Source organism: Meriones unguiculatus, chromosome X, assembly GCF_030254825.1.
Source record: "Meriones unguiculatus strain TT.TT164.6M chromosome X, Bangor_MerUng_6.1, whole genome shotgun sequence".
Classification (NCBI taxonomy): domain Eukaryota; kingdom Metazoa; phylum Chordata; class Mammalia; order Rodentia; family Muridae; genus Meriones; species Meriones unguiculatus.
Genome location: NC_083369.1, coordinates 153,960,056 through 154,097,720, shown reverse-complemented (window position 1 = coordinate 154,097,720; position 137,665 = coordinate 153,960,056). Strand labels below are relative to the sequence as shown.

General features: G+C 49.1%; 10 protein-coding genes and 2 long non-coding RNA genes across 33 annotated transcripts; 6 read left to right on the top strand and 6 right to left on the bottom strand.

Annotated features, from left to right (window-relative positions):
* Positions 1-30,115: 30,115 nt before the first annotated feature.
* On the bottom strand, positions 30,116-36,111 carry Il3ra (interleukin 3 receptor subunit alpha). 3 transcript variants are annotated; one of them, XM_060374821.1, is made up of 13 exons: positions 36,070-36,111; positions 34,940-35,049; positions 34,456-34,529; positions 34,237-34,385; positions 33,773-33,896; positions 33,155-33,287; positions 32,760-32,944; positions 32,278-32,396; positions 32,132-32,161; positions 31,865-31,976; positions 31,302-31,431; positions 30,453-30,534; positions 30,116-30,349 (listed from the first exon to the last, which is right to left on the bottom strand). In XM_060374821.1, exons 1-13 carry the CDS (start codon positions 36,094-36,096, stop codon positions 30,257-30,259), a joined length of 1,368 nt encoding a protein of 455 aa, XP_060230804.1. In that variant the 5' UTR covers positions 36,097-36,111; the 3' UTR covers positions 30,116-30,256. The 3 variants fall into 3 exon arrangements, with proteins under 3 accessions (XP_060230804.1, XP_060230803.1, XP_060230805.1); XM_060374820.1 differs by lacking the exon at positions 36,070-36,111 and adding an exon at positions 35,384-35,461; XM_060374822.1 differs by lacking the exon at positions 36,070-36,111 and adding an exon at positions 35,384-35,461 and having other exon boundaries at positions 31,302-31,404.
* Positions 36,112-36,421: 310 nt separating this feature from the next.
* On the bottom strand, positions 36,422-39,057 carry Asmtl (acetylserotonin O-methyltransferase like). 2 transcript variants are annotated; one of them, XM_060374834.1, is made up of 8 exons: positions 38,436-39,057; positions 38,163-38,291; positions 37,894-37,941; positions 37,729-37,793; positions 37,576-37,631; positions 37,288-37,396; positions 36,831-36,949; positions 36,422-36,606 (listed from the first exon to the last, which is right to left on the bottom strand). In XM_060374834.1, exons 1-8 carry the CDS (start codon positions 38,526-38,528, stop codon positions 36,536-36,538), a joined length of 690 nt encoding a protein of 229 aa, XP_060230817.1. In that variant the 5' UTR covers positions 38,529-39,057; the 3' UTR covers positions 36,422-36,535. The 2 variants fall into 2 exon arrangements, with proteins under 2 accessions (XP_060230817.1, XP_021485687.1); XM_021630012.2 differs by having other exon boundaries at positions 36,772-36,949; positions 38,436-39,055.
* A 2,958-nt stretch (positions 39,058-42,015) lies between these two features.
* Positions 42,016-49,002, top strand: Akap17a (A-kinase anchoring protein 17A). 2 transcript variants are annotated; one of them, XM_060374812.1, is made up of 5 exons: positions 42,016-42,152; positions 44,350-45,168; positions 45,473-45,621; positions 46,602-46,821; positions 47,749-49,002. In XM_060374812.1, the coding sequence occupies exons 2-5, from the start codon at positions 44,359-44,361 to the stop codon at positions 48,484-48,486; spliced, it is 1,917 nt and encodes a 638-aa protein (XP_060230795.1). In that variant the 5' UTR covers positions 42,016-42,152; positions 44,350-44,358; the 3' UTR covers positions 48,487-49,002. The 2 variants fall into 2 exon arrangements, with proteins under 2 accessions (XP_060230795.1, XP_021484675.1); XM_021629000.2 differs by lacking the exon at positions 42,016-42,152 and adding an exon at positions 42,321-42,455.
* A 5,967-nt stretch (positions 49,003-54,969) lies between these two features.
* Asmt (acetylserotonin O-methyltransferase) lies at positions 54,970-59,450 on the top strand. The gene is made up of 8 exons (XM_021628999.2): positions 54,970-55,098; positions 55,187-55,349; positions 55,838-55,967; positions 56,490-56,558; positions 57,016-57,134; positions 57,767-57,913; positions 58,024-58,146; positions 58,845-59,450. The coding sequence occupies exons 1-8, from the start codon at positions 55,006-55,008 to the stop codon at positions 59,066-59,068; spliced, it is 1,068 nt and encodes a 355-aa protein (XP_021484674.1). The 5' UTR covers positions 54,970-55,005; the 3' UTR covers positions 59,069-59,450.
* Positions 59,451-59,678: 228 nt separating this feature from the next.
* On the bottom strand, positions 59,679-64,529 carry Dhrsx (dehydrogenase/reductase X-linked). 3 transcript variants are annotated; one of them, XM_021628990.2, is made up of 7 exons: positions 64,271-64,529; positions 62,128-62,235; positions 61,862-61,930; positions 61,632-61,733; positions 60,951-61,158; positions 60,274-60,481; positions 59,679-59,935 (listed from the first exon to the last, which is right to left on the bottom strand). In XM_021628990.2, the coding sequence occupies exons 1-7, from the start codon at positions 64,512-64,514 to the stop codon at positions 59,738-59,740; spliced, it is 1,137 nt and encodes a 378-aa protein (XP_021484665.2). In that variant the 5' UTR covers positions 64,515-64,529; the 3' UTR covers positions 59,679-59,737. The 3 variants fall into 3 exon arrangements, with proteins under 3 accessions (XP_021484665.2, XP_060230808.1, XP_060230809.1); XM_060374825.1 differs by having other exon boundaries at positions 60,951-61,155; XM_060374826.1 differs by lacking the exon at positions 61,632-61,733 and having other exon boundaries at positions 60,951-61,155.
* A 3,659-nt stretch (positions 64,530-68,188) lies between these two features.
* Positions 68,189-74,070, top strand: Cd99 (CD99 molecule (Xg blood group)). Of its 4 annotated transcripts, none has more exons than XM_021629001.2 (8): positions 68,189-68,476; positions 71,333-71,365; positions 71,918-71,971; positions 72,070-72,102; positions 72,987-73,088; positions 73,270-73,317; positions 73,416-73,532; positions 73,692-74,070. In XM_021629001.2, the coding sequence occupies exons 1-8, from the start codon at positions 68,278-68,280 to the stop codon at positions 73,706-73,708; spliced, it is 603 nt and encodes a 200-aa protein (XP_021484676.1). In that variant the 5' UTR covers positions 68,189-68,277; the 3' UTR covers positions 73,709-74,070. The 4 variants fall into 4 exon arrangements, with proteins under 4 accessions (XP_021484676.1, XP_060230807.1, XP_021484679.1 ...); XM_021629002.2 differs by having other exon boundaries at positions 68,199-68,476; positions 73,038-73,088; XM_060374824.1 differs by lacking the exon at positions 72,070-72,102 and having other exon boundaries at positions 68,193-68,476; positions 73,038-73,088.
* On the top strand, positions 74,000-77,622 carry Xg (Xg glycoprotein (Xg blood group)). Of its 7 annotated transcripts, XM_060374830.1 has the most exons (10): positions 74,000-74,137; positions 74,526-74,617; positions 75,715-75,759; positions 75,843-75,869; positions 76,024-76,071; positions 76,208-76,297; positions 76,811-76,830; positions 76,965-77,018; positions 77,219-77,338; positions 77,495-77,622. In XM_060374830.1, exons 1-10 carry the CDS (start codon positions 74,000-74,002, stop codon positions 77,512-77,514), a joined length of 654 nt encoding a protein of 217 aa, XP_060230813.1. In that variant the 3' UTR covers positions 77,515-77,622. The 7 variants fall into 7 exon arrangements, with proteins under 7 accessions (XP_060230813.1, XP_060230810.1, XP_060230812.1 ...); XM_060374827.1 differs by lacking the exon at positions 76,811-76,830 and having other exon boundaries at positions 76,855-77,018; XM_060374829.1 differs by lacking the exons at positions 74,000-74,137; positions 76,811-76,830 and adding an exon at positions 74,144-74,404 and having other exon boundaries at positions 75,718-75,759; positions 76,855-77,018.
* A 192-nt stretch (positions 77,623-77,814) lies between these two features.
* On the bottom strand, positions 77,815-87,030 carry Arsl (arylsulfatase L). Of its 5 annotated transcripts, none has more exons than XM_060374816.1 (10): positions 86,907-87,030; positions 86,042-86,216; positions 84,242-84,363; positions 83,650-83,772; positions 82,726-83,212; positions 80,396-80,532; positions 80,019-80,141; positions 79,543-79,705; positions 79,055-79,176; positions 77,815-78,591 (listed from the first exon to the last, which is right to left on the bottom strand). In XM_060374816.1, the coding sequence occupies exons 2-10, from the start codon at positions 86,188-86,190 to the stop codon at positions 78,242-78,244; spliced, it is 1,776 nt and encodes a 591-aa protein (XP_060230799.1). In that variant the 5' UTR covers positions 86,191-86,216; positions 86,907-87,030; the 3' UTR covers positions 77,815-78,241. The 5 variants fall into 5 exon arrangements, with proteins under 5 accessions (XP_060230799.1, XP_060230796.1, XP_060230800.1 ...); XM_060374813.1 differs by having other exon boundaries at positions 86,042-86,219; positions 86,907-87,015; XM_060374817.1 differs by lacking the exon at positions 86,907-87,030 and adding an exon at positions 86,854-86,877 and having other exon boundaries at positions 86,042-86,219.
* A 647-nt stretch (positions 87,031-87,677) lies between these two features.
* LOC110543032 (steryl-sulfatase) lies at positions 87,678-98,493 on the bottom strand. Of its 3 annotated transcripts, none has more exons than XM_060374809.1 (10): positions 96,034-98,493; positions 93,732-93,879; positions 92,667-92,788; positions 92,349-92,471; positions 91,148-91,571; positions 90,287-90,423; positions 89,480-89,617; positions 89,217-89,376; positions 88,937-89,058; positions 87,678-88,849 (listed from the first exon to the last, which is right to left on the bottom strand). In XM_060374809.1, the coding sequence occupies exons 1-10, from the start codon at positions 96,395-96,397 to the stop codon at positions 88,521-88,523; spliced, it is 2,067 nt and encodes a 688-aa protein (XP_060230792.1). In that variant the 5' UTR covers positions 96,398-98,493; the 3' UTR covers positions 87,678-88,520. The 3 variants fall into 3 exon arrangements, with proteins under 3 accessions (XP_060230792.1, XP_060230794.1, XP_060230793.1); XM_060374811.1 differs by having other exon boundaries at positions 97,604-98,490; XM_060374810.1 differs by lacking the exon at positions 96,034-98,493 and adding an exon at positions 94,600-94,624.
* Positions 98,494-98,558: 65 nt separating this feature from the next.
* Positions 98,559-111,336, top strand: Nlgn4x (neuroligin 4 X-linked). Its single transcript, XM_060374808.1, is given in 8 exon segments — positions 98,559-99,263; positions 100,599-100,712; positions 101,005-101,685; positions 101,687-101,804; positions 104,648-104,800; positions 105,143-105,328; positions 106,974-108,036; positions 108,700-111,336. Coding segments are annotated over 6 exon segments (3,000 nt in total). The 5' UTR covers positions 98,559-99,263; positions 100,599-100,712; positions 101,005-101,130; the 3' UTR covers positions 109,625-111,336.
* LOC132650021 (uncharacterized) lies at positions 110,733-113,154 on the bottom strand. Its single transcript, XR_009588390.1, has 3 exons — positions 113,016-113,154; positions 112,247-112,399; positions 110,733-110,862 (listed from the first exon to the last, which is right to left on the bottom strand). It is a non-coding gene; the product is annotated as an uncharacterized LOC132650021 (long non-coding RNA).
* A 20-nt stretch (positions 113,155-113,174) lies between these two features.
* On the top strand, positions 113,175-115,585 carry LOC132650022 (uncharacterized). Its single transcript, XR_009588391.1, has 2 exons — positions 113,175-113,609; positions 115,371-115,585. It is a non-coding gene; the product is annotated as an uncharacterized LOC132650022 (long non-coding RNA).
* The last annotated feature ends 22,080 nt before the right edge of the window (positions 115,586-137,665 follow it).

Sequence of the window (137,665 nt, the reverse complement as noted above, 5' to 3'; positions counted from 1 at the left end):
TGGGCTGACATCTGTGTTCTCTTAGGGTCTGCATGATATCCATCCAGGCCCTTCTGGCTTTCATAGTCTCTGTTGAAAAGTCAGGTGTGATTCTGATGGGTTTGTCATTATATGTTACTTGGCCGTTTTCCTTTGCAGCTTTTAGTATCTTTTCTTTGTTCTGTATACTTACGGTTTTGATTATTATGTGGCGGAAGGATTTTCTTTTCTGGTCTAAATTTGTTGAATGTTCTGTAGGCCACTTGTATTCTTATTGGCCTCTCCTTTAAGTTGGGGAAATTTTCTTCAATGATTTGTTGAAAATAGTTTCTGGGCCTTGGAGGAGGGAATCTTCTTTTTTCTCTATTCCTATTATTCTTAGGTTTTGTCTTTTTAGGTTGTCCTGGATCTCTTTCAATTGTAATGTCATAATTCTCTAATGATGTCACAATCGAAACATTGTTATGTCACAATACAATAGTGATGTCCTATTAATACCATTGTGATGTCATAATTCCCTTGCGATATCACAATAGTAGCATTGTGGTGTCACAATGTCTTTGTGATATACTAATAGTACCTTTCTGATATCAGAATGCCATTATGACTGTAAAATAATATCATTGTGATGTCATAGTACAATTTTGATCTCACAATAGTATCATTATGACAGCACAAGTCAAATATAATGTCACAATCTAATGATGTCACAATCAAAGCATTATGATATCACAATGTCTTTGTGATATCCTTATAGTATCGTTATGTCATAATACCATTGTGACCAGAGAACAGTACAATTGTGATGTCATAGTACAATTGTGATGGCGCAATAGTACCATTGTGATGTCACAATTGATTTGTAATGTCATAATTTTCTAGTGATGTCACAATCTAACCATTGTGATGTCACAATACGATAGTGATATCCTACTAGTACCATTTTGATGACATATTCCCTTGCGATGTCACAATAATAGCATTGTGATATCCCAATGTCTTTGGGATATCCTACTATTACCATTGTGATATCATAAGAATATTGTGACCAGAAAATATTACGATCGTGATGTCATAGTACAATTGTAACGTCACAATAGTACCATTGTGATGTCACAATCGCACTATTGTGACGTCTCTATACGATTCTGATGTTCTACTAGTACCATTGTGATGTCATAATTACCTTGCTATGTCATAATAGTACCATTGTGATGTCTCAATATCTTTGTGATATCCTAATAGTACCTTTCTGATGTCTGAATGCCATTGTGACTAGAGAATAGGACAACTGTGATGTCATAGTACAATTGTGATGTCACAATAGTATCAATGTGATGTCACATTTCAATTGTAATGTCATTATTCTCTAGTAATGTCACAATCAAATTATTGTGATGTCACAATAAGATAGTGATGTCCCTCCAGTACAATTGTGATGTTATAATTCCCTTCTCATGTCACAATACTAGCATAGTGATGTCACAATGTATTTGTGATACCCTTATACTACCATTGTCATGTCATACTAGCACCGTGATGGGAAATAGTATGATTGTGATGTCATATACAATTGTGATGTCACAATAGTGCCACTGTAATTTCACAAGTCAATTATAATCTCATAATTCTCTAATGATGTCACAATCGAACCATTTTGATCACAATACGATTGTGATGTCCTACAAGTACAATTATTATGTAATAACTCCCTTGTAATGTCACAATAGTAGCATTGTGATATTAGGATATCACAAAGACATTGTGACATCAAAATGCTACTATTTTGACCTCACAAGTGAATTATGATATCACAATGGTACTAGAAGGCCATCACAATCGTATTGTGATATCACAGTGCTTCAATTGTGACATCACTAGAGAAATATACAATTGAATTGTAACATTACAATGGTACTATTGTGACTTCACAATTTTCCTATGATATCACAATGGTAAAATTCTCTAGTCACATTGGCATTCTGATATCAAAAAGTTAATATTAGGATATAAAAAGACATTGTGACACCACAATGCTACTATTGTGACGTTGCAAGGTAGTATTAGAATATCACAATCATATTGTGATATCAGAAATATAGTATTAGGATATACAAAGACATTGAGACACGACAATGCTACAGTTGTGAAATCGCAAGGGAATGATGACAACACAATGGTCCTAGTAGCACATCACAATCGTATTTTAACATCTCAATGCTTTGATTGTGATATCACTAGAGAATTATGACATTAAAATTGACGTGTGACATCACAATGATAATACTATGACATCACAATTGTACTATGACATCATAATGGTATTATTTTCCAGTCACAATGACAGAATGACATCACAATTTTACTATTAGGATATCACGAAACATTGAGACATCACAATGGTTCGATTGTCACATTGTTAGAGAATTATGACATTACAGTTGAATTGTGATAACACAAAGGTACAATTGTGATGTCACAATTGTTCTATAACATTAAAAACGTACAATTCTCTAGTCACAATGGCATTATGACATCACAATGGTACTATTGTGACATTGCAATAATAGTAAGACCTCACAATGGTTCGATTGTGTCATCACTAGAAAATTATGACATTAATATTGACTTGTGACATCACAATGGTACTATTGTGAAATTGTACTATTGTGATGTCACAATTGTACTACGACATCAAAATTGAACAATCTCTTCGCACAATGGCATTATGACATCAAAGTGGTATTATTAGGCTATCACAAAGATATTATGACATCACAATGCTACTATTATGATATCGAAAGAAAATTATGACATAACAATGGTATTAATAGGAAATCACTATCGTATTGTGACATCACTATGGTTTGATTGTGACATCACTACAGAATTATAACATTACAATTGAATTGGGCTATAACAATGGTACTGTTCTGATGTCACAATTGTACTATGACATCACAATTGTGCAATACTCTCGTCACAATAGCATTATGACATCACAATGGTCCTATCAGGATATCACAAAGAAATTATAACATCACAATGCTACTATTGTTACATCGGAAGGAAATTCTGACATCACAATGGTACTAGTAGGATATCACAATCGTATTGTGACATAACAATGTTTCGATTGTGACATCATTAGAGAATTATGACATTGTATATCCTAATACTATCTTTCTGATATCAGAATGCCATTGTGACTAGAGAATAGTACCATTGTGATATCATACTAGGATTGAGATCTCACAATACTACCATTATGATATTACAGGTCAATTGTACTGTCATAATTTTCTAGTGATGTCACAATCAAACCAATTTGATGTCACAATACAATTGTGAATTTCTACTAATACCATTGTGATGTCTTAATTCCCTTGAGATGTCATAATAGTAGCCTTGTGATGTCACAACGTCTTTGTGATATCGTAATAGTACCATTGTGATATCATAATGCCATTCTGACTAGAGAATAGTGCCATTGTGATATCATAGTACAATTGTGACATCAGAATAGTACCATTGTGATGTCCCAAGTCAATAGTAATGTCATAATTTTCTAGTGATGTCACAATGAAACCATTAGAAATCACAATACAATTGTGATGTCCTACTAGTACCACTGTAATGTCATATTTACCTTGAGATGTCACAATAGTAGCATTGTGATGTCACAATGTCTTTGTGACATCCTAATATTACCATAGTGATGTCATAATGCTATTGTGACCAGAGAATGATACCATTGAGATGTCATAGTACAAGGGTAACATCACAATAGTATCACGGTGATATCACAAGTCAAATGTAATGTCATAATTATCTAATGATGTCACATTCCAAACATTGTTGTGTCACATTACAATTGTGATGTCCTATGCGTACCATTGTGATGTAATAATTCCCTTGCGATGTCACAATGGTAGCATTGTGAAGTCACAGTGTCTTTGTGATATCCTAATAGTACCTTTCTATTTTCAGAATACAATTGTGACTAGAATATAGTAGCATTATGATGCCATAATAAAATGTAACATCAAAATAGTACCATTGTGATGTCACATGTCAACTGTAATGTCATAATTCCCTAGTGATGTCACAATCAAATCATTGTGATATTACAATATGATAGTGATGTCACAATAGTAAAATTGTGATGTCACAATGTCTTTCTGGTAACCTAATAGTACCATTCTGATGTCACTATTCAAATGTAATGTCATAATTCTCTAGTGATTTTGCAAACAAACCATTGTGATGTCACTATAGGATAGTAAAGTCCTACTAGTACCATTGTGATGTCAGAATTCCCTTGCAATGTCACAGTAGTACCGTTGTGATGTCACAATGTATTTATGAAATGCTAATAGTACCATTGTGATGTCACAAGTCAACTGTAATCTCATAATCTACTAATGATGTCACAATCAATCCATTGTGATGTCATAATACCATGACATGAGAGACATGACTAGAGAGTGGTACCATTGAAATGTCATAGTACAATTGTGAGGTCACAATAGTAACATTGTGGCATCACAATTAAACTGTAATGTCATAATCAAACCATTGTGATGTCACAATGATAGTGATGTCCTATGAGTAAAATTGCGATGTCATAATTCCCTTGCGATGTCACAGTAGTAGCACTGTGATGTCACAATCATATCTTTGTGATGTTACTCTTCAAGTGTAATGTCATAATTCCTAGTGATTTCACAATTGAAACATTTTGATGTCACAATACGATTTTGATGTCCTACTAGTAACATTGTGATGTCATATTTCCCAAGTGATATCACAATTGTAGCATTGTGATGTCAAAAGGTCTTTTTTATATCCTAATAATACCATTGTGATGTCATAATACCATGACATGAGAGACATGACTAGAGAGTGGTACCATTGAAATGTCATAGTACAATTGTGAGGTCACAATAGTAACATTGTGGCATCACAATTAAACTGTAATGTCATAATCAAACCATTGTGATGTCACAATGATAGTGATGTCCTATGAGTAAAATTGCGATGTCATAATTCCCTTGCGATGTCACAGTAGTAGCACTGTGATGTCACAATCATATCTTTGTGATGTTACTCTTCAAGTGTAATGTCATAATTCCTAGTGATTTCACAATTGAAACATTTTGATGTCACAATACGATTTTGATGTCCTACTAGTAACATTGTGATGTCATATTTCCCAAGTGATATCACAATTGTAGCATTGTGATGTCAAAAGGTCTTTTTTATATCCTAATAATACCATTGTGATGTCATAATGCCATTGTTATTAGAGAATAGTACCATTGCGTTGTCATAGTACAAATGTGACGTCAAAATACTACCATTGTGGTGTCACAATTCATTGAAATGTCATAATTCTCTAATGATGTCACAATCAAACCATAGTGATGTCACAATACAATTGTGATGTCCTACTAGTACCATTGTGATGTCATTTTTCCTTGCGATCTCACAATTGTACCACTGTGATGTCGCAATGTATTTGTGGTATCCTAATAGTACAATTGTGGTATCATAATGCCATTGTGACTAAAGAAAAGTATCATTATGATATCATAGAACAATTATAACATCACAATATTACCTTTGTAGCTTCACAATTCAACTGTACTGTCATAATTCTCTAACGAAGTCACAATCAAATCATTGTGATGTCATAATACGATAGTGATGTCCTATTACTACCATTGTGATGTCATAATTCCCTTATTTTTTCCAATAGTAGGATTATTTCCAATAGTAGGATTATTATGTCGCAGTAGTTTTGTGATATCCTAATAGTACAGTTGTGTTGTCATAATGCCATTGTGACTAGATAATAGTACCATTGTGTTGTCATAGTACAGTTGTGATGTCACAATAATACCGTTGTGTTGTCATAATAGTACCATTGTGATGTCACAAGTCAATTGTAATGTCATAATTTTCTAGTGATGTCACAATAGAACAATGGTGATATCAAAATACGATAGTCATAGTCTACTGGTATCATTGTGATGTCATAAATCCCTTGCAATATCATAATAGTAGTATTGTGGTGTCACAATGTCTTTGTGATATCCTAATAGCACCATTGTGATGTCATAATGCCATTGTGACTAGAGAACAGTATCATTGTGATACCATAGTACAATTGTGATGTCACAATTGTATCATTGTGATGTCACAATTCAACTGTAATATCATAATTCCCTAATGATGTCACAATCAAACCATTGTGATGTCACAATATGATTGTGATATCCTACTAGTACCATTGTGATATTATAATTCTTTTGTGATGTCACAATATTAGCACTGTGATGTCACATTTTTGTGATATCCTACTAGTACCATTGTGATGTCATAATGCCATTGTGACTAGAGAATAGTACCCTTGTGAAGTTATAGTACAATTATGACGTCACAATACTACCATTGTGATGTCACAAGTCAATTTTAATGTCATAATTCTCTAGTGATATCACAATCAATCCATTCACATGTCACAATACGATAGTGATGTCCTACTAGTACCATTTTGATATCATAATTCACTTGCGATGTCTCAATATTAATATTGTGATAACTCAATGTCTTTCTGATATCCTCATATTACAATTGTGATGTCATTTACCATTGTGACTAGAGAATTGTACTATTATGATGTCATAGTCCACTTGTCATGTCACAATGCTACCATTGTGATATCACAAGTGAATTGTAATGTCACGATTCTCTAATGTTGTCACAATCGAACCATTGTGATGTCACAATAAGATTGTGATATCCTATTGGTATCGTTGTTAAGTCATAATTCAATTGTAATGTCATAATTCTCTAGTGATGTCAAAATCAAACCACTGCGATGTCAGAATATGATTGCGAAGTCCTACTAGTACCATTGTGATGTCATAATTCTCTTGTGATGGCACAATAGTAGCATTGTGATGTCACAATGTCATTCTGATATCCTTATAGTGCCAGTGTGATGTCATAATGCCATTGTGACCAGAGTATAGTACGATTGTGATATCATAGTACAATTGTGATGTCAGAATACTCCCAATGTGATGTCACAATTCAATTGTATTGCCATTGTGACTAGAGAATTGTACAATTATGATGTCATAGTACAACTGTGATATCACAATTATACCTTTTTGATGTCACAATTCAATTGTAATGTCATAATGCTCTAGTGATGTCACAATCTAACCATTGTGATGTCACAATATGGTAATGATGTCCTATTAATAGCATTGTGATGTTATAATCCGCTTGCGATATAATAATAGTAGCATTGTTATGGCACAATGTCTTTGTGATATTCTTATATTACCATTGTGATCTCATAATTCAATTAAGACTAAGGAATAGTACGATTTTAATGTCTTAGTACAATTGTGAAGTCACAATAGTACCATTGTGATGTCACAAGTCAGTTGTAATGTCAAAATTCTCTAGTGATGTTACAATGTAAACATTGTGATGTCACAATATGATACTGATGTCCTATTAATACCATTGTGATATCATAATTCTCTTACAATATCACAGTAGTAGCTGTGTGATGTCACAATGTCTTTGTGATATCCTAACAGTACCATTGTGATGTCATATAGCAATTGTGACTAGAGAATTGTATGATTGTGATGTCATAGTACAATTCTGATGTCACAATTGTACCATTGGGATATCACAAGTCATTGTGATGTCATATTGCAATTGTGACTGGAGAATAGTACAATTGTGGTGTCATAGTACAATTGTGACATCACAATAGTTCCTTTGTGATGTCACAAGTCAATTGTAATGTCATAATTCTCTAGTGATGTCACAACCAAACCATTGTAATGTCACAATACAATAATGATGGCCTACTAGTACCATTGTGATGTTATAATTCCCTTGTGACATCACGATTGTAACACTGTGGTGTCACAATGTCTTTGTGTTATCCTAATAGTACTTTCTGATATAAGAATGCCGTTGTAACTAGAGGATTGTACTATTGTGATGTCATGGTACACTTGTAATGTCACAAAGCTACTGTTGTGATATCACAAGTCGAATAGAATTTCATGATTTTCTAATGATGTCACAATCGAACCATTGTGATGGCATAATATGATGGTGATGTCCTACTGGTACCATTATGATGTCACAATTCAATTGTAATGTCATAATTCCCTAGTGATATCACAATGGTACTATTGTGACATCACAATACGATAGTGATGTCCTACTAGTACCATTGTGATGTCATTATTCCCTTGTGATGACACAATAGTCGCATTATGCTGTCACAATATCTTTGTGATATCCGAATAGTACCATTATGATATCATAATGCTATTGTGACCAGAGAATTGTATAATTTTGATGTTATACTACAACTGTGACATCACATTTGTACCATTGTGTTGTCACCATTCAATTGTAATGTCATGATTCTCTTGTGATATCAAGATCAAACTATTACGATGTCACAATAGTAGCATAGTGATGTTGCAATGTATTTGGAATATCCTAATAGTGTCATTGTGATGTCATAATGCTATTGTGTCTAGAGAATATTGTGATGTCATTGTGATGATAAAGTACACTTGCGATGATACGATAGTACCATTTTGATGTCAGAATCAATTGTACTGTCATAATTCCTAGTGATGTCACAATCGAACCATTGTGATGTCACAATATGATAGTCAGGTCTTACTACTACCATTGTGATGTCATAATTCTCTTGCGATGTCACAACAGTAGTATTGTGATGTCACAATGTCTTTGTGATATCCTGATATTACCATTGTGATCTCATAATTCTATTGAGAATAGTTAATAGTACGATTTTAATATCTTCGTACAATATGATAGTGATGTCCTATTAATACCATTGTGATATCATAATTCCCTTGCAATATCACAATAGGAGCAGTGTGATGTCTCAATGTTTTTGTGATATCCTTATAGTGCCATTATGATGTCATATAGCAATTGTGACTAGAGAATTGTACGATTGTGATGTCATAGTACAATTCTGATGTCACAATTGTACCATTGGGATATCACAAACCAATTGTAATGTCATAATTTTCTAGTGATGTCACAATCGAACCATTGTGATGTCACAATAAGATAGTGATGTCCTACTAGTACAATTGTGATATCATAATTCCCTTGCAACATCAAAATAGTATGTGGTGTCACAATCTCTTTGTGATGTCCTAATACTAACTTTCTGATATCAGAATGCCACTGTGACAAGAGAATTGTACTATTGTGATGTCATAGTACACTTGTGATGTCACATTGCTACCATTGTGATATCACAAGTCAAATGTAATGTTATGATTCTCTAATGACGTCACAAGTCAATTGTATTCTCATAATTCTCTAGCAATGTCACAATCAAACCATTGTGACTTCACAATACAATAGGGATGTCCTATTAGTATCATTGTGATGTCATAATTCCCTTGCAATATCACAATCTAGCATTGTTTTGTCACCATATCTTTGTGATATCCTAGTAGCATCATTCTGGCATCAGAATATCATTGTGACTAGAGAATAGTACCCTTGTGATGTCATGGTACAATTGTGATGTCTCAATAGTACCATTGTGATATAACAAGTCAAATAGAATATCATAATTATCTAATGATGTCATAATTGAACCATTTTGATGTCACAATACGATGGTGATATCCTACTAGTACCATTATGATGTCACAATTCAATTGTATTGTTATAATTACCTAGTGATATCACAATCATACTATTGTGATGTCACAATATGATAGTGATATCCTACTAGTACAATTGTGATGTCATTATTCCCTTGTGATGATACAACAATAGCATTGTGATGTCACAATGTCTTTGTGATATCCTAAAAGTACCATTGTGATGTCATAATGCTTTTGTGACCAGAGAACAGCACGATTGTGATGTCATTGTACAATTGTGATGTTAAAATAGTACCATTGTGATGTCACAAGTCAATTGTAATGTCAAAATTCTCTAGAGATATCACAATTGAACCACTGTGATTTCATAATACAATAGCGATGTCCTAGGAACATTGTGATGTTGTAATTTTCTTGTGTTTTCACAATAGTTGCATTGTGATGTCACAATGTCTTTGTGATATCCGAATAGTACCATTATGATATCATAATGCTATTGCGACGAGAGAATGGTACCATTTTGATGTCATACTACAACTGTGACATCACATTTGTACCATTGTGTTGTTACCATTCAATTGTAATGTCATGATTCTCTTGTGATGTCAAGATTGAACCATTGTGATGTCATAATATGATAGTGATGTCATATTAGGATCATTGTGATATCATACATAGTGATGTCACAATGTGATTGTGATATCCTAATAGGGCCATTGTGATGTCATAATGCTATTGTGTCTAGAGAATATTAACATAGTGATGACAAAGTACACTAGCAATGATACAATATTACCATTTTGATGTCAGAAGTCAATTATACTGTCATAATTCTCTAGTGATGTCACAATCAAACTACTGTGATGTCACAGTACGAAAGTGATGTCCTTCTAGTACTAATATGATGTCCTAATTACCTTGCCATGTCACATTAGTAACATTGTGAAGTCTCAATGTCTTTGTGATATCCTCATAGTACAATTGTGATGTCATTTTGCCATGTGACAAGAAAATACCATTGTTTTGTCATAGTACTATCGTGCCATCACAGTAGAACCATTGTGATGTCACAAGTCAACTGTAATGTCATAATTCTTTAGTGATGTCAAGATCGAACCATTGTGATTTCACAATACGATTGTGATTTCCTACTAGTACCATTGTGATGTCATAATTCACTTGTTATGTCACAATAGTAGTATTGTGATGTCACAATGTCTTTGTGGTATCCTAATATTACCATTGTGATGTTATAATGGTATTAGACCAGAGAATAGTACGATTGAGATGTCATAATTCAATTGAGATGTCATAATAGTACCATTGAGATGTCACAATTCAGTTGTAATGTCATAATTCTCTTGTGTTTCAAGATCGAAATGTTGTAATTTTACTAAACTATAGTGATATCCTATTAGTACCATTGTGACATCATAATTCTCTTGTGATGTCACAATAGTAGCATTGTGATGTCACAATATCTGTGATATCCTAAAAGTGCCATTGTGATGTCATGATGCCATTGTGACTAGAGAATAGTATCATTGTGATGTCATAGTACAATTATAATGTCACAATAGTACCATTGTGATGTCAGAGTCAATTATGAGGTCACAATCAAACAGTTGTGATGTCACAATACGATTGTGATGTCCTACTACCATTGTGATGTAATAATTCACTTGTGATGTCACTATAATAGCATTGAAGTCACAATGTCTTTATGATATGCTAATATCACCATTGTGATGTCATAATGTTATTGTAACCAGAGAATCGTACCATTGTGATATCATAGTAGACGTGTGACATCATAATAGTACCATTGTGATGCCACAAATCAATTGTAGTGTCATAATTCTCTAGTGATATAAAGACCAAACCATTATGAAGTCACAATACGATAGTCATGTCCTAGTAACACCATTGTGATGTCATAATGCCCTTGCGACTTCACAATAGTAGCATTGTGAAGTAAGAATCATTTCTTGATATCTTAATAGTGCCATTGTGATGTCATAATAACATTGTGACAAGAGATTAGTTGCATGGTGATGTCATACTACAATTGTGATGTCATAGTAGTGCCATTGTGATGTCACAAATCAATAGTAATGTCATAATTTTCAAGTGATGTCAAAATCGAACCATTGTGATGTCACAATATGATAGTGATGTCCAACTAGTACCATTGTGATGTCATAATTCCCTTGCAATGTCACAATAGTAGCATTGTGGTGTCACAATGTCTTTGTGATATCCTAATAGTACCTTTCTGATATCAGAATGCCATTGTGCCTAGACAACGTTACTATTGTGATGTCATAGTACGATTTCGATGTTACAATAGTACCATTGTGATATCACAAGTCAAATGTTATGTCATAATTCTCTAATAATGTCACATTTGAACCATTGTGATGACAGAATATGATGGTGATGTCCTACTAGTATCATTGTGATGTCACAATTCAATTGTAATGTCATAATTCTCTAGTAATGTCAAAATCGAACTATTGTGATGTCATAGTACGAAAGTAATTTCCTTCTAGTACCATTGTGATGTCATAATTCCCTTGTGATGTCACAATAGTAGCATTGTGAAGTCACAATGGCTTTGTGAGATACTAAGAGTATCATTGTGATGTCATAATGCTATTGTGACCAGAGAATAGTATGATTGTGATGTCATAGTACAGTTGTGACTTCACAATAGTACCACTGTGATGTCAAAAGTCAATTTTAATGTCATAATTCTCTAGTGATGTCAAGATTGAAACATTGTGATTTCACAATACAATTGTGATTTCCAACTAGTACCATTGTGATGTGATAATTCCCTTGTGATGGCACAATAGTTGCATCGTGATTTCACAATATATTTTGATATCCTATTATTACCATTGTGAACACAGACATTGTAACATCACAAGGCTTCTATTGTGACATCGCAAGGATATTATGACATCACAGTGGTACTAGTAGGACATCAGAATCATAGTGTAACATCACAATGGTTCAATATTTACCTCCCTAGTGAATTATGACATTAAAATTAAATTTTGACATCACAATGATACTTGTAGGACATCACAATCGAATTGTTACATCACAATGGTTCGAATGTGACATCCTTAGAGAATAGATAGTCATGTCCTACTACAATTGTGATACCATAATTCCTTTGCGATGTCACAATAGTAGCATTGTGAAGTCAGAATGATTTCTTGATATCTTAGTAGTGCCATTGTAAGGTCATAATGACATTGTGACAAGAAAATAGTACCATAGTGATGTCACTATTTTCTTGACATCATAATAGTGCCATTGTGATGTCACAAGTAAATAGTAATATCATAATTCTCAAATGATGTTACAATCGAACCATTGTGATGTCACAGTACAATAGTGATGTCAAACTAGTACCACTGTGATGTCATAATTCCCTTGCAATAACACAATAGTAGCATTGTGGTGTCACAATGTCTTTGTGATATCCTAATAGTACCTTTCTGTTATCAGAATGCCATTGTGACTAGAGAATGGTACCACTGTGATGTCATAGTACAATTTCGATGTCATAATAGTACCATTGTGATATCACAAGTCAAATGTTATGTCATAATTCTCTAATGATGTCACATTCGAACTATTGTGATTTAACAATATGATTGTGATGTCATAATTCAATTGTACTGTCATAATTCTCTAGTGATGTCACAATCAAACCATTGTGATATCTCAATTTAATTTTGAAGTATTACTAATACCATGGTGATATCATAATTCCCTTGCATTGTCACAATAGTTGCATTGTGATGTCACAATGTTTTTGTGATATCCTAATATTACCATTGTGATGTCATAATGGCATTTTTGACTAGAGAAAAGTACCATTGTGATATCATAGTACAATTGTGATATCACAATAGTATCATTGTGATATCACAAGTCAAATGTAATGTCTTAATTCTCTGATGATATCACAATCAAACCATAGTGATATCACAATACGATTATAATGTCCTAAGAGTAACATTGTGATGTCATAATTCCCTTGCAATGTCACAATAGTAGCATTGTGGCGTCACAATGTCTTTTTATATCCTAATGCTATATTTTGATACCAGAATGCCATTGTAACTAGAGAATATTACCATTGTGATGTCATAGTACAATTGTGATGTCACAATAAGTACCATTGTGATGTCACAAGTCAACTATAATGTCGTAAATCTCTAACGATGTCACAATCGAACCACTGTGATGTCACAATATGATTGTGATGTCCTACCAGTGACATTGTGATGTCATAATTCCCTTGCAATATCACAATAGTAGCATTGTGATGTCTCACTGTTTTGTGATATACTACTAGTACCATTGTGATGTCATAATGCCATTGTGACTAGAGAAAAGTACAATTGTGATGTCGTAGTACAATTGTGATATCATAAAAGTACCACTGTGATGTCACAAGTCTCGTGTAATATCATAATCTTCTAGTGAGGTGACAGTTGATCCACTGAGATGTTAGAGTACGATTGTGATGTCCTACTAGTACCATTGTGATGTCATAATTCCCTTCTGATGTCACAATAGTAGCATTTGTGGTGTCACAAATTCTTTGTGATATCCTAATAGTACCTTTCTGATATCATAATATCATTGTCAATAGAAAATACTATTGTGATGTCATACTACAATTGTGATGTCACAATAGTAACACTGTCATGTCATAATGTCCCTGTGACTAGAGAATAGTAAAACTGTGATGTCATAGTGCAATTGTGACATCACAATAGTACCATTGTGATGTCACAATTCAACTGTAATATCATAACCGTCTACTGATGTCACAATTGAACCATTGTGCTGTCACAATAAAATTGTGCTGTCCTACTAGTACAATTATTATGTCATATTTTCCGTGTGATGTCCCAATTGTAACATTGTGATATCACAAGATCTTTGTGATACCTTGATAGTACCATTGTGATGTCATAATGCCATTGTGACATGAGACTAGTACCTTTGTGATGTCATAGAATAATTTTGACATCACAGTACTACCATTGTGATGTCACAAGTCAACTGTAATGTCATAATTCTCTAACAATGTCACAATCGAACAATTGTGATGTCACAATATGATTGTGATGTACTTCTAGTACCACTGGATTCTCATAATACCCTTGGAATATCACATTAGTAGCATTGGGGTGTCACAATGTCATTGTGATATCCTAATATTGCCATTGTGATTTCATAATGCCATTATGAAAAGAGAATAGTACAATTGTGATGTCATAGTACAATTGTGACACCAGAATTCTACCATTGTGGCTTTGCAATTCAACTGTAATATCATAATTCCTAGTGATGTCACAATCGAACCATTGTGATGTCTCAATATGATTGTGATGTCCTACGAGTACCATTATGATGTCATATTTCACAAGTGATGTCACAATGGTAGCATTGTGATGTCACAATTTATTTGTGATATCCTAATAGTATGATTGTGATATCATAATGCAATTCTGACTGGAGAATAATATCATTGTGATGTCATAGTACCATTGTGATATAACAATAGTACCATTGTGATATCATAATTCACTTGCGATGTCACAATAGTACCTTTGTGATCTCACAAGTCAACTGTAATGTCATAATTCTCTAACGATGTCACAATCGAACCATTGTGATGTCACAATGCGATTGTGATGTTCTACTAGTACCATTGTGATGTCATAATGCCACTGTGACTAGATAATAATGCCATTGTGATGTCATAGTACCATTGTGATGTCACAATAACAGTGTGATGTCCTACTAGTACCCTTGTGATGTCATAATTCCCTTGTGATGTCAAAATATTAGCATTGTAATGACTCAATTCAAATGTGATGTCTTGGTAGTACCACTGTGATATCACAATACGATTTTGATGTCCTATTATTATGATTTTGATATTCCCTTGTGGTGTCACAATAGTAGCATTGTGATGTCAGAATGTGGTTGTGACATAGTAATAGTACCAGTGTGATGTCATAATGACATTTTGACTAGAAAATAGTGCCATTGTGATGTCATACTATAATTGTGATGTCACAATAGTACCAATATGATTTCACAATTCAATTGTAACGTTATAATTACCTACTGGTGGACCCATAGAAACACTGTGATGTCACAATACGATTATGATGTCCTACTAGTACCACTGTGATGTCATAATCCTCTTCCTATGTCACAATAGTACCATTGTGATGTCACAATGCCACTGTTATGTCTTGGTACTACCATTGTGAAGTCATAATACAATTGGGACGTTCAAATTATATCATTGTGATGTCACAATTCCATTGTACTATCATAATTCTCCAGTGATGTCACAATTGTACCATTGTGATGTCACAATACCATTGTGATATCATAATAGTACCACTGTGATGTCATAATGCCATTGTGATGTCTTTGTAGTACCATTGTGATGTCACAATTCAATTATAATATCATAATTCCCTAGTGATGTCATAGTCGTACCATTGTGATATCACAATACAATTGTGATCTTCTACTAATACCATCATGTTGTCATAATTCCCTTCCAATGTCACAATAGTACCATTGTGATTTCACAAGGTCTTTTTGATATCATAATAGTACCATTGTGATGTCATAATGGCATTGTGATGTCAGAAGTGTACCATTGTAATGTCATATTAAAAATTATTTTGGTGAAGTACACAAACTACTGTGACTTTTTATGTGTAACACCATCATTACTTTGTCCTTATTCTTCCTGCTCTCATGTGTTTTTGTTTTTGTTTTTTCTGTTGTTGTTTTCTCTTTTTTTAACTATTGTAATGATGTCTGGCTTTTCAAATGGTTTATTATTAATTCTCATCTTCCCTTCATCTATAAGTTACTTTTTTTTGTCTCTCCCTGATTGCACATGTGGGCTTAGGTTTCTGGTTCTTTATATAAAGATGCTCTTTCCCTAGAGTTAGCTTCCGGTCCTCATTTCCTCTTTGTCAGTCAAACTAAGCAGTTTTTAAGTCCTAAACATGGGGTATCTTTATGTGTCACTGCCTCCTCCCCAAAATAACATGTCTCCTTTACATTTTGATCAGGCATATCCCCTTGTAATTGGTGCATATACCCTTGTAATTGTCTGCAAACTACTGACTTTAAGGTAGGGAATATTTCCAAGCTAGCATTCAAGTGAGTGAAGAAATGAATGGTTTTCTGTGTCTACTTCTGCCATTTCTAAAAGGGCACATGAACAGAATTATATTACCTTCTAAGTAGCCTCTTAAGTGTGGCATGTTCAACCTAGCATAATGCATTTTAGATGCAGTCTTGCTGAAGTATACAGAAAACAGGTCCCTTTATTGGTGATGGCATGGGTGAGCAAACTAATTAACTTACCGCTCTGCAGTTTTCATGGAGAGATGTGTGCCCATCTGTTTATTTCACTTTAAATAGACTTTTCTTTAGATAATGTTTATTTAATAATGGGACAGGTAAAATTTGGTTCCATGGTCCTAATTTTTTCATGAAATGACAAAAGTTTAGTATGGTTGCCTCTTTGGACAGTTAAAAAGAGCGGAAGGATCTTGTGTTAAAAGTGTTGCATGTAAAAATGCTGCCCTTAATCTGCCCTGTGTATGCTCTAGGTCTGCTGAGGATAATTAGGAACATGACTAATGGTGGCAATTTTTTTTTCTGCATAGAAAATAAGGCTTAAAGGGAATTTGTTTTACTACATGAAAGAACATGTTTAATTTTCTGAGTTACTTTTTCATTTAAACTGAGCATAATTTTATGTATATTCATATAATAGGATAAGGACAAATTATCTGTCCAATAAGATGTCAATTTTTTAATTTAAAAATAAGTTGTACACATTTCTTAACAAAAGACTAAGTTGTATTCTGTAATGACTATATTTTTAGGAGATATATTAAGGGGTAAGTCTTTGTGTTGTTATGATTGATCAGTGACTGGTGAGAAATTTCTAAAAATGATTTTATCTTATGAAGGTAATTTCAGCTCAGTTAATTCACTCAAGTTTTCACTTATGCATTCTAAGAGACACAGAGGTGGTACAGAAAATGTTAATTGAAAATGTGAGAGATAACATTTTATTTGAAAAATTTTAGTTATAGTTTATACATATGATGTTTTGAACTTTTCAAACAAAATATTGACACCTCTGTTTGACAGTGATTATGGAAAAATTTGCAAGTTTTTCTGTTTGTATTCTATTCCACAATTTTTCTGTTGACTGGTACTAATATACCCTCAAAGTGTTCCTTTTATGCTTATTGACTTTAAAGCCTGTTTTTTCTTTTTGATGTTTTTTCAAGTCAGGGTTTCTCTGTGTATCCCTGGAACTCACGCTGCAGACCAGGTCGGCCTCAAACTCAAAGAGATCTGCCTCATATGCTGGGATTAAAGGCATGCGCTTGGCTTTAAGGACTATTTTTTAATGAAGAGTAGAAAATAAAATTTCTAGCTAGCTTTGAGAAGATTAGAAAAGATAGAAGGACTGGAGAGATGTCTCAGCAGTTAAGAGTGTATACTGTCCTTGTAGAGGACCCTACTGCAATCCCAGCACCCATGTCAGACATCTCACAACTGCCTTGTAACTCCAGGTCCATGGGTTTCAGCACCCTCTTCTGGCCTTCTCAGGCATTGACTCAAGTGCACAAACTCACATTCAAGCATCCATATACACCAATTTCAGAAACAAAATGGGAAGGGCACCTTCAAGTTTCAGTTGGTTGTCATCAACAAATGAATGCTCACAGAGGGACATATGAGAAAAGATAGTAAAATTGCTAAGTAGCATGTTTATCAACTTAATGTGTTTGATGGATACATTTTAGGGTTAGAAGTTTGGTGAGACTAAGCAGCATTACTTTTTTCATGGTTGTCTTATCTGCACTTCCCAGTGGGCTTTCTGACAGGCAGTAGAAACTCTGGAAATCTATCCAGGTTAGTATTCAGAAAGGGGAGTGGGTGCAGGGCAGAGAGCATTCATTAGGCAAAAAAAAAAAAAAAAAAAAACTCTAAATTAAAACAGTCTTTATCGAATGAATATTGAGATCATATATGGGGGAACTGAAGAGTAGTTCTGGCTCAAGGAAGCACATGTAAGAATAGCATATACTAGTCCTTTAAGATTAGTAAGAACCTGAGACACTTTGTTGGGGAAAAATACTCCAGAAGGTAGTAAATGGCTAAGGCATTCTCAGGAAGAGAATGAACCCCTCCCCCCGCCATGGTCTTTGGCAGAGGCATTATGGCTCAGTGTTACTGGGGACTGAAATGGAAACTGCCAGCAATAAGAGTGCTTTGATGGCACTCTTTGAGAGAGCTTTGATGGCAGTTGTAAACTTTATAGGTTAACAAACAGCAAACTCTTGTTATTTTTAATAGAAAAGTGAGAGGCCATTCATATTCAGCAAGACCAGCTGGTGATAGGGAAAGAGTAGCATGGGTAATGGCATTGTGGAAGGAACTAGAAGAGTGTGGCCTAGGAGCAGATTGTGATAGAGATGAAAAGGAAGAGCGTTCATGTGCTGATGACCTGTTATGCATCACAAACTAGGGAAGAATTAAGGCTTGACAAGGATGAACACAAGGCCGCAGATTTTGCTGAATAGGGTCTTTACTGTTTAGAAACTTCTAGGAAAGAGAAGAGATAGGCATGTAATAAATAATCTAGTATAAAATAGTAGTAATACACATGAAAAAACTGAAGTGAAGACAAGAGGTGGTGACCATCTGTTGGAAGGCTGTGGTGATCAGGGCAGAATAGCTAATATTTAACAGTGCAAAATAGGAAACAGGTAAACATTGGGCTCTGACTGCCCTGTCCTTCAGCCTCCTTCACATACCGCAATAGAGAAGGTACTCATGAATTTGAACTGTGTGTGGTGGTGATACCTTTACCTTGAACAGAGGAGACTGAAGGAGTTCAAGGCTAGACTTCCTCTACATAGTGTCACTGCCAGCTAGCCAGAATACTATTGTAAGACTCTGCCTCAAAAAAAAGTAAAACCATGTATCTGTTGTTTCAGCAGTTTACATATACTTGGTGTCTGCACTCAGTTGCCAAGGTAAGAAGGCTGACGTATGTGCTTGATACAGAATGAAATTTCAGTAAACTGGAAGAACAGACTCAGTTGAGATTACTGGTGAAGGAATGGATTGTTTGAGTTTGGGCTGTGCAAAGAAGGAATAAGATCTATAAGATGAAAGACTCAGCCAAATGAGAGATTTGTGTATTGTTATTTTTAGTAAGACTTAAGAAGAGGTGTGTGGGGGGAGGTTTCAAGTGGATTTGCAAAAGTTGCCAGGGGTAGACGTCATGATGAAAGATGACTGAAAAGAAGCAAAACTTCCTGGGAGGGTTTGTGTGTGTGAACTATGTATCTTGTGTGTACAAAAGTACAAAATGTCCTAGACAAATACATTACCTGAGCCCACGTGGACAGGAGTAAAGTTTTCTCCTGTTCACTGCTAGAACTGTGCGCACTACAGAATTTGAATGAGTAAATTGTAACCTATGGGCTTTGGGTACTTCCTAGCATATGTTTTTAAAAATTATTTTTTCTTGCATTTATGAACTCACAGAGTCTGTGACAGCATGCACAAACCTGCAAAAGTTAGTGCCAGACAAAATTCAAGCACAGAGAAGTAGACATGGACACACCATCCAACTCCTAACCAAGAAAATGTTTGCAATTGATACCTGCTGGGAAATGGGCAAAATCGGTTTTCATCAGTAGAGTGACAGTCAGTCTCTGTCAGTCACACTCCAAGGCAGGTTGCATCCTGAAGAGTAGTTGGGTAACATGAAAAGGACTTGTGTTTTGTTTTATTTTAAGAGAGAGAATATGAAGTTGGGTGGGTGTAGGAAAGGATCTGGGATGAGTTTGGGGAGGGAAATATATATGATCAAGTATGAAATTATTTTAAAATAATAAGATGATGGGTTTGGGAGGGAAAGAGGGAGTGGGATACAGCAGGGATACAAAGTTAACAAACTGTAGCTAATATTAAAAAATAAAAATAAAAAATAATAATAAGATGATTTTTGTTGTATTTATTCTGTGGGGTGTGTGCATGCACGTGCATTTGTGCCATGTCCTGTGTGTGGAGGAAGTCCTAGCACTTGAGGGAGTTTGTTCTTTCCATCACATGGGTCCTATAGATCAAATATATATGGTCAGTATTGTGGCCAGTGCTTTGGTAGTCCATATTTTTAATTGGCCATCCAGCCCTTTTCACTGTGATACCTTTATCTTTTAAAATACTGCATTTATTTATAGGAATATATGTGTGTACGTCTATGGGGGCATACATCTACCACTTGATATGTGTAGAGACAAAAAGACCGCCTACAGGGATAGACTCTTTTCTTTTACAATGTGGGACCTAGTGGTTGAGCTCAGTCATGAGGCCTAGTAACAAGAACCTTTAACCACTGAGCCATCTCACTAACTCTGTTATTTTTTTTCCCCTTAGGGGCAGGTGTGGTGGTGCACACTTTTAATCCTAGCACTTGGAAGGCAGAGGCAGGCAGATCTCTGTGACTTCAAGGCCATCCTGGTCCACATAGCCAGTTCTAGGCCAGCCAGGGCTACCTAGTGAAACCCTATTAAAAACAAACACACTCCACAAACTGAAACTGCAATAATTTTAATTAACACACCAAATATTTTCCATTTCCATTATCCATTTTCATACCTACTTAGTTTTGATTGTTGTCCCTCCATCACAGCTTTCTGCCCCCACGCCCATACCCTTCCATTCCCAGTAGTCCCCCTTTTACTTTTGTAGCTTACATGCACTGCTAAACTTGCTCTTCTATTAAGTTCCTTTTTATGTCTCTCATTGGCCCCTTTCTGGCTTCTATACTACCCCCACATAAGTGCATTATAGAAATCAAAAGATAGGGTCTGCATATGAAAGAGAGCAAGTGCTGTTTGTCTTTCCGTGCAATAATTATCTTATTTAATGCAATTTTTCATTTCCATTCATTTTGCTTGTTTAATAAAATTCCATTGTGCATTTCTACCATATTTTTTTAAAAGTCTGTTCATCCCTGGAGGGATATTTAGCATGATTCTTCTTAATGGCTATTGTGAATGCAGCAGCAATAAGCATGCACTGCTGCAGATAGGGTAACCTGGACAAGATAGGATTACCTGGACATGACAGGCACAGTGGTATATGAGAAGCTCATCTAGAGACAGCCTCAATTGAGACAGACTCAGCTGGTCATGGCAGGCTCAGGTGGAGACAGGATAAGCTGGATAATGGCAAGCTCAGCAGGATACAGGCTCAGGTAGACATTACAAGCTCAGCTGGATACTGGCTCACCTGGACAAGACAGGCTCAATTGGACATGACAGGCACAACTGGACATGAAAGGCTCAGCTACAGAGTACAGGCTCAGCTAGAGATAGGCTCACCTGGACATGACAGGTGCAGCAGGACATGACAAGCTCAGCTGGAGACAGCCTCAATGTTGACAGACTCAGCTGGACATAACTCAGCTGGAGACAGGCTCAAATGGACATGACAGGCTCAGCTAGACATGAGAGGCTCAGCAGTAGACAGGATTAATGGGACAGGCTCTGCTGGATGTGAAAATCTCAGCTGGAGACAGGCTCAGATGCACTTGACAGGCTCAGCTTTACATGTCAGGCTCAGATGCACTTGACAGGCTCAGCTTTACATGTCAGGCTCAGCTGGACATGCCAGGTTCTACTGAACATAACAGCTCAGCTGAAGTCAGGCTCACCTGGACAAGACAGTCTCAGGTGGACATGACAGGCACGACTGGACATGACAGTCTCAGCTGGAAGGTTCATGCTCAGCTACAAATGGGCTCACCTGGACATGACAAGATGAACTGGTCATGACAGGCTCAGCTGGAGAAAGGATCAGCATGAGAGTGGCCCAGCTGGAGACAGGCTCAATTGGTCATGATAGGCTCTGCTGCAGAGAGGCTCACCTCACAAGCCAGGCTCACCTGGACATGATAGGCTCAGAGGGACATGACAGTCTCAGCAGGACATGACAAGCTCAGCTGGAGACTGCCTCAATGTTGACAGACTCAGCTATACATGACAGGCTCTGCTGGATTTAAAAGGCTTAGCTGGATACAGGCAGGTCCAGATGGATATGACAGGCTGAGCTAGAGACAGACTCAGCTGGACATGACAGGCTCAGTAGTACATGACAAGCTCAGCTGGAGACAGCCTCAATGTTGACAGAATCAGCTGAACATGACAGGCTCAGCTAGAGACAGGGTCAGATGGACATGACAGGCACAGCTGGACATGAGAGTCTCAGCAGTAGACAGGATTAATGGGACAGGCTCTGCTGGATTAGACAGGATTAATGGGACAGGCTCTCCTGGATAGGACAGGTTCAGTAGGACATTGCAACTTCAGCTGTAGACAGGCTAGGCTGTACATGACAAGCTCAGCTGATTATGCTGGACATGAGAAGCTCAGGTGGAAAAGACATTCTCTGTGTGACTTACAGGCTCAGTTGTAAAAGAAAGGAAGAGTTGGACATGACAAGCTCAGATAGAGACAAGCTCAGCTGGACATGATAAGCTCAGCTGCACACCAGATTACCTAGACAAGAGAGGCTCAGTTGGATATGATAGACTCAGCTGGACAAGACAGACTCAAGTGTACATGACAGGCTCAGCTAGAGACAGGTTCAGATGAACATGACAGGCACAACTGGACATAAGAGTCTCAGCAGTAGACAGGAAAAACTGGAAATGACAGGCTCTGATGGATGTTAAAAACTCAACAAGAGACAGGCTTAGCAGGCTATGATAAATTCACCTAGACATGAGAGGCTCTTCTGGACATGACTGTCTAAGCGGGAGATGACAAGGTCTGCTGGACACAGTAGACTCACCTACATCTGACAGGCTCCACACTACACAGCATGAGCCAACTGAGCATGAAGTGATTCTAGAGCAGATATGGGAGGATGTCTATGGTTACTTATATGATTAAGAAGGGAGTTTCTAAGCACTAAGTTCATGAAGTGTTATTAGACAGACTATGTCACATGTGTTAACGTGTCCTAACTAGTGCATACCTTTAACAGCACAAAGATCAGACACCCTGGGTGATTAATCCTGCTTTTATCTACTTCAAGTTCCTTTACTTTAAGCCCCTCCCTCCAACTTTGTTTGGAAATACCCAACCTCAATGGAAAACAAAACAAAACAAAACAAAAAACAAAAACAAAACAAGCACAATGAAGAATAGGGAAATAAGATGTATTTCTCAGGGAGTAGCAGCCATGATGTCAGGCAGCTCTGCTCCTACAAAGCAGACTGCACATGTCAACCTTGTATTTCCATGTCAACTTCTGTGACTGCTCAAGCTAGTGCATGAGATTATAAAGGCTCACTCTGTAGCATAATGTTGTCCTAATATATGTTAGCTCCGAGATTCAGTAGTCTACGTCTAAGACACAAAACAAGAACTATAAGAAAATGTAATAATGAGCCAGAAAATGAGACAGCCATGTGACAAAGTTTTATCCCAGAAGGCTTCTTCTATGCTGAGCAGTACAAATCTCAATGCTATTTTGATATCATAGTGGAATTATGATTTCATAAAGGTATAAAGACTTCATATTAGAATTATAACATCATAAGGAAATAACATCACAATGGAATTATGACATCACAATGGAATTATGACTTTGTAATAGAATTATGACATCATAATGTAATTATGACATCATACTGGTATAATGACAGAATAATGGTATTATAACTTCACAATGGAATTAGAACATCATAATGGAATTATGACATCATAATGGTATTATATCATCAGAATGAAATTTTGACATCACCATGTAATTATAAGAATGGTGTAATGAAATCATAATGGAATTATGACATCATAATGGTATTATGACATAATGGCAATATGACATCACAATGGTATTATGATATTACAAGGGAATTAAGACACCACAATTTTAACATCACAATGGTATTATGTATTCATAATGGAATTATGACACCATAATGGTAGTATGACATCATAATGGAATTATGACAGCATGATGGTATTATGACATCACAATTGTATTAATACATCATAATGGGATTATGATAACACAATGGAATTATGACATCATAATGAAATTAGGACAACACAATGGAATTATGGCATTACTAAGGCATTATGATATCATAATGGTATCATCATGATAGAATTAGGACATGACATTGCAATGGAAATTATGACATCCTAATGGACTCTCTGACCTGAAAGTAGAATTATGACATTAAAATGCAATTATGACATCACAATGGTAATACGACATCACAATGATTTATGACATCATAAAGTTATCATTTCATTATAATGATATCAGGACATCTTTATTCTTTCATGATAACCTTGTGGAATCTATGGTATCACAAGGCTATTATGACATCAAAATTGTATTATTTCTTCATGACATTATGACATCACCTCAGAATTATGACAGCATAATGAAATTATGACATCATAATGTGATTATGATATCATAATGGAATAATGACATCACAATGGTTGTTATGGCATCAGAAAGGAATTATGACATAATGAAATTATGAAATTACAATGGCATTATGATTTCATAAAGGGATTATGACATCCTGATGGAATTATGACATCACTATGGCATTATGGAATTAGGACATGACATCACAATGGAATTATGACATCCTAATATTCTCTGACCTCAAAGTAGAATAATGACATTATAATGGAATTATGACATCATAATGGTATAATGACACCATAAAGGTATTATGACATCATAATTGAATTATGATAACATAATGGTATTGTGACATCACAATTGTAATATGAAATCACAATGGTATTATGACATCATCATGGTATTATGAAGTTGTAAATATATAAGAACATAACAATGGAATTAGGACATGATATCACAATGGAATTATGACATACTAATGGATTCTCTGGCCTCTCAATCGTGTTATGACATCATAAAGGTATTATGTTATTAAAATGGTATTATGACATTATAATGGAATTATGACATCACAATGGTATGACATCATAATGGAATTATGATACCATAACAGTATTATGACATGACAATGGTATTATGATATCGTAAGGTTATAATGACATGAACATGGAATTATGAAAATATAATGGTATTATGGCATCGTAATGGAATAATAATATCATGATATTGTGACCTCATGATGGTACTATGAAATCGCAATGGTATTATGACATCATCATGGTATTTTTTACTTCATTAATATATAAGAACATAACAATGGAATTAGGACGTGACATCACAATGCAATTATGGCATCATAATGGATTCTCTGGCTTCTCAATCGTGTTATGACATCCTAATGATATTATCATATTAAAATGATATTATGACATCACAATGGAATTACGACATCATGATGCCATTTTGATATCATAATGGAACTATGACATCATAGAGGTATAATGACTTGATATTAGAGATATAACATCATAATAACATATTCACAATGGAATTATGGCATCACAATGGAATTATGACTTCATAAGGGAATTATAACATCTTAATTGAATTATGACATTACAATGGAATTTTGACATGACAATGGTATAATGTATTCATGATGGTACTGTTGTTATATCACAATGGTATTATGACATTACAATTAAACTATGACATCACAATGGCTTTGTAACATCACAATGGTACTATTGTGACATCACAATGGTGGTATTGTGACACCTCAGGCATGTCCTATGTTGGATTAGGCATGGCCTTGATGAGGTTGGCAGGGCCTGTGTTGGAGTGGGCTTGGCCTTGCTGGAGGAAATGTGGCCTTGTTGGAGTTGGTGGGACCTTGCTGGAGGTGTGGCCCTGATGAAGGAGGCATGGTCTTGTTTGAGTGGGCGTGGCCTTGGTAGAAGCATAGACTTGTTGGCCTGTGACCTAGAAATAGATCTGGGGGTGGACCTCTGAAGAGAGGGGTGGGGGACTGGGGGATCTGGCCATGGATTCTGTGGCACCATCATGACATCAGCTTCCTGTGGGTGCGTTGACAGCGGGGAGGGAAGCTCCTGGTTGCAAAGTGGACCCACATCACTGAGGGGAGAGTCGTGCATTATGTGTGTATGTCATATTTGCATATTCTCTCATTTGCATTTATAGGTTTAAACATCTCCACCGCACCTATACATTTGCATTTATGTTCATCTTTATTGATGTGTATATTTATTTCTCTATTGGTATTTACATGTTTAGACATTTTTAAATATTTCTACATGCTTATATATACTTTTACATATTTATACATACCTATATTTACATATATATCTTTACATATTTATATCTCTTCATATATTTGTACATTTCCATCTACACTTACATTTATTCATTTGAATGATACTCATTTGTATTGATAAGTACTTACATTTCCTGTTATGTTTCTTTACATATTTGTGTTTATGCTTATTCATGTGTATTATATATACTTACATATATTAACGTAGTTTTATTAGGTTTATGCCTATATTTGCATTTTGTTTACATTCATTGATGTGTATATTTCCGTATTCATATGTATAGATTCACACATATTTATAGCCCTGTTTTTATATACTTATATTTATTATGTCAACATATGTATTTGTTTTTATATTCACATGTATTATACACATTCATCTATTTGGATTCATAATCTGTTTACATTTATTTATGTTCTTGTTAAGCTCATTTATATATTTGTATCCCTATTTATATTTATATATTTATGAATATTTACATTTGTATCTATGTAGTTTTAGATTTTTATTATATTTACATGTGTTTGTACAAATTTAGATTTTTAATTGATTCTTCAAGTAGCTGTATTTATATTTATTCATGTGTGACATATATTTATGTATTCGCATCTACATATTTATATATGCTTATATTTTTTATTTTTTTAATTTTAAATAAATTTTTAATTAATTACACTTTATCCACCCTGCATCCCCCATAAGCCTCTCCCTTCTCCCCTCCTAGTCCCATCCTCCCTCTCCACCCCACACATGCTGGAATGGGCGTGGCCTTATTGGAGAAAGCGTGGAGTGTGTTAGAAGAGGCGTGGCCTATGTTGGAGAATTATGAAATAATAATTATGAATTAATTATTAAATAATCACAAATAAATAACTATTAATAATAGAATTATGACATTATAATGGTCTTATGACATTATAATGGGCATATGACATCAAGTGATCTTATGGCATCATAATGGTATTATAACATTGTAATTATGACATCACAATGGAATCATGACATAACGGGCTTATGACATAATAATGGTCTCAAGACATCATAATAGCCTTGTAACAGCATCTCGATTGTGTGACATCATAATGGCCTTATGACGTCAGAATGTTACTATGACAACAGAATGAGGTGTGCTTTGTTGGAGGATGCGTGGCCATATTGGAGGAGGTGTGGCCTATGTTGGAGTCCAAGTAGCCTTGTGGGAGTGGGTGTGGCCTAGTCAGAGGAGGTGTGGCCTTGTTGGAGTAGGTATGGCCTTGTAGGAGTGGGTGTGGTACTTTGCAGGAGGCATGGCCTTCATGGAGTAGGCGTGGTCTTGTTGAAGAAGGCTTGGCATTGTTGAAGGGGTGTTCCCATGTTGGAGGATACATGCCGTTGTTCAAGGAGATATGGTCATATTAGAGGAGGCATGGTCTGTTGGAGGAGGCATGGCCTCATTGGAGGAAGTGTGGCCTATGTTGCAGAAGAAGCCTACTTGGTAGGGGGCGTGGCCTTGTTGGAAGATCCATGACCTTATAAGAGGAGGCGTGACCTATGTTGGAGAAAACGTGGCCTTATTGGAGTAGTCGTGTCTATCTCTGAGTAGGCGTGGCCTTGTTGGCCTGTGTGCTGGAGGCGGGGTCTTGTGCTGGGGCCAGGCTATATGAGGAGGTGGGATCTGAGGGATATGGCCATGGATTCTGTGACTTCAGCTTCCTGTGGGCATGTTGACAGCAGGGAGGGAAGCTCCTGATTGCAGAGAGTTGACGGTAGTCACTGAGGGGAAAAGCATGCATTATGTGTCTATGTCATATTTGCATATTCTCTCATGTGCATTTATGGGTTTACACATCTCCACCGTACTTATACATTTGCATTTATGTTAGTGTTTGTTGATGTGTATTAATTTCTCTATTGGTATTCACAGGTTTAGACATTTTTTAAATATTTCTATGTTTATATATTTTTTACATATTCATACATACCTATATGTATTCATATATTTACATACATATCTTTATATATTTACAACTATGTTTACATTTATTGGTTTGAATTATATTCATTTGTATTTTTAAGTACTTACATTTCCTGTTGTTTCTTTAGATATTTGTGTTTATGCTTATTTATGTAAATTACATATACTTACATATATTAACATGTTTTTATTAGGCTTACCTCTATACTTGCACTTTTGCTCATTGGTGTTTATATTTGCATATTCATATGTATATTCATATATATTTATACCCGTGATTTATTATGTCAACTTAGATATTTGTTTTTATATATGTTGACACATATTTATCTTTGTTTTTGTTATAATCATTTATATTTGTATCCCTATTTATATTTTATTTATTTGTATATGTTTTACATAGTTACATATGTATCTGTATTTTTAGATTTTTATTATGTTTACATACGTATTTGCATTTAGATGTTTAATTGTGGTTCTTCATGTATCCGTATTTATGTTTATTCACAGGTGTTACATATATTTATGTATTTGTATCTACATATTTATGTTTATGTATGCATTTTATATTTTTACTGTTATTCTATTTACTTATAAATTTCTGTCTATATAATTTATACATATACTTATTTCTATTTGCATACATTTATACACATTTTTACATATTTTAGTATTTTCCTATGTATATTTTATTTTCTAGATGCTTATGTATTTATATATTCTCTATATTTTTCTAGACATTTCCATGTTAATATTTATGTTCTCACATACTTTTAGGTTTATATTTTTTACTCCTATTTATGTTTTCATGTATCAATGTTCATAGTTCTCTACATATTAAATATACCTATATATTTTATACTTATACATTTACATATTTGTGTATATGTATATTACACTCATGTGTTCAGCTTAGTTTCATATTTTTACATATTTTCATTTATATATATATTGCCCCCATGTATATGTTTTGTTTACATTTACATATTTTTGCATGTTCATGTATCACACATTTCATCCCGTTTTGATGTTCATCTTCCCACATCCTAACACATTCACACTTATTTAGTATAAATTTATGTATATTTGCATGTTGACATATATTTTTGAACCGTCTGGGCTCTGCCTACGTGTGACATCATTGCCTGACATCACTACACCCTCCCCAGTGACCTCCCAGCCCCCCACTTCTGGTCCTGTCTCTATGAACGGGAGATGATTGACAGGCGCGGCCCCGCCTCTGTCACCGATGTCACCTCACACTCTTCCTCTTCCGGCCTCGCCCACCACGTGACCTTCGGGGACAAGGCAAGGAGGGGATGGCCCATCACTCACACAGGCGTCAGACACGCCCACAGCCACCCTAGCCCTACCCCCATGTCACATGACCCCACCAACCGAGTCCACCACTTCCCCTTCTGCCACTGTCGGGTCCTTCACGTGGGGGATAGGCGGGAACAGCTTCCGGCTCAGGCCGCGCCTGTCATTCATGAGAGGAGGTGAGTCCATGATGTCAGCACGCTCATCTGTGGCTTATTTACATGTATATGCATACATACACGGGTGCACAAATTTGTAAATGTTCGAATAGTAGGGATCCATTTGCATCTGTTTGCATAACGAACGGGCTCAGCAGCTAAGGGAAGCTTGTTTGCATACATCTGCATGCAGAGTCACATTTGCATTTAGAGGTTTCAGGTCTTTTGCATACATTTGCATATCTCACTCTGGCTGGCAAATGACCGTGGCTTCTCTGCATATACTTACATATGCAAATGAGCTGGAGCCACTAAAATCACCAAATCAGCTACAGTGCGACAGGAAATGGCATAGCCACATACATTTCAATATACAAATGAGCTGTAGCCGCCAAACAGGAAGTCTGGGGCTTCTTTGCCTATATTTAGTTAGGCAAATGAGCTGAAGTACCTCAACATGAAGCATCATCTACAGTGATATTTACATATGCAAATGAGCTTAAGTAGCATGAGGGGAAGCCAGTTGCATCTCTGCATATTCCTGTATGCAAATATGGTAGAGTAGCACAACCGGAAGTGGCTGCTCCACGTTTATTTACATAGGCAAATGAGCTGAAGCACCAAGACATGAAGTGGCATCCATAGGTACATTTGCATATGCAAATGAGCTGTTGCAGGCATGTCATGAAACCAGCGGAATGGGAAGCTGTAGCCATGCCCCTCTGACGTCATTACCCAGGCGCCCCACTGCTCCCTATGATATCATTACCTGCGACACAGCAGCAGGGTGGCCCCCAACCCAGTGAGCCCTGCCCCCACAGCAGCCAGTGACACCACCATCCTGGTCAGGCCGTTCCTTCTGGGGTCACAGTCTACAGGGTGTCGAGGACAGGGAGGAGCTAAGAAACCGAAAGTTATAAGGGGCAAACGGGGGTAATAGAGCAGAACAGGAAATGGTGGACTAATATCGGAAGTATGGGGCAAATCTGAAAATGGGAAACTAAAACAGGATGAGGTGGGCAGAACCGTTAAGTATTAGGGCTAAAACCTAAAGTGATTAGGGCAGACCAGAATTGGTGAGAAAGAAACCAGAAATGGTGGTACTGAAACCGGAAGTCATGGGAAGAACCAGACATGGTGGGATGAAAGCCCTAAGTTTCACGCAGGAAGTAGCTGGTAGAATGGCAAGCAGGGGACAGAAACCAGAAATACCGGTATTGAAACTGGACGTGGTGGAAAACCCGGCAGGGCGGCTAAAAGGGTTGTGGGAAAAGGGTGGGTGTGGCTGGGTGGTGATGACATGGCAGGGCCAGGGCCTAGTAACCCCCTCACCCAGGTGCTGCACATCACTCCACATGCCGAACTCCTCAGCAGCTACTGGCCTCGCCCTGACCCGGACAGAGAGGGTCCCCGGATTCACGACCCAGAAGTGGCGCTCCTCTGTCTGCCGCAACAGGTAGTAAAATCACCTCGCAGGCAGCCCCATCAACCCCAAACTCTCCTCGTGGTGCCCAGCCCACACCGAACTCATCCTGTAACCACCCACACTAAGCTCCATCCACTCTAGGATCCCATGAATTTCAAATTTCAGTCCCTCACCGTCTCAATCTCAGGTTCCAGTTGTGAGTTCTGCAGGAGGAAACAGAAGTGGGGTCACAATGCAGCCCCCAGCACCCACCCCAAACACCCAATACTGAGCACCCAGCACCCACCCCGAACACACAGCACCCAGCCCCTGCACCCACCCTTCGCATCTCCAACTGGAACTCGAAGTTGCGGTGGAAGACGCTCTGCACTTCCCAGTGCACGAAGGCAGACACTGACCCATTGCACGTGGCACTCACATTGGGTGGAGCCACAACCTCTGAGTGTGGGGGGGAGGGGTAATCGGTGGGGTCATGGGGACCGAGAAGATGCAGACCCCATGACCCCCTCATTTCCGTTGGTCCCTAGGAGACCCCGTGCATCTGCCCCCAAGGCAGGGAAACAGAGGAAGTGGAATAGGAAGAGGGGCAGGAAGTGGGTTAGCAAGAGCGACAGGAAGTGGGAAAGGAAGTAGAGAAGTTGGGCAGTAAGAAGAGGGGGAAGTGGGACAGAGTGGGGCAGGATATAAGTCAAGAAGTGAAGGAGAAAGTGGGGCAGGAAATGAGGAAGTAGAGTGTGACAGGAAGTATGGCTCTCTTGGGAAGGACACGCCCCACCATGACAGCCCCACGGCCCCGCCCACCCACGAGCTGCAGGTCCACAGAGGAGTCACTGCACGGCACTTCCGTCCCGCCTCCAGCACTCCCTGTCACAGTGACAGTGATGTAGGACGGCAGCACAGTGACATTTTCCAGGACACAGCCCAGGCGGGTTCCGCCCTCCATGACGTCATAGCGCGGGCACTCACGGTCCCGGTTCCGCCCCTGTCTGGAGGTGTGAGGGAAGAACTTAGCTCCGCCCATTCCTTAGGAGGCTCCGACATCCAGGAAGTGACATAAATCCCGACCCTACAGAGCTCAGCCCCTCCCAAAAGTGATATTTCTTCCCTCAGGCAGACCTACCAATCCTGGAAGTGACATTAATTCCCCGCCCCCCGCCAGCACCACCCATCCTGGAAACGGCCATGCAGGCACGCACGCTGCATCCCTCCAGAACATCCGGTACTGCACGTCTCGGGGCGCTCGGGGCCCCGGTCCCCAGCGGCACGTCATCCCGGTCGCAAGATCCACCTGGCAGCGAGGGGGCGTGGCTGCTGCTGCGCGGTCGCCATCTGCGGGCGAGGGAGGAGCCGAGGGAAAGCGGGGAGGGGTAGCACATGTCACGGGGACAACCACGCTTCCCGGTCCTAGGAGTCCCAATGTCCTGACGGAAGACCCGCACCCTCAGCCATAAGCTACTCTTCTGGTGGGTCATTGATGGGGAAGCCCCGCCCTAGTAGATAAGTGTTGGGAAAGGTTTGGCCCTGGTAGATTGGTGATTAGAGCCCGCCCCATCTGCCGTAAGCCCCGCCCCAACTGATCTGTGCTTAGGAGGCTCTACCACTCAGCCAGAAGCCCCACTCCTGGTGGATCACTGATGTAGAAAGCCCGTCCCATTTGGATCTGTGATGTAAGCCACGCCATTCAGTCGTAAGCCCCGCCTCCTAAGCCTGAAGCCTCGCCCTTGGTGGACTAGTGGTTTGCCCCAACCCCTCAGCCATAAGCCCCGCCCCTAGTAAATCTGTGATGAGGCCCCGCCCCACTGGCTGTCGGACACCTGCTTCCGGGAAGAGGAGGGTAGCTCTGGCCACACTGTGATTACTGGGCAGGGAGACGGAGAACTCGGTCATGTGACAGTGCGAAAGGGATCGGAAGGAACAGCGGGGACGCCCCACTTCTGCCTGTGGTGGTGGAGGTTGGGTTGGCCTGGGATAAAGGATGGACTGGCCCCGCCCACTCAACATGCCAATGTCTCCGGAGCCCCCTCCCGTTCCTTTAACATCCAGGAGGTGGGGAGAGCCAGAGGTGACTTGAGGACCCAGCCCCTCCTGAAGCCCCGCCCACTCACACCACGGTCCCTGCCTTCTCCTGGCTCCCCTCTTCCACTTCTGGCAGGAAAGTCACAGGATGGGAGTGGCCGGGGTTGAGATGCAGCTAAGTCCCGCCCCTTGATGTAACCACCCCCTAGAAGCTCCACCCCCTCATCACATCACCAGCTCAAACGAAGCCCCGACTACTCACAAAGACCACTGTCGCTGCCTCCTCCCTGTCCCCGCGCCTCCACTTCCGGCAGGCAGGCTGAGGGGTGGGCGTGACCTGCTCCCAGGAGAGGAGGAGACGCTCGGGGTCCAGGTGCAGGTTCCGGAAGGGCGTAGCCAAGGGGGCAGGACCTGTGTGTGATGTCAGCTCAAACGCTAGACTACGAACCGCACATGGCCACGCCCCTGTGATGTCACCTACCGGGATCAGAGGACATCAGTGAACCAGTGAGTGCCAGGAGCAGCCAGAGGACAGTGGCCATGGTGGGCGGGGGCCTGGAAACCACCACACATAGGAGGAGATGAGGGGCCTAGAAACCACCACCTCACACACAAGACGTTGTAAGGAGTCTAGAAAGGACCTAGAAACCCCCAAATCACACATAAGAGGATATGAGGGGCCTAGAAACCCCTAATTCAGCCATGAGCGGCCAGAAACCCCAAACTCACACACATGAGGGGCCGAAAGAAAGAAAAGAAAAGAAAAAGAAAAAGAAAAAGAAAAGAAAAGAAAAGAAAAGGAGGGAGGGAAGGAAGGGAAGAAAGGAAAAAAGGAAAGAGGGGCCTACAAACCACAAAACCACGCACGAGAAGCCTAGAAAAACCCAAATCACATACATTAGGACATGGGGGCCTAGAGACCCCCAAACTCACACACAAGAGGGTCCTACAAACCCCCAACTCACACACAGGAGGACATTGGGGGCCTAGAGACTGGCCCCCGCGCCCGGGTCCCCGACTTCCTTGTTCCGCGGTCGCTCCGCCCCCCGCCGGGCCGTTTCCAGAGATGACAGGCCTGTTGAGCAAGGGGGAGAAGGGGTAGGCGGGGTCACACAGGGGTCAGCGGGTCAAGCGCTCAGGCCCGCCCTCCCTCCACCGCGACCCTGAGACCCCACCAAACCCCCGGGGCCTGCGCGGTCGTTTAGTAAACTAAAACATCGGTTTCTAATAGAGGTTTAGGGGTGAGAAAGACGGGGCGTGAGCGGGAAAGGTCAAGGGTCGGCCACGCCCCCTCCCGCCGCGTCCACACGGAAGGCAAACAGGAAGTTCCCGTTGGTCACCCCCCCCACAGCCGACACAAGAAAGCCAACAGGAAGTTTCCTCCGCCACGCCCCTCCCGCCGTACACACCCCGCCCACACAGAGGGCAAACAGGAAGTTCCCGCTGGCCACACCCACTCCTACAGCGGCCATAGGTACAGCAAACACTGTTTCCCGCGTCACGCCCCTCCCGGCGTTTCCACACAGAAGGCAGACAAAGTATCCCGCCGGCCACGGCCCTCCCAGAGCGTGCACACGAAAGGAAAACAGTAAGTTTCCCCCGCCCCAACCTCTCCCACTAGCCACGCCCCTCCCGCGTGTCTGGACCACAAACAGGAAGTATCCCGCCGGCCACGCCCCTCCCGCTTCTCTACTGTGTCAGTCACTGTTTCTAAGCCCCCAATCTCTTGTGTGTCCCTTACGTGTTCTAGGCTCCTAACGTCTGTGTGTCACTGGCGGTGTCTAGGGCCCTCATGGACCTCTGTGTATCGGAAGCAATTTCTAGGCACCTCAAGACTTATTCTGTGTCAGGGGCAGTTTCTAGGCACCCCTCCTGACTCCTTGTGTGTCAGGGGCAGTTCCTATGACCCTAAAGGACACTTGTGCTTCATGGGTGGTTTCTAGTTCCCTCATAGCCCCTTGTGTCAGTTTTCAGGCCCCTCATGACCCTTGAACTTGAGCACAAGTTTCTAGACACCTCATATCCCCTTGTATGTCAGTTTCTAGGCTCTTCTTTGCCCTTTTTGTATCAGTGGCGGTTTCTTGCAAGTTCTTACACGTGATGACAACAGCAACGGCAACATATCCCTATGCCTGGGGATCCGAGCCATCCTGTGGCGGTTTTCAGGCTCCCCTAGGGACCTAGGGAGTGAACATGGTGGCACAACAAATCATGGCCACCACCCAGCAACTGCTGGACTGACATCAGAGCTGTTGGTGATGTCACACATAAGGAGGTGGGGTATATGGGTCATGGTGTGTTGGCTCCACCAACCGTTAGTGTCAGGCGAGGTCGGGACCAATACTGAGGTGGCGGGGTGGGCGGTCCAATGAGGGCGTGGTGATATCACCGTCCGGTGACACAGGTGAGGGGGGGAAACAGACAGGGAATGACCGAATCTCTGGCAGTACGATTTCTCAAACCCGACTCTTTATTGCCCGGCTCCACCCCAAAACATCTCACCCCTCAAGACAAGTGGGCAGCACCGGAAATTGTCGCCTTCAACCGGAAGAGGTCATGGGTCAGCCTGGGAAGCACGTGTATGAATTCATGGTGGCAGTCTCCTGACAGGAAATGTCCTGAAAGACTATTCCTGAAGGAGACCAGGAGGTGACTTCAAGGTTAGGAAAGGGCAGTGTTGTCACATACTGAAACTCAGGGGAGGCGGAGCCTCAAACCATCCTGTCTCTCTGAGAGGCTGTTTCCTGTCTCTAACCTGCTGTTTCCTGTGTCCAATCACCTGTTTCATGTGTCTCACCTAATGCTTCCTGTCTCACACATTTCCTGTCTCCAAGTGGTTGTTTCTTGTCAGCATACCCTGAAGTTCCCGGGAGAAGCGGTTGAGGGGGAATCCTGCAACATTCAGGAAGTCGCCGACCACGTGTTCAACCAGCATTGCACCCCGAGCCTGCAGCCCATAGGCGCCCGCTTTATCCCTGGGAGTGAGAAACCGAGTGTGAGGGCACCGAGGGGTCAGGTTGGCCCCACCCCAGGAACACCAACTGGAAGTGACTTCATTGTGTAACAGGAAACGACTCTTCTACCACATCCAGATCCTCCATAAGGCCAGGAGGACATCCCATACCTACCCTAATGAAAGGAACTGATGTCACAACAGGGAAAAGCCCAGACCCGAAGTAACATCCTTGCTTAGAAGAAAGTCACCCCTTGACCAAGACACGCCCATTCGCACTGCAATGCTATGTCCGAGGAGACAAGCCATGTCCGAGGAGACAAGAAGTGAAATCACTACCGGATCCTGCCCCTTACTCACATGGGCTCCCCCGTGTCCACATACTCCCGAATCAATGCCTCAGACAGTCTCGAGAAAGTCACTCGAGTCTCCTCAAAGAAGCCATGCACTTTCGGTTCCGGGTCACGACCTTTGGAGAATGGATAGAAGGAAGAGGAGGCGACTACTGCCATCACCATTCACTTCTGATGCCAACAGAAACACCCAAATGATCGACAACCAAATGATGGAGCTACAATACACTCTGACGTCATGTTACCTCCGACCTACTGTGGCCCCTGAGGTTTGATAGCCCTGAGGGCGACTTACCTGACCATGTCACCAAGGCTACTCCTGTGAACACGCCATGTTCCTTCCCACTCAGACTGCCAGGGAGATAAGGGGAGGTGGAATGGGCGGTTTCAATGGGATCTGAGGCCCCAGCCATGCCCAAAGGCCCACCCTTCTCCAGACCCCGCCCACCTGCTCAACATCCAAAAAGCTTCCTCTTGGTCCGAAGGCTTCCCCAGGATCCGACCATCCACGGCCTGCAAAAACCGGAAGTGGGGGAGGGACCCAGATGAGGGAGGCCCCACCCGGCCGATCCCTGCCCCCAATTTTACCGGCCGCCATCTTCCAGTCACTGACCACCACTGTGTCGGCACCAACGACCACGACGGGTTCCAGCTGGTCCGCCTGAGGGAGAGAAGTGTGGGGACTTCCGGTTTCACCGGACATCAAGTGGGTGTGCCCTCTGACTTGTGCATGGCCTGAGGAAGACCGGCGGGTAATGCTGTGCCGGGCGTGGATTTATCTTCCATGACCACTAGAGGGGATTGAATGGGGAGACCTGAGGCACGCTGACGCAGGACGGGAAGTTAAGTGACGGTGGCCGGGGCTTTGGCAGGAAGTCCTACCCGGCAGATACGGTGCGCAACTTCCAGTGCCTTGCCTGTTGCCATCTCCAGGGCGAAGGAGCCCGGGCAGCGCGATGACGTCACGCGCACCTCTTCGAACCGCGACGGGATGACGTCAAACTTCAGACCCTGCGAATGACATGTCGTCTGTGTAACGTCACTACAACCCACCAGCCCTCACCGTATCACCTGACCCAAAGAACACAGGAAGTTTAGCGATCCAACACCTAGGCCCCGCCCCTTCCGGGAGAAGCGCGGAACCCAGACGCGAACCGCGAGTTCTAGGATGTCCCTCCTCCGCGGAGACGTGCTCGCAAGCACCACGCGGTGGCCCCTCAGCAGCGACGTCAGCGGGGTCAGCTCCATGACGGGGGTCGTGGGGACGGGGACGGAGCCGAAAGCCTCTGCGGGGAGCGTGTGGCTTCCGATGGAGTGCCGCGTCCGAGGCCCCGCCCACCGACCCACCACATCCGGTGACGCGCGGGAAACGTCCGGACTTCCGTAGCAGCCGCAGCTCACTTCCTGGGGAGGACGTGGCCGCCGCGCTTTTCCACACCGTTTCCCCCAGGACACGGGGCGGGGCTCGGGCTCTTCGGGGCTCGAAGCACTTCCGGGAACGGTTCTCTGAAGTCTCGATCCATCCGAGAGCTTTAATGAATCAGACGTTGGGTAAGTCGATCGTAGGGACTCATGGGAGATGTAGTTTCCTGCTCCCACAGCCCTTGGGCCCCTACACAGAACGCATCCGGGCCTGCGCAGGTATTCATGGGAAATGTAGTTCCACGGCCCAAGAGTCGGAGGACCGTGAGCGTCCTATGCCGGGGCTTTCGCAGAGACTCATGGGAAACGTAGTTCCCTGAGACTAGAGGCGGAGCACTGTGAGCGCCCTATGCAGCAGCGCGCTACTGGTTCTCCGCAGTGACTCCTGGAAAATGTAGTTACTTTTTTTTTTAAATAAATTTTCTCTGAAATTAAAAACTCACGATATTTTTATTTCCTTTTTCTTTTTCTCAAGAAATAAGGGGCCTAGAAACCACCAGGGACAAAGTCAGACATCAGGGGCCTAGACACCACAAAAGACAGACATCAGATGGCCTGAAAACTGTCACTGACACACAGAAAGGCATGGGGACCTAGAAATCGCCAGGGACACATAGACAACGGGGGTCTGGACACCACCACAGACACACAGAGATTCATCGGGGGCCTAGAAACCGCCGCTGAAAAACACAGACACCGGGGGCCCAGAAACTGCAACTGACACAAAGAGAAACAGGGTGGGGGAGACCTAAAAAGCGCCAGAGACACAGAGAGACAACGGGGGATTAAAAACACTTACACACAGACAGACATCCGGTGACTTAAAAACCACCAGGGACAGTCACACATTGATGTCCTAGAAACTACACAAGACAGTCAAAGACAGACATCGGGGACCAGGAAACCGCCACTGACACCCAGACAGACACTGGGGTCCTAGAAATCGCCAGGGACACATAGAAATCTGGGACCTGGAAGCCAGAAACCGCTAAGAACACAAATACACAGATCATGCCCTAGAAACAGCCAGGGACAAACAGACAGATATCAGGAGCTTGGGAACCACAACAGGGAGACAAAGGGGGCCTAGAAACAGCAAGGGACACACACACAGACATCAGGAACGGGAGCACCGGGATCATCTACAGGGAAGAGGATAGACCACACGGATCATCATCTACAGGGAAGTAGAAAACCACTGGGATCAATTACAGGGAAGAGGACAGACCAGAGGAATCATCTACAGCGTAAAAACAAACAATAATTAGTGTGATCATAAATACATGTGAATTGTTTAAATGAATATAAATATGGAAAACATAATATATGGTACATGCAGTCATATGAATACTGCTAAACCTAAAGCAAATATAGATAAAAACAATATGCATCCAATTAAAAATATTAGAATCACTAAAAATGTAAATATATTTGTGTAAATATATTTAAATGAAATAATACAGACATATATGTTAATAAATGTAAACACACAAATGCTTGGCAACATCGAAATGAGTGTAAATATGGAAAATATGAATATGCAAATATGTGGAAATAAAGGTAAAATTTTAAAAGTGTAAGGGTCATATATAATGTAAACATAAATATGTAAATACGTAAATAATGAAAATAACAACACACGATTAAATATATGTCCATAGAAGTAGAATAAAAATGAAAATAGGAATATATCTGTAAACATACGGTGTGATCATTTAAATATGTCAACGTATTAACATGAATGTAAATATGTAAAATATAAAAATGCAAACATATATATATATATATAATCAGTAGGATCAGGTAAATACATGTCAACTTGTGAATATGAATTTAAATATGTAAAAATATGTGTATAGTTAAATAGGTGATAATGTGAATATGTAAAACGATAAGTAAATTAGGAAGTGAAATACATGCAGTATGTAAACATGAAAATACATAAGTACACATAAATACATGTCAGTGTGAGAACATAAATGTAAATATATAAGTGAGGATATATATAAATATATGATAACTATTGCAAATATGTCAACGTGTAAGAAAAGTTAATGTCAATATAGAAAAATATGCCTGTAAATATTTGAATATAAATAGTACCATATATCTACCTGCATACATGTGAACGACAATATAAATAAGGAAAAATATGAATGTATATCAAAATGCGAGATAAATTATAAATATGTAAAAATATTTAAAGTAAAAAATGTAAATACATAAACATATACATTAAGTGTGAATTTATTAAAAATCTAGAAAAGCACGAACAGGATTCCCAAAATGTTGATAAACACCAAGACATGTGAGCAACAGTACTGCACAAACATGAATATTAACATTCACGCAGAAATGAATTTATTCTCTGCATCAGACTATCAGAGAACATAGGTGAATATGTAACTATGCAAATACACAAAGGAATTAATTACAGAAATCGCAATGAGACTTGTTATCAAATAAAATTACGTAAATATTAACCATAAAGTCACAGAATACTATGTAAATTTACAATTTATACGCATTATAATTATACGTGCTTTCAATTTACATAATTTATAACTTGCTATAATTTACATAAATGTGTAATTTATGTATATTACATAATTTACAATTTAGTATGCTCGTGTGAATTTATGATTTACATAAATTTACATAATAGGAAGTATATTTTATTTAAATTATATTCATGTAAAATTACAGAAAGACTATCCATAAACAAATATGTAAACATGGAAATAGAAATAAACATGAAAGCACATGTAAAAATTATAAATATGTAAATTGTTAAAATTCATGCAGTGGTATATTGGTATAAGATACAAGAACAGATACATAATATAAATGAACAAAAGTGCAAACCTACAAATATAAAAAAATAAATAAATAAAGGCCCCGCCCCTTTTCTTCAACCCCCTGCCTCCCCCGCCCCCCCGTCCAGCCCCCAGGGAGGGCCCGCTCCTAGCCACTGTCACAACAGACCCCCATGGGGATCCGCTACTGGGTATGCGCGCGACGCAAAGTGCCCGCTTCCGGTTGCGGAGGCCGCGCAGGCCGGATGTAAAGGTTCCCAGAAGTCCCACCTTGGCCCGATGTCCCGGTCTAACCTCAGTCCTGTTACTTCTAGGCGGTAGCTGCGGATCCGCGGACACCGAGACCCTGTTTCCGGCCGGCTGGGGCAAAGGTCACCAGGACCGGATGTCCGGCCTCCGGCTCTCCTTCCGCTCGCGGGAGCAACGGAGGCCCGGCGACCGTTCTTCCTCACGGAGTTTTGAAGACACCGTGTTTCCGGTCAGCAGGGGCAAAAGTTACCGATAACGGAAGTTCACCTTCGCGATCCTTCCGCTCGCTGCTGTGGAAGAGGCGAGCCGCGGTCATTCCCTTTGGTGTCGCGGAGGAACCTCTGCGCAAGCTCCGAGACCCCCTGTTTCCGGCCTGCGTGCAAAGGTCAGCACCCCCGGAAGTCTCTTTTCCCTGCGGCCGCTGCGGTTCTCTCCTGGAGCTCCGCATCCCGGCGGCGGAAGTGGAATCTCGTCGGCGGAGGCGGAGAGGGGCGGGTTCTGGCGCCGCAGCCGGAAGCGCGTCTAAGGCGGCTGGGCGTCCGGAGGGAGCGGAGCAGCGCGGAGCTCGGACTTCAACGGCGGCGACGGGAAGGAGGACTTCCGGAGCCGCGTGAGGAGGCCATCGGGAGTCGGCAGGGCGGTCCCGCCTCCCGCGCGTGCTGGTTCCGGGCGGCTCCCGGTGGTCTCGGTGGGCCCCGCTCGTTGAAAGGGGGATGGGACGGGATCTGGGGGAGGGGCCGGGAAAAGAGCAGCCGGGGGCGGAGCGGCTTGGGGGCGGTGCCGAGGGCCTGGGGGCAGCACTATAGGCCCTGGATCTGGGGAAAGAAGGCCGGGAGGCGGGGCTACACGGCTCGTGGGCGGGACTGGAGGGCTTGGAGCCGAGCTGGAGGGCCAGGGGGCGGGGCTATGCGGCTCGGGGGCGTATCTAGCGGTAACCTGCTGCGCGAAGGCGTGACAGGAGTGTCCCGGAGGCGGGCTTAGAGCACCAGGGGCGGGGTTAGGAGTGAATCGGTGTAATTGAGTGACAGGGGAGGCGTGTCTAGAGGTCCGGGGGGTGGGGCTAGCTGTGTGTGATTGTATGACAGGCTGTGGGCGCGCTGCTTTAAGCATTGGGCGGGCTAGATAGTCCAGGGGAGTGTCCACCGGTTCCTTGGTGTATCTATCATTGAGTGACAGAAAGGACTGGGACTGGAGAGCCTGGGAGTGGTTCTAGTGGTGACTTTTTGTGCCATTGAGTTACAGGCTTATGGTGTCCTTGAGTGACAGGAGATACCTGGGGTGGCACTTGATGTCCTGGAGACCTGTTTAGAGTTGGCTTTTTATACCCTTGAGTTACAGGCTCGTGGGCAGGGCCTGAAGCCCTGGGGTGGGGGGCTCATATTAAAGTGGTGTGCTGTTGAGTGACGAGAGGGACCGGGGTCCGGACTAGAGGACGTGGGGGGACTAGAGGGCCTGGGGGCGGAGCTAACGATGACCTGCTATGTGATTGAGTGGCAGGAAGGACCTATAGGCGGGGTTAGAGGAGCTGGGGGCGGAGATAAACAGTGAACTTGTGTCATTTGGTGACAGGAGTTAACTGGGGGTGGGTCTATAGAGCCCGGGGGCGGGGCTAGAGGTCCTCAGGGTAGCCCTACAAGAGGCTCTGGGGGCGGGGCTAGCGTTGAAGTGTTTAGTGATTGAGAGGAGGGATGGTGGGGGGAACTAGAGGCCTAGGAGGCATAGCTAAAGGCCTAGGAAGCGGAGCTAGAGGTATTGGAGGGGTATTTGATTGGATGACAGGGGTCGGGATTAGAAGTCTCAGGGATGGGGCTTAGAGGGCCAGAGCTGGGATAGAAGGGGGGGGGGGCGGGAACAGGGTTAAAGGCCCGGAGGACGGGGCTAGCAGTGACCACCTTTTCCATTAGGTGACAGGCTTGTGGACAGGGCTTGATGTCTTGGGTTTAAGCCTAATGGTGACGTGGTGTGCTGTTGAGTGACAAAAGGACCTGGGGGCTACTGGTGACCTGCTGTGTGATTGAATGACATGGGGGCGGGATTAGATGCTCTGGGGAGGGTCCAGCAGTGAAGTCATTAGTGGTTGAATGAGAGGAGGGACAGCCGGTGTAGAACTAGTAGGGGGAACTAGAGGCGTAGGGCCTGAGGGTTGCTAGCATTTGAGAGTTTGAGATTGGGTGACAGGGCCAGGTTTAGAAGTCACAGGGGAGGAGCTAGAGGCCCTGGGGGCGGGGCTAGTGGTGACCTTGTGTGAGATTGACCTTCAGGGCTAGAGGGCCCGGAGGCAGGCCTAGTGGTTATGTTGTGTGTGATTGAGTGACAGAAGAGACCTGGGGGCTGGTGTAAAGGGCTCATGTTGTCTGCTAGGGCGATGGTGGGTGAGGCTTAGATACAGCACAGAAAGGATGTGCTGTGATTGGTTCCCGACAGGGCTTGAGCACTGGGTCGGATTGTGGGAGGAACCTGGGCATTCACGGGGCAATTGTGGGAGGTACCTTGGGGGGGTGACAGGGGAGGATTGTAGGAGGAGCCTGGGCAGTGACAGGATTGTGGGAGGAGGCTGAGCTGACTCACCCCCGCCCCTGCAGCCTGCCATCATGGCCGCCGCCACCATTGTGCACGACCCGTCAGAGGCCGTCCCGCTGTGCCCTGCCCTGGGCCTCTACCTCAAGCCCATCACGCGCATGAGCATCTCGGTGGCGCTGCCGCCTCTGACGCCACCCGGCAAGTCCATCTCCAACTGGGAGGTGATGGAGCGGCTGCGTGCGCTGGCGCCAGCGAATGCACAGTTCTCGGCGCTGCGCATTGCCAAGAGCACGTTGGATTTCGTGCGCTTCGAGGGCGAGCTCGAGCGGCGCGCGCTGGTGCGGCCTGTGCTGGCCTGTCTGGACGGGCGCACGCTCAAGCTCAGCGGCTTCCCTGACGCCCTGCGCGTACGTGCTGCCGAGCTGCGCGCCGACTTCCCGTCCCGCCATGCCTGGGACGCCTTCTTCCGGGACGCCCCTGACATGGATGAGGCGCGCCCTGGGGAGCGGCCGGACACCGTGCACCTGGAGGGGCTGCCCTGCCGCTGGTTCGCGCCCCGGGAGGCCACTTCTGTGGCCGCTTCTGGCGCGACTTCTGGTTCTGGGGGCGGAGCCTCAGAGCGGCCCAGCGAGGAGCTGCTGCGCCAGGCATTCGGCACCTTTGGAGAGATTCGCCACGTGGACATCCCTATGCTCGACCCCTACCGGGAGGAGATGGCAGGCCGCAGCTTCCACACCTTCAGCTTCGGCGGCCATCTTAATTTCGAGGCCTACGTTCAGTACCGCGAGTATGCGGGCTTCGTGCGTGCTATGAGCGCCCTGCGTGGCATGAAGCTCATGTACAAGGGCGAGGACGGAAAGGCGGTGGCCTGCAATATCAAGGTGGGCGGAGCTGGGGGCGGTACTCAGCACGGAGAGGTTAGGGGGAGTGGGAAGTCAGCTCTGGGGCTTGGACGGGGCAGGGAATCACCTCCTGGAGTTATGGGAGATGTTGAATCAGGCAGATGGGGTAGACAAAACTGCATCTCTACATGGGTGGGGGTGACAGGAAGTTACCTCAGAGAGGTGGACAGAAAGTCATCTCAGAAAGGAAGTCATCTCAGGGAGATGGGGAGGAACAGGACTTCACCTCCCTGAGTGACGACACCCCCCCTCGGTAACAGCTGACCTGGCCCCGCCCCCGCAGGTCTCCTTTGACTCCACCAAGCACCTAAGCGACGCATCGATCCGAAAGCGGCAGCTGGAGCGGGAGAAGCTGCGGGAGCTGGAGCAACAGCGCGAGGAGCAGAAGCGGCGGGAGAAGGAGGCTGAGGAGCGTCAGCGCGCAGAGGAGCGGTGAGAGCGGGGTGGGGGCGGTGGCGTCAGCCAGAGATCTTTCCACCCCACACCCACACACAGGAAGGAGGAGGCAGAGAACTCGCAGCATGGTGAGGAGGACGGAGGGCGGGCCCTGCGTATGACATCATATATCCCCCCCATACACACCCCAACCACACAGGAAAAAGAGGGAAGCAGAGGAGCTGTGAGGGTTGGCCTAGGAAAAGGAGCGAGAGTGTGGGGGTGATGGGGTTGGTGACATCTCCTGCCCTGACGCTGGGTATGTTGGGCGGGGCTGATGATGTCATCAAGAGGCCCAGGGTCCCTAGGAGAGCGGTGATGTTGTAAGACCTGGGGTCTCACAGCTCAGGAATTCAATCGCGCCCTTCCCAGAAACTCCCCCAGACCAAGACTCGTTGCAAAAGCAAGAGGTTTATTAACCATTGTACAATGGGGTCACCCCTGCCAGTTAGCAGAGAGTGGCACCTGGAGACAAAGGCCTTTAGGTTTTTAAAAGAAAAATTGCGGGAAATTTGAAGTTGCAGTTTTGGCAATTTAGGCTTGGATAAGGAAGCTATAAAGTAAGATAATTGGTTAGTCTTAGGTGCTCAAGCTTGGCCAGTCCTGCCAAGTGTGAATGCAGCTGCAAGTGAAGGTGGGGGTGGTTAGCTCATCCTTGAAGATTAGGGGCTACAGACTTTTGGCTGGAGGTCAAAAGCTACTCAGAAGAAGTCTAGGTTCGTTGCTAAGAAACGCTATCTCAAGGACAAGGATCTGGTCCTTCTTTTGCTGAGTGAAGGTCATTGCTTGCTTGCCCTTTTTTTATATCTGTCCTCACGGATAGGGTCATATTCCTTCACTCTCTGGAAAGGTACTAACAGGCTTTAGCTTAACCTGGACCTAAAACTCAAAACTATTGGCTTTAGAAGACATATAGGTTACAAAGTCAGTCTAACCCTTTCAGTGTGGCCCATTATATCATCCCCCATCCTCCCCAGGAAGCAGCGCGAGGCTGAGGAGCAGGAGCGCGAGCGCCGGCGTGAGGAGAAGCTGCGGCGAAGGGAACAGCGGCGCAGCCGGAAGAGGGCAGAGAAACTGCAGGCAGAGGAGCAACGGCGGCTGCACTTCCGGGTCCGTGCTGAGGAGCGGAAGCTGCTGCTGGCCCAGCGCAACCTGCAGTCGCTGCGACTGGTGGCTGAGCTGCTGGGCCGTGCTGAGGTAGGTTGGGTCGGGGGTCAGGAGGGCGTGACCTGTAGGGAAAGGCAGAGAAGCAGCTGCTTACCCAACGCAACCTGCAGTCACTGGTGCTGGTGGATAAACTGCTGGGCAGAGCCAAGGTGGGCGGAGGAGTGGGAGCTGCTGTATCATCTTAGTTTAAAGAGAACAGAGACATGGGTTGTGGGTGGGGCCGCACATCAGTAGTTTAATGGGAGAGGATAGTGATGTGGGCAGGGTTGGGGATAGAGGGGCAGAGCCTTGGGGAGGGTAGGTGGCATCATGTGAGGTGGGCGGGGCCTGACACTGACAGCCAGTGGCATACCTTAGCAGAAGTTTAAAGGAAAATGGTGAGGTGTGCAGGGCCTGGGTGACAGGTGGGTGGGTCGTTATACTGATTAAGTGCAGGCAATTGTGAGCTGCGTAGGCCTTTGTATGGGTGCCTGGGGCCTGTGAGACTAGAGGGCAGGGCGTGGGGCTGACAGACATTGGCTTACCTTATAGTTTAAAGGGAGAGGATGGTGAGGCAGGCGGGACATTGGAAAGTGGGCAGGACATGGCCAGTGACTCTGCCTAACCATCTCAGTTACAAGATAGTAAAATGGGCAGAGCATGCAGAATGAATGGGCCCGGCCTGTGACTGGTAACTCGTGACTCGCCGTATTAGTACTTTGGATGGTGAGGACCATGGGGTAGGCGGGGCCTGTCTTTACTGACAGCCAGGAAGAGATGGGGCCTGCCTGTTAAGGATGGCTGTGGCTTGCATGGCCTATGGGGCGGGGCCTTGTGAGTTGGGCAGGACTAAGGCAGTGAGACAACCTGGAGGGATGACTGGGATGACGTGACATGTGGGGCATTGCTGACATCATGTCAGGTGGGAGTGGCTGCCCGTGACTGACCCTGCCCCCATCACTTCCCAACCACCCACAGGCGGCTGAGCAGCGGCGGCGACAGGAGGCAGAGCTGCGGAGAGTGGAGCGCGAGAAAGAGCGCGCTCTGGGGCTACAGCGGCGGGAACGGGAGCTACGTCAGCGCCTGGTAACACTGCTTTTGGGGCGCCGCCCTGGCACTGCTCACTCTGGTTCTGGCCTCACCCATACTGGCCCTGGAAGCCCGGCCCAGTCCGACCCACTCCGGCCAGTTCTTGACCTCCTGAGGGGTGTGTCCACATCCCGCCCCACCCACCCGCCGGGAGACGATGTCTCGGGCCAGGCAGATGACATCACGATCCCGGCCCTGCACACACAGCCTGACAACAGGAAGGAGCCGCAGGTCCTGGCCTGCATCCCTGACAACGCCCCACCCAAAGCCACATCCATGCCTGTGGCCACATCCGTGCCTGTGGCCACGCCCAATGGGGACCCTTGTAGGGAGGCACACAGTGAGGACAAGTGCAACCGCGAACCTGAAGCCTTGGCCATGCCTACTCCTGCAGGGGAGGAGGGGGAGGAGGACGCCCAGCCCCGCCCTGCCAAGGACCGGAAGCAGCACCGGAAGCGAGCCCGGGGGGAGGACAAGGAGCGTGGGAGGCGGCGCCGCCGGGAGGAGGAGGGCAGAGGGCGGGACCGGAAGCACAGCCGTCGCCATCACCATGGGGACCCAGCCCGCTCACGGTCACAATCCCCACAGACCCCTCCTCCTCCTCCCCGGGGGGCTTGGACACGGTGATGGCCACCCACAGGAACCAACCAAGGACACCCACAGAAAACAGGACTTGACTCTGCCTTGCTGACAACGCTGACAGGACACGCCCATGATCCTGGGAACAATCTGTCGCCAGCCTGCTACACAGAACAGGACCACCAGGCCTGACTAGCCCCACCCACAGGACATACCCCTCCCAGTCCACCCACCCCGTACAGACCAAAGGATACTCCTGGCAGTCCCACCTGACCCAATCCCTCCCCTTCCTCCTCCATGACACACCTACCAAGCCTGACCCATCCAGACGAAGGACACGCCCAGCAGTTCTGTCCAGCCCAGCCCATTCAACTTCCATGATCCTCCAATGAGACATGCCGACCCACCTGTCACCTCAGGTCAGACATGGCCAAACCTGGGGGAGGGTAAGCCTGACTCCATTTGCCAGCGGGCAGGGTGGGGCCAACCACAGCTTCCAAGACTGAGCCAAACAAAGTAATGTGGCCAAGTGTTCGTCTACTTGAAATAAACTTTGACTCATGATTGTGTGAGCGTCTCTGTGATGGGGGCTGGGCCTGTGGAGGTGGGCGGGACCTACTAGGAGATAAGGAGAACTAAATGAGGAGGAGCACTGATAAGTGATAGAAAAAGGTGGAGGGCTGAAGGAGGACTAGGTGAGGAAAAAGTCGACTGAGAAGGACTAAATAAGGAAGAGGACTGGAAGAGGAGGAAAAATGAGTGAGAGGAGGAGGACTTTGTGAGGAAGAGGAATGAATTGACTGAGTGAGGAGGAGAACTTCAGTAGGCAGGAGGAGGATTGAGGGAGGAGAAGAAATGTATGGGGAGGAGGACTGGGAGAAAGAAGACTGAGGAGGATTGGGTGAGGAAGAGGAGGCCTGAGGGAGGAGAAATGACTGAGAAGGAGGATTCAGTGAGGAGGGAGTACTAAGGAGTAATGATTGAGGGGGATGATTGAGTGTCGAGAACTGTGAGGAGGAGGACTATGAGGAGGAATACTGAGTGAGGAGGAGGACTTGGTGGGGAAGAGGATTGAGAGAGGAGGACTGGGTCAGGAGGACTGAGTGAGGAACTGCAAGTAGGACAGTGAGGAAGAGGACTGAGGAGGATAGAGAAGGAAGGAGTGAGGAGGAAGACTGAGGAGGATTGAGCAAGAACGAGTGAGGAGGGAGAGTGAAGAAGAGTACTGAGCGAGGAGGGCTGTATGGAGGACGGAATGAGGAGGAAGATTGAGCGAGAAGGGGAGGACTAAATGAGGACCGAGTGAGGAGTAGGAATGTGTGAGAAAAAGTGAGTGAAGTGGAGGACTGAGGAGGAGCACTATGTGAGGAGGAGGACTGTGATGAGTACTGAGTGAGAAGGAATGCGTTAGGAGGAGGATTGAGTAAGGAAGAAGAGTAAGTGAAGAGAACAGAGAAGGACTAAGGAGGAGGACAGGGAGGAGGAGGAATACTGAGTGAGGATGAGGACTATGTGTGGAGGAGTACTGAGATAGGAGAAGGACAGAGTGAGGAGGAGGGCTGAGTGAGGAGGAGGACAGAGGGTTGAGGAATACTGAGTGAGGAGGAGAACTGTGTAAGGAGGAGGACTGGGTAAGGAAGAGGACCAAGTTAGGAGGAGGAGGACTGAGTGAGGAGGAAAACAAATTGAGGAAGACAGGGTAATGAGGATTGAGGAGAAGGACTGAGTGAGGAGGATGACTGTGTGAATAGAAAGAAAGAGTGAGGAGGACTGAATGAGGAGGAGAAAGAGGACTGAGTGAGGAGGTGGAGGACTGAATGAGGAGGAGCATTGTGTGAGGAGGATTGTGTGAGAATGTGGAGGACGATTGAGGAGGAGAACTGAGAGAGGAGAAGGACTAAGTGAGGAGGAGGAGTGAATGATGAGGACTAGGTGTGGAGGAAGAGAATTGAGTGAGGAGGAGGACTGAAAGGAAAGGAGGACTAGGTCAGGAGAAAGACTGTGAAGAGAAGTGAGTGAAGAGGATTGAGAGAGATAGACTGAGTGAATAGGAGGACTGAGAGAAGGACTGAGTGAGGAGGAGGAGGACTGTGTGTGAAGGACAGAGTGAGGAGTAGGAGGGGGTGAGGTGGAGGACTGTGTATGGAGGAGGACAGTGAGGACAAAGACTGAAGAGGATTGAGCGAGGAAGACTGAATGAGGAGGAGGACTGAGTGAGAAGGAAGATTGAGGAGGATTGAGTGAGGAGGAGGAGGGGGAATGAGCGAAGTGGAGGACTGAGAGATGAGAAGGACTAAGGAGGAAGACAGTGAGGAGGATGACTGAAAAGGAGGAATGATTGAGGGGGAGGACTAAGTGTGGAGGACTCTGAGGGGGAGGATTTTTGAGGAGGAGATGTGTGAGGAGGTTGGACTTAGTGAGGAGGAGGACAGCGTGAAGAGTAGTAGGACTGAGTGAGGAGGAAGATTGAATAAGGAGTTTGGAGGAATGAGTGTGGAGAAGGAATGTGTGAGGAGGAGGACAGGGTTAGGAGGAAGAGAAGGACTGAGGAGGACTGACTGAGGAAGAGGAATGAGAGGAGGATGAGGATGGAGTGAGGAGGACTGAGAGAAGAGATTGAGGAGAAGGAAGACTGGGTGTGGAGGAGGACTGAGTTGGAGAAATAAGTGAGGAGGAGGACTAAGTAAAGAGGATGACTGTGTGAATAGGAAGACTGAGTGAAGAGGAGGACTGAGTAGTTGGAGAAATGAGGAAGTGGAGGAATGAGTAAGAAGGAGGGGGACTGTGAGGAAGAGAACTGTATGAGAAATGCTTGAGGGAGAGGACAGAGTGAGGTGGACTGACTGGAGGATTGAGTGATGAGGAGTACAGTACTGATTGAGGAGGAGGAGGTCTCAAATAGGAGGAGGACTGAGTGAGGAGCAGGAGGACTAAGTGAGAAGATGGAGGAATGAGTAAGGAGGAGGACTGAGTGAGGGTAAGAACAAAGTGAAGAGGAGGATGGATTGAGGAGGAGGAGGAGGAATGAGTGAGAAAGAGGAGGAATGAGTGAGGAGGAGGCAGACAGAGGAGATAGACTGAGTGAAGAGGAAGAATGAGTTCGGGGGAGGATTGAGTGAGGAGAAGGACAGAGTGAAAGGAGGACTAGGTGAGGAGGAGGATTGTGTGAGGAGCAGGAGGACTGAGTGAGAAGGACTGATTGAGGCGAAGGACTCAGTGAGCAGGAGGCCTGAGTGAGGAAGACTACTGAATGAGGAGGAGGACAGAGTGAGTAGCACTGAATGAAAATGAGGGCTAAAGGAGGAGGAGGAGGCCTGAGGGAGGTCGAGTGACCCGGACCAGCCCAGTTGGGGTCCCGCACCCGCGGGGAAATCAGGTGTTTGGATAATCAGGTTAGACACAGGTAGGCGAATTGACAGACAGACCCGCACACCAGGGAGTGTTTTGAATCTGCTGCGCTTTACTGAAGTCAAGCCAACACTTTTATAGCGAATACATATAGAAGCACCTGAAGTTGACATATTTCCCGGAACATTATAAAGTTTATATTTTAACTGAAAGGCGATCTGGTAAAAGGCAGTGTCTACAAAAAATCTTGGCCTAAAAGCCTTTTAAGCAGAGCAAACATAGGACTAGTGACTGTTTACGCAGCGTTATTGCTGCTAATGTAATGAGTAGAGGGCCAGGGGCTGTTTAACTTGTGGTTTGTTTACGTAGTTTATTGTTATTAGCTAGGGGCTGTTAATAGTCCTCCCAGCTAAGTCGGCTAAAGATTTACAATTCTCCCTAGAGATAAGCACCAGGAGGAATTCCTCCTGTTTGTCTTGCTAAGGATTTACAATCTTCCCTAGAGATAAGATGCTTGAGCTAGCCTGTCCGTAAAACTCATAGTATAATATAAAACTCTCTGACCTCCTATGTTTGCCTATCTTCTTTCTGCCTCACCATAAACATCTGTGTAAAGCTCTTACTCTTTTATTACCTACAATGTTTGGATTTTCTACAAGCAATTTCTGATACTGAATCTAACTCATTACTTTTTCTAAGATTTTATTTCTCTCTTACTCTATTCTTGCTAAAGCTTTTAATAATATATCAGAAATGTGTTTCCTTGAATAGTTAATTGTGCTGTTCCAAGAGAAACAGCAAGAAGCATCATTAATCCAATTTTGCAACCAAGTAAGCGTGGGAATCTCGGAATACGTCTTTTTGGCTTAGGTGGCCATGTTAGGGTTCTTGCCATTGACCTCCAGGGAGCTTATTTCCGAAGAAAACGTATCTCCTGTCTAGTAGCACAATCTATTGATATGCTACACTGATGACACTGGAGAGGGTGTAGCAGTCGAGGACTGGGTGAGGTCGAGGACTGAGTGAGGAGGAGGAAGGATTGAGGAGGAGGAATAAGTGAGAAGGAGGACCGAGTGTGGAGAAGGACTGAGTGAGGAGGAATGAGTATGAGGAGGACTGAGTGAGTAGGAGGATTGAGTGCAGTGGAGGAGCCAGTAAGGAGGAGGAGAAGGGCTGAGTGACAAGGAGGAATGAGATAGGGGAAGGACTGAGTGGGGAGGATTACAGATTGAGGAGGAGGAATGATTGAGGGGGAGGAATGAGTGTGGAGGACTCTGTGAGGAGGAGGATTGTGTGAGGGGAGGACTGTGTGAGGAGGTTGGACTTAGTGAGGAGGAGTTAGTGAGGACAATTTAGTGAGTAGAAGGACAGAGTGAGGAGTAGTAGGAGTGAGGGAGGAGGTAGAGGACTGAGTGAGGAGGAAGACTGTGTGAGGATGAGGACTGAGTGAGGAGGATATGGAGGAATGAATGAGGAGGATTACTTAGTGAAGAGGAGGACAGTGTGAAGAAGACGACTTAGTGAGGAGATAGACTAAGTGAGAAGGAGGAATAAGTTAGGAGAAAGATTGGGTGAAGGAGGATTGCGTGAGGAGGTAGACTGTGAATAGGAAGAATGAATGAGGAGGACTGAATGAGGAAGAGGAAGACTGTGTGAGGAGGACTGAGTGAGGAAAAGGATTGAATGAGGAGGAGGATTAAGTGAAGAGGAACACTGAGTGAGAAGGAGGACTAAGTGATGTGACAGAGTGAGGTGGAGGACTGAGTGAACAGGAGGACTAGGTGGGGAGGATGATTGAGTGAGGAGGAAGACTGTGTGAGGAGGATGACTGACTGAGGATGAGGAGGATTGAGAGGAAGAGTAGAAGTGAGAGAAGAGGAGGACTGTGTGAGGATGTGGACTGTGTGGAATTGGAGGTCTGAGTGAGGAGGAGAACAGAGAGAGGATTAGGACTGCATGAGGAGGAGGACAGGGTGAGGAGGACTGAGTGAAGAGTAGGACTGAGTTAGGAGGAGGACTGAGGAGGAGGAAAAAGTAAGAAGAGTGAGTGAGGAGGAAGAATGTGTGAAGAGGAAGAGTGAGTGAAGAATTGGAGTACTGAGGGAGGAGGACTGATTGAGGAGGGGGATGACTGAGTGATGATGAGGAATGAGTGAGGAGGAAGACTGAGCGAAGAGGAGGACTGAGTGAGGAATTGTATTGAGAGAGGAGATGGAGAATTGATTGAGGAGGACAATGAGTGAGGAGGAGTACATAGTGAGGAGAAGGATTGAGTGAGGAGGTGAAAGACTGAGTAAGGAGGACTGAATGAGGAGGGCTGAGTGAGAAGGACTAACTGCAGAGGACTAAGTATAGAGGAGGTCTGGGTCAGGAGCAGGAGTGTGTGAGGAGGACTGAGTAAGGAGGAGGACTGAGTGAGGAGGGCTGGGTGAGGAGGAGGAATTTGTGAGGAGGCAGAGGACTGAGTGAGGATGAGGACTGAGTGAGATGGCCAAGTGTGGAGGACTAAGTGAGGAGGTGGATTGAGTGAGGAGGAAGACAGAGTGAAGAGGAGGACTGAGTGAGAAAGAGGACAGAGGGAGGAGGAAGACAGAGTGAAAAAGCAGACTGAGTGAGGAGGAGGACTGAGAAATTGGACTGAGAGAAGAGGTGGAGGACTGAGTAAGGAGGAGCACACTGTGAGGATTAGGACTAGGTGAGGAGGAGGACTGAGTGAGCTGTAGGCCTGAGTGAGGAGGACGACTGAGTGATGAGGAGGACTGAATGTGGAGGACTCTGAGGAGGTGGACTGAGAGTGGAAGATGACTGAGGAGGAAGATTGAATGAGGAGGAATACTGAGGATGAGGACAGAGTGAGGAGGAAGACTTGTAAGGGCGAGGACTGAGTGGAGGAGGACTGACTGCTTAAGAGGACTGAGTGAAGAGGAGGACTGGCTGAAGAGGACTGAGTGAGGAAGAAGAGGAATGAATGAGGAGCAGGACTAAGTGAGAGGACTGTAGAAGGGGAGGACTGCGGAGGAGGAGTACTGAGTGAGGAGGAGGACAGACTGAGGAGGGATCTTATGGGGGATTGAGGCCAATCCGGCTTGATCCGGTTCAGCCCACTGACGTCACTGAACCCTGAGTGATTTGCCCCTCCCCCTTCTCCTCACAGGTTTATAAAAGTCCCCTGGTGTGGCCACCCAGGATGGGAGTGTGATCTGCCTGCCCCAAGACAAGATGGCTTCGGAGGAGTGGCGGGAGGATGAGACCCCCGAGGATCGGGACTTCCGGGTGCTCATGGAGTATGCGCATGGCTTCATGGTGTCACAGGTGCGGGGTCTCTGGGGGCCGTGTTGGGTCAGAGTGGGAGTGGTCAGGGTGCTCGTGCTCAGTTCTCCCGCTCCCTCCCCACCCGCAGGTCGTGTTCTCCGCCTGCGACCTCGGTGTGTTTGATGTCATTGCGGCCTCTGGAACAGCCGACGTGGGAGCCATTGCCAGGGCCACAGGGTCAAGTCCCTGCCACACCCGGCTGCTGCTGGAGGCCTGCGTGGAGCTGGGGATGCTGCGGGTGGGGCCGGACGGTGGGCGTGGCTGGAGGGCTGAATGGGGTGTGGCTGGTGTGGTGGGCGGATCCAACATGGGCAGGGCCGATTGGCTGATGGTGAGTGGTGATTGGTGTGGGCGGGGCGGATGTGATTGGGCTCTGACGTGGGCGTGGCTAGACGGTAAGCGGAACCTATGTGGTGGGTGGAGCCTGACAGGGGAGGTATGATTGACTGCTAGATATGCAAGGCAGTGTTTGTGGTTGTGGCTGACACACGGGTGGCAGTGGGCGTGGCCTACTGTGGGTGTGGTTGACTTGGTGTGTCCGCCAGGTGGCTGTCAAGGTAGGCGTGGCTGACATCGGTGTGGCAGCACTGTGGGCGTGCCCTCATGGTGGGCATGGCTGCCATGGCTGGGGCTGACATGGTGGGCGTGGCCTACTGTGGGTACGTCTTCAGGGCAGACCTGGCTGATTTGGTGGGTGTGCCCTTACGGTGGGAGTGTCCTGACCCGGGCCCACCCGCAGGCACCTTCGCCAACACCCGACTGGCATCATCGCTGCTGGTTGCAGGCAGCCCCCGGTGTCAGCGCCACATGATGCTCTACCTGGCAGGGACCCCGTACCGCTGCTGGGGGCAGCTGGGCCGAGCTGTCAGGTGACACCCCGGGGGCTGGGCTGGGCGGGGCGAGGTTTGGGGATTGAGGGGTCAAGGAGGAGTACGGGGGGGGGGACTGTTCTGCGGTCGTGGGGGATGGATCCCCATGATGCTAGACGTGACTTGACGTGAGCGGGGCGTGTTCTCATGATGCTCTGCGGCGGTGCAGGATAATACCCAGGGTTTAGCAGGTCAGGATGGGTGGGGCAGGTACCCATGATGCACAGGGCGGGCGGGCGGGGTCAGAGGGAAGTGGGCGTGAACATGGGCGGGGTGAGGAGTGGACAACCAAAATTCAGGAGAGCTGGGCCGATTACCAGGGTGCACCGGGCCGGGTGGCAGGGTGGGTGCACTAGGGTACAGCAGGCGGCGGGGTGGGAGGCAGGGCAGGCATACAGGACACGCAGGGTCAGAATGGGTGGGCGGGTACCATCGTGGGCAGGGCTCCCCACGATGTCCCGGGAAAGAAGACTCACAAACACACGTGATGCGCCCCGCCCCCATCTCCAACCCTGCCCACAGGGAAGGGCGGAGCCAGTACGGGCGCGCCGTGGGTGTGGACACCGAGGAGCCCTTTGCTGCCATCTACAGGTGGGATGGTCGCCTCAGCCCCACCCCACCGGGATTGTGGGAGGGGCTGACGACGCCCATCCATCCCATCCCATGACAACAACCAAGCTCTACCTGACACTTGCTCCGCTCTCTCTATTGCACCACCCTTTCCCTGAGGAAGCTCCTCCCACACCCTGCTGCTGGCTCCCTGATAGCCCACCCACCCCCAGGACGCCCTTTGAATGCCCCACCTACCCCTGAATCCCCGCCCACACCCTCCTGTCCCAACCTCTCTGACCATGCCAAGCCCACCCCTGACCCGGCCCCCTCTGGTAACACCTACTCCATACTTGATGACTCCCCATTCTCTCACTGATTGACCCTCCCTGTCCTTGAGGAAAGCCCACCCTCTCCCTAAAGACGCCCCTTTCAGCCCGGACTCCGCCCTCTCCCTGAAGACGCCCCGCCCACCCATGATCCCTGACCCCATCCCCAGGTCGGAGCCAGAGCGCCTGCTATTCATGCGCGCCCTGCAGGAGACCTGGAGCGTGTGCGGGGGTCATGTCCTCACGGCGTTTGACCTCTCACCCTTCCGGGTCGTCTGTGACGTCGGTGGTGAGGCCCGGGACGAGGCAGGGCGAGGTCTCGGACACAGGAAGGGATTTCCCCAGGGACAGGAAGTGGCAGTGGGAGGGTCAGGAAGTGATATCCCAAAAGACTGGATATTGCAGCAGGTGGAACAGGAAGTGACATCCCAGGGTACAAGAAGCAACCTCCCAAGGTGATGTCCCTGGGGCCAGGAGTAGCAGTGGGAGGGTCAGGAAGTGATATCCCAAAAGACTGGATATTGCAGCAGGTGGAACAGGAAGTGACATCCCAGGGTACAAGAAGCAACCTCCCAAGGTGATGTCCCTGGGGCCAGGAGTAGCAGTGGGAGGGTCAGGAAGTGATATCCCAAAAGACTGGATATTGCAGCAGGTGGAACAGGAAGTGACATCCCAGGGTACAAGAAGCAACCTCCCAAGTGATGTCCCTGGGGCCAGGAGTAGCATTGGAAGTGACAGGAAGTGGCATTGGAAAGGAAAGGAAGTGACTTCCCGAGGGAAAAGAAGTGACTACAGAAGGGCCCGAAGTGATGCCCGGTGAGCAGGAAGTGGCAGTGGGAATGACAAGAAGCGACATCAGGAGGTGACAGGAAGTTGCTGTGACACCCCGCGGTCCACCCCCCTCCCTCCACCACCTCGTAGGCGGCTCCGGGGCTCTGGCTTGCGAGCTCGCCCGTCTCTACCCCGGGAGCGACGTCACCGTGTTCGACACCCCGGAAGTGATTGCCGCGGCGCAGGCCCCGCCCTTCCAGTCCCCTGGGATTGAGCCAGTGGTGCACTTCCTGGGAGGTGGGTGTGGCCTGGGCGAGTGGATTATCTGAACTCTCCGTATGGCCACACCTCTCACTTATGTAACCCAGCCTCCGAGATCCCGCCTCTGTAACCCTGCCCTCCCACAGGTGACTTCTTTCGATCCCGCCTCCCAGCTGCCGACCTGTACATCCTGGCCCGGGTCCTGCACGACTGGACAGACGAGGCCTGTGCGGGGCTGCTGGGTCGGATCAGCATGGCGGGTGGGGCGGGTGAGGCCTGGGGTCATGGGGGTAATCAAGGGCTCAAATTGGGTGGGGGGGACAGGAGTGTCACGAGGTCACACAGCGTCACTTGGGGTCACAGGGTGTCACTGCGGTCAAGGATTGTCACTGGATCATGAGAGTCAAGCAGGGGTAACAAGGGGTCACAGAGGTCATGGTAGCCAAAGGGGTCACGGGGGATGACAAGGGGTCACACAAGTCATGCAGAGTCACACGGGGTAATGATAGTCATTAGGTGTCACAGGAAAGTCATGCAGAGTCACTTGGGGTCACGGGGCCACACAGGGTCTTAGTAACTCCGGGTCAATACAGGTCATACGGGGTCACAGGCTGTTATGGGGTCACAGGTGTCAAGGAAGTTCAGGGTGTCACACAGGATCACGAGAGTCACAAGGGGTGATATGGGGTCACGGAGGTCAAAGGGGTCACGAGTCATGCTGTCACATGGGGTGTCCAGGGGTCATGATAGTCATGTGGGGTCACACAAGTCAGTCAGTCACACAAATTTACATGGTTAATGTGGAGTCAGTGGGGCTACAGGGAGTTCAAGAGTCATAGTGAGTGCCATGGGTGTCAAGGTGGGTTCAGGAGGATCACGGGGTCATGAGGTCACAAGGGGCCACATGAGGGTCATTACAGGTTCACAGAGGTCACACGGGGTCACCCATCAACCTGTTCCACCCCAGGGACGGCTTTGCTACTGGTCGAGGCCTTGATGCCCCCGGAGGGTGACCCCGCTGGCCCAGTTCGCCTCCCCGCGCTGCTCCTGTCACTCAACATGGCCGTGCAGACACGCGGGCGGGAGCGCACAGAAGCTGAGTACCAGGCCCTGACGGCCGGGGCAGGATTCAGCCACTTCCGGGTGGTTCGAACAAGGGGCCCCTATGCCACCATGCTGGCCTGGAAGTAACCCTTCCAGGCCCGGAAATGACATTATCTGCCCCCAGGAAGGGGGAGATGATCATTGACAGTGATGGGTGCTTCCAGGAAGTGAAGTCACAGGTGGAAACAACCCAGAAAGTGACCTACCCACCATTGAGGGACACCAGAAATTTACTCCACCCAATCTGGAGATGCTGCCTGACACAAAAGTGATGTCATCCATTTATGTGGTGGGGGGAATCGGTGACTGGTGTCACTGGGGGCATTCAAGAAGTGATGTCATGTGTCTGAATTAATAAATTAGTTCTCAAGGGCTGTCGGCTGTGACATCAAGGTGGTTGGCAGGGTTACCCACATTGGAACAGGGCCTCTTGGGAGAAGATGGGCAGGGCTACCCTAGGGGCCCACTCTGCCGGAGAAGTCACCTCTGGGAACTCCGCCCACACCATCCCTTATGACGCCCTGGCCGGTAGTCATTCATCCTTTAGTGTGAAAAAGAGAAACAGGAAGTGCATGCAAAGGCGAAAGTGAGGCCTCAGTGTAGGGGTGAGGGTGTGGCCGGCAGGTCGAAAGTGTCATCACCTACCGCCACCCCTATCCCCACCCCCGTAAGGGCGAACAATTGAACCAGAAACAGGTTGCACCAGGTGGGGAACCATTTAATTGTGATGACTGTGGTGAGGCTGGCTCTGTGATGTCACAGCTCGGGGTCCCCCCAGGTTATGCCCGTCAACCGGCAGCCCTCCGCCCACAGGCGTCGCTGCAGTCCCAGGTTGCCCGTGACCCCAAGCGGTTCAGCCTCAATGCCCCCGTCGCGCAGGTAGCGACCCCCGACCCCCTCCAGCTCTGGAGCGACAGCAGCAAACACGGAAGTCCAGGCGCCCTCTTCTGGGCTCTGGGGGAGGAGTATGGGTGGAAGAGAAGGTGGGTTTATGAGTCAATCAAACCCAGAAGAGGGGGGTTTCAATCAACCCAGGGAAGGGGCAGGACCTGGGGTATCACAGGGAAGGTGTGGGGGCTTCAGGAAGTCAGTCAAATACGGAAATGGGGGCGTGGGGCCTTGGGGTGTCAAGGAAGAGGGTGGAGGCACCATCAATCATTCTGGGGTGATATGGGTGAGGCCTGAAGTCACCCCTGAGGTAGGCGGGGCCCAGGGGGTGTGGGCGGAGCCCGGGGATATGGGCAGGGCCCCTAGTCTGCAGCCAGGTTGGGGGCCCTGGGCACCCTATGCACCTTGAGCAGCAGCCATCCCAGTGCCTTCCGTGCGGCGCGCATGCCCAGGCAGGTATGGCGGTACAGTGCTGTGTTCACCACGCCCGGGTCGGCTGCGTTCGAGGTCACGGGATCGCCGAGTGACGTCAGCAGCCGCTGCAGTCGCCGGGAGAACAGCACCAGCGCCAGCTTGCTCTGCGCGTAGGCCGCGTGGGCGGAGTAGGAGGAGCTACGGGAGGGGAGGAGATGCCCACTGCCTGGGTGATATCACGGCCCAGCCCCACACACACAGTCCCTGCACATCGGCTCCCTTTCCTCCGCCACGCCCACTTATCATTCAGCGCCCTACTGGTTCACGCCATACCCTGGGCGACTAAGTCCCGCCTACTTCTCAGGATTCCGTTCTTCCCGTCCAAGCCATGCCCGATCGACATAGCCACTCCCAGTCAGCCCTCCACCTCGACGCCACATCCTTCGTCTCTGTACTCCAGACTCTGCCCCTTTCCTTGGCCACGCCCACTCCCATCCTGATTTGTTCCCTTCCCGCCAGGCCCCGCCCCTTTCTCTTAAGGGCAAACCAAATAACTTGAGGCCGCACCCCTGCCGATGAGCCAGGACTTTGCCTTTGAGGCGCTGCATCCTTCTGATGAAGCCCCGCCCTGCACCACACCCCTTGCACTTGAGGCCCCGCCCCTCACCGTCCTTGAAGGTCATCCAGTTCCAGCTCTCCTACGTAGTGTGTGGCTGAGGCAACGGTGACGATGCGCGTTGCCTGCCCGGGCTCTCCCGAAGCACGCAGTAGGGGCAGCAGCAGGTGCGTGAGCAGGAAGTGGCCCAGGAAGTTCACGCCCAGGTGCCGCTCGAACCCGTCCACGGTCTCCCCGCGCGGCTCCAGCATCACACCTGCTGTGGAGCGGAGTCAGGGGTTGGAGTCAAGGGTTACGGGTCATGGTCTGGATCACGTATTACATCAGAAGACAGTGACAGGAAGCTTTGCCCACTGGAGGCTACGTTTTCCCAGCATGCCCAGGGGCTGACCCCCCCCACCTTCCTTTCCGCTGGAGGCCGCCCTCCCTCCAGCCACGCCCTTCAATTGCATACACACGCGAAGCACAGGGTGGTCTATGCAAATAATCTATGAATATGCAAAGCTGTGCTATCAGTGTGTGGTCGGTCCCAAACCTTCACACCCTAGGCCCCACCCACTTCCAGGAGGCCCAGCATCTACAACCTGAATCCTGTCCTTCTGAGGCACGGCCCCTCCTCCCCGCTAGGCTCCTCCCTCTCCCCAGGGCACGCCCAGAACCTCACCCAAAGCCCGGTCCACAAGCCCTCTCTGTTGGCCCCGCCCCTCCCCGAGGCCCTGCCCAGGCACTCACCATTGTTCACCAGCACGTGCAGCGGGAGTCCCAGGGCTGCGAAGTCCCTCGCAAACTTCCTCACTGACGCCAGGGAGGCCAGATCCAAAAACAGGAAGTGCACTGGGAGAAGGACCCGCCCCTCCTACTGTCAATCACCCTCCTGCCCTCTGTCCTCCAGCCCATCACCTCATTCTCTGGCCCAGCTACGTGAAGATCAGGCCCCGCGCCATAGAACATTGCCCCTTTACCGTCATTGTTCCCTGTCTCCTCTCGGATTTTACGCACGACTTCCGGCGCCTTCTCTACGTTAATTCCAGCTATAAGAAAACAGGATGGCGTCGCAGGCGGTGCTCAAGAAGTTCACTTGCAGGCTGTTGCTCTCCATTGGTGGTGGGGGTGTCCTGTTTTAGAACTCCGCCCCCTGACTTCGCCCAGAATTTCATTCCCGGTTCCTCAAATTCATGGCCACGCCCCCTGGCTTGCGACCCCGCCCAACACAATGGACCACGCCCACCTATGACGACGCGCATGCGCAGAGCCGCCAGCTGCCTCGCAGTACTCAGACCAATACCGTCGGTTCCGCCTGTCACGATGGCCACGCGATCCGGCTGGGGTAGGAGCGCTGGGGAGAGGAGACCGGAAGTGGATGGGTGGGTGTGGAGCGGGAGGGTTCTGCAAATGGGAGGAGCATAGCGGACAGGGAGCCCGAACTGGGCGGTGCGGTGTGGGAAACTGAAGAACGTGAGTAGGAGGGCTGAGTGTCGGGGGCGTGGTTAAAGGGCGGAGCCTCCCTGCTGTCAATATTGGGAGGACTGCGGAAAGCTAAAGGGCTTACAGAGAAGCTAATAAACATGCAAACAATCTCCTGAAAATCCAAGTCACATCTCTTAAGCATCCACGAGAGGATCGATAATAGATATGTAAATCTCATTATGAATATTCACGTGATGCCGCATAAGAGACACAGGAGGATCGATAATCAATATTAAAATGTTTCCATAAGTGTTCATGTGATATCTCATGACCACCCACAGAAGGATCGATAATTAATATTTATATATCTGTGTCATTACCTTAACGTGACATCTGGTCACCATCCACCAGAGGATAATCAATATGAAAATAATTATGTAAATGAATATTAATCTGACCTCTCATGACCGCTCACAGGAGGTTCAACAATCATTAAGCAAATCGCCTCCTGAATATTCACGAGAGGCATCCTCGCCAGCCAGGAAACATAGGCACTCAAAATGCAAATCTAATCGTGAATATTCATCAGTCTGTAAGCATCAGGGCGTTATCTGCGCCACATTATAAATATTCGCCGGATATAATCTGTCATGGGGATCTAGGGTCAATGTGTAAATATTTTCATGAATATTCGGGAGACTTAACAACCCACAGGAGAGGCTATTAAAATGCAAATCATTACGTGAATATTCACATTTGTTTCAGAATATCCATGAGAATACCAATATTACTATGCAAAGGAACTCATGAATATTCTCATGGCCCCTCCACTAGAGGATCGATAATAAATATACAAATTGCCTCTCGAATATTCATGTGGGATCTCGATACCAGTAAGTCTGGACTCGGTATGCAAATCGCCCCAAGAATATTCATTAGTCTGCAACTATGGGGCACTATCCCCACCACCTATTCAGCCACGGGGATCAATGGAGCTCCACAATTAAGGAACCTTCGCATGACAAGCCGCAGAAGGATGGACAATATGCAAATCATCTCGTGAATATTTAAGTATGTATGTCCAAAACCATCCAGAGGATCGATAAGCAAGATGCAAATCGACTCATGAATATTCCTATAACGGCTTATGTTCACCCAGGGGTGAGCGATAGATGACATGCAAACGATACCATGAATATTAATCACATGCTTAATTATTCTGTGTCTTGATTAATATTCACCTAACGTAATCAGTCACGGAATTTGACGATACTAATATGCAAACGCACTCATAAATATTCACGACACTGCATGACACTAAGAAACCGCAGCGAAAGGACTTTTGGGAAAGACACCTCCCCCGCCCGTTGCTCTCTGCTTTGACTGAGGAAGCGGAAGCACCTGTTTTAGAGCTGTTTCCCCACACCGGATGTCCAGGTGGGGCTAAGTGTCGCCCCAGCGGACACCACGGAGCTCGCGGACCGCTCGGTAGCCGCGTGGAACGCCGGGAAGACCCCGAACACCGGTACGCCGGTTATACTTCCCGCTTCCGGTTTGTGTTAGATCACAGAAGAGCCCGTCTTCGGTGTCTTTCTTCGAGGTACGGAGTATCACAAAACGACCCCGCCGTACCCACGGACCCCGCAAACTGCATGCGGAACCTTTGGAAGGGCCTGAACAGTTGTGAGCCGGTTAAACTTCCGGCTTCCGGTTTGACATAAACTCCGGAAGTGTCCGTTTTAGTGACATTTCCCTGCACTGGAAGTCACCGCGGGGGGACGGTGTTTCACCCAAACGATCCCCTCGGACCACACGGAACGCCTGGAAGGTCTCGAATGCTGGTCCGCGGTTTTGGCTTCCGGCTTCCGGTGTTGGCAGGGCCAACGCTGACCGGCCTCCGTTTGCTGGGATCCCCGGGGATCCCGGATGTCGCCGCCGCCCTACCACCACCCCACGTGACTCACCGGGCTGCCGGAAACCGCCGAGGACCCGCCGCAGCAGCTGTGTCACCACCACGGCCACGCCCACCGCATAGACACGTACCGCGGCCCGCACCGCGCGCAGCTCCATTTTCCCTCCGCCCGGCCCTCCCCGGCCATTACTGTTATTCCGCCTGGCCCCGCCCCCTCCGTTATGACTGTCATTCCGCTCGACCTCACCAATCGCCGCCCTGACTGTCGGGCCCTCCCACCGTGACCGTGATGTCATTACTGCGGGTCCGGGTAGGACCCGGCCACCGCCCCCATGACGCGATGGTTGTCAGTCTCCCCTTTCCCCGCCCACCCCGGCTATTAGTGTCTAACTCGCTAGGCCCCACCCACTGAGGCCCTCAATGTCATGCTTGGCCCCGCCCACAGCCCTGAATCCTGATCCAGCAGCAGTGACCCCTGACCCCTAAGCCCTGACTCCACAGGCGTGACCTCTGACCCCTCAGTCATGACATCTAATGTCCAGAGCTGTGACCCCCGACCTCACTGAAATGACCCCCACAGCCGTGACCCAGGGCCCCACAGCCTTGATATGAGCCCCATAGACGTGACCCTTGATCTTCAGGTTGTGACACCTGACCCCATAGCATGAACCTCGAATTCAGGCCTTAACCCTTGACTCCACAGCCATGACCCAACAGCCCTGGCACCAGCCATGAACCTGACCCCATAACCATAACCCCAACCACACAGCCCTGATCCTGCCACCACAGCTATGACCCCTGACCTCATTGCAGTGACCCTACAGGTGTGACCTTCGACCTCACAATCCTAACTCCAGACCCCATATTCGAGACCCTTCATCCCAAACATACAGCCCTGGCCCCTCAGCCATGACCCAGACCCCACAGGCATAATCTGGAAGCGGATGTCAAAAATATTTTTATTTCTGTGTGGAATGGGGAGAAGGGCTGAAGGAAAGTGGGCGGGGCCAAGCCCCCCACCCCACAGGTTCTGACATCACAGGCGGTGACGTCACAGGGACATTGGCACAGAACAGACACGTTACAAAATGGCGGCGGCTGAGACAGAGACACTGGACAGACTGACGGACTCACGGACAGGCCACGGGGGGCAGGGCTGGCTTCCGCCCGGCACACTTCCGGTTCTCAGGGCAAGGGATGGGGCGTTACCGGGCGCGACTGTGAAGTCATCATTGGCGTCAGCGTCATGGGTTGCGACGTCCCTAGGTGAGGCATGGTGGTGGGGGTGGGGCTGCGGTGACTTTACCCCCGGAGAGCCCCGCCCACCCCCAGGGGAGGGGCTCATGGCTTGTGAGGCGATGGCGAACACTCCATCCTCAGGCCGACCACAATCTCATCACTCAACAACTTCAGGCAGCGTGGGGGGCGGGGACACCAGCCTTGGGCTCCGCCCCCCGCCCACCAGACGGGAAGCCCCAGAGCCTGGACCGGAAGCAGAAAAGGGAAAGACAAATATTCAAATTAAAATGATTAAAATGTGCGGGACACGGTGGCCCACGCCTGTAACCCTACCACTCTGGAAGACAGAGGCAAGCAGATCTCTGAGTTCGAGGCCAGCCTGGTCTACTAAGTCAAGTACAGGCAAGGATACACAGAAAAACCCTGTCTCTAAAAATAATAAAAAGAAAACTTTAAATTAATAATTTTTATTAACAGATAATAATGAATTCAGTAAATAAATACCAAATTAATCATAAATTTAAAATATTAACTAAAATAAATTTATAAATGAAACTTTAATGTTAGGTTACTAACTTGATTTATTAATCAACTAAAATTAGCTATTAATAAATAATAAATTAAATATAAATTAAATATAAAAGTAAATTAATAATCTATTAAACCATTAATTTACTAAAATAAACTTAATAAATGATAACTAAATAATACATTAATAATTTTACTAATGAATTAATAACGAATTAAATAATTTTTAAAGTGCCTTACACCACCAACCCCTTAGCTCGGCCCCACTCACTATTCACGGTCTCAGCCGCCACTCAGCCTCTTCCCATAATTCCACCGGTTGTCGGGACCCGGGAAACACGGAATTGCCCGGTTCCCTTGACACCCATAAACCGGAAGTACCCGACTTTTTTGACCCCTGTAAACCGGAAATGTCCGGTTCTCTTGACTCCCCTCTTGAAACGGAAGTACCCGGGTATCGTGAACTCCCGTTAACAGAAGTGCCCCACTCCAGCGACTGATAAACCGGAAGTCAGCTGCGTCCGCACCTCCCCCACCCCCACACCGCGTCTGTCCTCACCGCAAGGTGACCCGGGCGTCCTCCACCGCCAGAGTCCTCTCTGCAGTCCGCATCCCTCACAGTGGGGTCGGGCATCCCTGGGTGGGCGTGTCCTTGGAGGCATGACGTCACAGGCCGTGGTCGCAGTCCACGTCGCGGCAGATGTACCACAGGATGACGTAGAGGATGAGGAGGATGGCGAAGATGAAGAGCGCCACCAGCACGGCCTTCGTCACGGGCGAGACGAGCGACTGCATGGCCGCCGAGGGCCGCGCGGGGCATTACGGGAGCCCACCCGGCCCCCTCCCCTCCGGGACCCCGCCCCCTCCCGCGCGGGCCCCTCCCACCCACCGCACGCCCCCGGAGCCTGAGCCGGATCCGGCCCGATGCGTTGGCGACACTAAGCGGACGAGCGCCGACTGCGGCTAGGTCGCGGGGGCGTGGTTTCCCGTGTCAGTCAGGGCACTGTTTGCGGGTCTTCCGGTGTCAGTCACGGCTCTAGGAGGGTGGGGCTTCCGGTGTCTTTCAGGTTGCCGAGGACAGGGCTTCCGGTGCAGGTCAGCTCCTGGCGTGGGCGGTGCTGAAGCGTGTAACGTTCCAGGGGCGGAGCTGAGGGCCTATGACATCAGAGGGGGCGGTGCCGCTCTCTTCCCCACATCTGCACAGAGTCCATTGTCGCGGGGTTGGTGCTGGAATCCCCGCCCTCCAGGTCCTGAGCACCACACCGTATCTCAGGGTTTTTGCCCTCCGGTGGGCGTGGCTCCTAATCGGTGGGCCTGGCCTTACGGTCTCCGGTTACTGCTTGACTTTATAGCGTGGGCGTGGCTTCGGCAGGTGGCTCCTCCCCTGGGCGGCCTTCTAAAAGTCTGGGTCAGTGTTACCATCTCACCGCTTCACCGCGGGTGGGCGTGTCCTCTCGGGAGGAGGCAGGGCATCTCTCAGACCCCGAGCGCCTTGCCCATCCGTTTGTCACGCCCCCCACTAGTCCCACCCACTTTCTTCCGGTATTTTCTATATTAGCAACAGAGAAGTTTTTTCTTTCTTTATTTTTAGGTCTGGTTCATGCGAGTGATCCTGGCCTCGACCCCTCTTCTCTCGATATATTTACTCTCATTATTAAGGATGATATTTTTGCCAGTTCTCTGCAGTGGGCGTGTCCTCTCCCTTTGTGGGTGTGGTTTCTGTTCGTGGGCGTGGTCTCCATGTTCCGCTCCTCCCTTGCCCCGCCTCCTCTCTCTCTCCCGCTATATTTACGTTCATTATTAACGCTGAGATTTTCGGCCATCCTGCTTTGTGGACGTGGCCTTTGCTCCCCACCAGCCCCTCTCCCTGGGGCACGGCCTCCAGGGTGGGCGTGCCCAGTATGTGCCGCCTTACTCCAGGCCCCGGGCCCTTCTATCCCCCAATATTTACTATCTTTATTAAAGATGATAATTTTGGAGGGTTCCCCGGGGTGGGCGTGGTCTCTGCTCCTCCCTAAACCCTCCCTCCTCATGTGGGTGTGTCCTCTCCCGGTTGGGCGTGATTTCCGAGTCACCTCAGTTACTCCAGGTCGCGTCCCTTCCTCTCCCGCTATATTTATTTTCATTCTCAATGATATTTTTGATTGGTTTCCCGTGGAGTGGGCGTGTCCTCGGGTTCCCGTAGCCACTCCCTCGCAGTGGGCGTGTTCCCTGCGTGGGCTTGGCCTTTATGTCCCTCCGTTACTGCAGGACCTGTCCCCTTCCATCCTGCTATATTTACTTTTATTGTTAATGATATTTTTGGCGGGTTCTCGGAGCTGGGCGTGGCCTCAGCTCCCCCTCCTTCAGTGGGCGTGGTCTCAGTCCCCCCTACTTTCCTCCCGACCGCACCCTTCCCTCCTTCCATCTACGGACTCGGCCATGGCGTGCGCAGCCCCACTGCTCCCGCTGCTCCTGTGGTTGCTGCTGGGAGACCCCGCGGGGGGCCAGGGTGAGGCCGGGATCACGGGGGTCACATGGGGTGGGAGCAGGGAGCCGGGTGAGATTATTATTGTCATTATTATTTTCTTTTAATTTGTTTTTCCATCTCGGGCATGGGTAGGGTGAGGCCGGGAGACACGTGTGTGAGGCCGGGGAGTCGCGGGGGCGGGGGGTCACGGGGTCAGGGGTGTCGGGATCGTGGTCCGGTATCGGGTGAGAGAGATTCTTTCATTTGATTTTTTAATTTGTTTTTCTGTCTCGGGCGTGGATGAGGGAGGGGCGGGGCCTGGGGGATTCCCCAAAGCGAGGGGCGTGGCCTCCTGCTTGGGCGGGGTTCGGCGAGAGGGAGTAGCGGAGGGGGAATTCCTCACAGCTGACGAAGAGCTCCTGGGCATTCTTCTTCCCAGTCCTCGGGGTGTGGTGTGGAGTGTGCGGGGGACCGTGAGATCCTCAGGGACTAGTCTGGGGTCGCTGGGGGCAGTTTCAAGGCTCCCTAACCCGCACAGCCCCCGCCCGGCCATCCTGGAAACTGATTTTTCTTTTTTGCGAAAAAAAAAAAAAAAAAAAGGAAATCACGGCACCGCCGCCGCTGCTTTAGCAATTTCGAGCCCCACCTCCCCTTGCCCCACCCTGTCCTTCCGCTAGTAAACAGTCGGCCTGGGCGTCCTGGAAACGGATATTTTGGGATCTCCTCTCTCCGGCCTCTCCTTTCCCCGCCCCCCAGAATATCCAGGACGAGTAGGAGAGATTGGCAGCCAGAGACAGCGGCACTTTCAGGGTCCCCCCTTGTCCCCCACCTTTCCCGCTCATGCCACGGGGGCATCCTAAAAACTTACTCCCTGCCGGCCGGTTCCTTGGAGAGGAGCTGCGGCAGGGGCTTGGCCCAGGATGGGGTTGGGGGAGGGGAGGAGTATGAGGGGGACCTTTTGCCCTACTGGGCTGTTTCAAGCCTCCCCTCCCCCCACGTCCTGTCCTCCGACCACGAGCTGGGGGTGGTTGGGGGCCCTGGAAACTGATTTCACTCAGACCTCGGGGAAGAGCTGAGGGAGACCTCCACCCCGCCTGTCCTCTCACCCCCACCCACGTGATCCTGGGGAGCTGATCGTGAGTCACTCGGGCGGGTCTGTGTGGGCCGCGCCCTGCTGTGGGGATTTGGGGTAACAGGGTGGGGGCGGAGAGGTTTCTGGGATCTCAGTCCTACTCTGGGTGCTGGGAGCTCAGTCCTTTCTGAGCACTTGGTATTCTATATTAGCATCCCTGGGTGCTAATTCTCTTTGTGGGTGCTGGGAGCTCAGTCCTCTTCGCTGTTGGTGCTGGGGGCTTATTCATCCTCTCCAGATGCTGGGGACTCAGTCTTCCTATGTGTGGGTGCTGGCAGCTCAGTCCTCCTATCTGAGTTCTGTATTAATTAATGTGGGTGCTGAGGCGAAATACTCTCCAGTGTGGGTGCTGGGGGACCTGTATTCCACCTCTGGGTGCTTGGACTCAGTCTCCCTATCTGTCTCTGAGTACTGGGTATTCTAGACTTGTCTTTGTGGGTGCTGGAGATTCAGTCCTCCCTACTGGGTATTCTTTATTAACGTGGGTCTCAGTCCTCCTGTCTAGGTTCTGTGGACTCATGCTCCCTATGAGAGAGTGCTGGGTGTTCCTTATTCCCCTCCTTGGGTGCTGAGGTCTCAGAATTCCCCAGTGTGGGTGCTAAAGGCTCAGTTACCCTGTCTGGGTGCTGGGACTACATCCTTATGCCATGGGTGCTGGGATCTGTATTTCTCTTTGTGGGTGCTTGGGACTCAGTGTTCCTCCTAGGGTTCTGGAGGCTAAGTACTCCTCCCTGTTGGTGCTGGGGGCTTATTCCTCCCCTCCAGGTGCTGGGGACTCAGTCTCCCTATGTATGGGTGCTGGCAGCTCAGTCCTGTCTGAGCACTGGGTGATCTGTATTAGTTAACATGGGTGATGGGGTGAAGTACTCTCCACTGTGGGGGTTGAGGGTTTGTATTTCCATCTCTGGGTGCTGGGACTCAGCTGGGACTCTTATCAGTGCTGGGGGGCTCAGTCCACATCTCTGAGTACTGGGTATTCTGGACTTGTATTTGTGGGTACAGAAAACTCAGTCTTCCTCTCCTGATTCTGGGAACTCAGTCTCCCTATATGTGGGTTCTGGGAGCTCAGTGCTCCTTGGTGTGTGTTATAGGGGCTCAGTCCTCACTGGGTGCTGGAAGCTTAGTTCTCCAGTGTAGGTGCTGGGACTGAGTCACTCCTGCCTTGGGTGCTGGGTGTCTGTATTTGTCTTTGTGGGTGCTGGGTACTCAGTCCTCAGGGTTGGTGCTGGTGGCTCAGTATTCCCCTCCCTGGGTGCTGGAGGCTCTGTATGCCAGGCTGGGTACTTCTCCTTGCTGAGCACTGGGTGTCCTGTATTAGTATTCGTGGGTGCTGGGGACTCAGTACTCCTTGCCATGGTGCTGGGGTTCCATACTCATCTTTGATAGTTCTGGGGACTCAGTCTCTCTGTCAGTGCTTAGGGCTCAGTCCTCCTCTACAGAATCTGGGGACTAAGTCTCCATATATGTGGGTGCTGGGGGCTCAGTCCATCCCACTGTAGGTGCTGAGGGATTAGTTCCACCATATGGGTGCTAGGGACTTGGCATTCCCCTCCCTGGGTGTTGGGGACTTAGTCCTCCTCCTTAGGTGCAGAGGGTCCATATTTGCCTCCATAGGTGCTGGGGGCTTAGTTCCCTTGTGTGGGTGCTGGGGGCTCAGTCCATGTGTCTGAGCACCGGGTATTCTAGACTTGTCAATGTGAGTGCTGCGGGCTCAGTCATCCCTGATGGAGCACCGCCATCTTGTTTTCCCCTTTTCCTTTCTCCAGGTGGCGACTTCGACCTGTCAGATGCACTAGACGGTGAGGAGGCAGGGGATGCCCACAATGGGGGGGTTCATTTATTTCCTTATTAATTAATTAATTATTCAGTATTTGTTACTTACCATTTATTGGTACTTATTTATTGTTATTTATAAATTGTCTATTGTTGTTTTATTAGTAATTTATTTTATTTTTTCTTTTATGAATTGTTTTATTTATTTTATTATTATTTTATTTTGTTATTGATTTACTTTTGAAATCCCAAATTTCCAATTTTACGGATTTTTTTTCAAATTTAATGCAGAAACTTTTCGTTCTGGGTTTTTCAAAGTGAAGAAAAAACGGAAAGAAAAATCTTTAACGAAGTCACTTCCGGTTTGGGGATCACGAGGAAAATTTTCAGAGTTATTAAAAAATCAAAAACAAAAAAAGGAAAAATAAAAAAAATTCAGAATGAAAAAATTTTTAAAATGTTTTTTAGTTATTTATTTTATTCATTTATTTTAAAATTTTACAGAAAATCTTTCTTTTCCGGTTGATTCCTTTTTCTTTTCTTTCTAAATTTCCGAAATCTGCCATCTTGGTTCCCAGGGCCGAAGAAACCGACCCCAGGGACAACCAAAGCGGCACCCAAGAAACCAGCAGGTAAGAGGGAAAACCCAGGCAGACACTTCCGGTTTCAGGACACCCACTTCCGGTTTGACTCTCTCACCCCCCCATCCCCTTCTTATCCACTTCCCCAGGTGACCTAGACCTGAAGGATGCAATGGGAGATGGTGAGACCCCACCCACCCTCATTCCGGAACTGGTTGGAACCTGGAAATGTTCACTTCCTGGATTGAGTTTGGGGTGGGGGAAGGGTGCACGGTGTGTCTGGGGGGTTATGCTAATGTATGGTAATTTATGCTACTGTGTGCTGGTGCTTCGATGCAGGCTGGCTCAGTGATATGCTAATTAGTCTCACCATCTATGCTAATTATCAGGCAAACCATTATGTAAATTAGTTACAAAATTAGCATTACCAGTTTATGCTAATATTCCATGATTTTCACATTGATCGACCTAATTAGTGTAGAATTAGCTTATGTCCCGACAGGCAGAATCTTGCTATCATAACACTGGGTCATAATGCTAATAAAGGTGGTTTATGCTAATTTACACCCAGATGGCCTTCCCAGTGGAAGTAGTAACGTAATTGTTTATGTAAATAAGCACAGGTTTTATGCAAAAGCAGTTCAAATTAAACTGCTGAGTTTATTCTCGGATTTCAGATGTCATCACGTATGTTAATATACATGAGTGGGGACGGGGCATATGTAGATTTGCATTTATTTAAATTACACAGTAACTGGTGGGGATTCAATAGAATTTATGCAGATTTATCTGGCTGCATGTTAATTTGGCCTCGTGTACAGGCTGAGTCTCAGAATAATCTATGCAAATTTATTCAAATATGACCAAGTAGCTGAGTGTCCGAGCTGTTTATACTAATGAGCTCTGCTGTGACCCAGGTCAGCCCTGAGTCACACCTGCTTCCACCTCCTAGCAAGGATTGGTGACATAACATGGAGGCGTGGCTTGCACTGTACTGCCCTTCACAGGAAGCGTGGCTTTGCATAGTGCGCACGATTAGGGGGTCGATGGGTTGATGATGTCACAGGGGCGCGGCAGCGTTTGACGTCATCATCCTCGGCGCTCTACCCCTCTCAAGGTGGAATTTCTGACACGGACCTGGAAGACGTGGTGGGGAAAGGAGGTCGAGGTTGGCCATTCCCTGTCCGTGTTGTCATCACAATGTGACCCCACCCACTGTGTGTCATCTTCCCCCCACTCCCTCACCTCCCCAGGGCTTCCTGTGGGAGGGAGATTACCCAGCATCCTCACCCAGGCCCCGCCCACTGCCCCGTCTTTCCCATGACGTCGCCCCTGCCTTTGCCTTCCAGGAGCAGGAGGGGGCGGGGCCAGACGCGAGGACCCGGAAGCAGGAGGAGGTAATAGCCGCAATCCAGCAACCTGGAAACATGGAGGGTGGGAGGAGCAGTGTCCGGTGACCTGCTGACTTTACACCAACCCCTTACCCTCATCACAGGCCCTGCCCAGGAGGCCGTGATCCCTGGGGTCGTGGCGGCCGTCTTGGCGGCAGTAGCAGGCGCTGTATCGAGCTTCGTGGCCTATCAGCGGCGGAAGCTATGCTTCCGGGAGCGTGGTGAGGGGGCGGGTCGAGCTGGGAGAGTGGCTTTCTCTGTCAGTGCTGGGGGTCAGGGTTTCCTGGGTCCTTCCTGTCCCATCAGCACTGTGGAGGGGCTTCCTGTTCCCCATCGTGGCCCATCCTCCTCACTTCCTCCTCTACTCCCACCTCCTGCAGACTCCGCTGTGGTCTAGGGAAGGAACCCCTAGAGAACCCCAGGGGCTCCGGCTCCACCCAGCCCTATGACGTCACCGGGAACTTTTTCCAATGACGTCACAGCGACCATCTTGGAGGATGTCATGAAGCCGCAACCCAGCTTTCCCTCCTGCGTGGTCAGGAGGGGGTGTGAGGGGCATTGGTGACGTCACAGGAGGCTCCCGACCCATGCCTCCCAGCCATTGCAGTGACATCCACACAGTGCCAAAGCCCGACTCCGCCTTCTGTTCTGAGGAGAGAAAAAGAGGAGTCCTGGTGCCTTATGGGATATGGGTGGGTGGGCGTGTGGGTGGGACTGGGAACACAGAAGTGAAATAAACGTGACTTCCATAAACTGGAACTCGAACTCACGACTTGTCAATCGAATACCTAACAACCAGGAAGGGCCATGGTGGCCCAGACTAGAAGTAGGTGGGGCAGGGCTTCCGGTATCCCCACCCACCCTCTGTTCTCTCCCATCTAATGATGTTACTTAAGTTGTGATGACGTCATCTGAGGCCTCACACCACCATTGATGGCTGCCTTCCTTCTCTGACCACTCCCCCTCTCCTCACTTGGTAGGGATGGTCTTTCTCCATGCCCAAACAGCCTCCCTGCCCCGCCCTGGCGATGAACACCATCCCAGAATATTCTCGCCCTGTGGGGTGATCCCTATGATGTCACCCGCCAGACCGGTTGGTCCCACTGAGGCCTCTCCCACCCCGCCCACGGGTACTCAGTTCTTCCTACGGGAGGCCCGGGCCGAAACTGCAGCTGTGGGCGAGGTGGTCTACAGGGGTCCCCAAACTCCCACAGCCCCTGAAGGAAGACCATGGCGACCCCGCGGCGTCCTGGACATTTCCTGCTGACGCTGATGATGACAACGATGATGACTTTGCGGGTTCAAGGTCAGTGTCAGCGGGCTCCCACCGATTCCTAATCAGGAAGTGGGAGGGGTTGGGGGACACAGATGACGTCATTGGGGGGACTTCCGGGAATAAGGGAGTGGGAGGTGATGTTTCCGATTCGACCTTGGAAAGTTTCGAATATGTAAACCAAAAAAAAAAAAAAAAAAACCAAACATTTTTTTTAAATATTCATTAAATACAATGAAACTTTTGAAAATTGAAAAAAATTAAAAAAATTCGGATGCAGAGGAAGCCCCGAAAATGAAAACCTTAATTTTTCCAAAACCACCGGAGAAACAGATTTGACGTTTGAAAAAATTTTTTAATTAGCGTGCGATTGATAATCAAATGAGCCACTTGAAATTCACAGGAAGAAGAAATGAAAAATTTTAATTTCTGAAATTTTTCTTTAAAAAGATACATTTTTAAAAGCCTGTCGGAGGCTTTTCCCTAGGCGTTTAGAAACTACCCTGGCAGCTACGGCGGCTCCCAGCGCTGGGCTCGGCGGTTTTCAGCACCGCCCGCCGCCTCGGTTTCCAGCTGACCCTGTTTGTCCAATACTCCTGGGATGTGGGATCGAAGACAGTGTGTGACTATAGCCGGGGCTTGCGCGTGGGTGGGCGTGGACACACTCTAGGAGGACAGGAGGGAAGCAGAGGCCCAAAGCGGAGTAAAGGGACAAGGTGGACGGCGGGGCGGGGAGGGACGTGGCCGAAGGGGGCGCTGGGAAGGGGCCGGCGTCACTTGACCGCGGCCCCGCTCTCCTTCCATGACCCACTCCCAAAACAAAAGTTTTAAAAAATGGCGTCGGGCGCAATTTCCGGCTTTTGGGGGGACTTAAGTTTACGGCTTTAGACGGACGTCCGCGAGCTAATGGCGGCCGCGGATGGAACCCGAAGTAGCCTCGAAAAGGGAAGAAAACCCGGAAGTAGCTGCCTCCCTGAGGCTTCCGGTTCTTCGAGGCGTGTGGGCATGGATGGTGGACACAGTTACAGGAGTCACATTCTGCCTCGGTTTACCACGATGGGGTGGCCGGTAACATCAGGCGAGACCCACAACCCCAGTTTCAAGGGACCCGTCCCTCCACCTCTTCCCAGCAGGAGACGGAGACTTCGACCTCGCCGACGCCCTGGAGGACCCAGGTAGGTCTCCGCCGCCTCAGTGGGTGGGGTTGGGGGGACGTGGGCCATCATGGAACTTATTTTTCTCCCTATCCTCCATGCAGATCCTACGTCAGCAACTTCAGGTGGCGGTGAGTGACGTCCTTGTGAAGAACCCATCTTGGGTGCCATCCTGTCCTCCCTCTCTCCCTCCACCCCCCCCCCCCCGTGCCATTGTTCCAAGTGTTTACGGGTTCCGCACTTCCGGTTCTGATTTCCGGTGATGTCCCTCTCCACCCCATGCAGGCCTCTACCCAAAGCTTCCGCAGGACCGGCCACTGGGAGATGGAGGAAGTGAGTCTAACCGAACCGGAACTGGTGGGAACAAGAGTTTGGTGGGCGGGGCTGTCTGGGAAACGGAAGTGGGGTTGCCACTCAGCTCCCTGGGCCACTTGCTGGGATCTGAGCCACTTCTGGTTCCGCCTCACAGATATCTACCCGCAACCTCGGCCACGTCCACGTCCACAGCCACGCCCACAGCCACGCCCACACCCCGGGGATGCAGATGGCACCTTCGGAGGTGAGGACTTCTTCCCTGATTCCCATTAATGTAAATTTATATAAATATGTCCTGTTTGATTTCTGACACCTGGGATGAAGGTGGTGAGAACTTTCTGGTTGGTCTAATTTATTTAAATTTATGCTAATCTGGCACGTTTAGGCAAATCGCATGGCCAATGTATTCAAATCTACACTGGTCAAATTCAGAGATATGCAAATTTTAATCTAATTCTTTTCCAGAACCACCGCAAACTATATTTAAACTTGATTTACATATATGCAAATTTCAAGTTTTTTTTCTAATGCTCTGAAAAACGATGTTTAAATATTAAGGTGTTTAAATAGTTTTGAAATTTTATGTTCAGAATTTAGGTGAATGCAAATTATATTTAAATAGTTTCAATTTGTTCAAAGTATAAAAGTGATAAATATTTTTAAATGAAATCTTTGAATATTTAAAAATTGTGAGATATTCAAATCCTAGATAAATTCAAATTACATTTAAATTCACGTCTACTTATATGCAAATCAGCAAAGCCCTGGGCCATGACAGTAAGTAACCTTTGCTCTCCCTAGTGGATGGTGGGATGTTGTGGTTCCCATGCAATGGCACCCAGCCCCATGTGTACCCAGGTGGTTTGTGCGTGGCCTTCCTGCTGACCCCTGCCCTCTGCATCTCCTGACAGGAAGTGGAGGCCATGGTGGAGAAATAGGAGGAGCTGCCCAGGGTGATACCCAGGGTGAGTGTGTGACCCCTTGACCCCCAAGACATCACGCCCACATGGACGTGGCAAAAAAAGAGGCACATTGGCCATCTTATCTCTGGGGGAGATGTCCCAGGGATAAACAGAGGCATTCTGGCCATCTTATACCCTGAGGGAGGTGTATGGAGAGGTAAACTGAGGCACAGCCTCCATCTTCCTCCTCGTGGACCCTGCAGGGAACCCCGTGGCTGCCATCGTGTCACCCGTCGTTTCCGTGGTTGTGCTTGCCCTGCTTGGTGCTGGTGTCAGCTACTTCCGGTCTGGCCGGGGTGGGTGCCTGCGCTCACGTGGGAGAGGTAAGCCCCACCCAGGCCTGCCAACCTGCCCCCTGCCCATCCTACACATCTGGGAGGGGGCAGGTCTTCTGGGTCTCCCATCATTGGTATTTGCTTGAGGAGGGGCAGTACTTCTGCTTTCTGTTTCCCCCTCATGGTATTCCTCAACACCCCCAGACACGGAGGCCGGATTGTGACATCCCTGGAGTGTCCACCTGCTGTCATCCACTTCCTGTCTCGTGAGGTCATCACTGTCACCCACTTCCTGTTCACCTGGAAATAAATGTTTGTCCCGGCTCCTCCCATGATGCTCTGCAGGTTTCTTTTCAGGAAAAATTTTGGGGGTGTGGCCAAGTTGTGGGAAACCCACCCTGCCCCACCAATCCCATTACTCATAGGTCATAGTGTTTTCATCACAACTCCCAAGTTCAGAGTTTGTTATCTCAAAACCGTTTTTTTATTGTTTTTTTTTTCTTCCTCGAAATAAAAGAAACCCCTTTCTTTCAAAATTCAAAATTTATTTTTAAAAAATTTCCACCAAAAATAAAAATGTTTAAAATTTTCATAAAAAATATCGTTTTTTGCAAAAAAATATAACCGTCGGAATTTTTCTGTTCTTTTAATTTCAATGAAAAATTCTGCACTTCTTGTTTCCCTGGAGACAGGTAGCGGGGCATACCATAATGGGAAGTCCCCACCCCTAACCTGGCCAGCAGTGGCCTCTCCCAACCTGGGAAACGTCCCCATCACCCGGAATTCCAACTGGTAACTTGGAAGTGGCCTTTCCCAAACCCACAAGTTGCATCTCTAACTGGAAGTGGCCTATCCTTTCCCCAGAAAAGTCCCCATCACCAGGAAGTGACAGACCCCAGGTCCTGAAATCGCAGCCCACTCTCTGGATGTGCCCACCCAGTATTCCAGCACTCATTCCAGATCGCACGCGCACCACGCCCCACAGCACGGCTGCAGCCAAGGCCGCCACACGTTGTACAAAGTGCCCAGCTGCTGGCGGACCGTCCCGCTGGGCCCCAACCCCTCTATCACACGCTTGTGCTCCCACTGCACGGCGTGCAGAGCCTCAAAGAGGGCCGGCTCTGCTCCTGGCAACAGCGGCTGCATCTCCCCGGGGTCAGCACCTAGCTCGAACAGCAGGGGTGGGTCATGCTCCTTGATGTCTCCCACACAGGGGCACACTCCCCGCGAGGGGCATGCCTGGCCTGGGGCCGAGGGGTCAGGGTTTGGTGTCATGAAATGAAGCTTCCAAGTCTTGCCAGCTGTGGGGGGGCAGAGACCAGGGTCAGACCGGAACTGAAGTACATCCGGAAGTAGTCTTTCCAATCCTGGAAGTAACACCTACAAGGAATTGTCCTACCCAGACTCGGAAGTAACATAAAAGGAAGCATGTACTCAGACCCAGAACTATTCCATAAAAGTGCCCTATCCAGATCCGGAAGTCACCCAAACAAGAGAGTGCCCTCTCTGTATCTAGAAGTAACCCTTTCAAGGAAGTGCACTATCCAAACCCGGAAGTAACACATACAAGGTAGCACACTATCCAGACTAGGAAGTAACACATACAAAGAAGTTCCCTACCCAGACCTGGAAGTAACCCACACAAGGAAGTATCCAATCAAGAACTTGAAGTAACCCATTCCTGGAAGTACTTTCCAAGCCCAGACAAACACTACCCAGACCCAGAAGTGTCCCCTCCCTACTACCCCGGGGATGTGGCCTCACCATCACGCTGCACAAATCGGGCAGCGTGAAGGAAGATCTCGCAGAAGTGCAGTAGGATGTGGTGGCCTGAGTGCGGGGTCTCCCCCCTCAGCAGGGGCAGCAGGTCCCGCCCGTCGATCTCTCTGTGCAGTTAGGGGATGGGATGGGTGTGGTTCAGGGGTTTGAACCCTCCCTCTCACCATGTTCCCAAGATGGCAGCCCTGAGGGCCTGCCCACCTGAACTGTCCCTCCATCTCCCTCATTTCCTGTATGATATAATGATGGCCCCTACTACAGTCCTGCATTATTCCCCATGATTACTTCCTGTATGACATCAGTTGTCCTTGCTCAGAATCACTTCCTACCTGATGCCATCATAGATGCCCTAGTCTCACCCCCACCTTCCCCAAAGGGGCCTCACTTCCTGTATGAAGCCCTAACTTTCTGCTCATCTGTCTCCTGTCATAGACCCCTGTCACCACTTCCTGTATGCCACTATGCCCACTCACCTGTCCTCTGGCAGGGCACCGCCCGCCAGGCCAACCACGGTGGGAAACACATCCATCAGGCTTGTGGGCTCGTCCACAACCCGACCTTCGGGCAGCACACCGGGGAAGCGGAACACTCCAGGCACACGGAAGCCGCCCTCCCAGCCACCCATGCCCTTGCCACCTGTGACCAGAAGTGGGGGAGGGGCGAGACAGGAAGTCAGGACAGAAGCCATTAAGTGGGGGCATGGTCATGTCTGGGGGTCACACTGAGGGGAGCAGTCGTGGAAGGAAGCAATTGGAAGTTGGGAACAAGTGAGACAGGAAGTCAGGCCAGAAGCAGGAAGTAGGGGCATGGGATGTAGGGGTACTGGGAAAGTGGGGAGATGTGGGTCACCCAGAAATGGGGAGCTGGGCGGCACCAGAAGTTGGGCCAGAAGCAGGAAGCTGAGGTGGGAGGGTAGGAATGAGGACCTCTGGGGGCCCCTGCTGCTCACCCCGGAAGACCCCATTGCTGCCCCCTAGTGATCCCGCCTCCAGCCAGGCACCATTGTCAGATGTGAAGTACACGAGCGTGTTCTCTGTCAACCCCAAGTGGTCCAGAGCAGACAGGAGGCGGCCTGCAGGGGAGGGGGTAACGGGTGAGGATGGACCGCGTGATGTCACTTCTACACCACCTATCCCGAGATGTCAGCCCAAGCAAGGGACAGGAAGTGGCAGCAGAAAGGACAGAAGGTAACATCCTGAGGGAAGGAAGTGGTAGGGACAGGAAGTGATCTGAGTGAAAGGAACTCCAGTCCTGCCCATCCTATGACATCAGTTAGCCTCACACACCACTGCGATTATGCCCACCCCGCATCCTGCCATCACTCACCGACCATCCAGTCTAGCTCTTCAACATTGTCCCCGTAAACCCCGTGCTGGCTCCGCCCCTGGAAATCTGGCTTAGTCACCAGTGGGATGTGTGTGTGCAGGAAGGACATGAGGAGCAGGAAGGGCTGGTCCGAGTGCCTGGGGGAGGAAGAGGGGCTGTGACATCATCAAGGGGCAGAAGTCTGGGAGTGTCCGCCCAAGCTTACTGCAGGCATTGACCCGTCAGGAAGATGAGCATCGGTCGGTCAGTTGATTCACTGGTCAGTGTCAATTGCCAATCCATCAAGCATCAGTCAATAGATCATGTCATTCATCAGTCGGTCAATCACCAAGTCATCAATCAATCAATAGATCAACTGACCCATTATCAATCGATTCACCCCTCAGCTGTCAATTGCCAATCCATCAAGTATCAGTCAATCAATCATCAGTCAATTGATCAGTCTATTACCCATCCATCGATCATGTCAATCAATCATCAGTTGATCGATTAATCATGAATCGATCAACCAATCAGCTGTTGCTAACTGATCAATTGATCCTCAATAACCAACTATAAATCAATCAACCATCAGTCAATAATCAATCAGTCGTTCATCAATTAACTGACCCATTAGCCATCCATTCACCTGTAACCTATCAATCGCCAACCCATCGATCAATTGATCATTCACCCATCTATAAATTATGTCGTTTAGTTATCAGTCAATTGAACACTGATTCATCACTCAATCGATCATCCTCCTATCCACTTACCTATTATTAATATAGTAACATACCATCTATTTATCACTGATCCATCGAGGGCCAATCAGAAATCAGTCGATCGATCATCGATCATCAGTCAATCACCTCTCACCAATTCATCTCTCACCTGGCTATCGAGCATCAGTCAATTCCACGATTATCAATCAGTCATTGTCCATCATTCGTCGTTCACTTGATCGTTCGCCAGTCTATCGATCATGTCTATCAATCAATCATCAATACATCAACTGAGCCACTGTCCATTAACCTACCTATCCATCGAATATCCATTGATCAATCAAACCCGCCAATCGATTCTGCCAATCAATCAATCACCAATTCATCGACCTTCACTTGATCAATCAACTGATGATCAATCAATCATCATTCAATAAATTAATATAGCAATCAACTGACCCATTAGCCATGGATTCACCCGAAAGTTGTTGATTGTTGATCCATCGTCAGTCAATAATCAATTGCTGAATCGATCAACAATCCATCGACCAATAGATAACCCGTCTATCGATCTTGTTAATCATGACTTGATCGACTACCAATTCATCAATCATCACTCAATCATTAATCGATCAATCAAGAATCTATTAACCCATCAGTTATCGAAAACTAATCCATCGAACATCAATCGCTCATCAATTACCCCTCTATCAATCTTGGTGATCGATCATCAATCATCACTCAATCATCAATAGATCCATGAGTCAATTTGTCAGTCATCAATCAATAATGAATCGATCAATTGGTTAATTGATCACCCATCCATCAATCATGTTCATCAATCATCAGTTGATTAATCACTGATTCATCAATCTCTCAATCAATTGGTCAGTTCATCCACAATCAATCAATCCATCACCATCCATCATTTGTCAGTCACTCAATCACCCATCCAGTAATCATGTCGCTTAATCGATCAATAGATCAACTGAGCAATTGTCCAATGAGTCACCTACCGATCTGGCACCTACCAATACCGGATCCGTCGATCGTCACTCAATCAACCACCATTCATCACTCGATCGATCGATCGATCGTCAGTGGATCTGTTGACTAATCATCAATCAGCCAATCAATGGATCCCTGTGTACCATCGTGTCAATCAAGCAATCAATAATCGATCCACTTTTGACCCTCCTGTTGATCTCCAATCGATCGACTGATCTGGCAATCAATTAATCTGTCATCAATTGATTTATCGCTGAGACGCACTGATCATTCTATCAATCATTCATCATTCAGTCAGTGAGTCGATGAGCACATTGTCATCGACCAATCATCAGTCAATAATCAAGTGATCCATCATCACCAATTGATCATCAATTATCAATGTATCAATCGATCGATTAATCAATCATCAATCGCTAGCCCGACCAATTAATCAACAGCCCCTTTTGTTATCCCCTCTTCTCCCAAGCCCTCCCCTATAGCCTGTCCACTTCCTGACCCCACCCTTTGTCCTCCTTGGCTGCTCCCCTTGCCTTAGCTCCACCTCTCCAGATCCCTTTCCTCTAGGCCCACACATTCCCTGACCATGACCCCTCGGCCCCACCACCTGCTCCTCACAGGGACAGGAAGACCTCGGCCTCGTGCAGCAGCATATCCGTGACACGGTCGAGCCTCAGGGGCTGCTGGGTAACCTCAGCTCCACGCATCAGGAAGCAGTCCGCCCTTGCTACCAGCTCGCCTGCATGATGTGCTATCACCGACGCCAAGATGGCCACCGCTGCCAGGACACATGCCAAGATGGCCGCCGCCACACGCAGCCGGAAGGGGTGTCCTATGATGCTGCCCATCATGACCGCCGTTATCAAGATGCCCGCCGCCCCTGCCCCGAAAAGCCGTGCCCACCAGGACAGGCGCTGCTCCAGCACTGCGCGTTTCTCAGAAGGCCAGGACTCTAGTTGGGGAGGCGGAGGCCACACCCCTCCTGGCGGTGCACAGTCTCCCATCATGCCCAGTGGCAGCCCCATGAAGTGGCTGAAGCCGTGCCTGTGCGGGTGGTGGCAGAAGTCGGTGGCTGAAGAGCAGCTTAGGCCCAGGTGCCACTTTCCTGTGGGCGGGGGTCAGGTGGGCGGAGCTTCAGTGATGTCATGCCACCTCTGTGACATCAGCATCACTCCTACTTTGCACACTTTCGAGATGAGGACACAATTCCTTGTAGACCAGTTTGAGGATTGGAGGAGGGCGGAGCCTCAATGACATCAGGTCCACCCCCAACGTGCACACATTCAGGATAAGGAGAAACTTTGGGGATAAGGAGACACTTCCCTGTAGGTAGGGTATGGGGAAGAGGGTTGGAGGGGCCTCACGGACTTCCATGTGGGCGGGGTTAGGGGAACATCAGTGACATCATTTGGCCCAACCAGATGAAGGATCACAAGGATCAAAGGGGTGGGGCAGGGCCTTGATGATGTAATTACCCCCCAGCATGCATACTTTTGGTATGAGGGTGGGGTCCACCCCACCCGCCATGACATCGAGACGCACCGAGCAGCCCCGTGACATAGCCTTGCTCCTGCAGAATCCTGGCGAATGTGATCTCCTCAGGAGGTAGGCCGCCTGCGCCTGCTGCCCACTGCAGGACCCGGTGCCCACGGGCAGAAGTCATGCCTAGGGGTAGAAAAAGCAGGGTCAGCAGGTGGAAGAGACTGCCCCAGGAACTGATATGGTCAGAGTTCATTGGGAATGCCTGAGGATTGAGACAGGAAGTGACCTCATCTTCAATGGGAGAGGATGAGCATAGTGACAGGAGTTGATGTCATATTAGATGGTAGGGATATGGGGTGATGACAGGTAGTGATATCACCTGAAAACCACAACCCATACCTTAGGGGAAGGGACTCCTGATATTGACAGGAAAGGACATAACCTGGGGAGTCCACCATGAAGCTAGCCTGAGAGGAAGTGACATCATCCACGAGAAAGGGACAGGGCCCAGGGTGTGGATGACCCCAGTGGGAGGCTCAAGGGGAGTGATATCTCCAATGCCAGGAGGGGGCGGTTGGGGCTCATACAAGAGGGAAAAGTGATGCTGGGGTGGAGCTAGCGGGGACCCTGTCAGGGACAGGAAGTGACGCACCTGAGCGAATGGGATAGCGGCCAGTGAGGAAGGCAGCACGGCTGGGCGTGCACAAGGAGGAGGCGGCCAGGTGCTGTGTCAGCATCACACCCTCACTGGCAAGGCGGTCGATGTTTGGGGTCCTGCGGGGGAGGGGCTTTGTGAGGGGTCAGGGCTTTAGGAGGAACAGAGCTTGGGGCAGGGCGGAGCTTAGTGGGCAGTGGGGATGAGGAAGGTGCTGGTTTGGCTTGGCGTGGGTACACAGTGAGGGACAGGGCTTAAGGAGGGGCTAAGAGATAGGCAGAGCTGATGAAGGGGCGGAGCTTGACCTGGCACAATTCTGAGTCACTAATATTTTATTACCTACTCCTTTAATAAGGACCCCAAAAATTATTTCCTCAAGGGTAAAACTGTATTCATCATTTCAAAAAATGGCCCCGTGGAAGGGTAATGAAAAAAGGAACACTACTATTCAGTTTCCCTCTCCTCACCAGTGTAGCACTGGCAAAGAGCAACAACCTGCTGCCCCCTCAGACTGCATTCAGCCCCAGCTTCTCAAAATTATCTATCTCCAGAGCAGGGTGCGGGTTTCCCTCAAAATTAAACATTCACAGGCGACAGGATCCTAATGGAAATGAAGAGTACTGCCTTGCTCGACCTCCTTAATCTCTCTTGTAGGTTTCATATGGCGACCGAAAACAAGACACCTGTGGGGAGAAGCTAAGGGTCCGTGGGAAAAACTATGGTTTAGAGCAGCCAGGACCCTTTCTGGAGCTACATCCTGTTTGGGGGATTACCAGCCCCATCTGCAACATGAGAAACAGTGCTGACAGGCTGTTTCCTCCAAGCATCAACAGCTTTTACCACTGCTTTGGTATCAAGACAGGGTCTTGCTGGATACCTCTGGCTGGACTGCCAACCCATGGCAATCCTCCTGCCTCAGTAGAGTGCATGAGCTCCCATACCAAGGTGCAGTTCTGTTTAAAGTTTCTGGGATAGAGCAAGTCTATTCACAAAAAAACCTTTTTTTTTAATAGTCCTAACATACTCCTGCATCTATCTCTTAACAGGCTGTCGCCTTAGGGGACAAAATTAATCATCAACACCCTTATCCTCCTAAAGCACACGCTCCAAAAATGGTGGTCGAACACCACAGAACTTACACCTCGAAACAAAACAAAAATGCAATAAACGATAAATAAAGACAGCAGCCATTTTGGACATCTGACTAGGGACGGGGCTTAGCGAAAGTTGGTTTGGATCTCTGAGAGGGGTGGGGGCTTGTCAAGGCAGGGCGGGGAGTCCGGGGTTGGGGGTTGGTTTTGATGAGCCGGGGCAGAGCTTACTGCGAGGTTCTGGGCTTCTCATGGGGGCGGGACTTAGTGAGGGGCTTGGTTTATCAAGTGGCACCATGGTTAAAGTGCTGTCGGGGACGGGGTTGAGCTTGGGTGCGGGGGTGGGGAAGTGGGCAGGGCTTAGTTCCGGCGGTGGCGCATCATTGGCGCGGTTCAACCCAAGGTACACCAAGAGACAAACCGTGGAGGCGGGTTTAGTGGGGGCAGCCTAGGCGGGACTGGGGACTTGGCCTCGAAGTTAATATCCTGTGGGGACGGGGCATTTAGCGCGAGGGCGTAGTTGCCGGTTAGAGGCTGTCACCACGGGCTGTGCTGGGCCCTCACCTTCGTGGGTGACGCCCTGACGAGGGCAGGGCTTAGTTGGGGCGGGAACTATCTCTGGGGCTGGCTTGTCTCAGCCAGGGGGAGTGGCTTCTGTCGGGACTCAATGAAGGGGGCGAGTTTGGGCGGGGGCCAGCGAGCTCACCGCAGCGAGCGGTTCCCATAGCATCCGATGTCACCAATGCCCAGGTCATCAGCCATGAGCAGTAGAAAATTGGGGCGGGGCGGAGGGGCGCGAAGACACGCGACCGGAAGGCACGCGACCAGGAGGCGAATCATGATGGCGAAGGCCATGACACTTTCAGTTCCTCAGGGCGGATCTTCTGAGGGGAGCAGTGGCCCGTCAATCTCCCGCAGGGTCACGCCCACAAATTATAGCCCCCCCATCCTAACGGAAGTCCCACCTCCCGCCAGTCCTTTACAAGCCATCCCATCAGTCCCCTCCCAGGGGGCCTAACACTGCTGCAGCGCCCGTGGTACTCCACGGGAAGAACGGCGCCTCCTGTAAACCGGCCCCGTCCATCAGGAACACCGCATTCCGTCACATTCTCCGCAACTGGGCTCCACTGAAACCACGGCGCTGCCCGCCCCCATCCCCAGTCCCCACCGGAAGTTCCGCTCCTACCCATTCCACGACCCTCCCATCCGTCACCCGCTGTCCCATCATAGTCTGTCCCCGGAAGTGCCTGGAAACCGCCGTGACCCACGCACTCAAGACCAGAAGTCCCTCACCCGCTGCCCCGTCCTCCCCAGTCCGTGTCCCTAGAAAACGTCTGACACGGACCCCTCCACACCGGAAATCCAGCCCGTCCTCCCATCCCTACCCGGCCGGCCCTCACCCGCCTCCCCAGTGTCCTGTCCCGGGTCCCTGGAAACCACCGCTTTAGGCAGGCTCGTTCTGGTGGCGACTGCGGTGCTAAAACCTCGGGCTGGGATTGCAGGTGAAGGGGTACCTACGTAAAGGTCACGTGGGTCCCAGCGCGCACTGCGGCACTTTCCCCGCCCCTTACCTCAGGAACCGGTGGTGCGGTCTCTGACAGCTACCAGTAGTTGGGGGCGTGGCCTTCCAGAGTGGGCTGTGCCCTGAATTAAAGGGGCGTGGTCTGGTCAGGGAGATGTGGCCTTGTAGGAGAGTGCCTGTTCTCGGGGGCGTGGCTTCGATGTAGGGGGCCTGCCCTTGTTCGTAGTGGGGGGGACACCTTGTACTGGAGACGTGGCCTGCTCGTCCATAGCGGGGGTTTGGTCCCGGGGGTTGTAGCTCTGTTTTGGATCTTTGGATCCCATCACAGGAGGCGTAGCCAATCCCCAGGTGTGTCTGATGACAGAGGCTTGGCCTGACCTAGAACCTCAGTGTCTCAGTAAGCTCCAGACTGACCCGGAAGTGCCCTCATTGCCTCAATGTAACCCCAAATCAGACACGGAAATGGTTTCTATTCCTCTTACCTCAACTTCCTCCTTGTCTTCCTCTCTTTTTCTTTTCCCTGTACTTCCTGTTCCTCCACTTTCCCTATCACTTCCTGCCCCATCTCCCACTCTGCTGGCCCTTTTCCTTAGGAACTGTGTTACTTCCTGCCACTTCCTCCTCTTCCCAAGCCTAGGCGAGAAAAACGCCTACTGTGCCAAGAACCGGGAAGGACGTGTGCGAGGATGTGTGTGATGACAACCAGGCTTCTCCTTCCAGGGACACGACTCACTCACTTCCTGCCCGGTGACAAGCACATGTGACCCGAAGTAATGGCATCACAGATGCTGCCATCAAGAGTACACAAGAGACACGGGCATGTGCTCGTGTTGCTGGCCTTTATTGGGCAATTAGCATGTGTACTCGTGAATATGTAAATGAAGTCAGGGCTCCGTCCTGGGGCTTCCTGTCCTTGGAAGCTCAGTCCTGGTCGCTTCATGGTACACGGCAGGGGGGAACGGCATGATATCAGTTCCTGGCCTGAGTGAGGTAAATGATTTCCTGACATCATTTTCTGTGTCCTTGGCACTTCCTTGTCCCGTGCAAAATCACTTCCTGTTCCAAGGCCTTAGTCACATTCCCACATTCCGGCCCGCTTTGTCCCATCACTTCCTAGACCCCTACTAAATTTACTTCCTGTATACTTTGTGAGGTAATGTTATCACGTGACATCACTTATTGTTCCCCATGACTACCTGCTCAATCACTGTGCTTATCACAGTGACTTACTGTTTGTTTCCTGGCCCCATGAAGTCACTTCCCGTGTCCATGTGACTTCCTGTTAAATTCCTGTGCCCCTTGTGATATGACATGATCATGTTAGGTCACTTCCTGTACCATGTGCAATGTGATGAGGTAACGTAACTTCCTGCTTACCCAGGAACTCCAATTAAGTCCCTGGGGCCCTTGTGATGTGATCCTGTGAAGTCATTTCTTGTGGCACTTTTGATGTGATATGATTGGGTGATGTCACTTCCTGTGTCCCTGTGACTCCTTGATTACTCCCTGGACCCTCATGCCATCACTTCTTGTCTACTCCTGACTTCCTGGTTTTCATTTTCTGTGCCTGCTGTGATATAATGTGACCCTGTGACATCAGTTCCTGTCCCCATCTGACTTCTGGTTTACTTCCTGGTTCCCCTCACCCATCCCACCCAGGGCTTCACTTCTGCCCCGCCCCCACCAGCTGCAACCATGGCTTCCAAGCCAGGTTCCCCATGGACAGCTGGTCCGGCACGGGGAGCACGGAGGCAGCATGCTTGTGTGCAGCACGCACAACAGTGGCCAGGATGTCGGGGAGGCGGGGCTCATCACGCAGGGTCATGGGTCGGCGCTCACGGGGGTCCCGAGCCACATCAAACACCAGCGGGGGGTCGTGGTGGACCAGGTGGGAGGAGCCTCTGCATGGGCACACGTGTGTTTCAAAGCAGCCGCTGGCGCCCGGGGGGCTGAAGCGGGGTGTAAAGAAGAAGGCCTTCCACACCGAGCTGCCTGAAGGGGGGAAGCAGGGATGACTGTGTGGCATGGCTCACGCTGTGTTACTCAGTGAACCCCCACCTCCCAAGCACGTGCACTCACCATTGCGGGGCCGCCAACGCACAGCCTGCAGCTCAGCATTGCAGTAGTGGAACAGGAACTCGTGCTCTGAGTGCTGGGTGTGCCCCAGCAGCAGTGGCATCAGGTCGCGACCATCAATCACCCTGCAGGGATGTGCTGGTGATTCTGGGCTGGATGTCACGCCCGCATGCACAGCTCAGACATGTATATATCACACACATCCGGGTATGTCACGCACACATGTTAACACACACACACACACACATGTGCACAGCTCCATCACACATACATGCGTGCACACCTGTCTTGGGGCAGCTTGCCACCTGCCAGCCGCACGATCGTCGGGAACACGTCCATGTTGCTCGTGGGCTCCTCGATCTCCACGCCTGGCTTGATCACGCCCGGCCAGCGCACCAGGCCTGGCACTCGGATGCCACCCTCCCAATTATTGCCCTTCCCACCTGAAAAGGAGCACATGGGTGTGACACATGTGCTCAACACGGTGTTCGCCATGCACACATGCATGTGTGACCCTCCCGTCATGCCCCGCCATGCCTGCCTCACCCCGGTAGATCCCATTGCTGCCACCGTGCATCTCGCCCTCAGCGCTCACTTCCTCCACATGTGCCCCTTGGTCGGATGTGAAGTACACGAGAGTGTCATTGGTCAGGCCCAGCTCATCCAGGGTGTCCAGGACACGGCCTGCAGGGTGGTGGGGGGAAGGAGTGGGACATACCAGTTTGTCAGGTGATGTCCTCACACGGAAACACACGTGTGTCTAGATGCAGCAGCATCTATTGCACACACAAGTACCGGGAGGGCCCTTTGTCCATGGTGTGTGCAACACTGGCGTACTGAGGAGATGCTAATGAGCCATGCCAGGCATGCTAATCATATGGCAACTTATGCTAATTACCTGCAGACATGCTAATGAGATGGTAATCGCTCTTGATCTTTACACTCACCTTATTCAAATATGATAACATATGATAATGAGCTGCTAATCATCCTATCTCGAGTCAATGGCCCTGTATGGTATGATACTGTGATGGTGACATGCTAATCGCATGCTAATGATGTTATCCCATCTATCCCCATCATGATAGCTACATAAAATCGATATATTAATTACATGCTTATGAGACATGATTTCACTTACCACAATGATATGCTAATGAGATGCTAACGATTTGTTAATGGCTATCACCCTCTCAAACTCCCTTATGATAATGATATTCTAATTGCCTATTAATGAGATACTAATCAACCCCACACTTTCCACTCCATGATTGCAACATGCTAATGAGATGCTAATTATCCATGCTCCAGTCCATCCTTTCTGCTGATGATATGCTAATAAATGCTAATTACCCACGCTCCAGTCCATCTCCTCTGCTGCATCCCCGTAAGCTCCGTGCCGGCTCTTTCCCCAGAAGTCGGGTCCCGCGAAGTGTGCAGTGTGCACGTGCACAAGAGACAGGAAGAGCAGGAAGGGCATGTGCGCGTGCCTGGAGAGGAAGTAGGTGATCACAGGCAGGATTTAGCTGAGTTACAGAAAAGGAAGTGGCCTAGTTACAGATGGGATGAAGCTGTGTCAGAGACAAGAAGTGATGATGATGTCACAAAGAGGAAGCAGTGATGTCACAGAGATTAGTAGTCATGGCACAGACAGAGGGTAGCCTTGTCAGAGACTGGAAGTGATGATGTCACAGACAAGAAGTAGCCATGTTATAGGCAGAAAAGACTAATCTAAGACACAGGAAGTCATCATGTGACAGACAGGAATTAACACTGTCAGAGATGGGCAGTAACGATTTCACAGACGAAAAGTAGCCATGTCACAGACAGAAAGTATTCTTGTCACAGACAGGAAGTAGTCATTTCAGAGAAAGTAATGATGTCACAGGCAGGAAGTCGTCCTTTCACCAACAGGAAGTGACCATGTCAGAGAAAGGAAGTAATCATGTCAGAGGGAGAGGAAGTAATGATGTCTGTGACAGGAAGTAATTATGTAATAGGTAGGAAGTAATGAGGTCAGAGACAGGAAGTAATGTAATGGACGAGACGTAATGGGATCAGAAACAGGAAGAAAGTATGATGTAATAGACAGGAAGTAATGAGGTCACAGACAGGAATTAATATCACAAACAGGAAGTAGCCATTTCTCTGACAGGAAGTGTCTGTGCTTGGTCTCCCTCCATCCCCACCCTGCCCCTTCGTCCCTCCCCCAACCTGCGCAGGAATCCTGTGGCCTCATCAGCCAGTCTATGCCCAAGCCCAGTGTAGTTGGTGGGCTGCTGGGCGATGTGGAAGCCCGACATGAGGAAGCAGTTGGCCGGCCGGAAGCATAGGTGGAAGGTGAGGTGAGCTGCTCCCAGGGTGGCGGCCATGACCCCGAGGGCCAGGAAGGCCGTCCCGGGCACTTGCACAAGGCCCAGTAGTCGCAGCACCGCCAGCGTGAGACCCGCAGCCGCCAGCGCCCGCAGTGGCCCGTAGATGAGCATGCGCAGCGCGGGCATGAACACGGTGCCGGAGCCTGGGCGGCAGTCCCGCAGGTTGGTGGTGGGAATGCCGTGGAAGAAGTCGAAGCCGTGGCGCTGAGGGTGGTGGCAGAAGTCAGAGGCCGTGCGGCAGCTCAGCCCCAGGTGCCACTTCCCTGTTGTGGCGGAAGGGCAGAGAGAAGGGGAGAGATCACAAGTGGGCATGGCTGGGCATGCCAGCCACTTCCTGTCTGTGGCTCAACCACTTTCTGTCAGTTATTATGGTCCTGTTCACTTCCTGTCCCCTGTCAGTCACCTACCTACTTACTGTCAATAATTTACTCATGTCCTGTAACTCACATACTTCCTGTAAATACCTAACCCACTTCCTGTTCTCATGTTGGTCACTACCACTCTTCCTTTTGTCCATCATGGTCCTGGTCACTCACACACTTCCTGTTAATAACTGACCCATTTCCTGTCACCCAGTCAGTCGCTCACCCACTTCTTTCACCTGCTGTGCTGTATCCATCAGTGTGAGGTTATGCAGTCACCACAAGGTCACACCCATTGCCTTTGGCCATTACAGTAATGTCATGACCTCAGGATAGCATCCCACCACCTTCCTGTCGGTCAATCAGCCACTCCCTTTCAGTTTACCAACCACTTCCTGTCAATAATTGATGTACTTTCTGTCCTTCTGTCAGTTGCCCACCCACATCCTGTCAACAATTTACCCATTTCATATTAGTTGCTCTATCACTTCCTGTCAATAATTTACCCACTTCCTGACCCCCTTTTGGTTGTCCACCAACTTCCTGTCAGCCACTCACCTGCTTCCTGCCCCTTCAAGAGTTCTGCCACCTAATTCCTGTCAGTCACCCATCCACTTCCTGTCATAAGTTCAGTGTTCCTCTTGCTTCCCCCCACCACTTCACCCCCTGCACACTCACCCACAAGCCCCGTGGCATAGCCCTGCTCCCTTAGAAGCCGTGCAAAGGTGACCTCATCAGTGGGCAGCCCACCCGACGATGCTGAGAATAAGAACACACCTACGCGGTTGTGTGATGCCATGCCTGTGGAGGAGCGATAGAATTTGAGAGGTCACAGGGTCATGGGGTCATAGAGGGGTCACATGGGTTATGAGGCTCCTGGGTGAAAGTACAAGGGTTTGTGGGGTATCAAAGGGTTAAATGGTCATTGGGAGGTAGTGGGTGAGGGTGCAAAGGTCACTGAGGTCTTGGGGGTCATAAGGATCACAGGTCACTCACCGGAGCGCACAGCGTAGCGACCTGTGAGGAAGGCCGCACGGCTGGGAGTGCACAGGGGCGCAGCAGCCAGGTGCTGTGTGAGCTTCGCACCTTCCCGGGCGAGACGGTCAATGTGTGGCGTCCTATGGGGGGGAGGGAAAAGGAACCAGAAGTGGAAGAGGAAGCAGAATGGGAAGTTGCATTGGAAGCAGAAGAAGAAACGGAAATAATTGTGACGGATGTGTAGCCAGAAGTGCGACCTGAAGTGAACTGGAACAGGAACAGGAAGCAGAACAGGAAGTCAAATAGAAAGTGTAACTGGAAGTTCAGCTGCAGGTGTAACTGGAGGTGTAGGTGAAAGAGTACCCGGAAGTTGGACTGGAAGTGAAATAGGAAATGTAACCAGAAGTGGGACACTAGAGTTGTAGATGGAAATGGAAACTGAAGTGTAGCAGGAAGTGGATGGGACGCAAAACAGGAAGTGTAGCCAGAAATATAGCTGGAAGCATAACTTGAAGTGGAACAGGAAGTGAAATAGGAAATGGAATCAGAAGTGCAACTTCAGCTGTAACTAGAGGTGTGGCCTGTAGTGTAGCTGGAAGTGGGACCAGAAATGAAAGAGGAAGTGCAACCTGAAGTGTAAAAAGATGTACAACTGGAGGTCTAACCAGAGGTGTAGCTCTAAGTGAAACCAGAAGTGTTACCGGAAGTGAAATAGGATGTGTAACCAGAAGTGTAATTGGAGTCTTACCTGGGTGTGGAACAGAAATGAAACCAGAAGTGTGTTCATAAGTGAAACAGGAAGTGGAACCTGAAGTAAAATAGTAACTGTAACTGAATGTGTAGCCTGTAGTGTGCAACTGAAAATGTAGCTGGAAGTGTAGCCGGAAGTGGAACAGGAAGCGAAATAGGAAGTTTAACCAGAAGTGTTACTGGAGGTGTAGCCGGAAGTAGAACTAGGAGTCCAACCAGATGGGGAACCGGAAGTGAAAGAGGAAGTGGAACTGCAAGTGAAAGAGGAAGTAGAACTGGAAGCAGAGCAGGAAGCTGGCAGGAAGTCCCTTCAGCCCACCTTTGCACCCTCACCTGAGTGTCGTGTTTCCGTAGCACCCAGGGTCCCCGATGCCGAGGTCGTCTGCCATGATGAGCACGATGTTGGGGCGCGAGCGTGCGGCAGGGGCCGGGGCGGCCATGAGTAGGAGGGGGAGGAGGGCGGGAAGCATGGCGGTTCTTCCTGCGGGGGGGGGGGGGGCAGGTTCACTTGGGGACACACAGGAGATCACACACATTTACGTAGTTACACATTGAAATGAACACATCTTCAGTTACACATTCACTCCTCATGCAGGATGAGCCTGACACATCAAGGTATAGTATGTGCGTGTGTAAAGAAGTCAGTGTGAATCTGTGTGAATTCACACATTTCTATTGTCTGTAAGCCTGTGCATGTGTGTGTATATGTGTGTGTACAGATATGTACCAGTCACACACACGTATGTGTTCCCGTATAAGCACGTGGAACCTGTGGGTGTATAGGTCCGGGTATATGTGTACACACTACACACATGCAAGTAAACGCATGTTTTGTCCCCGTGCCATGTATATGTTGATTTGCAACACATTTGTGATGTGTGTGCGACACAGACACACGGACACAGCTTTACACAATCATCCATGCGTCACATTTGATAGACGGACACGCTGCATAAACACGCATCCGAGTGTGTAAAACGTGGACGTGGACATGGACATCACACGTATCTCACATTGTGGAACAGGAAGTGCAAGCTACTGAGTCCACACAAGGCCAGAAGTGACACACACAACTACCCCGGTGCACACTCATAGGCAGCCGTGACCCCCTGAGTGACCCTGCTGTGACCCGTTACCCCTTGCACACTCATAGTAGCAGTTACCCTGTTGTGAAGCCCCTTTTGCCCCCTTGCACACTCACCAGCAGCCATGACCCCGCCGTGACCCCGGGCACCGACTGAGCTCCACAGCGGCTGCCGGGCAGGTTATATAAGTCCCTGCGCTCAGGTTCGTGGGCGTCGCAGGGGTCACGGGGTCAGTGACAGGGACTGGCGTGAGTCAGGGCCCTGGGGCTGGGCATCCTGGGGATGAGCATGTATGGGCTTGAGCATTAATGTATGGATTGTTTACCTGTCGGGGAGGGGCGGGGAATGGGGTGACAAGAGTGTCATGGGGTTCACAGGGTTAACCAGGCGGTCACGGGGTCACAGGGAGGGGTCACGTGGGAAGAGTCAGGGTTTCTTGCATGCTGTAATCGTACACGTTAACATATAGAATGTGTGCTGGGGTGTGTGGTAGGGGCATGGAAGTGGTAACACGCAGGTCACTATGGTCGGTGCGGACTTCAGGAGAGAGGAGAGGGCCAAGACTTCCGGCATGTGTGAGCTAAGGTGTGTGTTAATGTATGGATTGTTCACATAGTGGGGAGGGTGTGGCACGGGGTCATTGGGTGACATTGGGGTGTAAAACGGGGTCACTGAGGTCTCGGGGAGTGAGTTAGGGTGTAAGTCAGGGGGCAGAGCCGAGGCCGAGGTCATGACGCACGAGCGGAGGTATGGATTGTTTACATCGCTGCCCGCATGAGTGTCTGTGTGTCTGTCTGTATGCATGAATGTGGGGGCGGGGATTCCTCCTTCCGCCCTCGCGGGGTCACGGGGTCAGGCGGTGGGCACGCACGGCATCCACAGTGTGTGAAGTCACCCTCCATCCCTGGGACGGGACAGCCAGGACCTCCCAGGAAACTGAGAGGAAACAGCCGGAAGACAGCGCAGGAAGGGCAAAAGTGGCGGGGCCTTTGGCACGTGTCGTCCAGGCTACGCCGAGACGGACAGTCCCACCCGGAAGTGCTCGCTGAGGGGTCCTCGGAGGGCGGAAGGGGCGCGACCATATCTCCCGCGTTGCCTGTGTTAGCAGCCCCTTCTGCCTGTATAATGGATGTCCCGCCCACCCACCGGAAGTGACCTTTGCCAGGTTGGCAGGATGAATGGGTCGGGGTCGTCAGGTCTGAGTTCGACCTGGCCACTCTGATTGACAGGCAACGCCAAACCAGACACCGGAAGTCCCGGTTTTCGCCTGCGGTTTGGGGTGGAGCGTTTCCGCAGGGGAGAGGAGGGTAGGGGCGGGGTCACTTACGTCACCGCCGCACACGCTCACAGGTGTGCCCTCGCCCCTACCCACAGAGCCTGCTGGAGGTTTGGGGACCCGGGCTTGAGCACTGAAGTCATGCGATACTGTGTGTGTGAGTGTGTGTGTAAATGGTCGTGTTCCCCCTCCTCCCCTTTCCCCCTCATCCCTCATCTCCGCGCTGACATCACCACCCCTCCAGCACACCCTCTACACCCGTGTCTCAGTTTACCCGGCGCCGCCAACGCTCCGGCTCCCTGCACACGTGCGCGCTCGCCCACAGTCGACCGCTCCTGTGTTCCCCGCCGGATGGAGGGTGAGCGTGTGAGGGGAGGAGGGGGAGAACCAGCGGGGACCAGAGTGTTTGAGGATTGTGCAACGCGGACCGGGGGGAGGACTTGGCGCGGAGGAATCGGGGAAGTTGTTGTACACTGGGACAGGGCCGGGCGGGCGTTGGGCCCTGCAGCCCAGTTCGCGTCTGTCTGTGTGTGTCTGTGCTCGTGCAGAAGTGTGCGGATCTGTGGATCTGAATGTGCAGGTGTGGGTGTGGATGAGTGTGGACCGAGTGACAGGTTGTGGTCCGGATGCTGGTCCATGCTCGTTTGCAGAGGGACTAAGGGATGTACGGAGGGAGAGCTGTGTACTTACATGTGTGCACATGGGTCTATGAGTGCACATAGGTATGACACATCTCTGTGTCCCATATAAGTGTGTGTACATACGTCGGTCTCACAAGTGTGTGTGTGTATGTAACGTACGCATTTCCCAAGGAGCTGATGGAAGAATTAATGTGTCCGTGTGTGAGCATCCGAAGGCGCCATAAACATCTATGTGCAAGTGTGTTAACGTGTGTCAATGCATGGCCGTGTAGTTACACTACAGATCAGTGCTCAGAGACACTAACACAGAAGACACACATTTAAACACATTGCATACACGAATATATTACAGGGTGACCATGCTCACTCGGGGACATTTCACACACTTGAGGACGAAGGACAAGCACACGCATGAATACGTACACATGTGAACACATTCCAGGGAAGAAACGTCCATGTGCAACTACACTAGTTTATGTCAATGTGGCGAACGGTGAGTTGGACGCTGAAGCAGCTATTTAAATATATTTGCATACACGATTATGTAAGCATGATAGTGTGAACATTGGAAAATAGCAATGTGCGCTCGGGGTAACACAGAACACTAACATGTAAATAAACGAATATAGCCATATGAAAATGCATGAACACAACATGGAAATGCACCAACACATCAATATGCAAACATACAGAGTAATATGTAAATGTTGGAACTCATTAACATGTACATATTTAAATACTGATTCAAATATACAAATATCGGTAAGTGCGCAAACACGTTGATATGTAAATATGCAAAATTGAAAAGTAAATATGAATATTATGTAAGTATACAATTATAGTAATATGTGAATATACAAGTGTAGTTATGTGCAAATATGTAAAAATGTAAATACATAAACTTGTAAAAACGTGAATAAATTAATAAGTAAATACGCAAATGGTCAATATGTAAATATACGAATACAGCTATATGCAAATATATGGCACAGTAATATGTAAATGGCAATATCCCAACATGTCAATATGCGAATGTTAATACGTGAATATATTGACACATATTAACATTTGAAATTCAAACAGACATGAGTGCATATATTAAAATACATTTAAGAACATATTTGCATGAATATATTAAGGCTCAATGAATATTCACACGTAAACATTTAAAAACGTCAACCTGTAAAACGAGTATAAACGCACAGGAGAGCCCGGGCAAGATGATTATGAAAATGTATCCTAATGAGGCCGGAGAAACTGACGCGGGAAGGGGTAACCGAGACATGGCAGCGGTTTCTAGGGAGCTAGTCCCCGTGTCGTCAGGTGAGCCCAGTTTCCCCCACCGGGTTTTCTTCCGCGCCTACACCGGGGTCAGAGAACTACACTCCCAGCGTATCTCGTGCCGCCCATTGGACTACAAACATGGCCGCCGTGCACAGAGCTCTTGGATCGTCAATCTTCCCAGTCTCCCTGTCCTCATCCCAGCCGGGACCCTGGAGCAGTAGTGGACTGCGATTCCCAGAATCCATTGTGGTACGCGCCCTCCCTTGTTTCCGGTCTGTGCCTCATCGCTTCTGAGGTCCACCGAAAATTGAGCGGATCCCGTTTTACCCGTACAGCCGTGGAGCCCACACCCGAGGTCGGAGAACTATAATCCCAGTGTGTCTCGCTACGCAAAGAGGACTACAAACATGGCCACCGAGCACGGGCCTCTGGGATAGTCTGTAGTCCCCGTCTCCTTCCCCTTCCCCTCGCTTGACCGCGGAGCCGCCGAGGACTACGATTCCCAGAATACCCTGCGCTATTATGCTTCCGTCGCTTTTTCAGGTATGTCCTGTGGGGCTTCCCAGGGGAACCGGAAGTCGCCCCAGATCCCATTGAACCTTTCCCGTCCCCGGGACTCGCGATGTCACCGAGGTCACTGGCGGGGTGATTCCTGAGCTGCGTACAGACGTCGCGGCCCCGAGACCTCCGCCGGATCCAGCCGTTGTGATACCCGGATGCTGCGTTCCTGCGTCACCCGGAAGCAGGATGACGTCGCGGGAAGAACATTACCGATGGTGCATAGCTGGCACGTCACCGAGGGTACGTGGATAGGGGACATTTTTCACGCCAGGCGTCAACGAGGGGGCACGGTTAGAGGACGTTTCTACCTCTGTCTCCTTGGGGTCGTGGTTAGGGGCCGTGGTTAGAGGGCGTTTTTCCTGCTGTGCGACACCGAGGGGGCGTGGTTAGGGGACGTTTTACTCCCTGTCTCTGAGGGGACGTAGAGGACGTTTCTCTGTCTCCGTCACTGGGCGGGGCGTAGTTAGGGGAACTTTAACGGTGGCGTGCCTCACCGAGGGGCGTGGTAATCGAGGGGGTGTGATTAGGTGACGTGGCGTAAGGCCGCTGTGAGGGGCGTGGCTAGAGGGACGTTTCTCCTCTTCGTCAACCAGGGGTCGTGGTTAACGAACGATTTTCATTTCTCGCGTCACCGAGGGGGCGTGGCTAGGGACGTTTCTTGTTCGCGGTCTCCTGGGAGGCGTGGTTAGGGGGTCGTCTCTCAATCTTGTCGTCACCGTGGGGCGTGGTTAGGGGCATGGCCATCTTGCCACTCATCCCCGCGGCACTGCCCCCGCTCCGCCCCCCGCCGCAGCCGCAGTCGCCGCCGAGTCGTCCCTCGGAGGCCGCGGACCGCGGTGGGAACCGGAGACGGTGACACGCGCGCTGACACACTCACCGCGGGGTTTGCTCGCCTCTCCCCTCCCCCGCCAGCGCGTGCCCTCCCATCCCCCGCCCTGTGTTCTCTATTTGCACGTTTTTTTTTTTTTTTTTTTCTCGTCTTCTGCCGCTGCCGCCGCAGTCCTCCCTGCCATCCGGGGTGAGTGTGTCTGGGCCGCGCGGGGGGAGGAAGGGAATGGGGAGGGAGGGATGGAGTGTGCACGCGGGGGGAGAGGTGTGCGGGGGGAGGACAGAATTTCATTTCATTTTCTTTAATTTTTTTTTCCACTACATTTTTTTTCCCTTTCCTCGCTTTGCACGCGGCTATTATGGGCTGGATTTTGTCACGCGCGCGCGCGGGGGAGTTCAAGGGGGAGGAGGGGCGGGGGTGACACGAGTTCCTGGTGTGTGTGTTTGTGTGTTTTGGGGGGTGCAACTGGAAGGAACCAGGTCAGGTCCCTGAGTCCTCATGAGTGTGAGCTCACAGATTCACATGAGTTATGTGCACTCACGGACGTGTGCACGCTTGTGTCTGTGCTTCAGTGTGTGTCTGTGTGAGCATGTGTGCCTGGGCCGGACAGGGCCAGCATGGGCCTCAGGGAGCGCTTGCTCCTTGGAACGGGTGTGCGGGGCTTCCCAAGCTTCACATGCAGCTGACAGGTCTTGAGGTGTGCATAGATGTGTTTGTGTGTGTGTGTTGTTGTGCAGACATCACACACTCGAAAGGACACCATACAACGCATGTACCAGACAGCCCCGTGTACACGTTACACATCCCGCCTGGCATGGATGGCTAGTGCCCCAGGATATGTATTTCATGTCAGGTCCGTATCGTGTGTCTGTATTGTGTGTGATTGGTTGTGACAGTCCATGTCCAGGTCACACGTTCAGGGTACACAGCTTCATCTGTGGCTCTCAATTTGTTAATTGTGAGTGTAAGTGCAAATGTTTGTGAAAGTATATGTGTGTAAACATGTGTGCATACGAGTATGAATAAATATAAATATGTGAGTAAGTATACCTGGAGTGAAAATACCTGTGTGTGTAAGTACATGTGAGTAAACATTTGTATGCATGTGTAAATACATGTGTGTGGATAAAGGTGTGTGTGCCTCTGTGTGATGCCGGCCTATACGTATAAATAGGTACAGCTCAGACTCACGTGTAACACCCCTGAGCTGCACAAGCACATTTCCCCCCACCCACAAATGTACAGACTTACAGATGGTGTGAGCCTCTGTGAGGCGTCTTAGCACTTGAGCACACACGGTGAATGTAAACACTGCGCATGTATGATACAGTACATATAATAGCAGAATTCACACAGCTTCACACCACTCCCCCACCATGGCTGTGCCCTTGCACACTCTGACCCTCAACTCCTGTGGGCATGGCCAGCAGTGTCACCCAGGGTGGGCGTGTGCGTATGTGTGTATGGTCAGAAAGCTAGAGGGGGGACGGCTGTGGCACCAACGCCTGTGCATTCCCTCCCCAGGCCCCCACAATGGCCACCAACGACGGCCCGGTCCTGCCCACACACCTATCCGAGACCCCAAGGAGGACATCGCCTCCCAACATGGTGGGCACACGTGACGGTGTGTGAGGAGAGGTAAGTGAGCCCGGTGGGGGAGAGTGCACATGTACACGCATGGGTATACTTGTACATGGGTGTCGAATGCAGGCAACGTCTGTATACGGCTGAACATATGTAACGTCCACGTGTACACATTACATGTACATGTCCAGAGAGAGGGTCTGGACTCGTCCTGCACTCCCACACACAGGGCATACACCAGGTTGATGTGTGTGTGTGTGTGTGTGCAATGTTCACAGACACATCTGTGTTTACACATATATGTGCCTGTGTAAGTCACATATGTACTGGGTCTCTCCCCCCTCAGGGCATGTTTCCGTGACCCAAGCTGGACGTGGAAGGATGGATCATTGGCAGCCATGACTGACATACCTACAGTCTGGAGTCCCTCCCTCCGGTGACACGCCCATCACGCACACGCCACGGAGGCCACATGCCCTGTGTGTGTGTGTGTGTCACCCTCACTGGTCTTGCTGCCCCAGATGCCCTTGTGAACCATGCCGCTGGTCCGAGGACCTTATGGCCGCAGAGGCAAATGCCGTCCGGTGTGACAGCGATCCTGTCGATGAGAATGACATTGGCTCTTGAACACAAGGCATTAAACATGATGAAAGCCGTGACACTGAGGGTGACATCAAGGGTGGTGAAAAGTGTGGTGGCAAGCATGACATCGGGCGCCCTGCTGGTGTGCCTAGCGGTGGCCTCCCTGGCCGCATGTGTGTCGTGCTCCTCGCTGCCGCCCGAGGACTCTGGGGAGGGGGCGGGGCCCGTGGTGGTGAGCACGCGATACGGGCGGCTGCGGGGCATGCGCGTGCCCCTGCCGGGCGGCTCTCTGGGCCCCGTGGCACGCTTCCTGGGCGTGCCCTACGCCGCCCCGCCCACCGGCCCTCGCCGCTTCCAGCCGCCTGAGCCTCCCGCCCCTTGGCCCGGCGTGCGAGGGGCCGCGCGCTTCGCCCCGGTGTGCCCCCAGGACGCCGACACACGCCCCGACCCCCGCCGCCATGCTGCCCGCCTGGCTCGCCGCTGACCCCGATGCCGTGGCTGCGCACGCGCGCGAGCAAGACGAGGACTGCCTCTACCTCAACCTGTACGTGCCGGCGGGCGTGGGTGAGTGACCCGGGAGCACGCGCGTCACGTGACTTCGAAGTCTGGTGTCAGCTCCCTTAGGACAGTGGTGTGTGACCTCATGGCTCATTCACACACATTTGCTCTCGCTTGGGCCCAAGCTGGGATTCAGAGATCGGACCCTGTGACCATGATATCATGTGCTTGCTCGCTCATCTGCATAAATTTACATACGATCCACATTTACATAAACTTGCCTATATCCAAATCCATTTTCATGTTTGTCCGCTCATTTGCATGCGCCTCCCTCAGTGTCTAATTTACATAACCGACCGAAGTTCTGTGTACATAATACTCATTTGCATACACGTGCATACATTTGCGTGTCTGTGCAGGGCGGGGTCGTGTGCCCACTGGAGGTACCGGGGAAGGGGTATGTGCATGTGAAGTGGTGTGACAGGGGAGGCGTGACCCTGAGACTACTTGAACTGGAGAATTTGTAAAACTTTTTTTGGAAATTTTCGAAATTTGGACTTGGGAATCTTAGTTCCCAGACTGCTGTGTCCCGCCGTGTCGATGACCCCGCCCCCGTGATGTCAATCAGGAAACCTTCCTTTCCACGATTCAGTTTTGAACTTTTTAACACGCGTGGAAACACCAGTGTTTTTTTTTCCTCTGAGAAAACTTTTTCGTTTTTCATTTTTTTTTTTACGTTTGCACGAATCCCCGCGTCTCCTGAGGTTTCTTCGTTTTCTTTTCTTTATTTTTTTCCAATTTCGACAAAATTCCGATTTCCAAATTTTTTTCCTTATTCTTTTCTTGTTTTTTCCCTCTTTTTTCGTTTTTCTCTTTTCCATTTTTTCCTCTTATTTTTCCCTCCTCTCGATGTTCACGCACGTAGCCTCTCACTCTCGAATCTTCTCACTTTCTCGTTGTCACACTCCCCCCTCCCTTCGAGCAGGAGGCCATGTGCGGAGCCTCACCGAGGACCTGAGCAACGACGAGCGCGGGGATGACCCAGGTAGCTTCTTGTTTTTTTTTTCTGATTAAAATTTTTTTTTGTAAATTTTGAAAATTTGAATTTTTGTTAAAATTTTTAAAATTTTGCATTTTTTTATTATTTTGGTCGCCATGAAGAACAAACCTTCGTCCATTTCCTTCCCCTTTTCACATTTTCTTGTTTTCCCCATCAGAAACCAGTGCCACCTTCCTGTGCACACACACACAAATATCCAACTTTTCTTTTGGAATTTTCAAAATTGCAAAAATTTCTGAAATACTGTTGTTTTTGAACAATGTTAATTTAACATTTAAAAAAACAATTTAACAATTTAATTTTTGTGTGAGAAAAAGAGAAAATGGGATGGTTTTTCCCCTCTAACCCGATGTGTGTGGATTCCAGAATTTTAAATTCTTTTTATTTTTACTGTTCCAATTTTAGTTGTTTTGTTTTTCAGTCTTTGGAAATTTTATTCGTCTCTTTCTTTTCTCCTTGAAATGGTGACAGGTTTGAAAAATATTTACAGAGCAGTCAATTTAATTTTGTTTTTTTTTTTTTGGTGAAAGAAAGAATGGCAGGCGTGTAAGCTGCCAGGAGGTGAAGGAAACGGAATCTAGATTTTAAAGGAGGAAAACCGAACACAGTCGTGGTTTATGCAAAAAACTTTTTTAAGCATTTGGATTTTAGAGAGAAAAAAATATTTTTTAAATTAGAAATCAGTTTCCTGGTTTTTTTCACAAATTTTATTTTTCTTTACCAATTTTCCATCTTTTTGTTTTCAGTCCCCGGAAAAGTGCCTTTTGAAAATAACAAAGTTTTTTAAATTTAAAATATTTTTAAAATTTCAATAACTTGAATAACATTGAAAATATAAATTTAATTTGAGTAAACAATTTTTCATATAAACAACTTAAGTAATTTAGTTTCGAAAGAATTTTAAATATCAAAAAACATTAAAACAAAACGATAAATTATTTTATCAACTAATTTTTTTCAGAATCAGAGAGGGCAAGGGGATTGGAGCCCCTGGGGATTATGTATATTCATCACCTTTTTTACATATTATTATTCAGGCCAGTTGTGAATATTAATGAATTCTATGAATATTGAGATTTCTTGAATATCAACGAGACCATCCCAATATTGATATGTTCTTGAATATTCAGGAGTCATTTGCATACTAGCCAGACCCTCAGGGTCTAGTGAGGGAAGGCAGAGTAGGTGGTGCACTTCCTGTCTACCACTTCCCATGATGACACGAGGGGCAAGGTGTGGGTGGGGACAGGCGCCATTTTCTTTTTCTTAAACCTGGTGCTAAGGTGCGTAAGTAGGGATCCCGAAGTGATTCCCGAAGTGAAAATGGAAATGGGCGGAGCCATAGTAGGAGCATGTAGCAGTCAACAGTCAGAAAGTGAAGCAGAAAGTAGGCAGGGCTAGGGTATCTGTGATTCCGTTAAGAACTGGGAAGTAACACCGGAAGTGGTCCGGGGTGCACACTCTGAGGTGTATCTGGGGGCATATGGAAGTCACTCAACAAACAGGAAGTGAGACCCGGAAGTGGGCGGCGCTAGACCATCCATTGCTCAATAATCTGGAAGTAGGTCGACTAGGATCTCTTTGGCTCAATTAAAAACCCAGAAGTGAGGCAGAAGTCGGTGGGGCTGTGACATCAATGACTCAAGTACTCAGAAGTAGGCAGGGCTGGATTCAGGACATCTAGAAGTCAGTCAACAAATAGGAAGTGAGATGGAAGTGGGTGGAGATCTGCCATCTGCGACTGAAGAAGCCGGATGTAGGATCGGAAGTACTTCTGGTCTGAGGTGTGTGTGGCCAGAGGCGGGCAGAGGGTGCCCGGACCAGCCTCCTGACCTACCTTCCCCCACAGACACCCGCGACCCAGCCACACGCAAGCCGGTCATGGTGTTCATCCACGGCGACTCATACATGGCAGGCACGGGGAACATGATGGACGGCAGTGTGCTGGCGAGCTATGGCGATGTCATTGTGGTCACGCTCAACTACCGGCTGGGCGCGCTCGGTGAGCCCCGTCCCCAAACCCACCCCGCCCCCGATGACACACCCATGCACCCCAACACGCCCACATGCAGGACATGTCCCCCACACAGTACATTCAAACAGGAAGTAAATATGCAAATACGTACACATGCTCATTTAAAGGTGCATATGCGTGCAAGTGATCGTTTGATCACCCCTGGCTGACTGCTTGGTGACATCACAGGAGTGATGGATGTGTATGGCAAGTGTGTCCCCCTGGGTGACCCTCCATGACTCCCGTGATGCCTGTGAACCCCGTGAACCACCATGACCCCTCAGAAAACCCTGTGAACCACCATGACCCCCGTGGCCCTGCCCCTGGCAGGCTTCCTGAGTACGGGCGACCCTGCAGCGCGTGGGAACTACGGGCTGCTGGACCAGATGCAGGCGCTTCGCTGGCTGCGTGAGAACGCGGTCGCCTTCGGCGGGGATCCCGCCCGTGTCACGGTCTTCGGCTCAGGCGCCGGAGCCTCGTGCGTGAGCCTGCTCACGCTGTCGCACTACTCAGAAGGTGAGTGGATGGATGGGACCGCGGGAGTAAAGCTCAGAGGTCGTGGTCATGGGAGGCGGGGTCACCTGAGGGGGCGGGGACAGCAGGGAAAGGCCAGGATTACAGCACGGGGAGGCCAGCAGGAACGAAGTGGGGTCACATCGTGGCAGTGTCATGGGAGGGGCGCAGTCACAGCAGGGGTTGGGGAAATAGGATGGGATGGGGTAACATCAGGGGGATTACCGGGATCACAGCAGGGAAGGGGACATTGTGGTTAAGGGGCGGGGTCACAGCAGGGACAAGGTCACTTGTGGTGGGCGGGGCACAGGAAATCGCACACAGTCACTGTGTGGGAATGGAAAGCTGTGACAAGGGAGGGGCAGTGTCACAGAGAGGCAGGTCAGGGCCAGAGTCACGGGAGAACTCAAAGGGTGAGGAACTTTCAGTCAGGTTTTTAGGTGGAGGGAGGGGGCGGAGCCACCCGGGAGGGTCGGGTGCCAGTGTCAGGGCAGGAGGAGGGGCGGCCATTTCCTCGCACTGTAGCCACATCTACCAACTGGCCCCACCGTCCCTCAGGCCTCTTCGGAGTCAACTGCCCATGTGACTGACAGGCTGCTCCGGGCCCCTTGCGCAGACCCGCCTACTCTTGACTCTTTGACTCTTCCCTGACTCTGCTCATTTTCCTCTCCCCCACCCACACGTAGTATATTTCCTCACTGGGGGCGTCTCTCGTGACCCCGCCTCCTCTGCACACTCCCCCTGCTCCTGATGGGTAACTCTGTCCCCTTCCCCAGTAAAGGTGGGATTAACGTTTCTCACTCTGTTCTTTTCCTCACCACGTCCCTCTCTGCTCACTCCTCACCTCTGATGACCACGCCCCTTGGACTGGGCCACGCTTCTTAACAACACACCATTCCCCACTCCTCTCCATGCCCCCTCCTTGCTGACTTTTCCCATCCCTTCTGGCCATGACCCTTCCCGTGTTACTCCTCACTGATCCCACCTCTTCTCTGTTGACTCCGCCCCCTCTACTGACTCCTCCCTCTTTGCTAACCCCACCCCTTGTATGACGTTTCTTCTCCCTGCTGAACCCACCCTTTTCCTGACGTCCCTCTGACCGCATCTGACCCTCCCCTGTGATTATGTGCGGGGCCCTGCACCTTCCCGGCCCTCCTGTGACCCACACATCCGTGTGATCCCGCCCTATTCTCACTGCTCCCCCTAACCACCCTACCTTTCACATCTCCATCTCCCCGCTGACCCTGCCCTTCTGTGGCTTCGCCCCTATCCTCTGACTGTCTACCGTGGGTTCCCGCCCCCTCTCAACTGACCCTGCCTCCTTTCTTCTTACTTCTCTTCTGCACGCTGACCACACTCCTCCCTGTGGCCCGAATCCTTCCATGTGTCCCTCCCCATTCCTACTAACCCCGCCCCTTTCCCATTGACCCCGCCCCCTCCCATTTTATGACCTCATCCCTCCCCTTACACCACCTCACTGTGACCCCTTCACCGGCCACGCCCTTCTCCTTCCCCGGCCCACCCCAACCCTTCCCTATGTCCCTCCATAATCCAATCCTTCCCCTCCACACTGACCCCACCGCTATGACCTCGCCCTCCTTGGTGACCACCCCCTTTCTCTCCGGCCGCCCCCTCCCCCCCCCCGCAGGCCTGTTCCAGAAGGCCATCATCCAGAGCGGCACCGCACTGTCCAGCTGGGCTGTCAACTACCAGCCGGCGGCGTATGCGCGCATGCTCGGAGCCCGTGTAGGCTGCGGAGGAGACATGACGTCGGCGACCTCGCCCCCGGACACCATGGCGACGCCTCCCTTGACGTCCTCGGTGCACGACCCGCCCTCCCCGTCAGCTGCGCTAGTGGCCTGCCTCCGCCGCCGAGGCGCCCGCGAGCTGACCCGGGCTGCGGGTTCGGTACCCGCGTCCGCGCCCTTCCACGTGGCCTTCGGGCCAGTGATCGATGGTGATGTGGTGCCTGACGACCCGCAGATCCTCATGGAGCAGGGTGAGTTCCTCAACTACGACATCCTTCTGGGCGTCAACCAGGCGGAGGGCGTGGCCCTGGCCGACCCCGCCCACCCGGACGGCGGCGGCGACGTCACAGCGGATGGCGAAGAGGAGGAGGAGGTGTCGGCTGCAGGCTTCGAACTCGCTGTTGCCGCCTTCGTGGATGCGCTGTACGGCTACCCGGGAGGGGATGTGGGCGTGGCCGGACTGGGCGGGGGCGTGGCCGGCTGGGGCAGTGGAGCTGGCGGGGACTCGGCCCTTCGCGAGACGGCGCGCTTCATGTACACGGACTGGGCGGAGCGCGAGGGCGGGGCGGGGTCACGGCGCCGCGCCCTGGCGGCCATGATGACGGACCACCAGTGGGCGGCGCCCGCCGTGGCCACCGCGGACTTGCACGCCCGGTACGGCTCGGCCACCTACTTCTACGCCTTTGCACACCCGTGTCGGGGGGACGCGCACCCCGCCTGGGCGGCCGAAGCGGGCGCGGCTCATGGTGACGAGCTGCCCTTCGTGTTCGGGGTCCCGATGCTCGTGCTGGCGGCGGCCGGGGGTGGGGTTGGAGGAGTCGGAAGCGAGGGCGCGGCCGGAAGTGACGTCGCCGTGGCCACCGCCGCCAATGCTGCCGCCCTCTTCCCGTGCAACTTCACGCGTAATGACGTAATGCTCAGCGCCGTCGTCATGACGTACTGGACCAACTTCGCCAAGACGGGGTGAGTGGTGGGCGGGGCAGGAGGAAGCCATGAGTGCCATGGAGAAGGTGGAAAGGGGAGGGGTGAGGGTGTGGTTGTGGTGAAGGTCGGGGCAAGGAGAGGATTGTGTAAGGCGCAGGAGGGGCAGGGCTGGGCGAGGGTTGAGTGATAGGGTGATGGACTGGGGAGGGAGGGGTTAAGGGCGGAGCTGGGGGAGAGGCTAGGAGGTGGAAAAGCAGGGGGTGAGGCGAGTTGGAGGGGTGGGGTGAGTAATGGAGTGATTTGAGGAGGGGGCAGGGACGGGACAAGGAGTGGGCGGGAAGTGAGGGGCGGGGCTGGTTTTAGTGACCACTGGAGGGGCTGGGCAGGGAACTGGAGCATTGTGGGGAAGGGTGAGGGGTGGGGCAGAAGGAGTGCCTAAGTGGGGAGGTGTGGGGGGGGGAGTGGGGGGAAGGGTGGCGCTGTGGGAGGGGCGTAGGAGAAAGACAGAGGGGAGGAGTGGGGCAGGTGGGATGAGGAAGAGGTAGGGGCACAGCATGCCCAGAGGATGGCGAAGTGGGAGGGGGCGGGGGAGAGGCAGGGTAGCGTCAGCATCACAAGAACCACGTGCACACACACCTATATTTAGTGTGCGTCCCTCCGCTGAGCCGGACCTCTCCACTCCTCTTCCCCCACCCCCCGCAGGGACCCCAACCGTCCGGTGCCACAGGACACCAAGTTTGCGCACACACGTCCCAACCGCTTCGAGGCAGTGGCCTGGCCAAAGTACACACCACGGGAGCGCCTCTACCTGCACGTCGGGCTGCGGCCGCGTGTGCGTGACCACTACAGAGCCACCAAGGTGGCCTTCTGGCTGGAGCTGGTGCCGCATCTACACGGGCTGCGCGAGGCATTTCCCTACCTGACCACACCTACCGCCGCCCCACGTGCCCAGCCTGGCCCCCGCAGGGCGTGGCCGCCCACCCGCCGGCCTGCCCCACCCTCCTCAGGGAGGCCCGCCTCTTCCTCCTCCTCCTCTGCGTCAGCTTCATCCTCGCGGGACTCAAACCCAGGGCCAGGCGAGGCCTCGGTGCTCATTGAGACGCGCCGTGACTACTCCACGGAGCTCAGCGTCACCATTGCCGTGGGCGCCTCCCTTCTCTTCCTCAACATCCTGGCCTTCGCTGCCCTCTACTACAAGAAGGACAAGCGGCGCCATGAGACCCACCACCGAAGGATGGCTGCTTCCGGTGGCACTTCAGGGTTCGCGTCCGGGCTCACTTCCGCTTCTGGTGCAACTTCCGGTTCGACTTCCGGGTTTGCCTCTGGTCCCACTTCTGGTTTTGCTTCTACTTCTGGTCCCACTTCCGGATATACTGCTGCCCACCGCCCTGGAAACGATGCCCTGAAACGTGGGCGGGAGGAGGACCCCGGGGCAGCAGTGACATCGCCCTCATCCCTCGATGCCCTGCGGCTGCCCACTGGCCCGCCAGACTACGCACTTACGCTGCGTCGTGCCCCCGACGACGCTGCACCCCTTGCTGTGCCCAGTGCCATCACCATGGTGCCCAATGCGCTGGCCGGGCTCCCACCACTGCACGCCTTTGGCCACTCCACCACTCGGGTATAGTGGGAGATTACTCACCCTGCCCCACACGCTCGTGTCATCAACACTGAAGAAACCGTCGCTGGGGATCGGGCGCCCCAGAAACTGACGTTAGGACCATGAAAATGGCATGGGGGACCCTTGAAATTGCCACAGGGACCCTCAAAATGGCATGGGAGATCCTAGAAACCAAGATGGGGGATCTGGCACCCCTAAAACTAACATGGGGAACCTAAAAACGGCACGGGAAACCCTTGAAACTGCCATGGGAACCCTAGAAACTGCCACAGGGTCCCTACAAACTGGCATGGGGACTCTCGGAACTGGTGGGGGTCCTTAGATACCATCACATCTATTCTACAAACTGCCACTGGGATCGGGGACACCAGAAACTGACATGAGGACCCTAACAGATGGCATGGGGGACCCTAGAAACCACCGAGGGTGACCTCTAGAAACCGCCACACTGATTCTCCCCCCCGCCCCCCTGCCCCGCCACCCAAGCACGCGATGAGGATAAGGACCGCTGGCCCGAGGTCCAGATCTGCCGTGGAAGACCTCAGCGTGATACCCCCGGATTCCAGGCCCAGAATTACCCACAGTTCCCGGGATGCTAACCAGCCTCCCATGGTCCCCAGAACCTCCCATAATTTCCCATGATCCCAAGAACCTCCCGTGGTCCCCGGAACCCAACATGATCCCCAGAACCTCCCATGATCCTCCATGATCACCTAAGATCTCAGAACCTACCATGATACCCAGAATCTCCCAGGGTACCCCAGGATCCCAGAACCTCCCATGATCCTCCATGATCCCCCACGATCACAGAACCGCCCATGATCCCCAGAACCTCTCAGATTCCCCATGATCCCAAGAACCTACCGTGGTCCCCAAAACCCAACATGATCCCCAGAACCTCCCATAATTCCCAAACCTCCCAGATCCCCCATGATCCCAGAACCTCCCATGATCCCCCACCATTGACAGGTCCTCGGCCGCGCCCTGGCCACGCCCCCTATAGGCCCCACCCCCATCCCTGATGAAATGTGAAGAGACTGAACTGGGATTAAAAGAAAAGTTCAAATTTTAAAGTTTTGAAATTTTTGAATTTTTAAAAAAATTTTGAATTTGAGTCACGAGCATCAGTGTCATCGAGGGAGAAAGAACAGAAGCTATTCAATAAAAAGGTGAATTTTTATTTCTACGGGAAACGCCGGGAAAGCATTTCAGAATTTGTGGGAAGTTTCTCCGATGTTATGATTCTGTGGGGGGAAAAATTTAAAGCCGTCAAGGTTCCTGCAGTCGGTCAGGAATTTGCCCTAATCCGGAAACAAACAAACAACAACCCCCCCCCCCCATGAAAAATTTTATTTCACTGAAAATTGAGAATCTTGATTTGACCAAAACCAAGAAATTTCCTGATTGTAGCTGAGGAAAAGTGTGAAATTCTGCTGGAAAAAGAAACTGGGATTTCTCTCCCGGAGATAACTGGACAGAATTCGAATTTTGAATCAAAATTTAATAAATAAATAAATAAATAACAACTGGGAAATAGAATCCAAAGCAACGAATTCCACGAGGGGCTGGTGGACTCATACAACCAAAATCGAATTTTTTTTTTTTTTTAAAAGAAAAGTTGGAAAAAAATTGAAACTGCAGAAGGGTCATGTGCAAAAAGACAAAAATAAGAAAAAAAAGTGTGTAAATTTTTTTTAAATAAAAAAGGAAAATGTAAATATTGAAAAATATATATTATAAAAAACAATCCAGGTAGAAATCGGGAAAATGGGGTGGGAAACAAACAAGCAAACAAATAAATAAAATTTAAAAAAAAATAGGAAAAATTTAAAAGCAGATTTCAATTTTGGGGAGAGAAACCTTGGACGGTTTTGCAGGATGAAAAATCATAATTTTAGTTTCAAGGATTTTCTGGCACGGGGTTCTCGTATTTTCAAGACGGGTTTGGAGATTTAAAGAATATATACGGGGTGTAGAATTTTTTTTTAAAAAAATTAGTTTGGAAAAGATTTTTCTGAAGTTTTTTTTTTAATTGTGGAATATTTTTAATTTCGATTATTTTATTTAAAATGTTATTTTATTGTCTAATGGTTTTTACTTTTCTTAATTTTATATTCTAATTATTTCTAAAGCTGGAAAAACCAGTGCCTATATCTATTTCCTGAAAATATTTCAATTTTTAAAAATTATTTAAAAAATCTTTTTTATAAAATTATTTTATTTTTAAAATTTTTAAATTTACCAACGAATTCAATATTTTATTTAAATATTTCCTCCTTTGGGATGAGTTTCCACAGATTCCTGGATATTTTACTTTATTTTAATTTTTATATTATTTTTATTTCATTTCATTTTATTTTTTTTTCCTACTGTCTCCTGCTGGGAAATTCAACCAAAAAAAAATTGAAAATTCTGATCTGAATCCGCATTTCACCCTAGTACTAGTGGGTGAAGGGTTGTTCTTTGAGAATTTTCTAGAGCGGGGTGGGGGTGGGGGGAATTCCAGATAGAATGTGTAAGTGCAGATGAAAACGAAATTAGAAAAATTTCAAAAATATTATTAAGATAATATTTCGCGGTGTTTCGGGATTTATCTCGGAATTTGTAATTTAATTTAATTAATTTTACTTTTGCCGTGTTAGAGTTCGCACTTCCGGGATTTCCGGTTGGTTCGTTTCCGTTTCTTGGTTTGAAACTGACGGGAATTTCCGGTTGGATCTGGTTCTGGATGAGTCGATGACCTCAGCCTCCTGCTTGTCTGGGTCATGGCGGAGCGGTGACCTGTGGGGATGTATTCCTGCATGTGATACAGGAAGTGACAGAAACTGGAAACAGCAGGCGAGACACAGGAAACAGCAGGGCAGAGAATGGGCCCACGTGATCGGCGGGAGGAGACCCTGTAGCTTGCAGCATGAGGAGGCCTGTGATGCCTTCTCGACCTTCAGCAACACGACCTTCTCTTTCCAGTCGCCTTCCTGAGCTAGGGCAGGGGGGTCCTAGAAACTGCCACTCAGACACAGGAGACTTGAGGGGCCTGGAAACCACCCCACTTACACACAAGGGCCATGAGGGGCCTAGAAACGCCCAATTCACACACAAGGGGTCATGAGCGTCCTAGAAACTGCCAGTTACACACAAGGGGCCATGAGGGGCTTAGAAAGCGCCCCTGACACAGGTCTCCATGTCCGTCCATCCATCCTTTTCCACGTACACACATTAGTGGCTCACTGGGAAGCCGGCACCGGAACTACATTTCCCAGGAGGCCGCAGCGGGGTGAGGAAAAACTCCTCTGGATGCGGGAATTACAATTCGCAACAGGCCTCAGCGAGGAAGTGACCGCCCCCGAAGCTGGTTCCTCCCGGGAGCGCTGAGCGGAAATGACCTTGGAGGACCTACATTTCCCGGACACCATCAGCGGAGGCGAACAGCTTCCCAGAACGCCGAGGAGTAGCTGAAAGTTCCGTGCGCTTAGTTTACAGAGGCGCTGCCGGCAGGCTCGCAGCGCTAGAGCGGAAGCGACCTCGGCAGCCGCTGGCGCCGGAACTACAATTCCCTGCAGGCCTTTGCGGACGCTACCTGGAACTCCGCTGGCGCTGGAACTGCAATTCCCAGCAGGCTTCAGCAAAAGCGGACCTGGAACCCCGCTGGGGCAGGAACTACAGTTCGCTGAAGGCCACGGCGGAAGTGGCCTCCACTGCCGGTGGCACCGGAACCACAATTCCCAGCAGGCCTCAGCGGAAGCGCACAGTTCGGCGTCCCTCCGGGAGTGTATCCCGCGGAACGCAGTGAGTTAGGGCAGCCGTCCGCGGCATGAGCCCCTCCACAGCACTTCCGGTTTGTCCACCCTCCGCCCATCTAGCGCCCAGACTAGCGGAAGTCGGTGACTGTGCAGGTGCCTCAGGGAGTCGCAGTAACAGGTTCGAGTTCCTTGGTCCGCTGTGATGTCAGAATCCCGGAAGTGGGCGGGGTCAGCCGTGCCAGACGCTGGAAGTAAAACGGGGAGGAGGTCGAAGTTGTTTCGTTGTCTGTTTTTATGAAGTTGCTTACATTGTTTGTTTCTCTGTTTATATTATTTAATTTTATTCACATTATTTTTCTTTATATGTTCATATTATTTTATGTTATTTACAGTGTTTCTCTATTTTTCTATTTTATTTACACAGCTTTTATATTTTTATGTTATAATATTATGTACATTGTTTCTATTTATTTAGAATATTTTGTTATTACATTGTTCATTACTAAGTTAATATTATTTTTATATTTTTATTTTATTTGATTACGTTATTTAGTTTTATTTTTATATTATTTTATGTTATTGTTTACATTGTTATATTTTATATTGTTTCATGTTATTATTTACAGTATTTAGTTTTTTATTTTTGTATTTTATAGTATTTATATTATATTTATGTTATTGTTTATTTTTATTTTCATATTATTTATTTATATGTTTGTATTTCTTAGTAGTCTTTACATTATTTTTTAATATATTTTATGTAGTCTATATAATTTATTTTGTACATTTATAAACGGTTACACTTTTATTATTTATATTTTATATTTTTATATTTCATGTTATTTACACAATTTTTATGTTATTTTGTTAGTTCTATTATATATATTATATATATTCATATTTGGTATTTTTCTTTATATTATTTATGTTTTGTATGTTTTATATGTTTATATTATGTTTTCTCTTTTTCATATTTAATATTATGATTTATGTAATTTATTTCTGTTTTTATATTTTCTTTTATGCTTTACAGTGTTTTTGTATTTTTATATTATTTTATTTATATTGTTTACTTTTACTTTTGTTTTTTATATTATTTACATATTTGCTGTATTTTATGTTTATATCTTTTACTTTTTACATTTTACATTATTATTTATGATTTATTTTCATGTTTTTATATTTTATTTGATTATTTACACTGGTCTTATTTTTATATTGTTTTATGTTATATTTACATTTTTTCTTGTTATATTTCCTGTATTATTTTAAATTTATATTAATTGTTATATTTTGTCACTTATATTGTTTATTTTATTTATTTTCGATATTTTAAAGGATTACGCTTTTATTATTTATTTATGTATTTTGTATACTTTATTATTTCTGTGATTTATTTTTATTTTTATGTTCTATTACTATTTACAGTCTTCACACTATTTCTATGTGGTCACGTTTTCTCACTACTTACACTATTTTCTGTGTTTACGGCCGCTCTTCCCTAACCCTGTCGCTGTTACATGCAGTGCTCTGAGGGTCAAGGTGGTGTGAACATGTGACCCTAGCCCAGGGGACACACTCAGGTCCCTAGTGTCACGGTGGTGGAATGTGCGGCATCTGTAAGAATGAGTTTCACCAGGGCGGAAACGATGTGTCCATGATGGGCTTTGAACACTCAAATGATCAGTGTGGATTTTGTCCTTGAAAGAAGTGATTTTCCAGGGTTGGGGGTGGTTATGACCAGAGTCCATTCTGTGCGTGTGTAAAGTTCCAAAATCAATAAACATTTGTAAAACAGTGATATTCTCCATGCCCAAGGGAATATGTACAAAATAAACATAGAGGCCGCGGAGGGTCCTTACACGTCCCAGGAGAAGGTCGAGGCCAGCTTGGTCATTACAGCACGTGTGCACAATCTGTCACTGAGAAACGCCGGGGAGATGGGAGCCGGTTATGGAAGGAAGGGTGGCCTCACGGGACGTGATCCTCAGCCATCTGCTCACACCCTGCAGCCTCCAGGACGGGCCCTCACGATGGACTCCAGATGTGCAAACACAGGCGGGACACACAGCTCCCGTAGCTCCTCCAGAGAATCCAGGTTCAAGCCCCGGCACACCCACACGGCGGCTCATGGGTGCGTGTTATTGCGAGAGCTGACGTCTTCACAGATGCTCACCCTGGATAAATACCGACAAATTAAAATGAATAAATTACTTTTAAAAAAGGATGTGCACACAGTGCTTCGCGCCGTCAGGATCTTGCTTCTTCCCTGCTTTGTCATAGCTTGTGCTGTAAATGGCCGAAGGGCTGCTCTCTCTCTCCTTCATTCCTCCAGTGACAGCCGGAGCTCTGCCGATTAGATCCGCAGCTCACACTCCTGTCAGAGTGCTGGTACCAGCACCACGGAACCCTGAGCGTATTCATGGGAGAAATTATTGAAGCTGGAGGGCGTCACCATTAACAGGTAACAACAAACAATTCACAATTTGCGATGAACAAGTGAGGAGTAACAGTTAATGATGAATTCGCACCGTGACTGTTAGCGCACACAGCTCCATGGCCGCTCGCACTGGACACAGTAAAATCACACAGGCCTCAATGGGGAGACAGAAATCGGATCAGGGGCTGGTGTGCACCCCTCCTCTGTGAGAACTTCATCAGAGACAGAGAGGGAGGGAGAGACAGGGAGACGGAAAGAGAGGGAGAGGGAAGGAGACAGATGGAGGGAGAAAGACGGAGAAAGGGAGGGAGAGAGGGAGACAGGGAGAGAGAAGGAGGAAGAGAGCCAGAGAGGGAGGAAAAGAGGGAAGGAGGGAGAGAGAAGGAGGGAGAGACAGATTGAGAGGGAGAGGCAGAGAGGAAGAAAGGAGAGAGAGAGGGAGAGAGACAAAGGGAGAGAGGAAGAGAAAGGAAGAGGGAGAGGGACAGAGAGATACAGGGAAAGAGGGAGGGAAGGAGAGGGAGAGGCAGGAAGAGAGAGGGATGGAGAAAGGGAGGGAGAGAGATGAAGAGGGAGAGAGAAAATGAGAGAGAGCAAGAGAGGGATAGAGGAAGGGAGGGAGGAGAGTGAGATAGAGGAAGAGAGAGAGAGGGAGAGAGACAAAGGGAGTAACAGGGAAGGAGAGAGGGAGGAAGGGAGAGATGAAGAGAGAGACAGGAGATGAGAGATAGAGAGAAGGAAAGAGGAAGAGAGGTAGAGATACAGAGGACACAGAGAGAGGTCCAGAGGGGAAGTAAGGGAGAGAAAGAGAGAAGGGAGGGAGGGAGAGAGAGAGAGAGAGAGAGAGAGAGAGAGAGAGAGAGAGAGAGAGGAGAGGAGAGGAACAGAGGGAGAGAGAGAAAAGGGGAGAGAGAGGGATATGTGGTAAGAGAGGGAGTTAGAGGGAGAGAAGGAAAGAGAGAGACAGGAAGAGAGGGAGAAAGAGGTAGGGAGGGAGAGGAGTCCAGAGAGAGAGAGGGAAAGAGAAAAAGGGAGAGAGGGGTATATAGGGAGAGAGGGGGAGTTAGAGGGAGAGAAGGAAAGAGACAGAGAGGGGGAGTTAGAGGGAGAGAAGGAGAGAGAGAGAGGAACAGAGAGGGAGAGAGAGACACAGGGAGGAAGAGGGAGAAAGGGAGAGAAAAGTGAGGGGGATAGAGAGGGAGAGGAGGAAGGAGAGAGGGAGAAAGGAAAGGGAAAGAGGGAGAGAGAGAGGGGGGAGAGAGGGTGAGAAAGGGAGAAAGAGGAAAAGAGAGGGAGACTGAATTAGAGATAGGGAGAGAGCAGGAGGGAGACAAACGGGGAGAGAGGCAAAGGGAGAGAGAGGGAGAGGGAAGAAAAGGGGGATAGAGGGGAAGAGAGGGAGAGAAGTAGAGAGCGAGACAGGAAAAGAGGGAGAGATGTGGAGAGAAGGAGAGGAAGAAGAAGAGAGAGGTAGAGGGAGAGACAGCAAGAGAGCAAGAGAAGGAGGGAGAGAGAAGGAGAGAGATACACAGGGAAAAAGACACAGGGAAAGAGGGAGTGAGGGAGAGAACAGAAGAGAGGGGGAAAGAGATGGAGAGAGGAAAGGGAGACAGGGAGAGAGAAGGAGAAAGAGGGAGAGGAAGAGAGGGACAGACAAGGAGAGAGAGGAGGAGAGAATGATACAGAGGAGAGAAAGAGAGGGATAGAGGAAGAGGGAGGGATTAGAGGGAGAGACAGGAAGAGAGGGAGAGATAAATGGAGAGAGAGGGGGAGAGGGAAAGAGGAATAGAGGGGGAGGGAGAGAAAGAGAAAAAAGAGAGGAATATATGGTGAGAGGGAGAGAGAGAGGGAGTTAGAGGGAGAGAAGGAAAGAGATGGAGAGAGGGAAAGAGACAGAGGGAAAGAAGGAGAGGGGGAGAGAGGGAGAAAGGAACAGAGAAAGAGGGAGGGAGAGACACAGGGAGAGAGACAAAGAGGGAGAGAGAGATGGAGAGTGAGAAAGGGAGAGAAAATATTGAGGGAAATAGGGAGAAGGAGAGAGGGAGGGACTGAGAGAGAGGGAGAGAGAGAAAGAGGAAACAAGGAAAGAGGGAGAAAGGGAGAGAGCAGGGAGAGGGGGAGAGAAGTAGAGGGAGAGAAAGAAAGAGAGCAGGAGGGAGACACAGGGAGAGAGACACAGGAAGAGACAGGGAGAGAGAGACAGAGGGAGAGAGAAGAAAAGGGGGATAGAGGGGGAGAAAGGGAGAGAGAGAAGTAGACAGAGAGGAAGAGATATGGAGAGAGGGAGAGAGTAGAAGATAGGAAGGGAGAGTGGAGAGAGAGACAGGGAGAGATATAGGGAGAAAAAGAGGGAGTGTGAAGAAGAGAGAGGGGGAGTGAGGGGAAGAAAGGGAGAAGGAGAGAGGGAGAGAGGGAAAGACTAAGAGAGAGGGAGAGAAAGGGAGAGGGGGGAGAGAAGAAGAGATAAAGAGGTAGAGAGAGTGAGAGAGGGAGAGAAAGGGAAAGAAGAACAGAGAAGGAGAGGGAGATGAGAGAAGGAGGGAGAGGGAGAGGAGGAACTGAGGAGACAGAAGAAGAGACAGAGGAAGAGAGGGGAAGATGGAGAGAGAAAGATAGAGAGGGACAGAAGAAGAGAGAGGGAGAGGGAGAAAGAGAGGGAAAGGGAGGGTTAGAGGGACACAATGAAAGAGGGAGAGTGGTAGGTAGACAGGGAGAGAGAAGGAGGGACACAGAGAGAGGAAGAGAGCATCATGGGAGGGAGGGAGAGAGGGAGAGAGAGAGGAAGAGACAAAGAGAAAGAGATTAAGGCAGAGAGGGAGAGAGAGTATGAGAGAGGGAGACTGGAAGAGAAGGGAGAAAGGGAGAGAGAAAGGAAGAGAGTGGGAGAGACAGAGGGAGAGAGAGGGAAAGAGGAAGAGAGGAACATATGGGAGAATGAGAGGGAGAGAAGAGAGGAAGAGAGGGGGAGAGAGAAAGGGGAGAGAGAGGGAGAGAGTAGGAGAGAGACACAGGGAGAGAGAGATACAGAGGGAAAGAGGAACAGGGAGAAAGAGGAAGAGAAAGAGGGAGAGAGAGTGGGAGAGGGAGGAACAGGGAGGGAGACTGATAGAAGGAGAGAGGCAGAGAGAGGAGAGAGGAAGAGAAAGATGGATAGAGAGGGATATAGAGTGAGAGAGAGGGGGGGAGAGGGAAAGAGGAGAGAGAAAGAGATGGAGAGAGGGAGAGAGATTTAGAGGGAGGAAGAGAGAGGGAGTGAGAGAGGGAGAAAGTGGAAGAGAGGGAGAGAGAGATAGAGAATGTATGAGAGAGAGACACACAGGGAGAGAGGCAAGGGAGAGAGAAAGGGAGAGAGGGACAGAGCGAGAGAGGGAGAGAGTGGGAGAGAGAGAGAGGGAAGGAGATAGAGGGACAGAGGAAGAGAGAGGGACAGAGGAAGAGGGGAGAGAAGGACAGAGGGAGGGAGAGGGTGGGAGAGGGAGAGAGACTGAGACAGGTATAGAGAAGGAGAGAGGGTGAAAGTGGGAGAGCGAGAGAGAGGGAGAGAGAGACACAGGGAAAAGAGAGGGAGAGAGAGACTCAGGGAGAGAAAGGGAAAGAGAGGGAGAGAGGGAGAGAGGGATAAAATGAGAGAAGGAGAGGGAGAGAGAAGGAGAGAGAGGGAAGAGATGGAGAGAGAATGTGAGAGGGGAAGAGAGAGGAAGAGAGAGACACAGGGAGAGAAGGAGACAGGGAGAGAGAGTGAGAGAGGAAAGGAAGAGAAAAGGGAGAGGGAGAGAGAGAGAAGGAGAGAGAGTGGAAAAGAGTAAGAGAGGGAGAGAAGAAGAGAGAGGGAAAAGGGAGAGAGATAGGAAGAGAGGAATAGAGAGGAGAGGGATATATAGAGGGAGAGACAGGAAGAGATGGGGAGAAGGAGGGCAAGAGAGAGGGAGAGAATGGGAGAGAGGGAGAGAGAATAGGTAGAGAGGGAGAGAGATAGGTAGAGGGAGAGAGGAAAAGGGAGAGAGAAGGAGAGAGGGATAGAAAGAGGAAGAGAGGGAGAGAAGGACAGGGAGGGGAGAGATGGATAGAGAGAAAGAGAGGGAGAGACAGAAGGGGTTAGAGAGAGGTAGAGAGGGAGGGATAGAGGGAGAAAGAGAGTAGAGTGAGTGAGAGAGGGAGGGTGGGAGAGAGAGGGGGAGAGGGAGTGAGAAGGAGAGAGTGGAAGAGAGAGGTAGAAAGAGGGAGAGATTGAGGGAGATGGAGAAGGAGATAGGGTGACAGGGAGACAGGGAGAGCAGGAAGGATAGAGAGAGGGAGGGAGAAAGAGGGAGACACATAAGGAGTTAGGGAGAGAGGTAGAGAGGGATAGAGAGAGGGACAGAGGAAGAGAGAGAAGGAGAGAGGAAGAGGGAGGTAGAGGGAAAGAGACGAGAGACAGGTAGAGAGGGAGGGAGAGAGGGAGAGAAAGGAATAGAGAGGGAGAATGAGAGGGAGAGAAGGTGAGAGGAAGAGGAAGAGAGAGGGAGAGAAATTGGGAGAGAGAGGGAAAGAGAGTGAGACACACACATAGGGAGAGAGACAGTTGGAGAGAGAGAGGGAGATGAAGAAAAGGAGAGAGAGGGAGAGAGATACAGAGTGAGAGAGGGAGAGAGAGAGGAAGAGAAGGAGAGATACAGGGAGAGAGAGGGAGAGAGAAACAGATGGAGAGAGGATAGAGGTAGGAAGGAGAAGAGAGTGAGAGAGAGGGAGAGATGTAGAGAGAGGGAGGGAGATAGAGGGAGAGATGGAGAGAGGAAGAGCTGGGAGAGAAAGGGAAGAGAAAGTGAGAGAGAGAGAGATAGAGGGAGAGATGGAGAGAGGAAGAGCTGGGAGAGAAAGGGAAGAGAAAGTGAGAGAGAGAGAGAGAGGGACAGAGAGGGAGCGAAAGAGGAAGAGAGGGAGAGAGAAAGGAACAGAGGGAGAGAGTGAGGGAGAGAAAAAGAGAGAGGGAGAGAGGAAGAGGGAGGGAGAGGAAAATGGAGAGAGAGTTAGAGGGTAGAACAGAGAGGGAGGAGAGGGAGAGAATTTGAGAGGAAGAAAGGGAGAGAGGAAGAGAAATAGGGAGAGAGAGGGAAGGAGAGCAAGAGACACCCACAGAAGAGAGACACAGGTTGAGAGAGACAGAGGGAGAGAGAGAGAGAAAGAGAGAGGGAGAGTGAGAGAGAAAGAGGGGGGAGACAGAGGGAGAGAGGCAGAGAGGGAAGGAGAGAGAGGGAGAGAGGAACAGAGAGGGAGAGAGAGGGAGAGGGAGGAACAGAGGGAGACAGATAGATGGAGAGAGGGAGAGAGAGAGGAACAGAGAGGTAGAAAGATGGAGATGGGAAGAGAATAAGAGAGGGGGAAGAGAGAAGGAGAGAGAGGAAGAGAGGGAGAGAGAAAGAAAGAGAGGGAGAGAGTAGGAGAGAGGGAGACACACAGGGAGAGAGACAAGGGAGAGAGAATGAGAGAGGTAGATAGGGAGAGAGAGAGGGAGAGAGTGAGAGAGGGCAAGAGGGAGATTGAGGGAGATAAGGAGAAGGAGAGAGAGTGAGAGATAGGGAGGAACAGAGAGGAAGAGACAGAGGGAGAGAGGGAAAGAAAGGGCAAGAGAGAGGGAGGGAAAGGGAGAGAGAGGAAGAAGGAGGGAGAGGGACAGAGATGGAGAGAGGGAGAGACAGAAAGAGAGGAGAGAGTGAGAGAGAGATGGAGAGGGAGAGAGAAGGAAAGAGAGTGGTAGATGGGGAAAGGAGAGGGAGAGGAAGAGGAATAGAGAGAGTGAGAGAGGGAGAGGGAGTGGGAGAGAGGGACAAAGGGAAAGAGTGGGAGAGAGTGGGAAACAGAGGGAGAGAGAGAGGAAGAGAGATAGAGGGAGAGAGGGAGGCAGACAGAGAGGGTGAGAGAGGCATTGGAAGAGAGGTAGCAAGAGGGAAAGAGATAGGGAGAGAGAGGGTGTCTCTCTCTCCCTCTCTCATCCTGTGTCTCTCTCTTCCTCTCTCTCCCTCTCCTTTTCTCCCTCCATTTCCCTCTCTCCCTCTAACTCTCTCTCAGTCTATCCCACTTCCTCTCTCAGTCTATCCCACTTCCTCTCTCACACTCCTTCTCTCCCTCCCTCTCTTGCTGTCTCTCCCTTTACCCCTCTCTTTCCCTTTCTCTCTCCCTCTCTCCTCTCTACATCTCTCTCTCCCTTTCTCCCCCCTCTCTCCCTCTTTCTCCCTCTCACTTCCTGTGTCTCTCTCCCTGTGTGTCTCCCTCCTGCTGTTTCCCTCTTTCTCCCTCTCTCCCCCCTCTCCCCTCTTGCTCACTCTCTCTTTCTGTCTCTTTTCCCACTCTCTTCCTCTCTCCCTCCATCTCTCTCCCTTTCTCTCCTATCCTTAGCTCTCCCTCTCTCCCTCTCTCTCCCTCTTTCCTGCTCTCTCTCCCCCTCACTTCTTCTCTCTCTGAGTCTCTCTCCCTCTCTCACCCTTTGTCTCTCTCCCTGTGTCTCTCTCGCTCCCTCTCCCTCTCTCTCTGCATCTCTCCATCTCTCTCCCTCTGTTCCTCTCTCCCTATCTCTCCTTCTCTCTTCCTCTCTTTTCTTCTGTCTCCCTCTCTCTGTCTCATTCCTGCTCTCCCTTTAACTCCCTCTTTCTCCCTCTCCCTCTCTATTCTTCTCTCTCCCTCTCCTTCTCTTCCTCTCCCCTTCTTTTTGCTGTTTCCCTCCCTCACCCTCTTGCTACCTCTCTCTCCCTCTCTGCCTTTGCCTCTCTCTGCCACTCTCTCCCTCCCTTTCTCTCTTCCTCTCTCCCTTTATCCTTCTCTCTGTCTCCTTCTTTGTTCCTCTCTCTCCCTCTCTCCCTCTATCTCTCCCTCTTTCTTCCTCTCTCCCTGTCTTCATTTCTCTCCCTCTCTCTTACTCTCTCCTCTCTCTCCCTCTCTTCCTTTCCCTCTCTCTTCCTCTATCCTCTCCTTCTTCTCTTGCTCCCTCTCTTTCTCCCTCCCTCTGTCTCTTGCTCTCTCTGTCTCCTCTCTCCTTTCCCCCCTCTCTCCCTCTCCTCTCTCTCTCCCTCTCCCCTCTCTTTCTTTCCTTTTCCCTTCTCTCTCTCCCTCTCTCCCTCTGTCTCTCTCCCTCTCTCTTCTTCTCTCCCTCTGTCACTTTTCTCTCCTTCACTCTTCCTCTTCTCTTTTCCTCTCTCTCCATCTCACCCTCTCTTCCCTCTTTTCCTCACTCCTTGTTTCTTTCTCTCTCTCCTTGGTCACTCTCCCTATCCATCTCTCTCCATGTGTCTCTCTCCCTTTTGCTCCCTCTCTCTCTCCCACTCTACCTCTCTCCCACTCTCTCCCTCCCTCTCTCCTTCTCTCGCTCTGTTTTTCCCTCTCTCTCCCTCTCTCCTCTCCATCTCTCCCTTTCTCTGCCTCTTTCTCTAGCTCCTTCTCTCTCTTCATCTCTCCCCTTTTCCTCCTCTCTTTTTCTCTCTCCCCCTCTTCCTCTATATCTCTCCCTCTCTCCCACTTTCCCCTCTCTCTCTAGTTTTCCCTTCTGCTCTCTCCCTCTCTCTCCCCCAATCCTTCTCTCTCTCCCCCTCTTTCATCCTCTCTCCCACTCTCTCCCTCTCTCTCCCTATTCCTCTGTCTCTCCCTCTGTCTCCCTCTCTCCTACTCTCTCCTACCATATCTCTTTCCCTCTGTCTCTCCCTCTTTCCCACTGTCTCTCCCTCCATCTGTATTTTTCCCATTCTCCCTCTCTGCCTCTCCCTCTCCCCCTCTCTCTCCCTGTCTCTCTCCTTCTCCCTTTCTCCCTCTCTCTTTCCCTCTATTCCTGTCTCAATTTCTCCCTCTTTACCTGTGTCTCTCTCCCTGTGTGGCTCCCTCTCTCCCTCTCCATCTCTCCCTCTCCCTCAATCTCCTTTCTCCTTCTCTCTGTCTCTCTCTCTCTCTCCCCATCTCTCTCCCTCTCTCCTTCCCTCTCTCCCTCTGTCTCTCCATTTCTTTCCCTCTCCCCCTCTTCCCCTCTCTCTCCTTCTCTCCCTCTCTCTTCTCTCCTTCTCTCTCCCTCTTTCCTCTCTCTCTCTCTCCATTTCTCCCTATCCCTCTATCACCCTTTGCCTCTTTCCCTGTGTCTCTCTCCCTCTCTATTCCTCTCTCTCTCCCTCTCTGTTCCTCTCTTCCTCTCTATCCCTCTCTCTCTCCTTCTCTCTCCCTCTCTACCACTCTCCCTCTTTCTCTCTCTTTTCCTCTCTCTTTCCTTTTCTCCCTCTAACACCCTCTCTCCCACTGTCTCTTTTCCTCTCTCTCTCCATCTGTCTCCCTCCAATTCTCCCTCTCTTTCCCTCTATTCTTCTCTCCCTCTCTTCCTGAGTCTCTCGCCCAGTGTTTCTCCCTCCTGCTCCCTCCATCTCTCTTTCCCTCTCTCCTTCTCTCCCCTTCGCTCTCCTTCTCCTTCTCTCACCCTTTGTCTCTCTCCCTGCGTCTTTGTCCCTCTGTTTCCCTGTCTCTTCCTATCTCTCTGTCTTTCCTTCTCTCCTTCTCTTTCCCTCTTTCTATCTTTCTTTCTCTAAAGCCCTCTCTCTCCCTCCCTCTCCCTCTATCCTTCTCTCTCTGCCTCCCTCTTCCTCCCTCTCTCCATGTCTCTTCCTTTCTCCCTCTCTCTTTCCCTATGTCTCCCTCCCTCCCTCACCCCCTCTATACCTTTCCTTCTCTCCCTCTATCTCCCTCTCTCTTCCTCTCTTTGCCTCCCCCCTCTCTCTCCCTCACTTTCTGCCTCTTCCTCTCTCCCTGTCTACTTCCTTCTCTCCCTCTCTCCCCCCTTCTCTCCCTCTCTCCCCCACTCTCTCTCAATGACTATCTCTCACCCTTTCTCTCAGCCTCCCTCTCTCTCCCTCTATTCCTAACTCCTCTATATCTCCCCTCTCTCCTCCTCTCTCCCTCTTTCTTCCTATCTCCATCTCTCTCTGTCCCTCACTCTCACTCTGTCTCCCTCTCTCCCTAACTCCTTCTATCTCTCCCTCTCTCTTCCTCCCTCTTTCTTCTCCTCTTTCCCTATATCCTTCTCTCTCTCCCTCTCTAATTCTCGCTCTCTGCTCCACTCTCCCTCTCTCCTTCACTCTCTCCCTCTTTCCCCCTCTCTACCCTCTTCTTCTCTCTCCCAATATCTCCCTCTCTCCCTCTCTCCTCTCTCCAGCTCTCTCTGTCTCTCTTTTCCTCTACCTCTCTCACCTTGTGTCTATCTCCCTGTGTATCTCTCTCCCCCTCTCTCCCTCTCTTTCTGTCTCTCCCTCTCACTTCCTCACTCCCTCTGTCACTCCTTCTCTCTCTTTCTCTCTCTCTCTTTCTATCTCCTGCTCTTTTCCTGTTTCTCCCTTTCCCTCTCCCCTCTCACCCTGTGTCAATCTTCCTGTGTATCTCTCTCCCCCTCTCTACCTTTTTATCTCTCTCTCCTTCTGTTTGTTTTTCCCTCCCTCCCTCTTTCTCTCCTGCTCTCTCTCTCCTCTTTCTTTCTCTCCCTCTCTCTACCTCAATCCTCTCTCTCCCTCTCTCTTCCTCTATCTCTCCCCCTCTCTTTCACTCTCCCCTTCTGTCTCTCCCTCTGTTCATTTCCCTGCCTCTCCCTCCCTCCTACTCTCTCTCCTACTGTCACTCTCCTTCTCTCTCCATCTGTCTCCCTCCCTCTCTCCCTCTCTTTTCCTCTGTCCCTCTGTCCCTCTCTCTCACCCTCTCTTTCCTTCTTCCTTCCTCCCTCTCTCTTTCTCTCTATTTACCTCTCCATCTCTACCTCTCTTCCTGTGTCTCTCTCCCTGTGTCTCTTCCTCTATCTCCCTCTATCCTTATCTCCCCCTCTCCCTCTCTCTCCCTCTATCTTCTCTCTCTGCCTCCCTCTCCCTCCATCTCTCCCTCTCTCTCCCTCTCTCTTTCTCTCTCCCTCTTCCTCTCTTCCTCTCTCTCTTTCCCTCTCTCCTTCTCTCTCCCTCTCTACTTCTCACTCTCTGCCTTTCTGTTCCCCTCTCTCCCTCTCTTCATCCCTCCCTCTCATTCTTGCCCTCTCTCTCCTTCTCTCTTGCCCTCTCTCTGTCTGTCTTTCTCTCTCCCTCTCTCCTTCTACCTCTCTCCCATTCTCTCCCTCTCTCCCTTTCTCCCTCTGTCCCTTCCTTTCTCTCCCTTTCCCTCTCATCCCCTCTCTCTCATTCTCTCCCTCTCTCCTTTTCCCTTTCCCTCTCTCTGCCTTTTTCTCCTTCTCTCTCCCTGTGTCTCTCACTCCCTCTCCCTCTATCACTGTTTATATATCTCTCTGTCTCTCCCTCTCTCCCTCCTTCTCTCTCTTTCCTTCTCTCCTTCTATCTCCTTCTCTCTCCCTATCTCCTTCTCTCTCTCCCTATCCCTCTCTTTCTTTCTCCCCCTCTCTACTTCTCTGCCTCTTTCCCCCTCTCTCCCTCTCTCACCCTCTCTCTCCCTCCCTCTCTACTTCTCTACATCTTTTACCCTCTCTCTCCCCCCTCTCCCTGTCTCTCCCTCTGTCTCCCTCTCCATCTCCTCTCTCCCTCTCTCTCCCTCTTTCCTTTTCCTCTCTCCCTGTCACTTTCTCCCTCTCTCTCCTTCCTTTCTCTCCCTCTTTCTCTCCCTCTCTTTTACTCTCTCCCTCTCCCCATCTCTCTCCCTCTCTCCTTCTCTCTCTCTCTCACTCTCTGTTCCTTTTTCCCTCTTTCTCCCTTTCTCTTTCTTTCTTTCATTCTCTCCCTCTCCCTCCCTCTCTCCCTCCAACTGTCCCACTCTCTCTGTCTCTCCATTTCTCTCATCTCTCCCTTTCTCCTTCTCTCTCTTACCCTTTCTTTCTCCCACCATCTTCTCCCTCTCCCTCTCCCTTTCTCTTTCTTTCACTCTCTCCCTCTCCCTTCCTCTCTCCCTCTGACTGTCCCACTCTCTGTCTCTCTATTTCTCTCATCTTTCCCTTTCTCCTTCTCTCTCTCCCTCTCTCTTTCTCCCATCATCTTCCTCCCTCTCTCTCTCACTCTGTCTCCCTGCCATTCTCCCTCTATTTCCCTCTGTCCCTCTCTGTCTCCCCCTCTCTCCTTCTCCTTCCCTCTCTCTGCCTCTATTCCTCTCTCCCATGCTCCCTTTTATTCCTGTGTCTCTCTCCAAGTGTGTCTCCTTCCTACTCTTTCCCTCTCTCTCTCCCTCTATCTTCCTTTCTCTCCCTGTTGCTACCTGTCTCTCTCCCTCTCTCCTCTTTCTTTCTCTCTCCCTCTCTGTCTGCCTCTCTTTGCCTCTCTCTCCCTCTCTATCACTCTCTCCTCCTCTCTCCCTCTCTTCATCCCTCCCTCTCATTCTTGCCCTCCTCTCTCCTTCTCTCTTGCCCTCTCTCTGTCTGTCTTTCTCTCTCCCTCTCTCCTTCTACCTCTCTCTATCACCCCCTCTCTCCCCTCTCTTCTTCTCTCTTCCTCTCTCTACTTCCCTCTCCCTTTCTCTCCCTGTGTCTCTCTCCCTCCCCCTCTCTCCCTCTCTCTATACCTCTCTTCTTCTCTCTCCTCTGTCTCTAGCTCTCTCTCTCTCAATCTTTCCTTCACTCCCTCTAACTTCCTCTATCTCCCTCTATCCTTATCTCCCCCTCTCCCTCTATCCTTCTCTCTCTGCCTCCCTCTCCCTCCATCTCTCCCTCTCTCTCCCTCTCTCTCCCTCTCTCTTTCTTTCTCTCTCCCTCTTCCTCTCTTCCTCTCTCTCTTTCCCTCTCTCCTTCTCTCTTCCTCTCTACTTCTCGCTCTCTGCCTTTCTGTTCCTCTCTCTCCCTCTCTATCTCTCTCCCTCTCTTTCTCAATGCCCCTCTTACCCTCTCTCTTCCTCCCTCTCCCTCTTTCCCTATCTCCCCCCTCTCTCTCTTCCTCTCTCCCTCTCTCTTTCTCTCATCCTCTATTTCTTCCTCTGTCCCTAACTCTTCCTCTGTCCCTCTCTCTCCCTAACTCATCTATCTCTTCCTCTCTCCTTCTCTGTCTTCCTCTCTTTGCTTCCCTCTCTCTCCCCCCTCTCCCTTTCTCCTTCTCTCCCCCTTTCTATTTCTAGCTCTCTGCCTCTCTGTTCCTCTTTCTACCTCTCTCCCACTCTCTCCTTCTCTCCCTCTCTTGCTCTGTTTTTCCTTCTCTCTCCCTCTCCCCTCTCTCCCTCCTCTCTCCTTTTCTCCTCTCTCCCTCTCTTTCCATTTCTCCTTATCTCTTCCCCCTCTCTCCCTCTCTATCACTGTCTCTCTCCCTCTCTCTCCCTTTGTCTCTCCCTGTGTGTCTTTGGCCCTTTCTCCCTCTCTCTCCATCTCGCTCTATGCCCTCTTTCTCTTTCTCCATCTCTCTCAGTCTCTCCCCCTCTCTCTCCTCCTCTTTTTTTCTCTCTCCCTCTCTTTCTTCTTCCCTCTCTCTCGCTCCCTCTCTCCCCCTCTCAACTTCTCTCCCTCTCTCTTCTGCTCTCTCCCTGTTCTCTTTCCCTCTCCCTCTCTCATGTTGTGTTGATCTCCCTGTGTATATCTCTCTTCCTCTCTCTCTCTGCCTCTTGCTCCCTCTCTCTCTCCCTACCTCTCTCTCCTTCCCTTTCTCCCCCCTCTCTCCCTCTCCCCTTCTTTCTCTCCCTCCCCTCTCTCTTCTTCTTTTCCCTCTCTCCCTCTCCTTCTCTCTCCTGCTCTTACCCTGTCTCTCTCTTTCCCTCTCCCCCTTTCTCCGTGTCGATCTTCCTGTGTATCTCTCTTCCTCTATCTCCCTCTTTCCCTCCTTCTATCTGTCTTTCCTTGTCTCCCTCTAACTCCCACTCTCTTTCCCTCTTTCTCTCCTTCTCTCACCATCTCTCTCCCTTTCTCTCTCCCTCTCTCCTTCTTTCTCTCCTTCTCTCCCTCTCTCTCTACTTATATCCCTCTCTCCCTCTCTGTTCCTCCCTTTCTCCCTGTCCCTCTCTCTGCTTCTCCCTCTCTCTCCCTCTTGTTCCTGCCCTCTCCCTCTCTTTCTCTCTATCACTCTTGCTCCCTCTCTTCCTCTCTCCATCTCTTTTTCTCCCTTTCTCCATCTTCCTCCCTCTCTCTCTCCCTCCATCTCTCTCCCTCTCTCTTCCTCAATCCTTCTCTCTCTTTCTTTCTCTCTCCCTCTCTCTCACCCTCTTTCTCCCTCCCTCTCCCCTCTGTCTGTCCCTCTCTCTTTCTTTCTCCCTCTCTCCATCTCTCTCCTTCTCTCTCTCCCTCTCTCTCCATGTGTCTCCCTCCCTTTCTCCCCCTCTTTCCTTCTGACCCTCTCTCCCTCTTTCTCCCTGTCTCTCTAAATCATCCTCCCTTCTTCTCTCTTTTCCTCTGTTCCTCTCTCCCACTCTTTTTGTGTTTCTTTCCCTGTGTGTCTCCCTCCCAGTCTCTCCTTCCCTCCCCCATCTCTCGCTCTTTCTCCCTCTCTCTCCCTCCCTCTTTCCCTCTCTCCTTCGGTCCCTCCTTCTCTCTCCCTCTCTTCCTTTCTTCCTCTTTTCCTCTCTCTCTCTCTCCTTCTCTCCATTTCTCTCCTTCTCCTTCCCTCTTTCTCTGCCTCTCCCTCTCTCTTCCTGTTTCTCTCTTTCCCTCTATCACCCTTTGTATCTCTCCTCCTGTCTCTCTCTCTCTCTACATCTCTCCCTCTCTCAACTTTTCTTTCCATCTCACTTCCTCCTTTGACCTCTCCCTTCACTTCTGTCTCTCAAACTCCCTCTTTCTTTTCCTCTTTCTATCTATCTCCCTCCCTCTTTCTCCCTCTCCCTCTCTCTCACCATCTCTCTCCCTATACCTCCCTCCCTGTCTCCCTTTCTCTCCCTCTGTCTCTACTTCTCTTCCTCTCTCTCCTTCTCTCTCCCTGTCATCCTCTCTTTTGCTCTCTCTCCCTTTCTCTCTCTCCTTATCCTTCTCCCATTCTCTCTCCTTCTCTCACCCTCTCTGGCTTTCTCTCCCTCTTTCTCCTTCTCTCTTCTTCTCTCTCCCTCTCTCTCCCTACCCCTCTCCCATTCTCTCTCCTTCTCTCACCCTCTCTTTATCCCTTTCACTACTTCCCTCTCTCCCTCTATCTCCCTTTTTCTCTCTCTCTGTCTCAGCCCCTCTCTTCCTTCTTCTCTCCCTCTCTCTATTCCTCTCTCTCCCTCTATCCTTTTCTCTAGCTCCCTCTCTGTTCCTCTCTTTCTCTTTCCCTCTCTCTCCCTCTATCTCTCTCCCTCCCTCTCTCTCAATCCCCCTCTCTCCCTCTCCCTCTGTCTCTCCCTCTCTCTTCCCCTCCCTCTCTTTCCTCTCTCCCTCTGTCTTTCTGTCTCTCCCTCTCTCTTCTCCTCCCTCTCTTTCCCTCTCTCCATTTCTCTTCCTCTCACTCCTTCTCTCCCTGTCTCCCACTCCTTCTCTCGCTCCATCTCTTTCTCAATCCCTTTCTCTCTAGCTATCTCTCCATCTCCTTCTCTCTCCCTCTCCCCTTCTCTCCTTCTCTCTCCCTCACTCCCTCTCTCCCTCTTCCTCCTCTCTCTCCTTCCCTTTCACTCTCTCCATCTCTTTCAATTTCTCTTCCCTTTTCTCCCTCTCTTTACCTCTCTCATTCCCTCTATCAATCTCTCAGTCTCTCTCTCTCCCTCTCTCCTTCTCCCTCTCCCTCTCTCCCCCTCTGTCCTCTCTCTCTTCTTTTCTCTCCCTCTCTCTCCTTTGATCTCCCCCTCTCTCCCTATGTCTCTCTCTCCCTCTCCTTCTTTCACCTTTTGTCTCACTCTGTGTCTCTGTCCCTCTCTCTCCCTCTCTGTTTCTCTCTTCCTCTCTCTTCTTTCTCTCTGTCTCTTCCTCTCTCCCTTTCTTTCCCTGTCTCTCCCTCTGTCTATCTCATTATTTCCTTCTCTCCCTCTAACTTCCTCTTTCTTCCTATTTCCCTCTCTCACTCTCTCTCCCTTTCTCACTCCCTCTCTTTCCCTCTATCCTGCTCTCTTTGCTCCCTTTCTTTCCTCATCTCCCTCCCTCCCTTTCTCTCACTCCCTCTCTAGCTCTCTCCCTCTAACCTTCTCTCTGTCGCCTTCTCTGTTCTTCTCTTTCTCTCACTCTCTCCCTCACTATCTTCCTCTCCCTCTCTCTCACTTTCCCACTCTCTCCCTCCTTCTCTCCTTCTCTTGCTCTGTCTCTTCCTCTCTCTCCCACTCCCTCACTCTCTCCCTTTCTCCTCTCTCCATCTATCCCTCTCTCCCTCTCTCCTTTTCCCTCTCCCTCCCCTCTCCTCTCTCTTTTCTCTCTCCCTCTCTCCCTCCCTTCCTTCCTCTCTCTGTATCACTCTTTTCCTCTCTCCTTCTCTCTGTCTCCCTCTCTGTTCCTCTCTCTCTCTTCCTCTCTCTGTTATTTTGTCCTTTCTTTAAATGTTGTCTTTTTTTTTTCCCAGAGCTGAGGACCAAATCCAGGGCCTTGCGCTTGCTAGCTTGCTACGCAAGCACTCTACTACTGAGCTAAATCCCCGACCCTTTTCCTCTCTCTGCCTCCCTCTCTCTTCCCCTCTTTCCCCTCTCTCCTTTTCTCTCCCTATCTCTCTCCCTCTCTAATTTCTTACTCTGCCTCTTTGTTCCTCTCTCCCTCTCTCTTTCTCTCTCTCTCCTTCATTCCCCTCTCTCTCTCACCCTCTCCCTCTCAACTTCTCTCCTTCTCTCTCTCTGTGTCTCTCCCTCTCTTTCTCTCACCCTGTGTTGATCTCCCTGTGTATCTCTCTTCCTCTCTCTCTCCTTCCCTCTCTCCCTCTGTCTCTCCCTCTCTCTTCTTTCCTCCCCCTCTCTCCAATTTCTCTTTCTCTCACCCTTTCTCCCCCTCTCCCACTCTCTCCTCTTGCTCTGGCTCTGTCTTTTTCTTAATATCTCTGCCTCTCGCTCTCTCTCCATCGTTCTCTCTTCCCTTCCTCTTCCTCTCTCTCCTTCTCTTTTCCTCATCCCCTCTCTCCCTCTTCTATTTCCTTTTCCTCTTCCCCTGTCTTTCACTTTCTCTCTTCCTTTTTCTCCCTCTCTCTGTCTCTCTTTCTCTCTCCCTCTCTTTCTCCCTCTCACTCTCTCCCTCTCTCTCCCTTCACTCTTTTCTCTCTTCCTCTCTTTCCTTTGCTCTCCCTATGTCTCTCTCCTTCTCTCACCTTTTGTCTCACTCCCTGTGTCTCTGTCCCTCTCTCTCCCTCTCTGTTCCTCCTCCCTCTCTCTCCTTCTCTGTCTCTCTCTCCTCCTCTGTCTATCCCAATCTTTCTCCTCCCTTCCACTGTCTTTCTCTCTCTCTCACTCACTCCCTGTCTCTCTACCTGTATCTATCTCTCCCTCCCTCTATCTTTCTCTTTCTCTGTCTCTGCCTCTCTCCCCATCTTTATCCCTGTCTCTCCCCCTCTCTCCCTCTCACTACTTCCCTCTCTACCTCTCTCCCTCTATCTCACCCTCTCTTTCCATCTCCCTCTCTTCCTCTCTCCCCTCTCTCTCTCCTTTTCTCCCTCTCTCTGTATCTTTCTCTCTCAGTATTTCCTTCTCTCTTCTTCCCTCCTTCTCACTTTCCCTCTCTCCCCTTCTCTTCCCCTCTCTCTTGTTCTCTCTCCCTCTCTCCTTTGCTCTCCCTCTCTCTCCCTGCATCTCTCTCCCTCTCTACATCTTTCCCTTTCTCTTTCCCTCTCTGTTCCTTTCCCCCTCCCTCTTTCTCTCCTTCTCTGTCTCTCCCCTTCTCCCTCTATTTCCCTGTCTCTCCCCTTCTCCCTCTATTTCCCTGCCTCTCCCTCTCTCTATCTTTTTTCTTTTCCCTCTAACTCCCTCTCTCTTTCAGTCTCTCTCCCTATATCCCTCTTTCCCCCTCTCTCCATCTCTCTCCCTTTCTCTCACTCTATCCTTCTCTCTCTCCCTCTCATCCTCTCTCTCTCCCTCTCTGTCCTTCTCAGTACCTCTCTCTTCCTGAGTCTCTCCCTCTCTTGCTCTTTCTGTGTCTCCCTCCCTGTGTCTCTCTCATCCTCCCTCCCTCTCCCTCACTACCTCTCTCTCCTTTTCTCTCCCTCTCTCTCTATTATTCTCTCCCACTCCCTTTCTGTGTCTCTCTCCCTGTGTCTCTCTTTCTCCCTCTCTCTCCCTGTCTGTTCCTCTCTCTCCCTCTCTCTCCCTGTCTGTTCCTCTCCCTCTCTGTCTCTCCCTCTCTCACCCTCTCCCCTTCTCTCTTCTTCCCTCTCCCTCTCATCCTCTCACTCCCTGTGTCTCTCTCCCTCTCTCACCCTTTGTCTCTCTCCCTCTGTTTCTCTTTCTCCCTTGCTCTCTCCCTGTCTGTTCCTCTCTCTCCCCTCTCTCTCCCTGTCTGTTCCTCTCTCTCCCTCTCCCTGTCTGTTCCTCCCTCTCCCTCTCTCTCCCTGTCTGTTCCTCTCTCTCCCTCTCTCCCTCTCTCAGTCTCTCCCTCTCTCACCCTCTCCCCTTCTCTCTTCTTCCCTCTCCCTCTCATCCTCTCACTCCCTGTGTCTCTCTCCCTCTCTCACCCTTTGTCTCTCTCCCTCTGTTTCTCTTTTCTCCCTTGCTCTCTCCCTCTCTCCCCCTCTCTCTCCTTCTCTCTACCTCTCTTGCTCCCTTTTCTCTCTCTTTCTCTCCCTCTTTCTCTCTTTTCTTCTCTCCCTCTAACTCTCTCTCTAGCTATCTCCTTCTCTCTGGCTCTCTCTCCCTCCCTCTCTCCTCTTTCTCCCTCTCTCTCCCTCTTTCTCTTTCCCTCTATCCCCCCTCTCTCTCTTTGTTCCTCTCTCCCTCTCTCTCTCCTTTTCTCTCTGTCCTTCTTGGTACCTCTCTCTTCCTGAGTCTCCCTCTCTCTCTCCCCCTCTCTCTCCATCTCACCTTCTCTCCCTTTCTCTACCTCTTTCTCTCTCCCTCTCCTTCTCTGTGTCTCTCTCCCTGTGTCTCTCATCCTCTCTCCCTCCCTCTCCCTCACTACCTCTCTCTCCTTTTCTCTCCCTCTCTCTCTCTCCCTCTCTCTTTCCCTCTCTGTTCCTCTCTCTCCCACTCATTCTTCCTACTCTCTCCTTCTTTCCCTCTCCCCCTCTCAGACTCCCCCTTTCCCTCCTTCTGCCTTCTCCCTCTCTCCCAATCTCTCCCCTTCTCTCTTCTTCCCTCTCCCTCTCTCCCTTTCTCTCCTCTCTCCCTGTCTCTCTCTCACCCATTGTCTCTCTCCCCATGTTTCTCTCTCGTGCTTTCTCCCCCTCTCTCTTTCTGTTCCCATTCCCTCTCTGTCCCCCTCTCTCCTTCTCTCTACCTCTCTCTCAGTCTTTCCCTCTCTCTATTTCTCTCTTTCCTTCTCTCCCTCTAACTCACTGTCTCCCTATCTCCCCATCTCTTCCTCTCTCTCTCTTCCTCTTCCTACCTCTCTCCTCTCTCTCCCTCACTTTCCCCCTCTCTCTTTCCCTCTATCCTTCTCTTCCTCTCTCTTCTCTGCCTCCCTCTTTGTTCCTCTTTCCCTCTCTCGATCTCTCTTTCCTTCTCTCCCTCTATCTCCTTCTCCCTTTCTCTGCCTCTTTCCCCCTCTCTATCTGTCCTTCCCTCTCCCTCCCTCCCTCGTTTTTTCCTCTCTCTTCCTCTTTCTTCCCCTTTCCCTCTCGCTGCCTCCCTCTTTCCTTCTCTCCCTCTCTCTCCTTCTCGTGGGGGAAGCTGCAGGCAGGATCTAACAGTACGTGAGTGGGGGAGCAAGGACAAATCAACACACGGGATGGGCTTGAGGGGGCTGTCAGTCTGACTGAAGCAGCAGCGTGTTTATTCCAGGGTTCATTGTTTATAGGCAAAGCAAAACCAAGTCACAGCAATACAAAAGGAAAAGGTGTGGGAATGCCTAACTGTTCAAAGACTGCTTCTCCAGGTGAAAACATAACAAAGCAACTTAACAAGCAGCCCTCCGCGGCTGTGTGAGTCCTAGTGATCCGACTCAGCTCGTCAAGCAAGCTTGGCTGCAGGTGTGTTGCTTTAGCAAGAGGCCATTTGCGTCCCGGTGTGGGAGGCTTCCCGGTTACCTGGAGCATCGGGGACTGTCCAGCTAAACTATAGACTTGGAAAGGAAAGGCAGCACACCTTCCTGCATGGCCTCCAGGATCGCCCTTTGAGTTCAAATCAATGTGGAGTTTCTGGGCCTGTGTCTCAGGCTGGCTTTGTCTGTAGCTGTGTCCCAAGGCTCTCCACAGTCTCCCTCTCTTCCTTTCTCCCTCCCCCTCTCTCTCCTTTTCTCCCTCTCGCCACCTTTCCTGCTCTCTCCCTCTTTTTCTCTCCTTCTCTCCATCTCTCCATCTCTCCCTCTCTTTCCCTCTATCTCTCTTTTCTTCTCTCCCTCGAACTCCCTTTCTCTCTCCCTCTCCCTTTCTCTCTTCCAATGTTTCCCCCCTCTCTTTTTCTCTCCCCTCTCTCTCCATCTCTCCCCATCTAGGTACCTCTCTCTTCCTGAGTCTCTCTCTGTGTCTCTCTCTCTCCCTCCCCTCTCCCCCCTCCCTAACTACCTCTCTGTCCTTCTCTCTACCTCTCTCACTCCCTTTTCCATGTCTCTCTCCCTGTGTCTTTCTCCCTCTCTCTGTTCCTCTTTCCTATCTCTCTCCTTCTCTCCCTCTTCCTTCTCTTTCTCCCACTCTCCCCTTCTCTCCTTTTCCCTCTCCATCTCTTCCTCTCTCTCCGAGTCGAGTCTCTATCTCCCTCTCGTTCTCTCACGCTTAGTCTCTTGCCCTGTGTCTCTCTTCCTCTCTCTCCTCTTTCCCTCTATCTCTCTCCCCCTCCCTTCACCTCTGCCTGTCTCTCTCCTTCTTTACCTCTCTCCCTCTCTCATCATTTGTCTCTCCCTGTGTCTCTTTCCCGCTCTCCTTCTAACTCCCTGTCTCTCTCTCCTTATCTCCCTGTCTTCCTCTCTCTATTCCTCTCTCTCAGTCTCTCCCTCGCTCCCTTTGCCTTCTCTGTTACCCTCTCTCCCTCTCTTCATCTCTCTCCCTCTCTACCTATTTCGCCTTCTCTTTCCTTCTCCCTCCCTGTGTCTCTCTCCCTCTCTCTGCATCTCTGCCTCTCTCTCTCCCACACCTCTCCTACCTCTCTCTCTCTCTTTCCCTCTCTCTCCCTCTATCTCTCTTTCCTTCCCTCCCCTCTCTCCCTTTCTCTCCTTCTCTCTCCCTCACTCTTTGCCTCTTTCCCTCTCTCCCTCCCTCTCTCATTCTCTCTCCCATTCTCCCTCTCTCCTTCCCTCTCTCTTTATCTCTCCCTTTCTACTTCTCTCTCTCTCCCTCTTTGTTCCTTTCTCCCTCTCTCCCCCACCACTTCTCTCCCCTCTGTCTCCTTTCATTCTCCCTCTCTATCCTTCTGTCCCTCTGTCCATCTCTCTCTCCCCCTCTCTCCTTCTCCCTCCCTCCCTCACTCTAGTCCTCTCTCCATCTTCCCCCCCCTCTTCCACTGTCTATCTCTTTCTCCCTATCTCTCCCTGTCTCTCTCCCTCTCCCCCTCTATCTCCTTCTCTGTCTCTGCCTCACTCTTCCTCTCACTGCCTCCTCCTCTTCTTCTCTCCATCTCCCTCTCTCCACATCTCTCCCTCTATTTCTCCCCCTTTCTCTCTCCCCCTCTCTCCCTTTCTCTATCTCTCTCCTTCTCTCCCTCTAATGCCCTCTCTCTCCCCCAGCTCCCTCTCTCTCCCCCCTCTCTCTAGATCCCTCTCTTTTTCTCTGCCTCTCTCCCTTTCTATCCCTCTTTCTCCCTCCCTCTCTCTTTCCCTCTCTTCCTCTCTCCTTCTTACCTCTCCCTCTTTGTTCCTTTCTCCCTTTCTCTCCCTCTCTTACCTTCTCTCTCTCACTCCCTCTCTGTCTCTCTCTCTCCTCCCTACCTCCCCCTCTCTCTTATTCTCTCTCCCTCTCCCTTTCTATTCTTCTGTCTTTCCTTCTCTCTCCCTGTCTCTGTCCCTCTCTCCCCCTTTGTCTCACTCCCCTGTGCCTCTCTCCCTTTTCTCCCTCTCTCTCCCTCTCTACTTCTCTATATCTCCCTCTTTGTTCCTCTCTCCCTCTCTTACCCTCTCTCTCCTTCCCTATCTCTCTCTCCCTTTCTCCTTCTCCCTCTCTCTCCCCTCTCTTCTCTTACCCTCTCTCCATCTCTCCCTCTCTCAGTATCTCCTTCTCTCTTCCTCCCTCCTTCTCCCTCTCTCCCCTCTCTCTTTTTCTCTCCTTCTCTCACATTTAGTCTCCCTGTATCTCTGTCCCTCTCTTTGCATCTTTCCCTCTCTCTTCTTCTCTGTTCCTCTCTCCCTCTCTCTTTCCCTCTCTCTCTTTTTCTCACTATCCCTCTCCCTCTTTCTCTCCTTCTCTCTCCATCTCTCCCTCTCCTTCTCTCTCCCTCCCTCTCCCTCTCTCTCTATCCCTCTCCTTCTCTCTTCCTCTCTCCCTCTCTCTTCCTCACTGTAACTCTCTTCCTGAGTCTCTTTCTCTCTCTTTCCCTTTGTCTCTCTTCCTGTGTCTCTATCCCTATTTCCTCTCTCTACTTCTCTCTGTCTCTCTCTTCTCTCTCTCTCCATGTCTCTCTCCCTGTGTCCCTCTTTCTCTGTCTTCTTCTCTGTTCCTCTCTCCCTCTCTCTCAGTATCTCTTTCTCTCTCCCTCCCTTCTTCCTCTCTCCTCTTCTCTCCCCTCTTCTTCTCTCTTCCTTTCTCTCCTTTTTCCCTCCTTCTCTCACCCTTTGTCTCTCTCCCTGTGTATCTCTCCCTCTCTTTGTATCTCTCCTCTCTTCCCCTTTCCCTTTCTCCCCCTTCTCTCCTTCTCTCTCACTATCCCTCTCCCTCCATCCTTCTCTCTCTCCCTCTCTCCCCTTCTCTCCCTCCCCTCCCTCCTTCCTTTCTCTCTTTCCTTCTCACCCTATAACTCCCTCTCTCTCCCTATGTCCTTCTCTCTCCCTCTCTTCCTCCTTCCCCCTCTCTCTCCTCCCTCCCTCTCTCCCCC

What these genes read in the sequence shown, in the direction of transcription:
- LOC110543032 (XM_060374809.1), bottom strand. Translation starts at nt 96,397, where the DNA reads ATGGACCAGCATCCGGACCACAACCTGTCACTCGGTCCACACTCATCC. An exon ending in TACGGAAACACGACACTCAG is followed by an intron (nt 92,789 to 93,731) that starts GTGAGGGTGCAA and finishes TCCCCCCCATAG; the next exon opens with GACGCCACACATTGACCGTC. An exon ending in GGCAAGCTGCCCCAAGACAG is followed by an intron (nt 89,059 to 89,216) that starts GTGTGCACGCAT and finishes ACATCCCTGCAG; the next exon opens with GGTGATTGATGGTCGCGACC.
- Akap17a (XM_060374812.1), top strand. Translation starts at nt 44,359, where the DNA reads ATGGCCGCCGCCACCATTGTGCACGACCCGTCAGAGGCCGTCCCGCTG. An exon ending in CGTCAGCGCGCAGAGGAGCG is followed by an intron (nt 45,622 to 46,601) that starts GTGAGAGCGGGG and finishes CATCCTCCCCAG; the next exon opens with GAAGCAGCGCGAGGCTGAGG. An exon ending in AGCTGCTGGGCCGTGCTGAG is followed by an intron (nt 46,822 to 47,748) that starts GTAGGTTGGGTC and finishes AACCACCCACAG; the next exon opens with GCGGCTGAGCAGCGGCGGCG.
- Asmtl (XM_060374834.1), bottom strand. Translation starts at nt 38,528, where the DNA reads ATGGAGCTGACCCCGCTGACGTCGCTGCTGAGGGGCCACCGCGTGGTG. An exon ending in TTGGTGCCGACACAGTGGTG is followed by an intron (nt 37,794 to 37,893) that starts GTCAGTGACTGG and finishes CGGTTTTTGCAG; the next exon opens with GCCGTGGATGGTCGGATCCT. An exon ending in AGCCTTGGTGACATGGTCAG is followed by an intron (nt 37,397 to 37,575) that starts GTAAGTCGCCCT and finishes CATTCTCCAAAG; the next exon opens with GTCGTGACCCGGAACCGAAA.
- Arsl (XM_060374816.1), bottom strand. Translation starts at nt 86,190, where the DNA reads ATGGCCTTCGCCATCATGATTCGCCTCCTGGTCGCGTGCCTTCCGGTC. An exon ending in TATGGGAACCGCTCGCTGCG is followed by an intron (nt 84,364 to 86,041) that starts GTGAGCTCGCTG and finishes CCTCCCCCGCAG; the next exon opens with GACCCCAAACATCGACCGCC. An exon ending in AGAGCTAGACTGGATGGTCG is followed by an intron (nt 80,142 to 80,395) that starts GTGAGTGATGGC and finishes CCTCCCCTGCAG; the next exon opens with GCCGCCTCCTGTCTGCTCTG.
- Cd99 (XM_021629001.2), top strand. Translation starts at nt 68,278, where the DNA reads ATGATATTTTTGGCGGGTTCTCGGAGCTGGGCGTGGCCTCAGCTCCCC. An exon ending in AGACCCCGCGGGGGGCCAGG is followed by an intron (nt 68,477 to 71,332) that starts GTGAGGCCGGGA and finishes TCCTTTCTCCAG; the next exon opens with GTGGCGACTTCGACCTGTCA. An exon ending in CCTGTCAGATGCACTAGACG is followed by an intron (nt 71,366 to 71,917) that starts GTGAGGAGGCAG and finishes CTTGGTTCCCAG; the next exon opens with GGCCGAAGAAACCGACCCCA.
- Xg (XM_060374827.1), top strand. Translation starts at nt 74,000, where the DNA reads ATGGGTGGGTGGGCGTGTGGGTGGGACTGGGAACACAGAAGTGAAATA. An exon ending in GATGACTTTGCGGGTTCAAG is followed by an intron (nt 74,618 to 75,714) that starts GTCAGTGTCAGC and finishes ACCTCTTCCCAG; the next exon opens with CAGGAGACGGAGACTTCGAC. An exon ending in GTCAGCAACTTCAGGTGGCG is followed by an intron (nt 75,870 to 76,023) that starts GTGAGTGACGTC and finishes CACCCCATGCAG; the next exon opens with GCCTCTACCCAAAGCTTCCG.
- Dhrsx (XM_021628990.2), bottom strand. Translation starts at nt 64,514, where the DNA reads ATGACATCACGGTCACGGTGGGAGGGCCCGACAGTCAGGGCGGCGATT. An exon ending in CGGCGGTTTCCGGCAGCCCG is followed by an intron (nt 62,236 to 64,270) that starts GTGAGTCACGTG and finishes TCCTCTCCCCAG; the next exon opens with CGCTCCTACCCCAGCCGGAT. An exon ending in CTGGATGACCTTCAAGGACG is followed by an intron (nt 60,482 to 60,950) that starts GTGAGGGGCGGG and finishes CCCCTCCCGTAG; the next exon opens with CTCCTCCTACTCCGCCCACG.
- Asmt (XM_021628999.2), top strand. Translation starts at nt 55,006, where the DNA reads ATGGCTTCGGAGGAGTGGCGGGAGGATGAGACCCCCGAGGATCGGGAC. An exon ending in GCTGCGGGTGGGGCCGGACG is followed by an intron (nt 55,350 to 55,837) that starts GTGGGCGTGGCT and finishes GCCCACCCGCAG; the next exon opens with GCACCTTCGCCAACACCCGA. An exon ending in GGTCGTCTGTGACGTCGGTG is followed by an intron (nt 57,135 to 57,766) that starts GTGAGGCCCGGG and finishes ACCACCTCGTAG; the next exon opens with GCGGCTCCGGGGCTCTGGCT.
- Il3ra (XM_060374820.1), bottom strand. Translation starts at nt 35,446, where the DNA reads ATGGCCGCTGTAGGAGTGGGTGTGGCCAGCGGGAACTTCCTGTTTGCC. An exon ending in ACTGATGTCCTCTGATCCCG is followed by an intron (nt 34,386 to 34,455) that starts GTAGGTGACATC and finishes CATCACACACAG; the next exon opens with GTCCTGCCCCCTTGGCTACG. An exon ending in GAGTGATGTGCAGCACCTGG is followed by an intron (nt 31,432 to 31,864) that starts GTGAGGGGGTTA and finishes TCGGTTTCTTAG; the next exon opens with CTCCTCCCTGTCCTCGACAC.